This window comes from Maylandia zebra, linkage group LG16, assembly GCF_041146795.1.
Source record: "Maylandia zebra isolate NMK-2024a linkage group LG16, Mzebra_GT3a, whole genome shotgun sequence".
NCBI classification, from domain to species: domain Eukaryota; kingdom Metazoa; phylum Chordata; class Actinopteri; order Cichliformes; family Cichlidae; genus Maylandia; species Maylandia zebra.
In genome coordinates, this window is record NC_135182.1 from 18049535 (window position 1) to 18169175 (window position 119641).

A 119641-nucleotide genomic window follows, 5' to 3' on the forward strand; every position below is an offset into this window, starting at 1 on the left:
CTGGTTCACTACCTACTGCTATAGCTTGCTATGACAACTTATGCTGTAACTGAACAATCGATTATGCAGAAAATAACTTCACAATTCTTAAAATATCTCTTGGACCCCTGTGCACGACAGTGGGAAGGTGTCTTTTTTTTTTTTTTTAAATACTGTGTAATGTCTTCCCTGTGTGTTCCCTCCCTGTTGCCATGTCTGATGTCTTAGAGTTAAGCTCATGCCGTTTTACTTTGATAGTCTCTGTCCTGTCATCTTTGCCCTTCATTCCCTGTGTTCTATCTGCGTTTCAGGTTTGTTTAGTTAGTCTTTCCAGTTTAGGTTTTGCAGTGTAGCAGCTCTTGTGTTCAGCCCTTGTTTGTAGTTTGTTTCACCCCTCTGTAAATAAAGTTATATCATAACAAATCCTACATCTGTGCTTGCACTTGGGTCCTTCTCTCCACATCACACAACTAACGTCGCAGCTGTGACAGAATTCAAGTTGTTAAGCTGTACCTTACTGAAACCACAGGGATGGCTGCAGATCAATTTGGTGATTTAGAAAGCCATAAAATATTGTTTTATTGTTTGTTTATGTCTCTTTTGCACTCTAGGAATCACAGATCAATCAGACAATCAATCAAATTTATTTCACAAGCTCAAGTGATTTCCACATCTTCTTCATTAGTAAGGTTTGATGTTTGAATGATTCCAGTTTAAAGTTACAAAGCTCTAATGTGCATCCATCAACAGCAGTGAGAGCACACACAGTGATAAAACTATAAACTGCTATTAAAATGTTTATTGCTAAATCTCCAGATTAACTGAGCAATTTGCAGACAACAACTGAAGGTGAGATTCGAGCTATAAATACACAAGAAGTAATCGGGGAGAGGGTAAGAAAAAACAAATAAACATCTGAAGCTACTTCAAAAAATGGCAAAATCAGCAAAATTATAAACACACCAAAATTAAACAGGAAGCAAAGCATAACTAAACAAGGGAACAAGATATTAACAAGATATTAAACTGGAATGGAGGCAAACGCAGAACCAAGACTAACAGAGGGTCAGAGAGAGTACAGGGGGAACTGACAGAAAACTCAAAGACAACAAGCTCCAGAAAATCCTCAATAACTAAAACTCACAAGAACTAAAGACTCAATATGCAAAAGAATAGCATAGAGATCAACATAAAGCAGCAAAGCAAAGAATAAAAAAATGTAAAAAAAAAAAAAAAAAAAAAAAAAAAGAACCCAATAATAAATTATACTGAAAAAATAAAGAGTGAAAAACAAAACACTGAGTCAAACACCTAGGAACTGTGACAGTTTTATGCCTCCCTGTGTTTCTGAAAGTCTCTGAACTGTTTGTAGGTTGAACAGTTCCATCAATGCAGCAAATCAATTCACACTTAAGCTTGATTACTTTCTCAGTTAGAATTCCAATGCTTCATATATGTGTGAAATTTGTAAATTTGCCTTTATGTGATAATTTGTCACATGAGCTGAGAGTTTCTCAGTATGGCAGTAGACACCGGTTTGAGCCCTAACTAAATTTGGATAACTAAAGAAATTTTTCATGATGAAGATGAACTTTCACATTGTTTTACTCTCAGACTCAGTCCCACACATCTAGGGCCTATTGGTTTTTATCTTGCTTTGTTGAACAAGGATGTGGGAAGCTAGTAAAAAAATGAGAGCAATGGAAAAATGTTTTCATTACTCTCCTTAGTCGTTACTTGTCTTTCAGCAAGGTTATACAAAACAGCACAAAGCAGAAAAATGAAGCATAGGCAAAGAATGAGACCATTAAATCAAAAACAACTCTAAGGTAAATAAGGTAATTCTCTGAGAAGGCCAATCGTCCACACCGTTGAGTTGTTTAATTTTTATCCTTTTTTCCAATCTGCTGTGAAAATTCAAGTCATGATAAAGGTGTGCTTGTTGTGTCAGTAGCTGGAGCATAGAATATAATCCAGCTAGTCCTGTTTTTAGCAATACATGCATGACTTTCAACTGCCTATGACCAGTTTACTTACCCCTACAAGTGCAAAGTGGGCTTTATTTTTATTTTTGTTTCATGAAGAATGTGCCAAACCTGTGAAATAAGACAATCAAACTTGGTGTGTAAGATCTGATTCTCGTTTAGCTCCATCTAAGATGCAATGGATGACACAGGTTTGATACATCAAGTAATTTCTAATGAAATTCCAGCCTCTCCCTCAAGAGTTTTTGAGGAGGCCAGACGCAAGTAAACTTGTACTTTAGTGTTTAAACCTGTAAATCTTCTTGGGTCCCCTGTTTCTGGTTTTCCTAGTTCCTCTCTTTAATAGTGTTTGTCTTTACAGCTCTCCAGGTGATTGGTGGAAGTGTGACAGTAGTTCAGGGAGGTACCGCTATTTTACCGTGTCATATCACTGATACCAACGATGACCTGACACAAATTACCTGGCAGAGGAGGACCAGAGAAAAACCTCTCAATGGCAATTTTATTACTATGTAACCCAGAAATGCACTACAGATTGTCAATGGACATGATGGCTGATTTAAATATGTCGTAATTTTTGATGACAAAAATGGAACTCTCCAGTTATCCAATGTTGCCCTGAAGGATGAAGGCAGATAAACGTGCATCTTCACCTTGTTTCCGAGTGGAAATCAGAAGATTGAGATACCTCTAAACTTGCTTACTATGAAAAACAAACATTTGTGAGACAGAGAATTACTTTCACCATCTTTTCACCCACCATGTTGATTTATTTTAGTGGTGCCTCACTGGTGACAAAGTGAGGATGACAAAGAAAAGCGTCTGGACTTCTTTAAGTTACTTGAAGACGTTTCACCTCTCATCCGAGAAGCTTCTTCAGTTCTAAGGTCAAATGGTGGAGAGTCCCAGATATAAACCTAGTGGGAGTAACCCCCCACAGAGGGACAAAAGGACCCCCTGATGATCCTCTAATCGCCTGAGCCAAGGTGTGAAACTGGGCGTGGGTCCCAATCAGCCAGAGTTTCGGGTGAGCTCATTGTGAAATCTGGCCCCACCTTATCATGCGAATTCCTGAGGTCAGATGGCCCAGGATGTGAGTGGGCGTTAAGGCGTCTGGGAAGGGATCTCAAAACTGGATTATAGATGGCAGAGAGTTGGTGTCGTAAACCCCCGCCTCTGTTCAAAGATGGTCGCTCACAGTGGACATAGATGGCTTCTTTCACTCCTCTTTCAAACCATCTGTCCTCTATGTCCAAAATGTGAACATTGGCATCCTCGAAAGAGTGTCCTTTATCCTTAAGATACAGATGGACTGCTGAGTCTTGTCCTGTGGAGGTGGCTCTTCTGTGTTGTGCCATGCGCTTGTGAAGTGGCTGTTTGGTCTCTCCAATGTAGAGGTCTGAGCATTCCTCGCTGCACTGTACAGCATACACCACATTGTTAAGTCTGTGTTTTGGCGTTTTGTCTTTCGGGTGAACCAGTTTCTGTCTGAGCGTGTTGCTGGGTCTGAAATGCACCGGGATGTCATGCTTGGAGAAAACTCTCCTGAGTTTTTCTGATACACCGGCTACATAGGGGATGACAATGTTGTTGCGTCTGTCCTTCTTATCTTCCCTCGCTGGTGTCTGGTCTTCTTTTCTGTGCCTCTTTGCTGACTTTAAGAACGCCCATTTAGGATAGCCGCAGGTTTTGAGTGCTTCCTTTACATGTGTGTGTTCCTTCTTTTTTCCTTCAGGCTTAGAGGGAACATGTTCTGCCCGGTGGTGTAGGGTCCTAATTACTCCAAGTTTGTGTTCCAGAGGGTGATGGGAGTCAAAGAGGAGGTACTGGTCCGTGTGTGTGGGCTTCCGGTAAACATCGATGTTGAGTTTGCCGTTCTCTTCAATGTGCACGGCGCAGTCCAGGAAAGGCAAACAGTTGTCCTTTGTGTCTTCCCTGGTGAACTTGACGTTTTTATCCACAGCGTTAATGTGCGCAGTGAAGGATTCCACTTCTTGTGTCTTGATTTTGACCCAGGTGTCGTCCACATATCTGTACCAGTGGCTGGGTACTCTTCCTTTGAAAGAGCCAAGAGCCTTCCTTTCCACTTCCTCCATATAAAGGTTGGCTACAATAGGTGACACGGGGGAGCCCATGGCACAGCCATGTTTTTGTCTGTAAAAGCCTTCGTTGTACTTGAAATATGTAGTGGTGAGGCAGAGCTCTAACAGTGTGCAGGAATGCCCAGACCTCTACATTGGAGAGACCAAACAGCCACTTCACAAGCGCATGGCACAACACAGAAGAGCCACCTCGACAGGACAAGACTCAGCAGTCCATCTGCATCTTAAGGATAAAGGACACTCTTTCGAGGATGCCAGTGTTCACATTTTGGACATAGAGGACAGATGGTTTGAAAGAGGAGTGAAAGAAGCCATCTATGTCCACTGTGAGCGACCATCTTTGAACAGAGGCGGGGGTTTACGACACCAACTCTCTGCCATCTATAATCCAGTTTTGAGATCCCTTCCCAGACGCCTTAACACCCACTCACATCCTGGGCCATCTGACCTCAGGAATTCGCATGATAAGGTGGGGCCAGGTTTCACAATGAACACACCCGAAACTCTGGCTGATTGGGACCCACGCCCAGTTTCACACCTTGGCTGAGGCGATTAGAGGATCATCAGGGGGTCCTTTTGTCCCTCTGTGGGGGGACACTCCCACTAGGTTTATATCTGGGACTCTCCACCATTTGACCTTAGAACTGAAGAAGCTTCTCGGATGAGAGGTGAAACGTCTTCAAGCAACTTAAAGAAGTCCAGACGCTTTTCTTTGCAAGCTCCTTTGACTACGATGACCTGGATGACTGAGAACCTTCACAGACATATGAGGATGACAAACTCAGCCAAAAGGTGATGCTACTGAGCTGAAGACATCAAAACATCCTCAGGCACTCAGTGCACTTTATTCAACCTTATCTTGCCATGAGGTTTGTTTTTTTTTAATCTAATGATGAAATATATTTGTTTATCTTTATACTCCCAGTAATCTTTACAAAACCCTACATTGGTATTTTTAACAAAAAAGACACAACATCAAAATTCTGTAAACACCTTTGTCAACATACTTCTCTTTGTTGAGGGGTATTGTGACATTTGGTGTCACTCACTTACAATAGTCAAAAAAATCAATATTAAAATAAAAACATAAAAGAAAATTTAAAAAATTAAAACAAAATACAAATGTATTTTTATTCAGTCATCAATTTTAATTGTTTGTGGTTGAATGCTGCAGAATCAGCGATTCATTCTAAGATTGCAGAAATATAAAACATAATTCTCTTGGTTTGGGATTTTGGACTCAGTACAAAATAAGTAAGACAACAGTAATGCTTATTGAGGGTCACTATACCTCTAATTTAGAGCTTCAAGCTATTTAGAGCTATGTATGTGAAAACCATGAATATAGGCCTGAAATTAGAGGACAATGACTAGAGGAAAATGTGATGAGAAACAGCATTCTGTGCTTCAAAATCTCAAACAGAAAGGCACCGTAAACATGAAGGTCCTAATAAACAGAGCTGTGCCAGTAAAAGAATTGTTTCTAAAATAGCTTTGGAACGAAATGGAAAAGTAACCAGAATTTACTAAAACATATCTGATAGTATTTACTTTGGTACTTTTGATAGCATTAATATTTCCTTGGTTCAAGATGAACACATTTCTCACTACATTTTTTGCAGTCTCTCCTGCAGAGGTGAACAGTTCAGTGGACTGAGAGGACTCATTTGAGTGTGTTACAGAAGCAAACTCAAATTTTAATTTCAGCACTCAGGCCATTTTTTTTTCAAGTTCACTGTTCTGAAAGTTTTGGACTTTGGGCAGATCAAATAAATAAACCACTCTCCTCCTATCTGATTGACAGTTTCATAGCAGAGTTGGGTGTGGAGTGAAGTGTTGTGATATGCATCAACAGACTTTTGCTCATCTGCTGGGACACTGAGTCCTGCTGGAGTCCATCACCCACTGGGAATTGGTCTGACATACAACCAACAATGCAGAACAAGCCTGCCACTGTGGCTGTACAGCAGTCAAGTGTCTCATAATAATGGCCACATACCTGGCATTCTCAAAGCAACCCACACAAGAAACAGCAGTGAAAACCGCATTGTTCCTCTGGAATCTGACATTCAACAGACGGACTCTGCAGTACTCTGGCACAGACCTTCCCAGAAAGACTACACTTCATTCTGCAGCATCTGGACTCCCCAGGAACCTACGCCAGGATCCTGTTTGTGGACTTCAGCTCTGCCTTCAACACCATCTTTCCAGACCATCTCCAAGGCAAGCTTTCCCAGATGAATGTGCCTGATCCCATCTGCTGGTGGATCACTGACTTCTTGACGGACAGGAAGCAGCATGTGAGGCTGGGAAAGAATCTCTCGGACTCCCGGACCATCAGCACCGGCTCCCCTCAGGGCTGTGTTCTTTCTCCCCTGCTCTTCTCCCTGTACACTAACTGCTGCACCTCCACCCACCAGTCTGTCAAGCTAATCAAGTTTGCAGATGACACCACCGTTATTGGACTCATCTCAGACGGGGATGAGTCTGCCACAGGAGGGAGGTTGAACGTCTGGTGTCCTGGTGCAGCCACAACAACCTGGTGCTGAATGCCCAGAAGACAGTGGAGATTATTGTGGACTTCAGGAAGCACACAGCCCCACTCCCCCCCATCATCCTGACTGACACCCTCATCACCTTTTTGGACTCATTCCGCTTCCTGGGTACCACCATCACCCAGGACCTGAAGTGGGAGTCCACCATCACCTCCGTCATAAAGAAAGCCCAGCAGAGGATGTACTTCCTGAGGCAGCTGAAGAAAATCAACCTGCCAACACGGACGATGATGCAATTCTACACTGCAATCATCGAGTCCATCCTCACCTCCTCCATCACCGTGTGGTACGCTGGAGCCACTATCAGGGACAAACAGAGACTGCAGCATGTTGTGCGCTCTGCTGAGAAGGTGATTGGCTGCAGACTCCCATCTCTGCAGGACCTGTACACCTCCAGGACACTGGGGCGTGCAGCTCGGATCTCAGCTGACCCTTCTCACCCTGGACACAGTCTGTTTGACCTGCTCCCCTCAGGCAGGAGGCTCCAGTCCATTTGCACCAGAACCTCTCGCCATAAGAACAGTTTCTTCCCCTCTGCTGTCGGACACATGAACAATAACCGTATGACTGTTCCCACCACTAACACATGACCCTACACTGTGTTCACTGCATCATTCCATGTTTGGCACTGATCACCACCTGCACTCATGTATATATCTATCTACTACTTTCCTATGGCACCTGCAGCAGTGGGCAAGAGGGTAGGTCCATGCTGTTTCTTCAGTATACTTTAGAGGGGGCCCCTTCAAACCTGATAACCCTCAGGTTTGAACCATTGTTTGTTTACTTGCACTGCTCTAACTGAAGCCTCGTCGTCTCGTCTCTCTATATACTGTACTGTATATAGCGGAGATGACAATAAAGTTTAGTTTGACTTCAGCAGCAAGCAGGTGCACCGAGGGCTCTCGCGCTCACTTTTCGCGTATAGAATTTCGAAAAAACATCGGTACAAATTATAAGTCTGTATCATAATGTCTGGTGTTTTCGTGTTTGTTGGTTTGTTTTTATTTTGCGAGTTGGTTAGATTCCGCTCCAGCCGGTCAGAGAATCCCCCGCCGGGCCGCCCTCTCCTCCCTGTGCCGCAAGAAGCAGGCGCACCTCGCAAACGGAGGGCGCCCTTACTCCCAGCAAATGGGCCATTTCCAATATGCGCGGGCAGCAGGAGTACGAGCAATTTTTTTATTTTTATTTTTTGCCGATGCCCGTGATGCCGCCCCCCACCACGATGCCGCCCCGGGCAACCGCCCGTGTTGCCCGTATCAAAAACCGCTACTGGACTTAGCTGTGCAGTTTGTCCAAATCTTTTTGAAATTGTTTGATTTTTTTGCTGCTGTTGTGTCATTCAGATGTTTCTCTGTTTTATTTTCTTGTGTTCTATCAAAGGAGAACAAAAGTAAGAGACACAGAGACTCGAACATCTCGAATTGGACTCTCCCTCTTTAGGAATTCACCTCATGCCCAAACGAGAGGTTAGACTTTGTTGGAGAGTAGTTACTTTAAATTAGTGGTTAAGTTACCCTATGGCCAAATTAAAGAGCGCATGAGTGATGCAGCACCCAGTACATTACAACCAGTTCAACCACTTGATGTTAAAAACGTATCTTAGCTTGTAGTTCTTTCCAAATAACAAATTTGTCTCACTTGCTTTTCCTACCTCAGATCTTGTCAGTAATGATGGGAAGTCTTTTCTCTTTTCAGAGAGCTGGCTCTTGTGGCACGACTCCCAAAGAAGTGCCAGCTCTTTTGGCTCCCAAATGGCCTTCGCTCATGACATATCACTACTTGTCAGTACATGAAAGTTTTTGAATGTTTTAGAGACAGGTGATGCATGATGTTTAAGTACCGTCTGAGTCATCTGTTTGAGTAATATATTATCTGTATTTGAGCTTTTGCTGGTGTTGTGTCATTCAGATGTGATTCTGTTTTCTATTCTTTGGACTTCTATCAAAGAAAACAAATAAAAACCTGAAACTCTTCACAGAAAAAATGACTCTCCCTATGGAGGTATTCCAGCAATGCCCAGATAAAAGGTTAGACATCCACTACTTGTCCTAGCCTGTCAATGGTTCTTTTCATAGTCATAGTTAATCCCATTTATTTTGAGCAAGGTTTGAATGCAAACTATAAATTGAATAGAATTGATTCACCTTTGAATAGCACTTCAATTAGCCATGTATTATGAAAAGGAAGTTCACCTGAGTTACAGGTCTTCCGGCTGTAAAACTAGATGGTCTGCTCACAGACCTGCAGCTTGATTGTCATTTTCCTGAGAACACCAGAATTGGTAGGTCTGTAACTGACACCTGAACCATGCAGTGGGGCCTGGGTTAGGCAACAGGCAATTCCTGGGTGACAAAAGCACTGATTTTGTTAATGCTCCCTAACCTTCACTCTTTACTGTTTTGAATTGTTGTTTGTAGATATTGTGTATTGTTTATTTCTTCTTTTCTGGCTGATATGTTGTGTGTTTTCCATTGCTGCGTTTGAGAGACACCATCGACCAGAACCAAATTCCTTGTATGTGTTTCCACATATACTTGGCCAATAAATTTGATTCTGATTCTGTGCATTTGACACCACCAAACGGTCCACATAGTCTGGTAGAAGTTTAAAGGACACTACCCACCATCTCATCAGAAGCATGTCTTATCTCATCCTACCAGTAGAGAGTGAGAGTTAAAACTAGAAAAATAAAACCAGTCAGTCTTGTTGGGGGTCGTCGTGTTGCCTCTCCGGTGGAATTGTTGCCACTTTTATATTAACCAAAGCAGGTGAAGTAGATTAACAGTGGTTCATGCTTCCTAACTGGACAGATTGATATGTCTGAAGTTTGGCTGACTTTGTGTTATACACTATTCTTCAGTCCCTTTCTTTTATTTATTTATTTGGTCTGAAACAGTGTATTTTCATCTGAATGAATGATGATGAGTGATGGGAAATGTTTAGTAATATGAATGAACTGAAACGTTTCACATGATCTATTACATGCTATAACATTTAGGGATTTTTTTAAATTTTATTTAATTGTTAAACATCGTGTAGAGGGGAAAGCAGTGCTGGAAACATAGAGAAAGCAAATCTATGACTATGTTGTACTGTAATTTGCATACATTAGTACCCCCCCCCCCTAACTTTTTAAAACAAAACTAAATAAAATGATAGAAAGTCTGTACAATAATATGTAGCGAGTAAAAATGTGCAACCAAAGAGGAATAATTCACAAGCCAAAATCCTGTGATGGGATACAGCTGTCCCTTTTTTTCATAAAAACAAAGTTGTCAGATCTGTGATCCAAAGTAATTAAAACTAAAAGGTTCAGGGATCCCAAACAAAGGGATACTGTTAAAGCAACGTGGAGGGTGGAGGTGGAGGAGCGGGCCACAGTTCAAATGACTAACAGTTTTAAATAAGTCGAAACTTAGATAACATCCACAATGACAATGAAAAGTATGACACACCACCCAAGTGTGTAACGGGTTGAAATTATTGATATAGCCTACAGTGTTTGGTGATTTCTGACTTGAGTCTAGAAGTGATTCTAAATTTTAGCCAGTAACTGACTGAAAATGATTTTCACCCAAATATTAAACACAATTTTTAAAATTGCTCAGTTACTTTAAGACTCTGAAAGTGAGGCGCTTTCTAAAAATGTATTTGGATGCTTCTCGTGGCTTTTTCAAGTGAACTTAAACACTTTTCATCTGGACAGGTGTAATCGAAAAGAAGAAGAACAATCAGTTTATGTTTCTTGTATTCTTGTTTAAATTAAACACTTGTTAACAATGTTAATTTAAGACATACTTAGTGGTGTGTATGAGCATTTTGTAACAGACATAGCCTGTTTTTTGTTCGTCACCAGCTTTATCTTCCTCGCTGACTCTTAATTGAATATTTATGTTGATGCCACTAACAGGCATCATAAAACTTGTGTTTAACAAAACTGTACCGTACTGTACAATCAAAGAGGAATGATCACCAAGGAAAAACTTCTGGGATGCAAAAAAACAAAACAAAGGACCATGTAGTTGCTGACTCCGCCTACGGAGTTGGTGGAGGGACGTTGTTTTTTCTCACACGCCCTCACAGTATTCAACGGATTTGAAACGTCGTCACTTTAGAAACGTGTTTCTAACTTGTTAACTGAACTCAACCCTGTACTGCATGGGTAGCTGCTCGCAGGAAAAAGAAGAGCAAATGGGTGGACTTGTTTGTGTTTTCGGGCGCAGTTATTTCAGGAAAAATTGAAATGTGGTGTTTCTTTTTGGCACCTTGCCTGGTGCTGCTGGCTGTGCTCCTGCTGAGCAGCGGTGCTGACGGTATGTAGAAAGATTTTGTCTTTATTCATGCATGCTTGCACTACAACACAGCTCATATAACTACAGTCATGGATCAAAGGGCAAACGCTAAGAAAGATGGGGTATTTGTAGATACAGATTCATGTGTCAATCTCAGTCGGCGTGTGTGAAACAGAGCTGTGCGCGTGTATTCAGATTTACCTAACGTAACGTAAAAAGAACAGACGTGTGCACCTTAGAACACACACGCTATCAAAGCAGAGTGAAGCTGACCCCCCACCCACTTGAAACGTAAAGGCAAATAGGCGGAGCGGTTAGTGCTACGTTTGTGCAGATTTGTGCAGGTAAAATTAGGTAAAATTAGCGTTTGTGCTGCTACGGTTTCCGAGATATTAAACTTTATTTTATAGGTCATTCAAAGGTCACCATCCCCCCAGACTGCTCCAAAACAAACCAAAATGGTCTACTTTTTTAGTGCTACGTTTGTGCTGATTTGTGCAGGTAAAATTTTCGTTTGTGCTGCTTCTGTTTTAAAGATATTAATGAAAATGTAAAGGTCAAAAGGTCAACCAGCCCCCCCCACATTACCCAAATCCAACAAAAGTGGTATCAAACGTTTGTGCTACGTTTGTGCTGGTTTGTGCTGCAGAAATTTTTGTTTGTGCCGTTATTATTTTAAAGATATTAACAAAAATTTCTAGAGGTCAACCAGCCCCCCCCCCCATATTAATGGAATCAAACAAAATGGATGTCAAACGTTTGTGCTGGTTTGTGCTGCAAAAATGCTTGTTTGTGCTGCTAACATTTTAAAATGTTTAATAAAATAACGTCTTGATGCGTGCTTAATCATCCAGGTAAGTAAATCCCAAAAGGTTGATTCTGTTCATCTGGACATTTTCAGTTGGAGAAACGTTTCGTCACTCATCCAAGTGACTTCTTCAGTCTCAGCTGACTGCAGGTTTCCCCAACCTTATAAACACCCGTGAGTGAAGTTGCCCCCCCTACCTTCTTCAAATTGAACAAAATTGATGTCAAACATTTGTCCTGCAAATTATTTTGTTTGTGCAGGTTATGTTTCCCTAATTTTATAAACAGTACATGTACAGTGAGAGAGAGATGTTACATCTGTCTTCACTTGCATCCCAGTCATAGAAGCGTTGGAGGTCGTTCATAAGAGATTACAGGATCATCCCAACCTCAGCAACAGGACCACTCTCAGCACTGATCAGTTGTGTTTGCTTTTGGAACTGTCTTAATTCCACCTATTTTGCATAAGGGTCAGTACAGGCAGAAATCTAGGTGTGCCATGGGTTCCCACAGGCCCCTGGTCAAAGTCACCAAACCAGTTCGTAAGCAGGTACAGGTGTGGCCAGAAGGGTCCTCAGAGGCACTGCTTTTCCACCACAGGCCGCCACACACGACAACACCACAGACTTTCAGGAATATACAGAAACTGTCACTGCCTACATCCCAAAATGCATCGATGATGTCACAGAGACCAGGACTATCACTGTCTGGGCCAATCAGAAACCATGGCTCACAGGTCAGGTTTAAATGCTCCTAAAGTTGAAAAATGCAAGCCTTCAGAGCCGGGAATTAGGTGAGTCTAAGAACAGCAAGGGCAAACCTGTCACGTGGCATCAGCTACAGCAAAGCTTCAGCGACAGCAGAGATACTTGGAGGCAGTGGCAAGGAATACAAACCATCACAGACTACAAGCCCACTCTACAGACCGTGGTGACACAATCCCCAGACAGTGTGTGGAGATCCCTCCACCATCATTACTGAACCCAAGAAGTCATCTATCTCCTGCTTTAAGGACTACCGTCCTGTCAAACTCACCTCCATCATTATTAAGTTAAGTGCTTTGAATGGTTAGTCATGCATCAAATCAAATTATTGCTTTCCCCCAACCTGGATCCATTTCAGTTCGCATACCGGTCAAAACGCTCAACCGATGATGGAATTTCAACTGCCCCTCACTCAGCCCTCACACATCTGAACACTAGAGACTCATATGTCAGAGTGCTGTTCATAGACTTCAGTTCAGCATTCAACACCATCATTCCCCAGCAACTCATTCACAAACTGGATCTGCTGGGGATCAGCACCTTGCTGTATAACGGGCTGCTAGATTTCTTGACAGGAAGACAGCAGACAGTACGGGTCAACAGCAACACCTCCAGCAAGGGAACTATAAGAGAACAGCACCACCAAGGCTGGAGACGGAGCAATACTGGAAGAGCATATGGGAGAAGGATGCAACCCATAACGGCAATGCTCAGTGGCTAGAGGATCTGAGGGCAGACCACAGCGACCTCCCTGAACAGGGTCCAGTAACCATCACAGTGGCAGATATCCAAGAAAGGGTCTCCAGTATGAAGAGTTGGACAGCACCAGGGCCCGACATGGTTCACGCCTACTGGCTGAAGAAGCTGACTGCACTCCACGAGCGTCTGGCAGCACAAATGAACCAGCTGCTAGTTAACGAGAGACACCCGGAATGGCTAACTGAAGGCCGGACGGTCCTGATCCCCAAGGACCCCAATGTGGAGGGTGAAGGTAATGGTGGTCCCCGTGGTAATCTGAGCACTAGGTGCGGTGACTCCCAAGCTAGGCGAGTGGCTCCAGCAGATCCCGGGAATAACATCGGAGATCTCTGTCCAGAAGAGCGCAGTCCTGGGAACAGCTAAGATACTGCGCAGGACCCTCAAGCTCCCAGGCCTCTGGTAGAGGACCCGAGCTTGAAGGATAAACCGCCCGCAGGGGCGTGCTGGGTGTTTTTATATATATATATATATATATATATTTACACAGACATGTCAGCTCTTTGTTTAAATGTATACAGATGCCCTGCAGGTACTTACAGATCATCCTACTCATTTAGTAACTTCCTAAGCAGAATAGATTATTCCAACATACTCATTGGATTTGAATATCCCTGAGCACATGAGAAATGTGCATTTCCAGACTAGGTGGCAGTAGTTCCTGGAGGTTTCAGTCTCTTGCTGGGTGAAGTTGGTTACAAAGTAGGTGCTGCACCAAAAACTAAGTGTTTACTTTGGTTGAGAGCAGATTGCCACCATTGTCTGTATTTTTCCATGTTTGTCTGTGAATGCTCACTAACTACTAGCTGAGCAATAGTACATCTTGAAAAAGCATGATGCAAACCAAAATTAAAGCCACGGTGTTCAGTCAGTAGCTGGAGCATAAAATATAATACAGCTGACCAATTTTTTTTCCACTACATGATTTTTGATTGTCTCTCCATACAGTGTGAGGTTGAGTCCAGTTTGTCATAAATACCATCAAGTGTTCTTGCAACACATAATGATTAATGTGTTGTGCCTTGCATTAAAAAAAACAAAAACAAAACAGGAGGACAGATACAAGTTAACTTATACTTTAGAGTTTAATCCTCTAAACCTTATTGGGCACTCTATTTTAACTTTTTCAGTTCCCATCATTAATACTTCTTCATTTACTTTACAGCTCTGCAGGTGATTGATGGAAGCGTGACAGTGGTTCAAGGCGATACAGCTATCTTACCTTGCAAACTCAGACTCACTGACTCCACGGAAGACTTGATACAGATTACCTGGCAGAGGAGGACCAGAGAAAAACCCAGTAATGACAATTTTATCACTGTTGGACCAAGTCAAGAAACACGGTTTGTCAATGGACGTGATGATCGATTTAAATATATCGGGAATTTTAATGACAAAAATGGAACTCTCCAGTTAGCCAATGTTGCCCTGAAGGATGAAGGCAGCTACACGTGCATCTTCACCCTGTTTCCCACTGGAAATCAGAAGACTGAAATACCTCTAAAAGTGACTGGTATGGAAGAAAAAACAACTTTGATTTAGAATAATTCTCTTTGCGCTTGTGTTTGAAACAGTTACTTTCACCATGTTGCTCGCATGTTAAGTAATTGTGTGCTGTAACTCTCCTAGTGCCTCCTTTCACAAACATCAAGGACAACCTTCCGACTTTGGGCACTGAAGAGGTTTTATTTGCTACCTGCACGGCTGCTGGATCGAAGCCTCCTGCAGAGGTGAGGTGGCTCACTGGTGCTTTGGGAGACAAAGTGAGGACGACAACAAACTCCATCCAGTATGACAACGGTACGACTACCACAGTCAGCTCATTGTTTGGTGTTCCTACGAGAGAGATTAACGGTCAACAGGTCCAGTGTGTCATCAGCGGTGACTTTCTGACTAAAGAAATAAGTCTGCCCTTCACCATACAGGTCTACTGTGAGTATCAGCTGCTCATGTAGTTTATTATTTGTCTTCTTTTGTGTCACTGTTGATTTAAAATTTTTTAATGATTTGATCAGATTTTTGTTTAAAACTGTTGTGTATGATACAAGATAAGTCAGAATTATTACCTGAATGTCATGTTGTTCTATTTTAAAAAGGCATGTCGCAGACACACCACCCAGTATTACACTCAGCTGTTTAATTACTAAACTGTAGAAAGTCTGCAAAAACATCTTGGATAATTTCTCTATACTGGTTACTCATTGTTATCTAGCCATGCACATATTTAATGATAAAATACTTTAAAAACAAAAGAAAAGCAAAGTCTGATCATTCAGTGCTTATAATATAGATATTTATAACTCTAAATCATTTTTTGTTAGAAAGTAACCCTCACTTACATACTTTCTGCAACAGAAAACATAAAATATTTAAAGTTGTTCTTCTTCTTCAGGATTTTTTTACTTGCCACATCATCTTCGATCTCATGACTTTCCTTTGAGTAAAGGGTCAATTGTCAAAATGTCAAGCAGAAATAGACATTTCAGACAAAATATAAATGAAAACAAATTGCTCTCACAAGGATAATTTGATAATGAGAAAGAGATTTGTTGGGTCAAACCATAAGACAAAAATAGCTGAGGCTATTTTGAAAGAGAAAGCTCATTCAGTAGCTTTGCTTAGTGATGTGGTAATTTGTAGTGTTATGTGTCTGAAAATTCCCTTAAAAGGCAAAACTTGGCATGCATAGTTGAAAGTGACTGTTGGCAAGCTAGTGACCACTTGGAATGTAGGACTGCCAAAGAAGGATAATATCATGGTTTCAACTTTTAAAACAGAGGCTATCCTTGATATTTTTTTAGAATCCTGTGAAGCAGCACAGCGGTATGCATGCTTTTTGTCAGTGCTTTGATATAAATCTTATCAACAACTAAGAGCATGACACGTACACATATCCACAGCCCACTTTGTGTGCATCCACAAACTAGTGTAAATCAGTAGCGGTGTCAGAATGCAACAAGAAAAAAATGTTTCTCTGAATGAAATTGAAAGTAAACAAAAATTCACCAAAGTGTACTTTATGTAACATTATAGGATTTAAACACGTGTGAAATGTTATTTTTTTATTTCAGGATTAAATCTGTTCTTGTTTTCTTTTTTTGCAGTCTCTCCCACAGAAGTGAACATCAGCCTGATTTCAGAGGACACATTTGAGTGCGTGGCAGAAGCCAACCCAAAAGCTAAATATAACTGGAGCAGGTAATTAATTTGCAGAATGGTTTAACCAAAACATTCCAGTACTCTGGGTTTTTTTTTAGTTGATCTTAATTATACTGTATTCAAGATGTGGTTCAAAAAGAATTTAAACTGCACCCTCAGAGTTTGATTTATGTTCTTTGACACAAAAAATAAACCCTGAGACAGAGGTATTGTATTTAAGGCTATATTACATCATGTAGCAGTATTCAGTGAAACATGTTCCAAAGTAAGGCTTTACTGTAATGACATTACATTATCAGTTATACAGTAATATACCATTAGCACTATACTAAATTCAGTAATATAATTAGTTACTAGGCAAGGCAAGGCAAATTTATTTGTATAGCACAATTCAACAACAAGGTGATTCAAAGTGCTTTACAGAGACATTAGAAACAAAAACAAATAAAAAGCATGATTTAAAATTGATTAAAGCAAATAAACTAACTAACTAATTAACAAAGAAACAAACAAACAAAACAGTATATAAAATCAAAACAGATAAAATCAGAACAGTAGATAAAATCAGTAGTTAATGTAAGTTTTGAAATTTAAGCTTAAAAGTGTGGATTTGGTGCTTTATTCAAATGCAGCTGAGAACAGGTGAGTCTTCAACCTGGATTTAAATAAACTGAGTGTTTCAGCTGATCTGAGGCTTTCTGGGAGTTTGTTCCAGATATAAGGAGCATAAAAGCTGAATGCAGCTTCTCCGTGTCTGGTTCTGACTCTGGGAACTGATAAAAGACCGGATCCAGATGACCTGAGGGATCTGGAGGGTTCATACTGGGTCAGGAGGTCACTGATGTATTTTGGTCCTAAACCATTCAGAGCTTTATAGACCAGCATCAGAACTTTAAAGTCTATCCTCTGACGGACAGGCAGCCAGTGTAAAGACCTCAGAGCTGGACTGATGTGGTCCACTTTTTTGGTCTTAGTGAGGACTCGAGCAGCAGAGTTCTGAATGAGCTGTAGTTGTCTGACTGATTTTTTAGGTAGACCTGTAAAGATGCTGTTACAGTAATCCAGCCTACTAAAGATGAATGCATGGACTAGTTTTTCCAGGTCCTGTTGAGACATCAGATCTTTTATCCTTGAAATATTCTTGAGGTGATAGTAAGCTGATTTTGTTATTGTCTTAATGTGTTTTTCTAAGTTTAGGTCTGCATCCATCACTACACCCAAATTTCTCGCCTGGTTTGTGGTTTTTAGATGTATAGATTGAAGTTCTCTGGTGACCTGTAATCGTTTTTCTTTGGCGCCAAAGACTATTACCTCAGTTTTGTTTTTGTTTAGCTGGAGAAAATTGTGGCACAACCAGTCATTAATTTCCTCAATGCATTTACCAAGAGCCTGTACAGGGCCTTGGTCTCCTGGTGACATTGTGATATATATTTGTGTGTCATCCGCATAGCTATGATAGTTTATTTTGTTGTTCTTTATAATCTGTGCCAGTGGGAGCATGTAAATGTTAAACAGAAGGGGTCCCAAGATGGAACCTTGGGGAACTCCACATGTGATACTTGTCTGCTCAGATGTGAAGTTACCTATTGATACAAAGTATTTCCTGTTTTCTAAGTATGTCTTGAACCAGTTTAGTACAGTTCCTGAAAGACCTGTCCAGTTCTCCAGTCGTTTGAGTAATATGTTGTGGTCAACTGTATCAAATGCTGCACTGAGATCCAGTAAAACTAAGACTGACATTTTTCCACTGTCTGTATTCAGACTGACATTTTTCCACTGTCTGTATTCAGACTGACATTTTTCCACTGTCTGTATTCAGACATATGTCATTAAACACTTTGGTCAGAGCGGTTTCAGTGCTGTGGTTCTGTCTAAAACCTGACTGGAAGGAACCTTAGCAGTTATTCTGTTTTAACCCTTTAAGACCTACCATAGAACCAAGTCCGCCAGAGCTTATATTAAATTTTTACATGCTGTGGAGCCATTTTTGGGAGCATTTCAAGTTGCTATACATCAATACAACCATTATAGCCCAAATTTTAATAATATGTCTGCATTAAGTGCATAGTAATTACATAAATTGCAAAAAAGTGCAATAAACTACAAAAAAATTGAAAATCGTTTTTGTTTTTTTAACATATATTTCTAGTTAGAGAAATTTAAGAGGCTTATCCCTCAAAACTGTAAATACAAAAAAGTTGCACAAAATAGTTTCCCACCACAGGAAATTTATTTTGAGTGTCTTCATAGTTTTATTTTTGAAATACACCAATTTTCATATACTGCAGGAAAAACGAAAATAAATATTATAATGCAAATTTGCAGAAAAACAGCATGTGCATCAAAATAAACTATTTCCAGCAGTGCAATATGAGTCCTAAGCATCCCAGAAACGACACAGAAAGTCATAAACTCAAACATAACTTTTAAAAACACAAGTATAGGCTCACACAGCCCCGATCGTAAAAAACTACATTTCCGCAAAATGACGTCACTTCCGGTTTCGGGCAGCTCATGGCGGAGATGCGACAGTTCACGCTGATGGACGTAGGAAGTGTTACAAACAGCTGATCGGATTGGCAAAGCGTGTTTCTGGAATATTATGTTTTTGTTGCTGCAAGTGCTTTTTATGCAGTTTTTGCAAAGCTATATGTGGAAGGAAACCGTGACCTAGGACAAGCTGATGGCATGAGATGTAAGTACAACTCCTCTGGTTTCATATGCAAAAAAAATTATTGCGCTAGCTTACGTGGTTGCAGTGCTACCGGGATTTAAAAATAGTTACGCAAAATGGAGCGTGCCCGCTCCGACCGGCTCTAAAGGGTTAAGAAATAACTGAGCTGTTGAGAAACTGCTTTTTCAATGATCTTACTTAAAAATGGGAGATTTGAGATCGGCCTGTAGTTGTTCATTTGTGTCTTGTCAAGATTGTCCTTTTTCAGTATAGGTTTAATTACAGCAGTTTTTAGTGGTTCTGGAAACACACCTGATAATAAAGAAAAGTTGACGATCTGTAACAGGTCTGACTCTAAAGTCTTTGAGACCTTTTTGAAAAAACTTGTTGGCAGGACATCTAAACAGCAGGAGGAGGAGTTCAGTTGACCTAAGATGTCCTCCAGGTCTTTGCTGTTAATCGGGTGAAACTGTTTCATGGTGTTTAAACAGTTGTTTAAACACCATGAAACAGTTTGTTACAGTTTGTTACTAATATGTTGTTACTTGCATTACAATTATGCTACAAAGGTTCTTGAGATAACTGAATGATGGTGGATAGAAAGGGAAAAACAAACATCAACCTTTACTTCATGAGCACTTTGTTTTACAGAAAATGTCCCCCCGCGCGCGCACGCGCACACACACACACACACGCACGAACACATCCTCCAACCACACACACCCATATTTTGCTCAATTGCGGTTTATTTCACACCTCAAACATTTAGTAAACAATTAAGCAAATACAAGTAATCTGCAGGTAGTAAGAAAATAAACTACTAACTCTTTTACGCTACGTCCGCACCTACACGGGTATTTTTGAAAACGCAGCTGTTTCGTCTTCAGGTTTTACACGCTTACATATAAACACGCAGTTACTGTCCCTCTTTTTAGAAAGGCAGAGGCGTCATGGTATAATTATTTTACATGTAGTTGTTTTTTTCCTGTGTAATAATATTCAACATTGCTATCAATGCATTTTTCAAAAAAAATGCCTCTCTGTGCAAAATGGGTTTAAAAACATAAACAGCTGTGGGATACTGTTTGTCCGTGAATTAGACAGGGGGAACAAATCGTGGCAGGATCAGCCTGATGTTATTTGTATCCCACTGTAACTTTACTGTATAAAGAGCTAACATCACCAAAATGTCAAGAGTAGTTAGTCATTACAACAAGTGTTTGTGAACTAAAAATCAAGAATGTGGGATGTTGTTTGTCTGTTGGGAAACACTGGCCTAGGCCAGCGGTCCCCACCCTTGTCTGACATTATTTTCATGGACTGGCTTTTCAGGTGTCGCGGATAACTACAACAAAATAAAACCAGTACCGGTACCAAAAAAAGAAGATTTTTTCACAACTCACAGGAAAAGACTCAGGGAAACAGAGTTAATGATAAAAACGATAAAAATAAAATAACAAAAACTGCTAATGTGGAGGTACGTAATAACGACAGGAGAGGTCTCAGTGTCTCACTCCAACTTTATTAACTGACTCTCAGAACTTCACATATAGTAAGCGCCAAAATCTCCACACCCACACTTCCCTTCAACTTGGGTGTGAGTGGAGCCACCTGGTGGTCCGCCACACATACCCCCCCTGAACACACAGTCAGGTCTCCATTCAGTCCAGGACCCTGGGTCTAAGCAAACGACCCGAACGACTGAACCTGGGAGGGAGAGAACAGGCAGAGGAAGGTCCATCCTGTGAACGAGGCTGGTGAAGGCGAGCAGGAAAGGCAGGAGGAGGCTCAAACGCCGGTGGTCCGGGGGTAGTCCTGGGGGGAAAACCAGAGTCTGTCAACCCCATCGAAGGAGGGCGGCCACGGCGAGGGGCCTGGGCCGGCACTACAGTACTGTCCGGAAGAACATGTGCAGGTTTAAGTCTGTCAACACACACAGTCTCCCTTCGACCCCCAAAATCCAAAACAAAATGTTTCTGGCCCGGTTCAATAACCCTGAAAGGGCCGTCATACAGCGGCCGCAGCGGTGTCCTGTGGGCATCGTGCCTGACAAAAACAAACTTAGCAGTCTCTAAAGTCTTTGGAACAAAGGTGTCAGGCACGCAATGGTGCACCGGACCAGGAACCCGAAGCGAGTGCAAAAGCGGGTTGAGAGATAGCACCGATGGATCGAAGCAGGGAGGAGGATTTTCGGGCAAGAATTCTCCAGGCACGCGGAGGGGCTGACCAAACACTAGCTCAGCTGGGGAAGCGCCGAGATCCTCCTTAACCGCAGAGCGCAGCCCAAGCAAAACCCACGGGAAGCGGTCAACCCAATTGCCATCCTTTAAGGAGGCGCGAAAAGCAGCCTTCAGCGACCGGTGGAACCGTTCACACATCCCATTAGCCTGCGGGTTGTATGCGGTTGTGCGGTGGACTTTAGCCCCCAGTCCATCAGCCATGGCCGACCAAAGCTCGGAAATGAACTGGGGGCCTCTGTCTGACGTAATGTCTGCGGGTGGGCCGAAACGCGAGACCCAGGTCGACAAAAACGTCTTGGCCACCACTGCTGCGGTAGTGGACGCCAGGGGGACTGCCTCCGACCACCTGGTGGTCCGGTCAACAACAGTCAAAAGGTGCGTAAAACCTTGTGACTGTGGCAAGGGACCCACCAGATCGACATGCACATGATCGAAACGTTTGCCGGGTATGAAGAACGGCTCCAGGGGCGCCTTGGTGTGTTTATGAACCTTCGCGCGATGGCAGGGAATGCACGCCGACGCCCATTCCTTAACAGATTTGCGAAGGCCTGGCCAAACAAATTTAGAGCTGACCAGTTTAACAGAGGCCCGGACCCCTGGATGAGAGAGAGCATGTACAGAGTCAAAAACTTGACGACGCCAGGAAGCGGGAACCACTGGGCGAGGGCGGCCGGTGGAAACGTCACAGACGAGGAGGGGACCACCGTCCTGCACGGGTCTGTCCTCTAGTATGAGGCCCGTCTGGGTGGATTTAAGCGCGAGGATGTCAGGGTCACCGCTCTGATCGGCAGCCATGGCGGAGTAGTCTATGCCGAGAAAGACGGGAGAAACCAGCGCACGGGACAAACAGTCAGCCACATGATTGGATTTACCAGCCACGTGCCAAATGTCCGTGGTAAACTCAGAAATGGCTGCCAACTGGCGCTGCTGGCGTGCACTCCATGGATCGGAAACCTTGGACATGGCAAACGTCAAGGGTTTGTGGCCCACGTATGCGGTAAAGTGACGACCCTCGAGAAAAAACCGGAAATGACGAGACGCCAGGTGGAGCGCCAGTAGCTCCCTGTCAAAAACGCTGTAATTGCGTTCGCTGTCACGTAGCGTACGGCTGAAAAAGGCGAGCGGTTGCCAGACACCTGAGATTCGCTGTTCCAGCACCACATCCATCGCTATGTCCGACGCATCGGTGGTCAACGCAATCGGCGCTGAGGGGGATGGGTGGGCCAGAAGGGCAGCATTAGCTAACGCTGACTTAGCATCAGAAAACGCTTGGATGCTGTCCGGAAACCAGTCAACGGGGTCATTAGCTTTCTTAACTTTTTAACGCCCCATAAAGGGGCTTCAGCAGATGTGCCGCTCTGGGGAGAAAACGGTTGTAAAAATTCACCATCCCCAAAAATTCCTGCAGTGCCTTAACATTCGTGGGACGCGGAAATTCCGAAACAGCTCGGACTTTGTCAGGCAACGGAACCGCGCCCTCGGCGGAAACACAGTGCCCAAGGAAATCGAGAACGGGAAACCCAAACTGGCATTTAGATGGATTAATAATCAGTCCATGCTCCGCCAAACGCTGAAAAACCTGACGCAGATGGAACATGTGCTGCTCCTTCGAGCTGCTGGCCACCAGTATATCATCAAGATATACAAAAACAAAGGGCAGCCCGCGCAAGACCGAGTCCATCAACCGCTGGAAGGTTTGGGCGGCACCTTTCAGGCCAAACGGCATGCGCAGAAACTCGAAAAGGCCGAAAGGTGTAATTACGGCGATTTTGGGGACATCCTCCGCGCGCACAGGAACCTGGTGATATCCCCGTACCAAATCGATCTTCGAAAAAACCGAGGTCCCCGCAAGATGGGCGGAAAAATCTTGGATGTGGGGAATGGGATAACGATCGTTCTCTGTGACATTATTAAGACGGCGGAAATCCCCACAAGGTCGCCACCGACCATCAGATTTAGGCACCATGTGTAATGGAGAAGCCCAGGCACTGTTCGAACGCTGCACGATGCCCAGACGCTCCATGGTGGCAAATTCTTCCCGAGCGACAGCCAGTTTGGCCGGGTCGAAGCGGCGAGCGCGCGAACACCGGGGGCCCTACTGTAGTTATGTAATGCTCCACCCCATGCTTCGTCACCGTGCTCGAGAAAGTGGGGACAGTGAGTGAGGGAAACTCAGAAAGCAAACACTGAAAAACGTCACTCGAATCTACTGAGTTAGCATGCACCACGGGCTGAGCACCCCGAGTCAAACAGGGTAATGAGGAAAATGACACAGCATCAATTAAACGTCTGTTAGCAACATCAACCAGCAGCCCGTGAGCACCTATTATAGGCACAGAGCTAGCAGCAACAACAAAGTTCCACTGAAAGTCACGGTCGTGAAAGCAAACAGTCACCAACCTTTCACCGAAGGTTTTGATGGGAGAGCCATTAGCCGCTGTTAGCAATGGCCCGCAACCCTCAGCTAGCCTGTCCGAGCCAGCCGGGGGAAGAAGGCTCTTCTGTGAGCCGGAGTCCACCAGGAAACGCCTCCCCGAGCGTGAGTCCTCTAAGAAAAGCAGCCTTTCCTTGTTGCCAGCGGTCGCGGCTGCTACAGAGCGCTGACATGCCCGTTTCCCTGGGTCTGGAAACTGCAAGGCGGGAGACAGCGCCGTGCCTTCGCTCCAAAACGCTGGTGATAAAAACAAAGCCCCTTTCCGCGGTGCCGCCATGCAGCGATTCCGGCCACCGTGGACGAGTCGGAGGGCCCCTGGAGCATCGGTGAGGGGGCGGGGGAAAACGCTGGTGAGTCCTGAACAACCGCCTGGACGCCGAAAGTCCTGGTAGCCAGGAGGATGCGATCCGCCTCTTCCGCAAGGGAGCGGTAATCCTTCGTGGCCAATAGCGGGGAGTTGGCAAGGCCAGCGCGCACTGGAGCCGGCAGCTGTCGAAGAAAGAGGTGGGTGAAGAGAAATCCTCCGTCATCCGCGCCCAGCAAGGACAGCATGCTCTCCATGAGCTCGAGAGCGGTGCCGTCGCCCAGGCCCGCGATGGAAAGGAGTTTCTCGGCCCGCTCAGCATCAGAGAGGGAGTAACGCCGCAGCAGCAGCGCCTTGAGGGCGGCGTACTTGCCCTGGGCTGGGGGATCCCGGAGGAGAGTCATCACGCGGCGGGTTGACAGCGGGTCAAGTGAGGCCACCACATGGTGGTATTTAGTGTCGTCAGCTGAAACTCCACGAAGAGCAAACTGAGCTTCTACGTGCACGAACCATGAAGGAGGATCGTGAAGCCAAAAATCTGGCAATTTAAGCGCCACAGCAAACGCAGCCATCGGCGGAGGTGAAGGTCCGGCGGCCGCTGATGCTTCCAGGCCAGAGCTGGCTTCGTCATCGAGCCTTAGCATGTTCGCTACAGGGGTCACCAATGTGGAGGTACGTAATAACGACAGGAGAGGTCTCAGTGTCTCACTCCAACTTTATTAACTGACTCTCAGAACTTCACATATAGTAAGCGCCAAAATCTCCACACCCACACTTCCCTTCAACTTGGGTGTGAGTGGAGCCACCTGGTGGTCCGCCACACTAAAAACCCTCAAAACCGTAAATTTTACACCCGAGCCTCAACTCTTGCGGCCTGGTACTAAACGACTGATGGACCGGTACTAGTCCGTGACCCGGGAGTTGTGGACAGCTGGCCTAGACTAGAGCACATAGACAGCCTTACTTTGGAACACATACTCAGCTCGTAAGCAGTCTTGGCCAAGTCCAACACTCACTCGGAACGGATTTGACTTAGTACTAGCAAAATGGACAGGCTCTTACTACAGTTGTACAAGGACCAAATAACAATAGGAGCGTAATGATAGACCATAAATATCAAATTCCTGGATTACCATTCACAGGATCACCGCCCTGAACCTCCACCCGCCATTGAAGAGGTGTTTCAAGTCCCCAACGGCATCCAAAGACAGCATCCTCAGCCACCGCCCAATACAGACTCCACCCAATATCTATGGTGCCTCCATGGGTGGTGAGCACTTAGGAGGGGAAGGCCAATGTTCTCCGTGGTATTAGGATATGTTGCAGTTCAAATTTGCCATAAAAGGATATCTTCCTTTATAAAGTATTTATTTTACTGAAATTGCCAAGTCTTATTGCATTGATCCACATGCACAAAATAAACTTGTTAACATAATGTTTGACTTTAACGTTTTAGCTCAATGTAGCTCAATTATTTCGAATTAGGACTAATCTCACTTTAACCATTTTTTACTGTGCAATTAAAAAAAGTAACCTTGGCAGAACCCCTCTCATGCACTTTAAGATTTCTGAAAGTTAGCAAGTAAAGTTTCAAACTTTTCTTCTCCAATTAATTGAAAAAACACTGACATCACAAAAAAAAACCCAAGCAAAATAAAGTGTATCAATAAAGATGATAGATTACAATTAATATATAAAAATATATATAAAAACATGTTTAAAAAATACTAACATAGGTTTAGATCGAAATTCTAAACTTTTCAATCTAAAGAGAAACATTTCAAACAGAGAGCTCAAGGGTGAAATTGCTACTTTGAATCTGAAAGAAAACTAAGAAAATAAAATACACTTAATGGTGACAACTTAATGAGAACGCAAAAGCTTTTAAAAGGGAAAGGCGTCAGCGTGTGATCATGACCTTCCTGTTCAAAGGGTTTGTGTGAGTATGTTCGAGGTCATGAGGTGCACTCCCTGTGGCTTTGTCATCAGGAAAGTTGGTATGTGACTGTGGAAACAACTCCCTATATGTTGGGTTTCTGAGCTCTGACTCTCCCTTCAGGTAAAACAAGACACAAAGGTTAATTCACTTTTTTACTGACAACAGACAAAGACAACTTCACCTGGCAAGGTGGAGTTTATTGACTGTTACTCAACAATCCAGCCTTGATTGAAGCGCATCCACTCAGTTCATTTGTAAGCCCATGATGAGGATGATTAGCATCAGGTGCCAGGTGAGTGTGATCACCTGGCAGATATGGCTTCACCTGGCTTCAGGGAGGGAAAACTCTCCAGGCCCGGTGTTGCACGAAGGCATGAACACCGCCATACGCATACAGAAGAAAATGAGGGATCGGGACAACTGCATATACTATTTTCTCATTGCTTGACCAGAGACACACGAGTAGAAAGTAGTTTCATCTCTCTTTTCTGTATCCGTGCTGGGATGAAGGCTGTTATATTGATTCTTTTGCAATGGTTTTATTCAGTAACTCTCAAACAATCAGTTTGGTTTTGAGGCTCTTGTTTATTTCTTCACAACAACCTCATATTTTATTACATAAAGACTTGGTGTTTCTATTCTGGGTTTAATATAAATGGAACGTGATTGATAATGATTTGATGTGTTGCTGACGTCTGTGAATTTGAGATCTGAAGATTTAATTTTAGATTCATATAACATTGGTGATACTGCTTAATGCTTTCATGTTAGAACGGTTGATGCATTCCTTTTATGTGTGTGCGGGAATGCAGAGATATTGCCCATATACCATTAAGGTTGGATCGACTTAACTATTGTCATTTTATACACATACCAAATGTGAGCAGGGCAGTATGTGGGAGTTTGTTTATCTTTGTAACCTTTGTACCTCTGCATCATGCTGGTTTTAGTTATTGTTTAAAAATGGTCAATGATCAACCTGAGTGTAGGAACTCTTTATCAATCTGTGGTATGCAACTTAACAAAAGTTAAGCCACTGCTATGCTGTCTTATTCTGCAGAAACCATATTCACAGTCAAAGCGTTGTATGCTTTATATGGCGTGTAACATCTGGTCTGATAACCCTTTGCTTATTAATGCAGTCCTCCCAAGGGTGGCTATCTCCAACACTACAGGGCATTATAATTATTATATAAATTATACCAAATCAAAACTACTCTGCAACCTACCTCCTGCAGAAAGAAATACTCCTGTCTGCTTGTTTGTTTTGAGGGACAACATTTTTGGTTGATATCATTAACTCGTCAGAGCAGCTGAATCCCATTTTTTCCCTCTAAGATAACTACAAAAACTGTCCATCAAAAGCAAGATACAAAACTTTGTGGCAGAATTGCACTTGAAAACTAAATATTGCCAGTAAATACACAAGTAGGTCCATTTCAGTATAAGAAAATTATGTGTAAAAGAAAGGCCAGTTCAAACTTGTTTGAAAGCATCTGGAAGTATTGCAGCTCTGTTGTTTTGGCTGTCCAGGAGCTCTGGGGAAGTATGTAGGCTGATTCAGCTCAGCAGATAGAAACCAATTCTCAAATCAGAGCCAGTAGGCCTTGTGTTGGCCAATAATCTGGATAACATATTCAGAAAGCAAATGATTTATTGGACTGTTTTACAGGTTTAAAAAGAGTTGGCACGCATTAAGCAATCATCTTTTCAGGTAGATACAAGTACAGACTTGCCTGTTTGTTCTCATTTACAGGATGTGTGCACAGTTCATATTGAAAGTTGATATCATCCTTGTTGATCTTTGTTGGCCTTCAGACAACAATTCTGACGTCTAAAGAACCGATCGGGACAGGCAAAAAAAAAAAGGATCAGCCTGATATTATTTGTGTCCCATTGTAACTTTACTGTATAAAGAGCTAACAACTAAAAATCAAGAATGTGGGATACTGTTTGTCTGTGATTTGGACAGCTCAGCACGTGCTCCCGACACAGGGGAAATAAATTTTGCCAGGTACACCTACCTTGGCACCACTGTTGTGCAGGTGAAGCCAAAGGCCAAGATATGATTCATTGTATTTTCGAGTCTTTGGCAGTCAATTACAGCATTGAAAGTTAGGACATACTTGGATGATATAAAATAAAATAGTTTCACCCTCTAAACTCCATCTTAAGATTATTTTGAAGTGATTGCTAGTAACAAATGTTATGTTTATAAATAGACAAAGGAATAACAGATAACTTGAATATTTTTCTTATACTAAAGCTGTTTTATTTTCGTTTTTTATTTCATTATGAGGAAAGTCCTATCCATTAAACTGCACTGGTGTCACTCAGTAGTCTTTCTTGGGCTCTCTGTCTATAGTTTACTGCTGATGATCCATTAGATGTGAGGAATTCCTGGTGAATGCCGTGTTTGTGTTAGTCTTGCTTTATGTTTATTGCTCTAAAGCTACACTAAGGGATTAAGACTAGTTCTTTCTGTTAGAGTTATTGAGCGCTATGTGGACCCTGTGGAGAAACAGAAGTTTTATTTTCTGGTATCCAAACCTGCTTTTGTTTAGATGTGACCTATTGAATTGTCCAATCAATGCACTACATAAGGCAATAAAAACTAATTCAAAAGGGAAAAATTGCTTTAAATTTGATTCTTTTAACTTATAAAATGGTGAACAAGATGGTACACAGTACAAAACATTACTAAAACTAAAATTTTCTGCCCAAGAAAGAAATGATGTAACATGTAAGGTTAGCTTTACTTTTGCATTCATAAAATGAAACAATACAGTATCTTGGGGTGAGCAATGAAAGACAAATGGCTAATAATTGAAATTAACGTGAGTTTTGACGCAACTCACAGTTTTCTGCCCTCTCTGTACATCTCACATTAAAGTTTGTTCATGTTTTTCCAGATCTGGCCAGCCTTTGCTGGAGTCTGCTGTCAAAGTAGAGGGTGCGAAGCTACAACTGCTGAGTCTGACCTCTGGTCTAAACGGCCTCTATCGATGTGAAGCATCTAATCCACATGGAAGTAAACACAGTCAGCTCTATGTGCATGTGGCATCAGGTGAGGTCAGCTTGAATTTAGCTATGCAGTTTGTTCGAATCTTTCTGGATTTGTTTCTGACTTTTGGATTTGAACTGATGTTTTGCCATTTTGATTTTATTCTGTTTCCTGGTGCTACTCCTCCACAAGTTTATATAAATACATACTTGAACATCTAAAATTTGAGTAAAACCTCTCCTTATGGAGCTTCAATGATTTTCCAGCCATGCCCAAAAAACATGTTAGAATGCCTTTGTAAACATCTAATTTAGCTTAAACTACAACCTGCATTCAAAAGAAATATCATTCAAGTCACCACTGAAGCGTAGACCACCATATCAAGTTTGTTTCGTGTTTCTTTGATTTACTTTTGCGTAACAAATCTTGTCAGTACAAGTTTTTAATGTGTTCAGTGGAGGTGTTGCATGGTGTTTGAATACCAGCTGAGCCATCTAAATGTGAAAATATATAACTGAATTGCAGGAAACTGGGAACTCATTATATTCTTCCTTTTTGTTTCCCTGCAGGAACTTGCTCTACTGCTTGGACTTTATTTGGCCTTTTGGTTTCCTTCAATGTCATTGGAGCTGCAGTATGGGGCTTATCTAAATCTGGATATTTTAAAAAGTATGTAGAACAATGACTCCACAGATACTTAATATGTAGCATAATATCGAGTACTTCTCATGTGAAACCATAGTCGCATGATGTACAAATAGGTCCACACATTTGTACATAAAAAAAACAACAACAAAAACTAGTGTCGTTGCAGTGCAGACTCTGAGGTTGGACAGCAATATTTGTTCCTTTATATACAATTCTCAGTTGTCTTATTATATTTTGAAGATCTCAAATATAATTCAGCATTTCCCTCTAAAACTGTTGCAGAAGAGTGTGGGCTGCACTATAAATTAAACAGGTAAAAAGTCTGGAGAGGATTCCAAGTGTTACATTTGCACCCTGGAAGCTTTTTCTGTGAACTTCCAACATGTATGTGTCAGTCTCAGTGCAAGATAACAGAATGGAGTCTAAGGAGCTTGGAAAGAAAAGCGTCTGGACTTCTTTAAGTTGATTGAAGACGTTTCATTTCTCATCCGAGAAGCTTCTTCAGTTCTAAGAGTCAAATGGTGGAGAGTCCCAGATTTAAACCCAGTGGGAGTTTCCATACAGGAAGAAACCTCCAGCAGAACTAAGCTCAGAGTGGGGCGGTCGTCTACCGCGACTGATTGGGGAGAGAAATTGAAGGACTTGACAATACTTGTAAACTTGTTGTATATTCACCTGAATACAGCAAATTCAGTCAGTGCCTCACAGTGAGGACAAAATAAATGCATAAAGATCAACAATAAAAATGTCATAGTGCTGGGTCATATACCCAGCGTTTTGTGTTTAGTATGATTACTGTCTTCTGTTCTAGTTGATTCTGATTTTGGTATCCTGTGTCCTCCCCTTGTGCCCTGTTTGTGTCCCGGAGTTTGTGTTTGTGATTGTCCTGTTTTATTTTGAAGGTCTGTGTCTGGTGTCACTGTGTTCAGCTTGTATCCTCCGGTCATCTTGTGTATTAGGATCAGCTGTGCTTCCCACCTGTGTGTCATTACCTGGTCTCAGTGTGTGTGTGTGTGTGTGTGTGTGTGTGTGTGTGTGTGTGTGTGTGTGTGTGTGTATGTGTGTGTGTATTGTGGGTGTCGGTCTGTGCTCGTTGTTGGCTCGTCTGTGCTTCATGGTGTTCTTTTCTTTAGTCTGCTTCTCTCTGCCCCTCACCCTGTCTCGTATGATCTCAGGTTTGCTATTTAGTTTTCCCAGTTTGTTCAGTAGCTTCTCTCTTCTTACTTCCTGCTTTTGTCACTCTGCCACTTGTAAATAAACTCTCACTCATATCATCAGTCATTGCCTGCATTTTGGGTCCTTTTCCTCCAACACTACACGGCCTGGCAGCCGTGACAAAATATCTGAAAACAGAAAAGAATCACAAAAGGAGGAAAAGAGAATTAAAAACTAAGATGTGGTGGGATACAGAGACAAAGTTGTTATTGCTCCTAAAAGTTCCTAACCTAACCGTAAAATGCGAACGCTATGTCTTTTGTATTTTTTCACAGGCGGTATCATCTAGTTTCAAAAGATTCTAAAAATGGGACTAATAGCCAAAGAGAAATACTCCAGGAAAAGGTAAAAGTCTTTTTGTTTCCCACAATTTTAAACATCACCCTAAATATATGTGTGCATAATTTAAGGTATCACTGGAGATAGAGTTTAATTATGTACAATTAATTTTATTAAATTTTCTTCTTAAAATATCTGAGCCCCTTAGCAGTAAAATTATTATTGTGTTTTGAATATTCTAGGAGGAAAGTTTAAATAGTCCTTGTAAAATCTTGCATATTCAGTCATAACTAAAATGCCGCTTTATACAAAGGATCTGAATTGTCTCTCTCGGGGATCTCAGCTGACAGCTGTGGAAAGCAGAAATGGATAATACAGCACCTGTACTGAGGGCTCCACCAACGTGTCATTGCAGACTGAGGAATAAACAGATAAGGACCAGGTTAAAGTACTTGGTATCATTTACATTCCTCCCCCATTGACATCTCTCCATTTATGAATGTTAGGACCTCATGACATCCTCACTGAGTCTGATTTGACAGTTTCATCAACATGGGCAGTAGTAGTCCACCGAGTAGTTGACTGATATCATTTTGTAGCGCTGTGGCAATGCTCCTACCTCTGCTGCTGGGTCAATACTCTTGTATATTATTGTTCAGCATTCATGTAATACACTGTGCTGGGAAATGCAGAGCAAACGTTTTTGCAACAGCATGTATGAATATGCTGTCCTGGAGCAGCTGAACTATGTCTGGAGCCTGAATAGACTTCAGGTAGGGCTGCTCAATTAATCGAATTTTAATCACGATTACGATCTGGGCTTTCAACGATCATTAAAAATGACTGAGCTGATTATTAGCCCCTCCCTTGTGCTTTACTCTCGCGCTGCTCCGTGTGGCAAATCGAGCGCACCTCTCTGCATTTCAAACACACGTCACAACAATTAAGAGGACCCGAGGGAAGCTCGGAAAGCTAAGCAGAAGTTATTTGGAGAGGAGAGTGACTGCCGTTGGTTGAAAAGAGAGGTAAAAAAAAAAACTTCAGTGGTGTGGAAACATTATGGGTTCGCGGAGTCAGACGTGGATCAAGTAGACACAGTGTGTAAACTTTGCTACGGTGTCGTAGCTGCACCACGGAGCAACACTGCAAAGTTCACTAAACATAGATGCTTACATTTTTCATTTATTTCTTATATTGCAAACATTTGCACTGATATCAGTATTTGCACACTATTTTATATTATTTTTTAAAGTCATTATTCAATACATTGTTATTGTTAACCCTTTAAAGCCGGTCAGAGCGGCACGCTCCAGTTTGTGTAACTATTTTTAAATCCCTGTAGAACCTGAACCGTGTAAGCTAGCGCAATAATTTTTTTTGCATATGAAACCAGAGGAGTTGTACTTACAGCTCATGCCATCAGCTTGTCCTAGGTCACGGTTTCCTTCCACATATAGCTTTGCAAAAATTGCATAAAAAGCGCTTACAGGAACAAAAACATAATATTCCAGAAACATGCTTTGCCGATCCGATCAGCTGTTTGTAACACTTCCCACATTGAAACAGACGTCAGCGCGAACTATCGCATGTCCGCCATTTTCGTGGAAAATGTAGTTTTTTTACTTGTAAGCCTTAAAAGCCTATACTGGTGTTTTTATAAGTCATGTTTGACTTTTCTGAATAGTTTCTGGGATGCTTAGAACTCGAATTGCACTGCTGGAAATAGTTTATTTTGATGCACATGCTGTTTTCTTTGCAAATTTGCATCATAGGATTGTTTTCGTTTTTCCTGCAGTATATAAAAATTGCTGTATCTCCAAAATAAAACTATGAAGACACTCAAAATAAATTTCCTGTTGTTGTAAACTATTTTTTGCAACTTTTTTGTATTTAAAGTTTTGAGGGATAAAACTCTTAAATTTCTCCAAGTAGAAATATATGTATAAAAAAACAAAAACGATTTTCAATTTTTTTGTAGTTTATTGCACTTTTTTTGCAATTAATGTAATTACTATGGACTTAATGCATGCATATTATTAAAATATGGGCTATAACAGTTGTATTGATGTATAGCAACTTGAAATGCTCCCAAAAATGGCACTACAACATGTAAAAAAATATATATATAAGCTCTGGCAGACTTGGTTCTATGGTAGGTCTTAAAGGGTTAAATAAATATCGTCAAATAATCGAGATCTCAATTTCAGTGAAAATAATCGTGATTATCATTTTTGCCATAATCGAGCAGCCCTAACGTCAGGTACCATCTCATGCTACCAGTCATGGATACTAGCAAAACTACAGACAACTCAGTCAGGATGGATGAGAGAGTAAAGTAAATAAAAAGTGAAATGAATGACCAGAAATGGATGTGGACAGATGGATATTTTTCAGTTTATTCAACTGAATTCCATCTTGCAAAGTTTTGGTTGTTAATGACTGCTTGGTTTTAAAATGCAGCAACCAGCAAAGCTTCTCCTGTGTGTCATATAGTTTGGACTAACTGTTGTTGTTGTTTCTTGTTTTGTTTTCAGTGGAGGGGGGTGGGTGTTCATGTTTGTGGCAACTTTTTTTTAAAGCCTTAAATCATTTAAGTGTGCTGTTTGCTTTGTTTTAAATTAACCAGCTTTAAGTTACTGTTTACATTTACATTTTGTTTCTTTCCTGAAATTTCAACACTGCATTTTGTTTGTTTTGTAATTATATTTATGAAGTGTTACATTGTTGATGTTTTTACTCCTTTTAAGAAATTTTTTAATTGTAATCGCATAAATATTATAAGGACTTCCTCAGTTCCTCAGTACTAGGGATGGGTATCGTTTAGGTTTTATCCGATACCGGTGCCAAACCAGTACTTTTGAAACGGTGCCGGTGCTTAAACGGTGCTCAAACTGGTGCTTAAAGAATGGAGAACACAAAATTGGTCCAAAAACCTCTCGTGTTCAGCTGTTTTATTTGTAAAAAGATAACAATGTGTCATGGTCCTGGGTCGGTGACCCAGCGCTTTTAGTTTGTTATCATTTTCTAGATGATGATTGTTTAAGTTCTGTGTTATTTTCGATCTGCCTCTGAGTCTGCGTCTGTATCTGTCTGTCTATGGTGTCTCCCCATCTGTTTGTGAATCTGTCTGTTTAGTTCAATGTCTTGTCTGGTTCCATGTATCTGAGTTTCCTGTTTTATTGTGAAGGTCCGTGTCATATGTGAGTGTGATCAGTTTACGTTTCCCCTGTCCCGTCAGCCCAGATTTCTCCCAGCTGTGTTGCCCTCCTGATTACTGGTGTGTGTATTTAAGCCCTGTGTGTTCTCCTGCCTGTTGCCGGTTCGTCTGTGTTCCTCCGTGTCAGTCTGTGTAACTCTGTGTCAGTCTGTTACCCTGTGTTCCACGGTGTCCTGTTCCTCGTCTGCGTCTCTCTGCTATTCATCATCTGTTGTCATATGCTCCCAGGTCTGTTATTTTAGTTCTCCCAGTTTAGGTGTCTTTAGTTGTTTGTTATGCCCCACTGTTTGTTTGCCACTACACCTCTGTAAATAAAACCACCGGTATCTCATCCACTGCCTGCATCTTGGGTCCTCCTTCTATATCCACACGGCTCGCCTCGGCAGCCGTGACACAATGTTAGCCTTTTCTGCAGCTATGGGGCATATATGGTATCATTCTTGGCTGGAAGCAGTGCTTAAACAATGGAAAAAACACAGACTTTGTCCAAAAACCTCTCATGTTTAACTGTTTTCCACTTTTTCTTTGGTCATTTTAGCCTTTTTGGGGAGAAGGGAGTATCTGCCATCAAACAAGAAGACAGACACATGTAGCTATGATGATGTTTGCTAGTTCACCTTACATGCATTAATTTAATAATGTGGTTAGCCTACTCAACGTAAATTACACACGAAAAACATTAAGCTACTCACGCAGAGAAGAACGGCTGCTGCCATCATCATCCGTCATCATTTCTGCTACACTGGCAGGGCTAGAGGCCAGGACTCTCCTCTTCGGGTTTTTGGGGGATGTTGCTAACTCCGGGTCCGATAACAGGCACCACACCTGCAGTAGATGTGCACAGTGTGAGGTCCCGCAGCAAGCTATCAAATATGGCGCATTTCTCGGCTTTTAAAAATAACGCTATGCGTCGCCAGGTGTTTCATCGGATTTGAGGTGTTACCTCCTTTGACAGTATCACAGTATCAGCTTAAAGCACTTGTTGCAGGCTGCTGAGTTTGCATATTTTGCTGTGAAGTACAGCCAGACTTTTGACCACTTTGCCTTGGGCATTTTTAATCTGTAGCTCTGCTCTAAAAGAACGTACGTACCTGGACCCGCCTACTATCCTCGGAAACGTAAAATGATTGGCTAGAATCTAAAGTGTATCACAGCTCAGGAAAAAAAATAAAGCACCGAAATGTGCGCTGCTTTTCGGTCTGGTTACTACCGTTTATGACAGAACCGATACCGGTACCCATCCCTACTCAGTACACATATTTTTAGTGTATATATCACACCTGTCATCCATGATATTACAATACAGGATCTCGTGGATAAATGAGATACACCGACCAAAGCTTTCTAACACGTCATATGGATGGAAACCTCAGATTGTAATTTTTGGGTAATCTTGTTTAATTCTTTACTATCAAGTCTCCAGCTGCTCCTAATTCGCCTGAGCAGTGTTTTGACTATATTCATTTCACAAGTCTACACAGCTTCTTTGTAGCTTTGGTTTACTCACAAAATGTTTGACCAGAAAAATGACTACAGTGATCAACTGATTGTGTTATCAAATAAAATATCTCAGAAGTGCTGCGTGCGATGGGGGAGTCTCCGGTGCAAACAAAAGTCTTCTAGAAACTTGAACCTGACATGGGTTACCTGACATGTTTCAATACTGTCTACGACACAGGAGAAAAGAAAAGAAAACCTCACGTTCGATTTCATAAATTCTTCTGAAATAATATACCAACAATTATACATGTGAAACTGTGTCTTAATCATTTAAAAGTAGCTCTTTATCTATTCTCGTCGTTACTAGAAACTGAAAGTCAGAATGTCTCAAACTGCTGTTTTGTTCTTACAAGTGTTTTTATAAGAATCCATGTTTTTTGACTTGCTTTAATTTTATAGAATAAACATAAATGACCTGCATGCCCCTGTCTCATTATCATATTAATATAAAAAAAACTTTTATTTCTTTGTTCTATTAAATACACTGCACCATTATATCCCACATTGCAGTGCCACAAAGATGTCTTTCTTTCAACCTCTCTAGATCACCATGGTAACTCATACTGAACACATAATGGACCGGAGATGGTTTAAAGTCCTTTCAATGAGTCTTTTAATGCACTATGAATGCTACAGAGTCTCCGCTGAAACCTGTTAAGACATATCTCACTATTGCCAACAAATGATGACCTGCTGGGAAGTTACAGAAGTGTGCAGTAGAAGTGATAAAGTATTCAGTTAGTGGCACAGAAAACCTATAAATATGTTTTTAACCACCAAATGGAAACACTAACAACAATCAGTTTATTTCTAAGCTGTTTATCTTGACAAATATTCGATCAGTGTAATTCACTTTACTTTGATCTGGCCACAAACCAACTGTGGCACAGTGTCAGACCACAAATGCATGCAGAAGACTATAAAGAAAAGTTAAATGTGTGAGTGACGAAAGACTGGATTAACAAAGAAAGCTGCAGACTTAGCTATGTTGATGTTGCTTCATACGAAGCCCCCACTAAAATACTTACCACTCATTATCCCTTCCGTTATTTATATAGTGTCACAGTTGTGGATTCTAATCAGGGAGGAGAGATGAAGATCAGCTCTTAAGAATTTTTAATGAAATAAGTCAATTTTTATGAAAAATATGACACATTTTCATCATCCGATGGATTAAAGATAGTGGTTGTGTTTTGTGTGGTGCTGGGATCATCTCTGAGGAAGAAATGCCCTGGTGGAAAAATTTTGACTGCTCATGATCAGAGATAACTTAAATATTGTTAAATATCCTAATTCTTTGTTCTTTGGGCTGAAGGAAGAACAACACTCGGTGTATAAATGCTCAATCAACAATCTCATTATTCCATACAACACTGGAGCATAAATGTCCAGACGGGAGATGTGGACAGGAGGGTGTCCGCCAGATGTCGAAGTGTCTGACCGTTTCTCACATTCTTATAGCTTCAGCCCCCCTCCAAAGTCATAAAACCTAAACATCCGCACTCTTTCACATCCACATGATTCAACAATTCTTTGATTAGAAGTATGATCGCTGTGTTTGGGCAATTCCAATGCAAGAAAAAATAATGGCTACAACAACAACAGTAGTTACAGATAACACTCCCACCACTCTCCAGTTCTCCCCAAGCTTTATTTCTGGTGCTTCAGTTTACCCCCACCCTCATCATGGTGCTACCTTAAGCCTTCAAACGTACTCAGACTAGAACCTCTGTCCGAGGAGCTTTTGACCTTTATTTTATTTCTGCAGCTACCAGTGTCTTCCAGTTGGGTGATGTTCTGCTCCTCTTCTTTCTTCAATGTCAGGGGTTGACTACCCTTCGGTTTGTTGCATAGATGAGGTTATTTATTCTGCCCCTATGTCAAAGATCTATGTGTTCTGGGGTCACAGCTGTGTCCCCCTTTTTTGGTCAGAGCTTTTCGGACCTCCTTGGTCTGGTGCTTCTGGATTTTCGCCAACCCCTTCGTGGTTATTGCTGTGGTTCAGGGATCCTCTCGAGGTGACTAGCAGGAGCCCAAACAACACTACCTTTGACCCCAATTGCTGTCTTGGCAGTCTCTGTGTCTGCTGCCAAGGATCCTCCTATCTCCATGACCTCGTCTGGTGTCTGCTACTCTCTGTGTAAGAACCAGAAAAGCCAAACACCTCTCTGACTAGCCTTGATAATCTAATGTTGTTAGCGATTTTTCTTCTAGTGATTCAAAAATGGTTTAGAATATCATGTTCAGGACTCTCTGGCCTAGAGAATTAGTCTAATTATTATCTATGAGTGTAAGCATGTTTGCATTTACCCCTCTGCACTCTAAGTCATTTCCTACAATATATCAGTCCGGACAGTCACGCCAAACAAAGCTTTTGACCTTCAAAAGACTGAGTGCCAACTCTCATGAGCACATTTGCAGTGTGTGTATGAAAATAATTATAAAACATTCTCTATCCTAACATTTTCCCCCCTTTCACACGTTTTAACTGGTTCTCTAGAAAAAGTCTGGGAACTTCTGGGTCATTATAAGTTTTACCATACCTAAATTATTAAACACACAAATAAAGTCATAAAAATCATCATAGAAACCATTGTTTCATGTTAAAACTCAAATTCCCCACTTTTGACACACCCCCATGTGTCAATTCACCGGAGCTAGAAATTAAAAGAAAAGATTAGTGACATCATTTCTCAGAAAACATCAGAAATTCTCCTCTTGAGTTGCTTTGCTCCAGCTCTGCCACCCTGTGTTAGGGACTGAAATCAGTTTAATTATCATGTTAAATCTGTTGAACTCCTGGCTCCGCTCCGAGCCGGCATCCGCAGAACTGCCTAGAAACAAAACCTGTGTGTTAACATGAAATTCACATTTGAAACTCCGTCTTTCCCCACTGTCTTTCCCTCACTGACCACAGCAGTTGGATTTATGTCTTGATTCAGCCATGAATCCAGGTCACCTGATTCATCACTGAGCCCAACCATCACTGGCATCTGATAGTGTGGCACTGCATCTTCTTCCCTTAGTGTCACTGTTTTCAATCTGTTAATTAGAGTCCTTAAACATGAAATAGACTGCATCCACAACGAGTTAATACAGCTGTGAATGTGGCCAATTATCAATCAGTTAGCAATCAATAACAAAATGATAGCTTTTGCTTTAGTTAACCACTCACCCAGAGAATCTTCAATCCCAGAAAATTCCTTCTCCCCATTTAATATTGTCTGTCATCCTCCCATGCCCTGATACCTGGCCCATCCGGAGCTGTATCATTTTCAAATGTCGAACCACACCTTGGTCGCACCAACCCTTTTTCCACTGAGCATGTCCAATGCCATCCTAGTCTGGACCGTCAAAGGTGACTTTAACGCCGACTATTCTGACAGTCCTGTTTATTACATTCCCTGGCCAGGTTAGCCAATCTTTTTCCCACTTTCGGTGATATTCCTCCCTCGAACATTTGCAATTACCCACCTTTTGGTGTGAAAATTGGTGGTGTGATCAAGTGGGTGCTATAGGAAGCAAAGGCTCAGGACAGAACGGTTATCAGTCATGTGCTTCATACAAAATTTGCATATATTGAGTGTAATGGTACATTTTAATTTGAATTTATCAAAGCTAAACACAATAGGTTTTCTTTCTTTACTTTGCTGTTGTTCTTTTGCAGTATCACATCCTAGCACATGCCCCTGTCGGTTGTATTCTACTTTTAATAATTTACTATTTTAAGGGGAAACCTAAATCACGTGGACCAGTGTTTGTTATTACATAACTCGAGTATGACTGTGACAAATCTACCATTCCCCTTTTATTGATAAATATTGTTTTGGTTTTGGCTATTTTCCTCTATAAAATTTAATTGACTTCTACAGTGGCCTGCTATGGTTAATAGTAATATATTCCAGTCATAAGTGATATCAAAAGTTTTCTCCACTGTAGCATTTGGCATTCCCAACAATAACGTGATACCCTGATCAAAACACAGCCATTAAAACACAATTTTCTTAATGCAAACATCAGTAACTCAAAATTCCACACTCTCATGTGAAGCTACAGTCTCCCTCTCTGGTCTCTCTTGTCCTCCTGCTCCTGCAAAAAACAAAACAAAGCAAAGCATTCACACTTTTCATACCGGCTGGGTGAATACTGTGTCATATTTACTAATCCTAAGGTTGGTGCACTCTTTGTCACAGTATCAAGTCAGTCAAAACTTTAGTCCACATCGTCAGTCCATCACAGTCCAGTCACACGCATTCATTCACACACATCCATACCAGATATTGCTGAGAGTGGAGTCTCACACGCAACCTAGTCCAGTCTCCGTCACCAGCAAGATAACGTCATTAATTTTAAAAGAAAAACTATTCGTTATGATTTTGGACTGGATTGACTCGCTGCAATCCTTTTAGACTCAGGACTTACCATCTCATGTCATCAGTGTCCCATATAAATGAACTTCTCCAAAGCCCATGACAATCATGGAGAAACACACTTTGTGACTGTTTTCAGTAAGAATATTTCATAGTGCTTTAAATTTCAGTCTTCCAGGTGCTGGTTAAAAGAGAGCTGATTCTTAAAGCATGAACTCATAAAATATCACCATCGATGGATCACACCTCTCATATTTCTTATCTCAGTGCACTGTAACAAAAGTAAACAATAAAATAAGAATACGAATAACAAATACTAGGGCCAGTTCCAGACATGTCCAAGCATAAAACCGTCTCTCTCTCTCTTAGAGAAAGAAAACAACCCTAACCTCACTGATAAAATCAACCTAGTGCCAAGCAAAACCCCAAAATAAACCAGAAAATTCACAGGAAAGTTTTTGCTTCCCCATGGAACAATAGTGTTTGGGAAGTATAACCTCAGCTGCCGTAGCACCTTTTGTTCCTCCATGAATTAAATCTCAATCATAGAAAAAGCAGTGCTCCAAATTAAACATTACAAAGGTAGTTCATCATTTTCACTCTGTACCACTGCTCCTCATCAGGCTGCGTGAAGCACAGTAAACAATTCAGTCGAGGCCTTGAGCAGCCATAAACATCCCGAGGCATGAAGTCACACGCAAAAAGTCCACCCTGTCACCACACAGAGACATTGTTTTCATTGTTTTCTTAAATGTACATATGTGCCCTCTGGAGGACATAAAATGTGTTCTGTGTTATCAATAGCTTCATGTAACAGATTCTGTATGTGTGTGTGTGTATACAGCATTTTGCATAGGCACTTATTAGTAAAGCTTTCTTCATTGTATCAGCATGTGTGTGTGCATCACTCTTTGTTGCACGAGCTTGTGCTTGTGTATTTTATGTGTGGATCACTTCTCATTGCATCAGCTTCTAGGTTTAGGTGGACATGTGTTCATGTGTGTGTATCACTCCGTGCTGAGTCAGTGTGTGTGTGTGTGTGTGTGTGTGTGTGTGTGTGTGTGTGTGTGTGTGTGTGTGTGTGTGTGTGTGTGTGTTCATCACTTTCCTGTTCTGGTGTCTTGGGTAAACCACAGCTTGAAGCGTGCCCTGGGGTCCTGCTCTCCTTCTTTTCAGTCTGTTTGCGACCACTGCTGCTGCTCACAGTGCTGTCCATCCTGGTTCTGACCCCAATTTGGGCAGTCCTTTCCCAAATGTCCATGCTTGCCGCAGGTGAAACCTGCATCTTCTTGTGTTTTGTCCTTTCTGAGGTGGCTTTTGACCTCAGTTGCTCGTTCTGTCTCCGCCACTCCCTTTTCCTCTGCCGCCCGATCATCCGTGTTGGTCCGTCACTGCCCTGCACAGTGTTAATGCAGAGTAATCAAGGTCAGCATTATGTTGCTCGGCCTCACTTTTCATCCAGGCTTAATGGGCGTCTCGTCACAGCTCTGTGAGCTGAAGCTGTCTGGGAATTTCCCCCCGTGTAGTGAAACAGGCCCTAAGTTTAGCGCTCTCCGTCTCTGCTGCATAAGATCCCTTTCCTGCAGCACGGTTGACATTTTCAGGTTGTTGTTGTGGGTCCAGCTGCTGCAGCGATTGGTCAGGGTCACGTCAAAGATGGGAGAGGGGAGAGCAGGGGTCCAGTGTATGTGTGTTTAGTGGAGCTGCAGATCCAGCAAAGCCCCTCTCTGCCTTAGCTTTTTTTTTTTTCCCAAAAAAGGCATTTCATTAAAAGGTGCCTTTCTCTTACATTTCTCTGCCTGTGTGCGTGTTTTTGTTTCACCTTTTGTTGCGATGCTCTGGACACTTTCTGAACCTCCACAACTCAGTTGGCCCAAATTTCAACCCAATTTTTATGTGCTCTTAAAACCTTCATTTCTCCTCTAATTATCTCCTTGCTGCTGTCCGTTCTACAGCTGTGGATTCTTGCTGGGTGTGGTTCCCGTTATCTTAATCTATTGCCGCTGTGCTCGTCAACCTTTTTACCTGTTGTAGAACTCAACCTGTGATTTTTAAATACGTATCTTGTTCTACGCCAGAATAAACTTCAACCCATGATTACACAGCAGTCTCTTTGTTTATACTGCGGCTGATGCGGGAGTCCTCAGTTCCCAAGTCGCCACCTCATCTAACCAGACGCCGCTGGGCCTGCCCCTGCGTCCAAAGGCAGGAGGGTTGCCAAACCATGAACAAAGCTTTTTAGAGGTCCTACTCCCAAGGTTGCTATCCTAGTTACATCCGGGCTGCGTCCAGAACACCGGTTGGGGGAACCACTCCTAGGACAAAATCCACAAGGCCCGCTAGGCGTCAACCTGAGTATCTTATCAAACGTGTCTTCACTCTAGTGCCCTGTAATTCACACATCCACCGTCACTGTCACCATGTTCATATTTCACACACTGAAACATACAGAGAGCATGTCTCACACGCAGAAACACACAGAGAAACCTCCAAGCTCAACTTGGAAATAATTTAAAGTTTTTCTGCACCAAAAGCCAGTCTCTATTTCATATACTGAAATTTGCCCCTAACTTGTTTTTTTCACAGTTTCTTGCCCCAAAAGCCAGTCATAAACGAAATTAAATGTAGAATTTAATGTGGAACCTAGACACACTGGAATTCAGCCTCAACTTATGATGTTCTTTGTTTCGCTCCCAAAACCAGACACCGACAGAATTTAATGTGAAAATACGTGTACCTCAGCGAACAGATTAATTTAGAATGTCCAATATGCACACTTCGATTTTTTACAACAGGTGGCGCTCACCTTTTTACTCTGTTGGACCGGTCCTCTGTTCTCCTCGTCTCACGATCTCACCACAGACCAAATCTGCCTTCCTCAGCACACCAAAGATCCGGGTCACACAGCACCAAGTTGTTAAATATCCCAAGTCTTTGATCATTGGGATCAAGGAAGAACAACACCCGGTGTATAAATGCTCAATCAACAATCTCTTTATTCCATACAACATTGAGCATAAACGTCCGGACGGGAGATGTGGACAGGAGGGTGTCCACCAGATCTCGAAGTGTCCGAAGGTTTCTCCCTTTCTTATAGCTTAAGCCCCCCTCCAAAGTCATAAAACCTAAACATCCACATTTTTTCTCTCTCTCAGTGAGCCTGAGTTATGAACTTGGCTTCCTGTTCAGTATGTTTTGTTCTTTCTAATCAGAAAACGAAGGCCATGATTCTACATAAACAGCATTTCTTATAACTCAGCAGTATAATGCATCATAAATCAGTGTAATGATTTCACAATCTCTAATCCAAGGCATAATGTGGCCTATAGCTGTATAATGATTCAACAATTATTTGATTAGAAGTATAAGGTGGCATAAGATAGTATAATAATCTCACAATGTGTAAAGCTAAAGGTTGTGTATTCTTTTGTTATGTGTGATGTCAAGGACTGGCGATGCACAGCAGGCAGGTTAGGACCCAGAAGCAGACTCACGGACAGGACTTAAACTCAATAAAGCAGCTTTATTGCTGGAGTGCAGGAGTTACACAACTAACTTAAACTAAACTGAAATAAAACTCACACAACATGACACAAAAACTGAGAGGAAAAAACACTCAGGGAAACATGTGAACAGAAAAGTGAAATAAGACAGAAGGACCCACACATAAAAGAAGGAACCAAAGGGGGATATAAGAAACTCAAGACAGAATAACTTACAGACTGCTAATGAACCTAGAACATAAACAATAATACAAAAATGACACCAAAACACAAGACTTCAAAAACACTGGGGAAATGACCCAGAAACATGACAATTAGGTCATTCAGCACGTATTTGTAATAGCTGAGCTGAATGTGCTTCACATGTTTGACAAGTTTCAGTTTCCCATGAGTTTTCATAAAGATCTTCTCTGCTCCTCCTACGGAAAAAAAAAGTCATTATCTTCAGTATCAGTAAAGTTCACTATCTTTTCCTAAAGTGGACGATATGGTAATTCAGATTGATCCCCTACTTGCCTGCAGGGAGATCTATATGTTTTTGGTAACTTTTTCTGTGATCACTGTGATTCCATTAGCACAAGATCATGTCATAGAATAAATGGAAGCAACTTACTTGGATCATTGTTTGCAGACCCTTCTCATAATGGCCAAAGCAGTAATTGTAATAACCAGGAAACACACACAACGTACAATAACTGCTGTTGCATCATGGATTCCACTTGATTCAGCTTCCTCTGTGGAAAACAAAGTGACTCATTTCACTTGTAGTACTTAATTAACTTGTGTTCCCTTCATTAGAAAGAAGTCTCTAGTGTTGTAAGACACAAATATGAATGCAATGGAAGTGCAGTTACAGCTGATGTGATGTATAGTGGCAGGTGTAGGTTAGCGTTCCCCTAAAATCACTTTATGTGGGATTGCCAGCCCCAAAAACAATTTTAGAGGAAACTTACATCCCCCCATCACCCTTTAACAGGTTTCAAACCACAGGTAAAACCATAACGACTCGTGACAAGCAGGTGAGGAAAATGCCAAAATTTTCACCCTCTTCTTGTTTGCATTTTCCACCTACCTAGAAGTGAGGAACTCACCTCACACTAAGTTCCCATTTCTGTTCGAAGACTCCCAAGTCCATGACCGTTTCACAAGTGTAGTTTCCTGTGGGATATTTCTGGACTCTCTCCATGATTAGTGCAAATTTCTACTTTCATACTTTGGTTTGAGTGGGAAAAGCATTAATCCTGCCACACAAACTAACATTAAGGTCAATGCACAATTATGAAGGAAATGTCAGTGCAGCCAGAGGTGCTCAGTGCTAATGTGTGTGGGTGAGTTTTCAACTTTCACCTAGAACAGCATTTGAGTAGTGCTCTCACCAGCCAACTATAAAAGCTCACAAACTGCAGTTAATCCAGTGTAATCTTTAGAGTAAAAGGGCAGGGACTTGTGTATTTTAAAAAGAAGATAAAAATGGGATAAGCTAAAAAATGCCATTGTTGCCAACCTCTTCTTCTTTACGTGCCCCACCATCAGCCAGCCTCTGCCCTCGCCCCCACACTGTATTCAGTCATGATGGGTGTGTAAGGTGTGCTTTTTTGTCTGTTTGGTTGGTTGGTTTTTGTAATCTAAAAACTTCAAAAGCTGATAAACTCACCTGTAATCACAAGTTCCCATTTCTGTTCGAAGACTCCAGAGTCTGTGGTTATTTCACAAGTGTAGTTTCCTGTGTGATTTTTCTGGGCGCTCTCTATGATTAGTGCATATGATTGGCTTTCTAAGGTGGACATGGTCAGATTCAGGGTGGCAGCTGCAGGAGACCTGCTTAAGGTGACAGAGCTGCTGTTTGAGGCTTTCTGTGGCCTGAAACTAAACAAAAGAGTCCCATTCCTTCCCCATGTCAGTTGAAGGAGGTCACCAATTGTGTTACTGGTACAGTGCAGGGTCACTGTGCACCCAGCTGTCAAGGATGTGCCTTTCCCAACTGAGGAACAAAGTAAAATCACATCATAGTCATCATTTTGCTGCATCCAATGGATTTGTAACATTTGCATTACGCTAAATAAATCTAACCTATTTCCTGTTTAATTTTGATGCTGCATGATATATAATGCACCAAACCTGAATGCAATTATTTGCAAATGATTTAAATTCTCTATTTTATTCTATGTATTCTTTAAGGAACATACACACTTCATATTAATTAAAAAATCATTGCATTCTGGTTTCATTTACATTTTGCTATACTGACTTTAAGCTGAGGCCAAGATCCCCAAACACTAACTGATCTCAGCGACAGGTCATATCAACTATAGATTTAGCTGATACTCCTCAACACATCCAAATCTATCATCTCAATTTGCTACAACTTTTCTATGGATGCTGTTTTAACTACACCTCTGCTTTTTCATGCAGAGCTGGGGTAGAGGTGCACAGCGTTAATCAATATCATGTAAAAGGCTGTGGACGTTTTATTGTCTCACACACTGAATTACAAATTTGTCTTCATGCTTTGATTTGACCTTGTCTTCTTTATTGTCATTTATTGTCTCAAAAACAACCTCTTTGAAATGTCTTCAAGTTGTTCAGAGTGAAATTTTCTGACTTGTTTCTGATGAACTTCAGAGTCCACTTTTCTATTCTGGCTTTGACTTTTAGAGCTCTACATGAGCAGTCACAGGCACACCTAAGTGAACTTTTAAGTCTATAAATTCCCAGCAGATCCCTGAAGTGATAAACTAAAAATGTTTCGTCACTCTCAATAAACTTGAAATAAGAATTTTAAGTAAATGCAGAAGAAGCAAACTTATTTGAAGATTGCTTCTTCAAATAATTCATCAATAAGGAAACTGTGCTTTGTATAAACTGAATGTATAACAATCATGTATATTTCATTTGAACAGATTCCACTAAATGCCACATTATGCACTTATGACAAAATTATATGGAAAGATTTGTAGATATTTAAGTAAAATGTTGGGTAAAATTACTTTCCCAACTTATATTTTAGGGGAAAAAACATATTTCACAAATTGTCAAACTGTTCCTGTAGGTTATACCCATTGTCATGGAAAGCGTAAATTAAATATACCTGCTTCCAGGAAGATGCAACATATCAAAGTCGAGGTCCAGTTGATGCCCAAATATCTGAGAAAGTCTCCCATAGCAACTTGAAGAAAATATTATTTAGAAACAAGATTTCAGTACAACTGACTCAAATTATAAAATTTAAATTCTAAATAAGATTTCCTTATCATAAATAAGATGTCTTTACCAAGAATGCCTTGGACAGTGAAGCAGCACTTAATAAACAGTCTAGCACAAAAATATCTCACCAAGCATTCCATTGATTGTCTTTTTAACACCATAAAACTGAAGAAGAGCAGCCAAAGAGAAGAACTTAAATCAGATGTGAATGTAGTCAGATACCTTAAATTGCCAGTAAGAACGATCACTTCCTGTGTAAACCTATATGTGTCACAAAAGAAATAGCACAACAACAACACTTTCTTACCGGTAATGAATGTCATGTGTAATTTGGTCCTTATCTCTATACAACGCCTTTAACAACTTCAATGCCACAAAACAGAGTAAACTGTATATGTAATAATCATAGCAATTATACTGCACAGCATCTACAACACATATACAACCAAAGAGTCAGCCTTACCTAACTACTTAATACAGCACACATATATTTTCCAAACAGGAAGTAAATGGCATTGGTCTGTGGTGTACCTTTTTTTGATTGGTTTGATCACAAGTTGGAGAGGATGTTGTAAGAGTGACATTTGTTCACTCTAACACTCACAACATGGCCACTGAGCAACATTACACATTAAAAGTTAAAACAATTTTTAATACAGTTATTCTCACTTCAGATGTTGGTTAACTTTAAATTCATAATAGCCCAAAGTTTTTTATTTAAAAAGAAAAAATATTTATGGTTTACTATATCACTGCAGATGTAAAACAAGTTGTCATAGCACACGCTGACAGTGACATACATTTTCTGACTGTTTTCTGAACAACACAGAAAGAGGTCACAGATCACGTAACTTGTTTTTTTTCCATGTCTGTAAATGCACAAAAGTACCCCTGATGCTATCAAATAGAATCCAACAATGAAGTGCATTTTAGCATTTCACTGCTTTGTGCTCAGATAAGGCACTACAGATTCCATGCTGCATGGCTCAAAATGAATGTTAAAATGTAATGGCCTGACCTCCAATGTAGGTGAGATGTAGCATAAATTTTTGTACTTCGTTGCGACCGTGCTTCTGTTTTCTTGAAATGGCATTTTGCCTTCTCTAAGATTGTTTTGTGATGCCACTGAAAATTTGTGGAAGAGAAATGCATCTGTGGACGATTTTTGCTCAGTCCTATCTTGAATTGTACATTTTATTTTCTAACTAGTCAAGAACAGCATGTTTGCACTCTCTGCAGGAGCTACATCACAACACAAACAGCCCATAAATGAAAAAAAGAGCAAAAATTCTGTGTAAAGACACTCAAACACATCTGCAGAGAAGACTTCTAGTCCCATCACTTATTCATCTTCAGGCACCAAAACTGTTTCATTTTGGTTTCCCTTTCACATGTTTTTTACAAGATTACCATTAAACAGTGTTATAAAAGTTCAATCCCATCTAACATCTAAGATGGCCCATCATAGATTTTAGATAGTTATTCGCACATTAGACCTTTTATAACTTTAAAACAATTTATCACAACACAAATTTAAAAAAAAAAATGCCCCCAAAATATAAGAATTTCCCATAAACTGTGTTGGAATTTACTTTTATAGAAGTCCTAAAAGATATGTCTCAAAATTTACACCTGCACAGCTCGAGAAAATGACCCAGAAGGAGGGGAGTTTTCAACATTTACATATTCTATCTCAACAAGATGGAATGACATCTATCCATCCGTGGACATAACCAGCTGTGAGGTCACCAAGGTCTGTGCCCATAGACGGAATAAAAAATGGACATTGCTAGTGTGATGTCACCCACTGTTTGCTGATGTTTTGAATCCTCAAGATGAACATTTCTACCATCGCCATGTTGGTTTAAAAAAAACACACACAAACACACACACACACACACACACACACACACACACACACACACACACACACACACACACACACACACACACACACACATTTAACAAGGAGAGACTGAATAACTGGACACTCTTTATACAAAACAGAATGACCAAGTTTGAAAAATTGACTTGTGAGAGACACACAAACTGGGTCTTTCTGGTGTTCCCTCAGTAACAGTTAGTGCAGCAACAACAACAATTCACAACAATCCCACTGTTACAGAGGGAAAGGGTCAAAGATGGTGGAAAGACTTGGAAGAGGGAGGAAGGAACCAGGAATCAAATCTGGGATGAGAGTTATGGGTAAACACAGAAAGTAAACAGAATGACACTACCACAGTGTAGTAAAAGATGAGTCATCCGCCAAAAGGGGATTTCTGATATTTGCCCCAAAAGGATTGCTTGTGTTTACACAGTTGTAAATGACTTGGCCTACAATCTGTCAAATATAGGCTGAACATATCTCTCATGAGCAAAAGACCCAGAAAGAACATCCTTGTCACAAGTGGCTTTTTCATATCCTTTATTTATCACTGTAAAAAAACTCTTTTCCAAGAGAGAGGGGAGTAGAAATTGAAACAAATATAATGTAACAACAAATATTTTATCAAGATAATTTAGGTGGTAAAAAAAGGGACTGGATTGATTATTATATAGGTACAATAAGCCCTTTTATATATTTTATATATAACCCCTTCATTAATCGTGTTCAATAAAGTCTATTTACCAATCTAATCAAAGGTATTACACATAGAAAATACACAGAAATATTAGAAATGTCCTTTTGGTAGACAACCACTTTTTATCACAAGCTGAAAGCAAGCTTTAATGCTACACTGTAGTATAATGGGGGTGGGGTTTTTTCTGTTTTCTCTGAGTGATTTTAAGGTCTTCAACTTAAAATATAAAGCACGTTGAGGCAAATGTTGCTGATTGATTGACAGTACGGTGCAACTTCACAGTGATTATCTCATCAGAAACCTCATCAGTCTGGTGGTGGATGACATAATAACCAAGCAATGCTCTTAGTCACTAGCTTGCAGTAGTCATCAGTGTTTTTCACAACATCAGTTATGTCCTTAAGGACATTCAAGCCAACACTGAGTTTAACCGTTTAAATCCTGAACCCTGAAATAACTGCCAGAAATCTTTAATTATTTGATAATGGAGTGTTTGTTGAACCTTTAGACAAAACATAAATGAAAATACATCAAATCTTAATGTGCATATTAGAGCTGGGCGATATGAGATTTTTTCATATCACGATATGTTTTTTTCATTTCAGGCGATAACGATATCTATCACGATATAAGCCAAATAACTATATTTGTAAGATTTAAATGTGCTGTTGCTCACAAGTAAAATGTGAAATAATCAGCAGCTTGTTTTTATTTAAATATTTATTTCCCATAATAAGTTCAACAGGGTAGATGTACTTAAGGAACATGAGACTTTTTCAGATAAATAAAGGCAAATATTGCAAACTACACAAAAGGCAGCCGCTAAAGCGTTTAAGTTTCAAAACAGAACAAACGAAACAGACTAAATTGTCAATTCCACTTAGAAACAAAATATTAATTCTAAAAATAAATCTTAGTTTGTTTTACAGAAGAACAGACAAAACTGACTAACTTTTGTCAATATCAAATAAACTGAGAACTAAAAGGAAATTCTCAATCTCTCCTTGTTGTATAGCTTAGCTTTTCAAACAGTTTTAACAGTTACTTTAGTCTGACAAAAGCCGAATGACGAATTAGCGCTTCCAGTCAGAGACTGAGGCTACGTCCACACGTACACGGGTATTTTTGAAAACGGAGATTTTCCGTTTTCGTTTTAAAAAATAATCCCGTCCACACATAAAGGCAGAAATGAAGGAAAACGCTGCTATGAACATGCCAAAGCAGCAGGTGGCGCTAGATTCCTAACCGTGCAGAAATGTTGGCCAATCAGAAGTCTAGAAGCCTCGGTGGGAAAAAGTAAACAAAGCTGGGGCATAGAAGCAGAACCGAGTCGTATGTGTGGAGGGACAGTAACTGTGTGTATATATGTAAGCATTTAAACACTGCAGAGAGTACAATTAACAGAAACAGTATTGTAGAAATTCATTTCACCGAAACAATAACGTGGCGCACAGTGTGACGCATGCACCAGTTTATTGTATTTCCAGACTTGCTTTCGGCACAATTTACAGTGCACGCTACTCTGTTTTTTGTCAGACTTGAAATAGCCGAAATACCTTCACACTACGGAACTTCTATGGCTCTTCCGTTCGACAATCTCTCCGGCATTGGAACCATCATCTGTTTTCTCTTCGGTCACGCTCGGTTGATTTTTCTAGTCGGCACACTCATTTCCTCCATTACGCGCTGGCTGCTTCCCAAACAAACACACGTGCGGCTTGGCACTTGTGCTGTACGTAACAAGTCACGCGACGTGACGCTGCGGCTGTGATTGGTTCGGCTCTGCGCTACTTAATTTAGATTGGCTGACCTTTTTTTTTTTTTTTTTTTTTTTAAGAGGACGAGAGCGGCGAGGTCTATCGCGATAGCTTAATTTCTCTATCGAGTAAAAGTTATATCGCGATACATATCGTTATCGTTCTATCGCCCAGCTCTAGTGCATATACAAGTTTTTTAATACGAGTTTTAATTACGAGTAAATACGAGCTTTAAGATTTTTGTAATTTAGTCATTAAAAATGTGTCATGCAATCTATATCATTTTTTGAGGGTAAAAAACATCACGCTGATGATGTAGAAGTCTCAAAAACTCACAGAAACACATGTATCAAATATGATGCACTTGGCTTTAAAGGGTTAAATCACTGGCCTAACTCCACTAAGACAGGAACTCCGTAGACAATAAGAGTCAAATCAAACGGCCTGCTTTCCAAAACAGCTAAGACCACCATTGTTCTATTAGTTCACCAATAACACTCCACACACTGTAAGTAAACATTCAGCCTTCTTGCTGATAATACACTCCAATTTAACTTTGCCATTTGCTAGAAATGGGTGTTGGAAAAAAAAACCTCTGCTGATCCTTGAACCAACATGAAAGATCTGGCATACCTGTGCAAATGTTAACATATCTGACTCATCTGCACTAAGGGATTTTAGTTCACCTCCACACTGCCCCTCTCCAAGTGTGGGTGATCTACTTTTTTCAAAGGCTGACTCTGGCTTGGCCTGGGTCACTGATCTCCTTCCATGTCTTTTGCAGCTGCTTTTCCAGTAACTACTAGTGAAGCATGAGACACATAGTCTCTTTGTTGTAGCTCATGAATTCAATTCAATTCAATTCAATTTTATTTATATAGCGCCAAATCACAACAAAAGTCGCCTCAAGGCGCTTCATAGATACAGAGAAAAACCCAACAATCATATGACCCCCTATGAGCAAGCACTTTGGCGACAGTGGGAAGGAAAAACTCCCTTTTAACAGGAAGAAACCTCCGGCAGAACCAGGCTCAGGGAGGGGCGGCCATCTGCTGCGACCGGTTGGGGTGAGAGAAGGAAGACAGGATAAAAGACATGCTGTGGAAGAGAGACAGAGGTTAATAACAGATATGATTCAATGCAGAGAGGTCTATTAATACATAGTGAGTGAGAAAGGTGACTGGAAAGGAAAAACTCAATGCATCATGGGAATCCCCCGGCAGCCTACATCTATTGCAGCATAACAAAGGGAGGATTCAGGGTCACCTGGTCCAGCCCTAACTATATGCTTTAGAAAAAAGGAAAGTTTTAAGCCTAATCTTAAAAGTAGAGATAGTGTCTGTCTCCCGAATCCAAACTGGAAGCTGGTTCCACAGAAGAGGGGCCTGAAAACTGAAGGCTCTCCCTCCCATTCTACTTTTAAATACTCTAGGAACAACAAGTAGGCCTGCAGAGCGAGAGCGGAGCGCTCTAATAGGGTGATATGGTACTACAAGGTCATTAAGATAAGATGGGGCCTGATTATTTAAGACCTTGTATGTGAGGAGCAGGATTTTGAATTCAATTCTGGATTTAACAGGAAGCCAATGAAGGGAAGCCAAAACAGGAGAAATATGCTCTCTCTTTCTAGTCCCTGTCAGGACTCTTGCTGCAGCATTTTGGATTAGCTGAAGGCTTTTCAGTGAGTTTTTTGGACGTCCTGATAATAATGAATTACAGTAGTCCAGCCTGGAAGTAATAAATGCATGAACTAGTTTTTCAGCGTCACTCTGAGACAGGATATTTCTAATTTTATAGATGTTGCGCAAATGGAAGAAAGCAGTCTTACATATTTGTTTAATATGTGCGTTGAAGGACATGTCCTGGTCAAAAATGACTCCAAGGTTCCTCACCGCGTTACTGGAGGCCAAGGTAATGCCATCCAGAGTAAGAATCTGATTAGATACCATATTTCTAAGATTTTCAGGGCCGAGTACAATAACCTCAGTTTTATCTGAATTAAGAAGCAGAAAGTTAGCGGCCATCCAGGTCTTTATGTCTTTAAGACATTCCTGCAGTTTAACTAATTGGTGTGTGTTATCTGGCTTCATGGACAGATAGAGCTGGGTGTCATCTGCATAGCAGTGAAAATGTATGCTATGTCTTCTAATGATGCTGCCTAAGGGAAGCATGTATAATGTAAACAGAATTGGTCCTAGCACTGAACCCTGTGGAACTCCATAATTAACCTCAGTGTGTGAAGAGGACTCTCCATTTACATGCACGAATTGGAGTCTATTAGATAGATATGATACAAACCACTGCAGCGCAGTACTTGTAATACCTACAGCATGTTCTAATCGCTCTAATAGGATATTATGATCAACAGTATCGAACGCTGCACTGAGGTCTAGCAGGACAAGCACAGAGATGAGTCCACTGTCAGAGGCCATAAGAAGATCATTTGTAACCTTCACTAAAGCTGTTTCTGTGCTGTGCTGAGCTCTGAAACCTGACTGAAACTCTTCAAATAAACCATTCCTCTGCAGATGATCTGTTAGCTGTTTGACAACTACTCTTTCAAGGATTTTTGATATGAAAGGAAGGTTGGAGATTGGCCTATAATTAGCTAAGACTGCTGGGTCTAGAGATGGCTTTTTGAGTAAAGGTTTAACTACAGCCAGCTTGAAGGCCTGTGGTACATAGCCGATTATTAGAGATAGGTTGATCATATTTAAGATCGAAGAATTAATTAATGGCAGGACTTCTTTGAGCAGTTTTGTAGGAATGGGGTCTAAAAGACACGTTGATGGTTTGGAGGAAGTAATTATTGAAGTTAACTCAGAAAGATCAATTGGAGAAAAAGAGTCTAACTTAATATCAATGGTACTAAGAGTAACTGTAGATCATGAGAGTGGATTGACTGGTATCACCCAGTCCTGACAATTCTTAGGAAAAACCCTCAGGCACACTGGCATGAAGACATTGATGCAGTCATGTTGTTGTGGAATGTATGGACCGAAACCAGAGACCGAGATGAACTAATTAATACCATTAAACAAATCTTTATTTATGTTGTAGAACAGTACCAATCTGCAAGTCCAAAAATCCATTGAAAGCATGGAGGAAAATACACACGCAGCCAAACAGTCAGTACGGACCAACGAACAAAACAACGGCTTTATGGTTTGAATAAACAAGAGATCAGGGCAGAGTGGAGATACCAGTGGAACTACACACAGTTGAATTAAATCTGATAACAAGACATGGGAAAGTATAATGAAAATAAGGAACAAGGAAACAGGATTATAAAATAATAAATTATGTAACTAAACACCAAGACTGAGTCTAAGAGGGCCTGCTGTGGGCAAATCTGAGGAGTGAGGTCTGCAGGTCAAGACTGCACAACAAGCCCAAAGTTCAAGATGAGCTGTGAGCTGGAAGTGACCTGCACTGTCATTATGATCCCACCAGTCCCTGGAGCTTCGGGAAGAACTTGAATGCATGCCCTGAGTTGACACTGAAGTCACAATGCATTCCTGGACCTCATGGTTGTCCATTCTGTGGCTTCTTTAACACATTTTGAAGAGTGCGATATTTGGTGTAACGGTCTTTTGTATTTGATGTTTTGTTAAGCTGTATGTCTGGATTTTGTTCTTTTGCACCCTCTGGTGGTAAACTGTGTAGGGTACAGTTGTTTGCAGTTTGGGTCTCCACCCAGCCACTTTTTGCTAGCATGGTGTCTGCATGCTGCAGCTCACGGATAGCTCCACACATGGAGAAGTAATGTTTAAAGTTAGAGAAAGAGAAGAAATAAGTGAGAAAGAAGATGGAGAATAAGGCAATAAGGCCATAAAGGACTATTTAGCCCCTCCTGGATGTCAGCTCACGGGGTTTGTGTATTTTAAATGTTTTATTTTCTGTAATTAAGGACTTTTGATTGATTGGCACTAAATACCAGAGCGCATTTTGATGTGATGTTTTTGTTTTATATTTTTGGTCCGTGAACAGTTCTCACGAGATGTCAAGACCAGAATAAAGCCTGTTTTATAACTCTACATCGTGCCTACGTCAATCCTTGAAGGTGCTACATTTGGTGAACATCACTGACACCTTATGGATGCTAAACAATACATCCCTGCCACCATAGGCACTCATCAACAATTTCAATAGCATTACTTAGCCCAGGCGTGTCCAAAAAAAGGCCCAAAGTCATTTTTCTTAATGCGTTCTTTTTTGCACTCTTAAATCATCTGCAGGACAGGTGGGCAGAGACAGATAAACAAAACAAAACAAAAACACCTTTTCTTCTTGGACACTTCCAAAAAATTCCCAATTTTTTGTCACTTTTATAATGTGTTTGGTGCATAACATCCTTAATAAGAAAGTAATAACAAAGTAATGTAAGAAGCAGTGATACTTTTGCAAACAAGTAATTGCATAATGCACTGCATTACCTTTAAGAAAAGTAATGAGAAATGTGTAATACATTACTTTTTTTTGCTGTAAGTAACAGCCCCAACAATGCCCTATTGTTACTCATAATGGACTAACCAGTCTGACTAGCCAGCTTTGAGATGGGTGTACTTAAAGATGCTGTCTATGAGGTTTGTAATTCACAGAGGTGACCCACCCACTTTGGGTGTCAGAATCATGTCGTTGAGAAACCACCCTCTCCCAAGGAAATCTCTGCCTCAGGAAAATTAGTTCCCTCTGAACTAGCGGTTGGGTCCATTATGAAAAGTAGAATACAGTAGCTTATAGTTATATAATCATAAACTGTATGTGTGTTTTACACAGCAGTATTGTCATTGAACCCTTTAGGACTTAAATTGACGTGATCAAATTTACAAATGCTTACAAAATCTTTCACACTGTGGAAAATTAAAAATTCTGATTCATCTGATTACAGAATAATTTTCCAGTCTATCTTTGGCCAATAGAAGGTGTTTTGGATCACATATGGGTTCTTCTTTGCTAAATGCCTTTAACTAATGGAGGACCGCCTGGTTTAAGAGAGTATGTTGACAACGACCTTCGTGATACCTGTTACCAGCAGTGTTGGGAAGGTTACTTTAAAAATGTATTCCACTACAGATTACAGAATACATGCCCCAAAATGTATTCTGTAACGTATTCCATTACGTTACTCAGTGAGAGTAACGTATTCTCAATACTTTGGATTACTAAATATATTATCAAGCTTTTTACAACTACATGAATCTACTATTGCTGTGTGATTTATTACTATTACTGAAGGCTACTCGCCATACCAATACCAACTAGATTTTTAAATCGTAATATAAAATGAGTTAATAGTAGGGTGGACATTAGGTAAGGCTGCACTTTTGCAGCAATCTCGTATAGAAAAATATTTTGTACGCATATATAAAACAAGTCAGCGGCTCCGAACCGTAGTAAAGGGACATCTGGCTACGTCGGGTTCCGTGTCGGGCTCGTAGCTGAAAAATGGCTTTACTTTGTTGTGTGAGTTAACTTCGCTAGCGAGAACCAGAGAGAGACGTTGAACGGCTGCTCCAACGAAACTTATTGTTTCGGAGGAAAACACGAACACACTGTACAGTCGAGTTTTAATAGCTTACTTACAACTGGGCTTGTCAGTCACTCTTTTTAGCTGCAGTGGTTATTATTATATTTACATGCTTCATACTATGCCTGTAACACTTTGCCTATTGCCTTCATATTTTTTTGAATAATAAAAAAACATTTCTTCACGTCGTATGCGGGCCGCAAGTAGGGGTGACATGGACTGCAAGATTGAGAGACAGGCATTAGATCCTCTTAATGCATGATTTGTTTCCATTTCAGTCTGAATGCTTAGGTGGTTTATTTTAAACACCTATAGTCATGGAAGTGATTGGAATATCTGAAATCAATGACCTAGAAGGGCAATAAATTTAGTGTTCTAATACCTACATTTTTCAGTAAGGGAGGAGGCAAATATGATATTTAAAAATGCTTTTTTATTAAGATGAGAAAAAAGACACATTGTAAGTAGGCTACTTACAGTTATGTGCAAAATAATAGCAGTCTAACATTACTAATGTGTTTAAGTACTGATTTTGGCAGAAATTGTGATACAAATTCATGACTAGGTGTAGCAGAGTAATGGCCAACCAACAGACTAACAGGCATGACAGGCATGCTGCATAAAATGCAGACACTGCAATTTTTTAACAACCTAATATTTGCTTTCTTTGTTTTCAGTAAAAGAGAGATGTAATGTAGATTTGTATGTCTAAGTCTGGACGTTATCACCTGACTCCACAGTTTCCTCAGCAGAGGAATTATTTGACCCATTGTTTCTATTTCCTTAATGATAAAAATCCATGGCCAGTAAAAATAAACGCTGAAAAACTGTTTTGGCTTCTCAGCTTTTAAAAAGACAGACACAGAACCTGAATCTTGTTCTGTAAGATGTAATTTCTTCTTCTCATTGCTGCCATTTGCTTGATTAAATTGTTTGTTTATTCTTTATAAAGTTGCAAAGTCTTACAATTATTAAACAAGCAGCCTAAAATGACAAAATGTAGATTGTGATTGTAAAACTACAACATTAGCCAGTGAGTAAAGGACAGTGCATTTAGAAAAGAAAGTGCAGGTTCCTGCTCCAGTTTACCTGCTGTTTAATTTACAGAGATTTGTAGTATTCACACATTGATGAGGTCACATTATAGTAAGTGTCCAGTCAGCAAGAAAAACAAATTTAATGGAGGTTTAAGTACACAATGTGCTCTTCATTACAGTACAAATATATCTGGATTATTTATTAAATGTTTTCATTTTAATTTAATTAATTTTATTTACTATGTGTGATTCTTATCGCTCAGTACTCTTTGTGTAGGGGAGAACCTGGATTTGTAAACGTTGCCGGCGAGCTTAGAGTTCCAGGGGGTTTTCATAAATATGTTCTTGCTGCAAAAAAATTGGCATAAAAGGAATCAAAATAACACAAAATGTGTTACAGCAGAGCAAAACATGTAAAACAATGTAGCTCAATGATAAACATACGGTCTCGCAGATCAAAATAACTTCAAAAGTTAAAAATCCCACTAAAATGTAACTAAATTAAATACAAAACAGTTAACAGTAAATTTAACATAAATAGGTATATTGTATGTGGTGGTACTGATTTTCTATATTTTCTATATCAGAGTTTAGCTGCATATCCAGATCTTCAGTATTGTCTAAAGTGGAGAGGATGGCAGATCTGCTTGATCTTTCAAATATAAATTTGCAAATTGTCTACTGTCACGGTCTGCGGAGGCAGACCAGGTGCGAACACAAGCGAAGATACAGGAGTGGATTTAAACAAAAGCGAGCCTTTTATTATGGCTGATGAAAGGAACAAAACAGAGTGAGGGCAGCATAAGAGTAGTAGCTCAACAGAAACCTAAACTGGACAAACTATGGAAAGGCTATGGCTGGAGATACGGAACACAGGCGGTGGGAACACAGACGACGCGACACAGACTGTAAGAAACACAGAGACTAAATACACATGAGGGATGATCAGGGGAAGTGGTCACACATGGGAACGCAGCTGACACACATGAACTTAACGACAGGACAGGAGGAGTGAAACTGAATACACTGACAGTGAATGCAGGCCTTCAAAGTAAAACAGGAAACATGAGACATGAACCGGGGAGACGTAGTACAGGGGGAGGTGACAGACGCGACAGCATGAACTTGACAATACAAGACACACAGACATAAACACACGAAGGGCAAGGGAGGCTTGATACAAGGGTAACATAACTACAAAAGGACTGGACTACCTTAAAGAACCTAAACAAACAATAAACATCAAAATAGGTTAAGCACAAAACACTGGGTCACACGACCCAGGACCATGACATCTACAAAGACAATCTAACTTCTCAGCAGAAAGTACAAAAATTATTCTAGTTACCGATGTCACAGTCGGAGACTGGGTGATATTTCTGTGAAAAAATAGAAAGAGTTTGTTGAAATGTTGAGATGAAAGAGTTCGTTTCAGTGTCATGCGATTAGCATTACATTTTGCAAAAGAATGACTGGAGCCAACTTACTCTGGCTGTTTTTTGCAGAGTTGTCTCAGAAAGGTCAAAGCACTAATTATAAAGCTCAGGAAACACACGCAAGGTACAATAATTGCAGCAATATGGATTTTCAATGTATTCCCAGCTTCCTCTGTAAAATAATAAAGGAACTCATTTGACTGCAGTTTTAATACTCAGTTAATTTCACTTAAATGTAAAAGCAAAAGACTTCTGGCTCTTATAAAATGTAACTTATTGTAATTGTGCGTCATGTCAATGTCTGAAACTTGGGAGCTTTGCATTTAAGAAGTACTCATGTACCCACAGTGTCTCTGCTCTGTATACAAACAGGAAAGCAAAGCCACTGTAACCAAAAGTGTTCAGGTGTACATATAGAGGTAGACGAGTATATTAAGGGAAACTCAACTCTCCCCAGCCTGCTCTGAAAGCTTAACTTTTGATAATCACATGGAATATTTTTTAGATAAACTTATCTTTGATATCAAAGAAACAAAGAGAAAGAGAGAGAGAGAAGGGGGAAGTGAGAGATAAGCTCTATGTATGGAAAGTCCCATTGTTTCCAGCCTTTTCCTGTTTATGGGGCCTACCCATCCCCACATTCAGTTATGATAAATGTGTGACAGTAATATTTTGTTTGGTTTTTGTAATCTGAAAACTTCAAAAGTTGATAAACTCACCTGTAATGACGAGCTCCCATTTCTGTTCAAAGACTCCAAAGTCTGTGGTTGTTTCACAAGTGTAGTTTCCTGTGTGACTTTTCTGGGCTCTCTCTATGATTAGTGCGTACAGTTGGCTTTCCAATGTGGACATATTTAGATTCAGGGGGGCAGCTGGAGGAAACATCCTAATTCTGCTGTCTGGGGTTTTCTGATTACTGCTTAAGGTGACAGAGCTGCTGTTTGAGGTTTTCCGTGGCCTGAAACTAAAAAGACAAGTCCCATTCCTTCTCCATGTTAGTTGAACGAGGTCACTGATTGACTTATTGCTACAGTGCAGGGTCACTGTGCTCCCGACCATCCAGGAAGTGCTGCTACCTTCTGAAGGGGATAAAAAATAAACACTGTGGAAATAAAGATTGCATCCACAAAATGTTGTACTGGAGTTAAGCTGCACTGACTGAACTAAACAAGCAAGTTTGCTAACAATAAGCCACAACATCCTCCAAAATGTCTTCTTTTTTTTATTGTTTTTATGGTTGTTGTTGTTTTTACAATAAACCTCTTAATTAGAAAGAGAAACATAACTTATAATCATCATCACAGAAATTGCTAATACCTGCTTGCAAGAAAATACAGGAGAAGCAACATATTAGAGTCAAGGTCCGATTGATGTCCAGGTATCTTGAAAGGTTTTCCATCCCCACTTGAAAGAAAAATCCATTTAGAAACATAACATTTTTAAAGTAGCCACCTTATAATATAACAGATGAATTGTCGATATTTGTAAACTGAGATTCATGTAATACATGTCATTATCAAGAATGTCTTGTACAGTGAACAACGCAATAAACACTTTAGCGCAAAACATACCATAACAAAACTTCTAAGCGTGTGAAGACTTTTTACCTTCAGGGTTATAATTACACGAAACTGAAGAACAGTAGAAGAATTTAAATATGTCTCATTGCAAACAGATAACCTATAATTCCAGCAAGAAAGATCACATCCTGTGTAAACCTAATGCAGTAACAACAGAAATAGCAACATTTTCTTACCAGTATTGAGTCATATGCTGTATGGTCCTTATCTCTATAACAGACCTTTAACACGTTTTAGACCACAAAAACAAGTAAAGTGTATATATAATAATCATCGTAATTATACAGTATACCAGCTATAGCATGTATGCAAAAGATTCAACCTTGCCCAAGTACTTATATTAGAGTGGTTTCCATACAGGAAGTGAATGACTTTGGTCGCTGGCCATGTGAGTAATTCATTTTTCTTGATTGGCTGGATGTTGTGGGGGTGATATTCATTCACAGCAACGCTGACAATGAATGACCACTGAGTAAACTAAAAGTTATATCTATTTTTTTTTTTTTACAGTTATTCGCACTTTAGATGTCTGCTAGCTTTAAAACAATTCATGATAACTCTAAATCTTTGAAAAAGAGAAATAATATAAGAATTTCCCATTAACTGAATTGCAAATTATTGATTTCTGATGTTCTAAAGATGTATTTATTCCATATATGGCCATAACCAGCTATGAAGTCACCGAGACCTGTTCCCATATATGATATTAAAGATTGGCGTAGCTTCTGTGACATCACCCGCAGGTTTATGATGTCCGTTCTCAAGCCTCAAAATAAATGTTTCCACAATTACAATGTTGGTTTAAAAAAAAAAAAAAGATGTGACAACAAACAATGATGGATTGAGGACTGAGTCAGACTGAGTCAGAGGCACAGCAGGGACCAAATGCATTGAGTAAGTGACTTTTCCCCTTGTGTCAATTTGATTTTAAATGAAGAAGTAGTTTCTTATTCTTTTTTATTTCCTTTTTATTTCATTGTTTTATACACTCAACACTCACATTCTATTTTTCTGTACAAAATAAAGTCATTCAGTTTCCAAAAGTTATGGCTTTGATTGCAACGTAACTATAGGACCTACACCGATCAGGTATAACATTATGACCACTAACAGGTGGCGTTAATAACGCTGATCATCATGTCACGTCTTACTGAGTGGGATATATTAGGGGTCAAATGAACATTTTGCCCTAAAATTATATGTGTTTAAAGGAGGAAAAATGGGCAAGGCTCTGATTAAGTTTGAAAAGGGCAACATTGTGACAGGTAGGCGGCGGGATCAGAGCATCTCAGTAACCCAGCTCTTGTGCGGTGGTCCCAGTCTGCAATAGTCAGTATCCATTAGAAGTGGTTCAAGGAAGGAACAGTGGTGAACCAGCAACAGGGTCATTGACACATTGGGGGGATCGTGGCTCAAGAGTTGGCAGTTCGTCTTGTAATCGGAAGGTTGCCGGTTCGAGCCCCGGCTCTGACAGTCTTGGTTGTTGTCTCCTTGGGCAAGGCACTTCACCCGTTTCCTACTGGTGGTGGGCCCGGTGGCCCCAGTGTCCGGCAGCCTCACCTCTGTCAGCGCACCCCAGGGCAGCTGTGGCTACAATGTAGCTTGCCATCACCAATGACTGAATGTAGTGTAAAGCGCTATACAAATACAGGCCATTTTACACATGAGAAGCAAAGCCTGGCCCACATGTTTTGATCCAACAGATGACTTACTTTTGCTCAAATTGCCAAAAAAGGTAAGACTGGTTCACATAAAAAGGTTTCAGAATACACAGTGCATTGGAATTGTTTACTGTTATAGCAGAAAAAGAGGCAGACATAATATTAGGCAGGTGGTCATAATGTTATGCCTGATCGATGTAGTCTCTACAGAGCCATTTATACTGACAAGCACAGGTGCTACACATTAAATGATACGTATTCAAAAAAACAACAACAACAACAACACTGGAGCAATGTGTTAACTTATTCCAAACAGGTTGGGCTGTGGGGAGAGGGGTTCAACAATGTCTTCTGCAGAGACAGTACATAGAGACAGAAAGCCATTCACACTCACATGTACACCTTTGGGCAATTTTGAATCCCCAGTTAACCTAATATGGATGAGGGAGATGTTTTTTCTACTTTAGGACTTATCTATTCTTGTTTTTATTACAGCCTTTTTAAAATTAGAGGTGTGGACTGCCAGCATGGGCAGCTCCAACCAGTAGGAGTTTGCTGAGTTTAAACTTGGCTCATGTGTACTGTTAGTGTCTTTTGAAGCATTTTTTAAGCACTGCACTTCTCTTTTAAAATGCCCTCATCATGAATTTTAAGTTTTCTCTTCATTCACTTTGCCAGCTGATGAACTGAGTAAGCTACTTGCATTAGCAGTGCACTATTTGCACTTTTAGATTTTATTGTTTAATTTCTTAAACGATTGGAAAAATAATTTCACAGGAAATTACCTCCTACATCCGTGCCTGGAATTAAACAGTTTCTTGACCTAAAAAAAAAACAAACACTGTTGTGAGTTGTGGTTGTTTTGTTTTTTTAAGCATCGACGCCACTTCACACCAGTGACCACAGACAAGGGAAGGATGTGAGATATGTTCCACTGAGTCATGCAGAGTCTTTAAATGTGATCTTAGTACCATCTTATTGACTCTCTGTTTCTCCTCTTCAGAATACAGTCAAAATGAGTGCAGTACAAAGTGCCATTAATGCGTTAGTGAGCTTGAAGTCAGAGTCTGCAGTGTCATAAAGTTGACTTTCCTTTAACCTGGCTAGCATTGAAGGCGTCTTTAAAGATGCAAGCTGCCAGTTCCATAAGCACTAATTAATGCAACACTTTACCATCACAGATACAGGCATCTGTACTGAGCCTGATGGTCCTGTTTGGTTCAGCCAGTATGGTTTCCATGTATTTGTGGATGGCACAGTAAACTGTGTTCCTGAGCTGATGAAGTGACCTCCATGACAGAATCATGACAGGCATCAATTATTGATATTCCACCTTGTCACATGTGCACAGAGATTTCTCCAGATTCATGTTTAGGGACATTATTCTGAAACTGTTCCACAATTTGTAGATGTCGTATTTTCTAAAATTGGTTCTAATGGCCTGAAAACAGTTAACCTAATTAGTATTAGTCTTCTGTTGCTACTATCCCTGCTTTTTTGACACATGCTGCAGCCATTAAACTGAAAATGAGCTCATATTTCCCATGAAATAGTAAAATGTGAGTTTATGAGATTGGAAAATAATTGCATTCTGTTTTTATTTCACACAGTGTCAAACCTTTTGGGGTTGTTGCTACAGTGTGCTTTAACAGTGATATACAATCTCTGATGAAAGAATATTTTCTATGTATGTAACCTGTTGAGACGTATCGTACTAAAACCACAGAAGGTAGATCGCCTGTGAGGTTACACCAGCATAAACTATGTTTTTTGCATTGTCATGCATTTGCATTTACCCGGTGATGAGAAAAACAATAAATATACTTGTAACTTATTTGCCTTGAAGTCTGATTTATGAAATGAAAGCATACACAGATAACAAAAACAGTGATCAGGGTTTGTGTAGTCTTATTTATGACCAAGAATCTTCAATTAAGTAAATAAATTCCGCTTTGATCTGGTTCTCTCTGCATCTCCTATATTAAACTGTGAGACAGCATCAGAGATGAGCGCACTAACTACCCTATCATGTTCAAATGCGTCAAGTTTAAAGTTTTACTTTCGCAACTGCAGCACTGAGAGCATAATGAATGGGCACTTGTTCTCTCTGTAAAACTGTAACGTCTTGAGCTTACTAGACAAGCAGCCTAAGATGACATGAGAGTGTGATTTGGACTTGTATAAATAAAACTGAATTCATTTAAAACAACATTAGCCAGTGAGTGTATAACAGTGCATTTAGGAGCTCCAAGAAAGCTATTTTGCTCAGGATTTACACACCCTATACAAACTGACAGGGATGTACTGTCAACTGTCAACTTATGATTACAAATCGATGATATCACATTCTGACTGGTTTTCAGTTACCCAGAGAAAAAATAATGCATCTTCAAGTACAGATTGTGCTCTTCATTACAACACACTCAGGGAGAAAGCTGTTTAAAGTGGATGATCGTTTAAAAGAGTTATGCCTTTTTTTACTGTGCGATTCATATCACTCAGCCCTGTATTTATAAGGGTGAACCTGAATTTGTCCACATTGCTGGCGACCTTCAAAATCCAGGTTTTCATAAGTGGGTTGTGTCGGCTCCCGCTGCAGAAGGAAAAAAGAGGAACAAAACATCATATTTAAGGAGCTTAAATACAACATGAATGCAGATATTGTGGTATTGGTTGGTTTCTGTCCTTGTGCTAGTGGAGCTGGAAAAGGTGGCAGATCTATTTGACCTTCTAAGTCTAAGTATTGTGTATAAATGGGAAAAAAACGAAGAAACTTCCTAACTTACCATACTTACCAACCTTCTAGGAGGCTGGGTGATTGTTCTGTAAAAAAGAAAGAAAAAGAAAAAAAAACACTTTATTTGTAATAGCAATGGCATAAAATAATGTAAAAGAATGACTGGAGGAAGCTCACTGTGAACGTCGTTTGCAGACTCCTCTGAGAATGATCACAGCAGTTAATATAAAGATCAGGAAACATAGCGAAGGTACAATAATTGCAATTGTTGTAACTTTGCTGATTTTATTCGAACTTTCAGCTTCAGCGTTCTCTGTAAAATAAAATAAAAAAAGTGAGTCATTTCACTGCAATTCAGTTGGTTCAGATATGCTAATTTCCAACCAACAGCAGTATCTTGTTTTTTTGTTGTTATTATTGTTATTAGCTCTATGTTTTCAGAAAGGAAGTCAGAAGTGCTTACACCTGCCCTGTGGTCTCTGAAAAGACCTCAGGCATCTCACAAAATGTTTTTTTACCGCTTCATGTCATTCATGTCATTCATGTAAAGTCTGAAACTTGGGAGCTTTATATTTCTACTTTCATACTGTGGTTTGAGTGGGAAAAGCATTAATCCTGCCACACAATCTAACATTAAGGTCAATGCACAATTATGAAGGAAATGTCAGTGCAGCCAGAGGTGCTCAGCGCTATTGTGTGTGGGTGAGTTTTCAACTTTCACCTAGAACAGCATTTGAGTAGTGCTCTCACCAGCCGCCTATAAAAGTCCCACAAACTGCAGTTAATCCAGTGTAATCTTTAGAGTAAAAGGGCAGGGACTTGTGTATTTTAGAAAGAAGATAAAAATGGGATAAGCTAAAAAATGCCATTGTTTCCAACCTCTTCTTCTTTACGTGCCCCACCATCAGCCAGCCTCTGCCCCACCCCCACACTGTATTCAGTCATGATGGGTGTGTAAGGTGTGCTTTTTTGTCTGTTTGGTTGGTTGGTTTTTGCAATCTAAAAACTTCAAAAGCTGATAAACTCACCTATAATCACAAGCTCCCATTTCAGTTCAAAGACTCCAGAGTCTGTGGTCATTGCACAAGTGTAGTTTCCTGTGTGACTTTTCTGGGCGCTCTCTATGATTAGTGCATATGATTGGCTTTCTAAGGTGGACATGATCAGATTCAGGGTGGCAGCAGCAGGAGACTTGCTTAAGGTGACAGAGCTGCTGTTTGAGGTTTTCTGTGGCCTGAAACTAAAAAGACAAGTCCCATTCCTTCCCCATGTCAGTTGAAGGAGGTCACCGGTTGTGTTACTGGTACAGTGCAGGGTCACTGTGCTCCCCACCATCCTGGAAGTGCTGTTCGCTTCTTGAAAGACAAAAAAAAATCCCTTTATAGGCCTCATTTACTCATTACTTCCATTACATATATAGTATCCTGTAGTATACTAAGCTTGGGTTGTGTTTACATTCTGCAGCATCAGTATTTTGGGGAATAGGACTGCATTTTGGGAAATGTGTTTTGTTTTTTTGTTTTTTTACATGATTTTAATTTTTATGAAAGCGTGTCACAGTTGCTGTAGATGGTTAGCTTTAACTTTGAGCATAAAGAGTAGAAGAACATACAGAGCAGGTCACTGAATGAAGTTAATCCTGGTATATCAGTTAGCTCAGCTGATGCTCCTACGCACTTTCAACTGTTATATCCCATAGGGTACATAATCTCATTGTGTACCCTATGGGTACTATCAACTATCGCTTGACTATCGATGCTGGTTTCTCTTCAAGTCACTTTGCAGCCCACCGTTATGCCAGCTCTGCTTTTTCATCCTTTTTCTGACTTTATCAATATTGAACGCATGTACAGTGCTGTGAAAAAACTATTTGCCCACTTCCTATTTTTTGTATGCTTCAGAGCAGATAACCAACATACATTTTAAAAATACAGTTTTCAAATGGTGATTATATTTGTTCAGGAAAAAAGATATCCAAATCTACCTGACTGTAATAAAGTAATTTTTAAGGCTTTGGGACTCCAACAAATCACAGTGAGAGCCAGTATCCACAAGTAAATAAACATTAACCTTCCCAAGAGTGGCCAGTCTAACAAAATTACCCCAAGAGAGAATTGACGACTCAATGAGGAGGTAAAAAAAAAAAAAAAAAAAAACCACACAGGGTGTCTGAGGTATGAAACCACATCTAAAGAATTTCAGGCCTCACTTGTCTCAGCTAAGGTCAGTATTCATGTTTCAACATTTATAAATAAAAAAAACACCCTAAAAATTGAGTTACATAGCTTCCAATAAACAAAACCTCAAAGGATTATTTCACATTTGACATAAAAAAAACTTGTTGATCAATGAAACTTTTGGGAAATTAATCTGTGGGCTCAAGAGAAAAGAAGTTTGTCTTTTTGGAAGGTTTGAGCCTCGGCACATGCGCTATAAACCTGATACAGCATTTCATGAAAAGAACATCATAGCTACAGTAAAACATGGTGGTGGTAGTGTGATGGTCGGAGGCTGCTTTTCTGTTTTCATGAATTCTGCTCTTTAAAAGAAAATGCTTAAAGAGTGTCTGGCCAAGACATGAGTCAAGTTTTGTCCACAGTGATCTGAAAGACGCATTACAAGTTACTGCTGATCGCAGTTCTTGCTGCCAAGGCTGCGCAACAGGGTTTAGATTTAGGGAGGAATTACTTCTTAATATCAGGTAGATCTGGATAGGTTACTTCACTTGAGATATAAATCAACATTTAACCGTATTTTGTGACAAATATACAAAAAAGGATACACAGCTTTGTAAAAAGGCAGGCACGTTGCAGAATACAGCCCATCCCCAAAAACAAAGAACTGAAGTTTAAGTCATAATCCAGATATAAAATTAAGCTTATTTTGCACTATTCATACTTTTTTCCATGTAGCTTCCAGTATAAAAGCAAAAGCTGAAAAAATTAAACTATTAAACTTTTCCATTACATTATACTCATTGTCAAAGCCGTAAAATAAATTTTACCTGCTTGTAAAGATATAGAGACAATGCAGCATATGAGAAACAAGATCCTGTCGATTCCCCAATATCTTGACAAGTCTTCCATGCCAGCTTAAAAAAAAAGATTTATTTATTTATTTATTCATTTGGAATGTAAATATCTGCAACTGGTATTTTGTTCTCACTGAGTGTCAAAAAGTAAATATCAAGGATGTCCTAAACACAAAGCAACAAAAAACAGGGTCACGCAAAAGAGCAAAATTTTTAAATGCACGAAAACTTTTCGAGCTCTTTTCAGCTGAGAGTTTCTTAATAATTACAAGAAACTGAAGTGCAGTATCAAAACAGTAATCTTTAAATACCCTATGACTGTAATAAAAAGCAATAAATTGCTCATAAGAACGATAACGGTCACATCCTGTGCAAACCTAAAGGTGGTACAGACTAAATAGCAATACTGTTTTCTTACCGTTGAGTCATATGCTGTTTAATCCTTTTCTCTGCACGGCAACTTTAACAGCTTTGATGTCACACAAGCAGGAAAATTTGATATCTAATAATCATCTTAATTTTAGCGTACAGCTTCTTTGCATGTGTGCCTGCACAGTGGACATACATGCATAGTATTAAGACCATGCCCAGATGCTTACACAATACCACAGAAATGGCGTGCAAACAGGAAACAGATAACTTTGGTGTGTGACCACGTGAGTGAAATGCCGTTTTTTTCTTTTGGTTGGCTGGTTGGGTCTTTGAAGTCGGAGACGATGCTGTGAGAGTGTACCCTGACTGTAGTAGTTTTCCCACCCAGTATTGCACTGTTCTACTTTTACCAATACCACAGCAACAGGTCATAGATAACATCTCATAAAGTAGGTGAGGTTTACTTTACTTTTCTGTGCTTTTTTTTCCGACAGTGCTTCTGTTCTCTTGACACTTTGTCTTTTCGAGGCTTGTTATAAAAAGTCATCTCTCAAAAAGTATGTGGGATATACAGTCACTATTAAAAAAAAAAGAAAGCACGCCTTCTGTTACTTCTAAGGTATTATGTGCCAGAATATGATTGAAAAAATAAATAAGCTGCTCTTTAGCAGATCTAGATACAAAACGAGTGCTGTTGCCCATCAATCGGGAAAGGGTTATAAGGCTATTTCTGAACAATTTAAAGTTCAGCTTGCTACAATGAGAAAGTGGAAAACATGCAGGACAGAAGCTATCAAAGTAGTGGATTTCCTTAAAAATGCAGGAGACTGTACAATTTGCTTTACAGTGAAAGCTAAACTGGGTCATACAACAGGACAGTGGTCCCAAACACAGCAGCAAATTTAATAGCAGAATGGCTAAAAAAGAAAGGAACCATTGTGACAGTCCAGTCATTAACAGTCAATTATATCCTGGATAGGTTGTAGCTGCAGAAGCCTCCTCTGGGCCACTTTGTTAACAGCGACCCCGTTTGACCGGTGCGTAACTCTGCAACGATCCTTCTATTGTCTTTTTCTGTAAATACTAATTGTATGATGCATTGCAGGAAGTGTGGGCCTCAGAGGGCAGCCGATACCCTACTGCCTTTCCAGGCTACATTGACAGAAGTGAAACCCAAAAGCCTTTCCTTTTTGGTTTCTTTTTTTTTTTTTTTTGTCGCCTTTTCTTTCAGTGTTGTTTACCGTTTCACTAAAGGTGAACATTTTTAGAAAAGCATTGAGCCGACATGTGAGGCCGTCTGCTCAAAGTTAAAGGTTTCATTTACTTTGTTTGTATATTTGGTCTCTGACTGTTTGATTTGTATACTTTTGTTTGTGTTTTACACCACTGGAAGGAGGCCCTTTTTCTAGCTGTGGATCACCAGGGTGTTTCTGCAGTTGGGCTCACAACAGAGGGTGCATTTAGGTTTTTGTTGGAATACATTATAACGTTTCTTTCTTTTATTCAGATGCAGAAGGCCGGAAGTGGAGGTGGCTGGGATGCCTTGGTGGTGGGACCTTCCGTTTATTATACACCCTTGTCTTGAGCAGCATAATAGTGTTAGTGTGTGTGTGTGCATGACGTTGTGCTGCACGTATGCATTGGTGATTTCTTTTTTTTTTGGACCTACCTTCATCTGGCATCCCACTTACCCACTGGTAAGCCACAGCTCTGAGTTTTAGAATACATGTGCAACTGATTCATCTGCTCTTGTTTTTATGTGATGTTTTAACTAGTTGTCAATAAATTGTTGTTTTGTTTTTAATTGAACCATGTCTAAGTCCTAGGTGTAAAAGACCTAAGTGCCTTCTTGGTAATTAGCATAATTTGGGTAAAATTCCCAGGGTGGCCAATTATGAGAGCTTTATGTTTGATTTGCCACGCCACCATTTTGGTGCATGTGTGTGACATTACTGGTTCTTTGCTCTATTCCTGAAAATATAAGTCTTCAGGAATAGTTCTCCGACATCATTTTTTTTATTTGTTTGTTTTGCTATCTCAAAATGATCCCACATTGCTTCAGTAATGTTAGTGTCTACGCTCTGGGGAGGCCAAGCCATGACCACATGCCAAAGTAAGCCAATGCACCTTTAAGCCAATTGAAGGGCCGCTGCGCACCAGTACTTACACACACTGACAACAGCCTATTCATTCATTGTCATTACTGATACTGCATTCTCCAATCAGAATCTCTCAGCACGACCCCTACCATCAATTTCATGCACATTTTGGAACAGAGTTTAGTGCGGATGAAGAAGTGAAAAGGTTGACGTGAACAGACAGAAAAACAAAAAAGTAATATAAATGCAGCAAAATGTGTCAAATTAGAAAACACCCTGCTGCACTGTGAACCAGCAACAACTAGTAACAAGCCAAGAGAGAGAGAGAGAGAACAAGACATTCAATGCATGTGATAATAGGTCTCTGTACACAGTAAAATCTCCAGTGTTAAATTAACACTGGAGAGTGTCTATATGGGTCCACACCTCTGAGTGTTAAATACAACACTGTTGAGTGTTAAATTAACACTTTTGACAGTGTTATATGTTTAAAAGTAACCTAGTCAGTTTTGAAGATTAACAATGGCTAACACTGAGCAGTGCTGATTTTCTAACACTGGAAAATAACTCAAAATGTTAGAAATATTCCAGTGTTAGAAAATCAGCACTGCTCAGTGTTAGCCTTTTTTTTTGTGTGTGTGTCCCGTTTGGATCTTTAGCCATCAGAATTGTTGTCTTAAGGCCAAGAAAGATGCCAAGCGGATTTATTTTACCAAGTGGATCATCATGGCCTTGCCATATTGGTCCATTTGATTGACCTTTATTATAATTAAGAATTTATTTTATTTTCGGTTGCTACAAACGGGACAGACATGACTGGGGGATAGGACAGGGAGAAAGAATGAAAGAAAGAGAGGGAGAGAAAGAAAACCAAAGGGGAGAAGAGACGGTGAGAAGGGGGGGAAGAAAGAAAACAAAAAAAAAAAAAAAAAAAAAAACACCTGGGTCACCTGTATGGAGAGAAAAAACAGAAGAGAAAGCAAACAACAAAGAGCAACATAATAAAAAAAAACACAGCACCATCACAATAAACTAGCTAGCAGTAGATATCAGTAGGTACTAAATAATAAACGATATTGTGCAGCACGCAAGATAGACAGCGCACAATGTGCTTTGAGGCAGCAGCCAAGAAAGCTGTAGTCCGCGTCTGTGAATACCCGTGTGTACACCTGTGTGCATACCTGTGTGGATCAGCATGCTTGCATTCCAAAGGTTTCTCCATGTAACGATCTGCTAGGGAGTGTGGGGGGGCCACAGCCCAGGGTATGAAGCAGGTATGGAGGAGATCAAAACTCCAGACATCCAGAGGCCCCCAGAACACAAGAGACCAAGGAAGACCAACAGAGGGACAGCCGCGCCACTGTCCCAGAAAGAGCTGAGGAGAGTCCCAGATGAGGGCTCACTCAGCAGCCGCGGAGCAGAAGCCAGGGGGAGTTGCAGTGACGCGCCCGTGAGCTCCGCCGGCAGCCAGCTGTGCCTGAGTGACCGAGCCCCAGGCCGAGTGGCCGGGGGCACCCCACCTCCGAAGTGGCCCGAGCGAGCCCCAGGCTCCAGGTCCCGATAAGCGGCCGCCAAGGAGTGAGCCGGTGTGTACCTGGACGCCCATCCCGGACACAAAGAACCACCAACGCACCGATGTCTGAGGGAGTCCGCCACTGGCAGGGGAAGTGGTGGTGGGTGGAGATAGGCCTCCAAACCTTGGAGGGCCTGAGATGTCCCCAGAGAGGTGGCGTCTGATACCCAACCTGACATATAGACACAGACATACAGGCACACACAGACACAAACATCCATTCCCACCCTCATGCTCTCATATGCACTTACTCCACACTCAACCAACGTGGAGACAGACATAAAGAGACGCTGTACACACGATCACACTCCCCAAGCGTACTCTACGAACCGGGTCTAGGTACCCTTGCCCCTGGAGGGGGAACCGCACCCAGACCCAGGTGGTGTTACCCTTTTCCCTGCGGTGGGGGGAGGCAGTGTTAGCCATTGTTAATCTTCAAAACTGACTAGGTTACTTTTAAACATATAACACTGTCAAAAGTGTTAATTTAACACTCAGAGGTGTGGACCCATATAGACACTCTCCAGTGTTAATTTAACACTGGAGATTTTGCTGTGTACCAAATTACAGAGACCTATAATTTGGTACCAAACTGTCATGAACTGCAGACTCAAAAAAATTAAAAAACAAACAAACAAACCTTTGTGAAGGCTTTGAAAGAGTTCAAAGTTAAATCAAGCAGCAAACTAGATCCACAACATCAGACGCAGAGACAAAGACTGAGGGGAAGCCAGTACTCTGTACGCACATGGGGTATAGAGTCAAGAGGGGTAGTAGAATTAAACACCGACACCAGACACAAGAAATCAAAGTAAAACAAGAAGTGAGAACCATAATAAAATTGGGAAACACTAAAGCATGACCCAAGAGAACAAAACAGGGAATGCAGAGTGAACAAATGAAACTTTAAAATTACGATTATAATAATGTAATAATAATGTACACTTTTATTGATCCCCGTGGGGAAATTCTTCTCTGCATTTGACCCATTCACTCAGTGAAGCAGTGGGCAGCCACCAGTGCAGCGCCCGGGGAGCAGCGTGTAGGGATGGTACCTTGCTCAAGGGTACCTCAGGGTAGCCGTTCAGGGGATTCGAACCCCTGACCTTCCGATCATGGGGCAACCGCTCTACCTACTGAGCTATCCCTGCCCCTGATTATGGCAAGAATTAAAGACTCCTCCACGATACTCAATAAATACATGAATAAACAAAACTACAAATCGAGACAGAAAATTCACCACTTAAACGTTCAAAAACACAGTTTGACCCAGGATCATGACAAACAGTCCATACTACACAGACAGCGTTTATACATGGTACAGTACAATACTGCCAAAAACATGCTGGTTTTACATGCCATTACTAACAAAGAAACTACAGGGAGGTCTTGATCCCTTCACTGATGTTGCAGTGCTATGACTGCTAACTTCGTAAACAATATGTGGATAAATTCTGAATTGAAAAAAACCTCAGCAGGGTCTTATGGTCTTATGGCATTGCCACAAATCCAAAGGAAGAGAAGGCTTTTGTTGAATTCTTGTTATTTTTTCGCCTGCTTCCTTCAGGGGCTGTCACAGTGGATTATGTGCTTTTATCTTATCCAATCTGTAGCATCTTCCTGTGTCACGTCACCCATCTGTATGTCTTCCTTCACAACAGGGGTCCCCAATCCCAGTCCATGAGGGCCGGTGTCCCTGCAGGTTTTAGATCTCACCCTGGGTCAACACACCTGAATCACATGATTAGTTCATTACCAGGCCTCTGCAGAACTCCAAGACATGTTGAGGTGGTAATTTATCCATTTAAATCAGCTGTGATGGATTAAGGACACATCTAAAACCTGCAGGGACCCTCGTGGACTGGGATTAAGGACCCCTGCTTCACAACATCCTGTCCTGGAAAACTTGTACTTTACTTCATTATTTCACTCAGCAGCCAGAGGAGGGCAGTTTTTCACCCCTCACTGCAAACTGCTTTTAATTTATTACCGTTCTTCTGAAAACCGGCACCAGTACATTTCGTCTACATTCCTTGGATATCCTCTTACTGCTCTCACTTATCCGCTGCCCTTGTTGATTGACTTCATCCATCTGTCCTCTTCTTTAACTAATTTTCTACATTTAGGAGATCCTCAAATTGCTCCTTCCATCTTTTCAATACACTTTCTCCACTTGTTAATAAATAATAAGTGGACTGATTTTTACTGTATGTAGGGCTTTTCTACTGTCCTGGAGCACTTAAAGTGCTCAAAGTACAGTTTAGGCAGATTAATGATGGAGATTAATCTGCTACAGATCCTGTCCAGCTCTGTCTCTCTGACCAGCCAATGAATTCCTGGGTGTCTGTACCACTCACTATCATTCTTGTGTGTTGTCTTTGACACCTGTCTATTTCCTGTAATCCCAGTCTCCTTGTACTCCTGTTACTTTCTTAATTTCTCTGAATGTTCCACTTTTTCTTTGCTAACCTCTTTGTTTTCATTTTTTTTCTTTAACCTTTCGATGTCAAACTGATCCTGTCTGACCATCTCTCCGTCCCCACAACACTATTTATATTAATGTCCTATTTCTCTTCCTTTCTACAAAGTTTTAATACAGCTTGCCTCCCTTCATATTTGTCCCCTGCACACACACAAAATATGTCTACCTCCTTCTCTCCATCATATCAGCAAGGTCTCCTCCTTTACCAACCACAATCTCTATATTTAGTCCTACTCGTACCTCCAGCTTCTGTTTTTCTTACGCTTTTCCTCTTCCTTTTTTGGTCTTCAGCCAAATAACAGCTTTTACCAGAATGCTGCTGACCAGCAGCACCAGAGAAAGTCATTACTCATCTTTTGACTCATCTGGTATGAACCCCCACCCACCACTGCTGGTTAAGAAATGAAAAAACACTGAAACAGAAATTATATATTTTTAAAATAAATATTGTTACAGAAGTGATAGTGTTGATGTGTTTGGGAATACTGCACCACAGAACCACGGTTTGCCCATCAGGACCTAAAAATCCTAGTAAGGTCACTAAATTTCCACGAATGAGTACCCCGAGGTTATAACACCTTTTAGGTGGCAAGAATAAAAAACAAAAGAAGAAAGATGAACGTGTTTTCTCGGGAGATTATGGTCAGAGTATGAATTTGCATTTAGCTAGCTCGTTGGCTCACAGAGTTCACAGAGAGAGATGGCGACTGGATCTGATATGTTGAGGTATCAATGATGACAACATGCAACATCACTTGTTGGGAGAAACCAAACTTAACTTTAAGAACACATAAAATAGTGACAGCAGCTGATAACCCTAAAGAAAATCAGAAAGCTAACGGCAGTATGCACCCAGCCACTGTACATCAATATTAAAAGCAAGTCATGGAAGCCAGTGGAGTGTTGGGGGTGCACATTTTGCCAAGGACTGCATTTTTAAAGGTATATGCCATAACTGTGAGAAAAAGGGGCACTTAACCAAGAAATGCAGAAGTGCTAAAGATAAAGAAGGAATGAAAGATGTCAGGGTTAATTTTTTATGAGAGAAGACAAAGAAACCCATAGTATAGGTTTTTACAATTTATTATTAAATGGTTGGAATTTCAAATTAATTGGTGCAGTAAAAGATAAAATGTGTGATTAAAATTATGAGGTATTTGTGAAATATAAAATATTAGGGAATACATATATTAAAGATAAAAAATGAATTCTAACAAATCCCTCCTTTTACACCCGTTAAGGTGTGAATCCATATTTAAACTGAAAGCCTCACATCCCTCCTTGGTATCCTTCACAGGTGTGATATTGTTCTTTCTCTCTTAAACCTGTGCTATGTCTCCCCCATTCTTTCAGGAGAAATCGTTATCACCATCCTTATACTGTAAAGAGAAAACAAGGAATAGGACAGCATAATCATCTAATCATCATCTAATCATCTAACCATCAGTTAATGCCACCATTGTTGCCTCGATTTGTATTTCTGCTTTCTTGTGGCCTGTCTTCATCGCTTCTTCTTCCCTGCTGGTGGTCATTTTGTGGCTCACTCTGTTTCTGTGTGTTGACCTATGAATCACACACAGGCTCGCCACTGAACCATTATCTCATCTCCTCATCTACCCAGAAGGACATCTATCAAGATGAACAACACAAAAGAGCAAAAAACTGCCATCAACTCCAGACACATGCAACTTCTACACATTTACTTTTAATAGAATCCATCCAAATCAAATAAACACCTTAATGAAGGGTTATTAAATCAAATATGCTCGATTGGTTTACATTTAGTGAATACCCGCTGCATCTTGTAATGATTTATTTCAGTTCCAGTTTACTCACAATTACTGCTTAATGTACTTTTCTTCCCTTTGCAACATAAACTTTTAAAAATATGAGAGTAGAGTTGATTGCGTCATGCTCCTGATATGACTGGTTTGTGTTGCTGTAAATAAAGTTGTCTCTCTCACTTGCCCTGTGCTGCATTTTTAGCTCATACAAAGCATATGAATCAAATTAAAATGTTACACGTGGTGTTACTGTTACTGACCCATTCATATGGTTATGATTTGTACCTATTTCAAGGCAAAATGATACACAACTGGTCTCAGTTGTTTCTCCTTTTTGTCTCAGCTCATGCAACAGAGAAGGCTTGTCTTTTTTTCAATGTAATGGGAGCTTATGATCTATAAGTCCAGGCTCTGGGTTTGTGTAAAGGAGTCGTTCGTGTGCATCAAAGGATGTTGTCAAAGGATCAAAGGATCTTGTCACTGTTGTGTTCTGTTTCACTAAGAGAAGTTCAGAAGACAGTCTAGCAGTTCACACTATTTTATTATCAGGCAGTTAAAGATTTTTCTTGCACAGCTGTGGACTTCTCAGTGTCAGGCAGTCTGCACACGGAGAATGAAATACAATTCATAATTCCAAGTATATATTAGACACATGAAAACAGGAAAAAATTGTGATTGGCTATTGATGGGGAGATGCGGTGGTTAACCCTTAGTGCCCCCTGATTTATTCTCCTCAGGGTCTTTTCTCATGGCAACAGTTATTAACTTCCAGTCAGGGATCAGACATCTTATTTTCATGCTAAAGTCAGCTTCAAGTGACACAAGGAAGTTTCCATTTCTTGTTGACTACAGCACCCTGTTATCATACACCCAAGGCCAATCAGCCCTTCCTGTCTGATACTGTGTTCTGTAAGTGTTTACCATCAACACTCAGCTCTATCCGTCTTAGTTAACCCTTCACACCGTGGGGTTTATGCTTGTATCCTTTTAATGAGGAGTGTATCAGCTGTATTATGAGCATACATTGCAATTTAAAAGAAACTTTATCAAAAAAAAACATATCAATGTCGAAATTGACCACTGTCAGGCATGTTCTTTTGTACACTTTGTCATCAAGCTCCTCCCAGTGAGCTTAGTCTTTGTGCGTGTCCTCTCCATGAGTTAGGTCTTTCTCTCTTCTCAATAAGAAGTAACGAGAAGAGAGATTATCATCATCATTATTATTATTATTATTATTTTATTGCATCTGCCAGCAAATTGGCTGATATCTGAGAAATAACAGGTTAGCGCAGAAAACAAAGTGTCCCTGTTTGGTCAAATGTAGTTTTTGCCTGACCTCTCCGCCGTGCTCAACCGCTCTATGGGTTACTGCACAGACAGTCCTTGGAGGTGGTACCAAGCTCATAAGAAGGCATTCCAGCAGGTAACGCAACCGTTACGCTCTGCACCACTCCTCGTGCATTTTGATCCCCAAAAGTGTGTTATCATGTCCTGCGATGCCTCTCTGTATGGTGTAGAAGCTGTTCTTTCACACTGCATGGACAAAGGGGCAGAAAAGCATCCAGGCCTCGAGGGCCGGTGTCCTGCAGGTTTTAGATGTGTCCTTGATCCAACACAGCTGATTTAAATGGCTAAATGACCTCCTCAATAAGTCTTGAAGTTCACCTAAGGCCTGGTAATGAACTTATCATTTGATTCAGGTGTGTTGACCCAGGGTGAGATCTAAACCCTGCAGGACACCGGCCCTCGAGACCTGGAGTTGGACACCAGAGACTCTGTTTTTGTTAGATAAACTGTCTTACTCTGTAGTGATGACTAAACACATCAAAGCATGGACCGAAAGAAGCCTTCTTTTAGGCTACGTTCACACTGCAGGTCTTAATGCTCAATTCCGATTTTTTGATCAAATCCGATTTTTTTGTCTGCTTGTTCACACTACAAATAAAATGCGACAGCAAACGCGCTCTAGTGTGAACGCTCAAAGCGGCCCGCATGCGCAAAAGAAGACGTCACACACAACGCGCTCTGTTTAGACCCAGAGCAAACTATATTGTTTGACTGATGGCCCTTAATATAAAGACTTCATGTTTCCCAATTTTTGCTTTAAGTTATTTTGTTATTTACATAATAATGTAAATAACCTAATAATGATCCTTATTGCTGTTTTAGAGAGGAGCGGTGCTTCAAAGGATAGTTGCAGATTTCTGTCAGAATCTGCAGGTTATGCAGTACAAATAAAATGTTCACGTTTCTCCAACGTTGTCTTCCCAGCAGTCTCACCGGATGGCCAGGAAGCGTTCGCGATGTCTTCTCGGGCGCTTCTCTGGCGCTGATAATTGGCGTCTGTCTTGTGTCAGTGACGTAAAAGATGGATTTAATGCGACTTGACCGTTCACACAGCAGTCGCTTTCTGAAACATCGGATATGTATCGGATTCAGTACCACATACGAAAGTGACCCAGATCGGATTTGAAAATATCGGATTTGTGCCGTTCACACTGTCACACCATGATCGGATATGCGTCGCATAGGGTCAAAAAAATCGGATTTGATGCGCTTTCGCCTGCAGTGTGAATGTAGCCTTAGAAGCCAGTCCTGTGTACTGGAGTACTATGAATTGTAATTATGGGTATTCAGACATGAATGCACTGAGTAGCCTGTAATGTTTAACGATAAACCTATTTGTGGTTTAGTCCCCTCTTATTTCTCAGATTACGTGATACATGAACATTTTGGCTATAGCCTGTGGTCTTAGGACTTTATTACATTCAGTTGTTGGATGTTGGAGTTTCCTTTTCTGCCTCGTCTTCATGGAATACGTTGCAGAAGGACTGACAGTAGTCAATTTTTATTGTTGTTATTTTATTGCTATTTTATTATTGCTGTAAGTTTAAAATATTTGTCTGAAACAGACAAATCTCTCTTGTAAATGAGACCCAGAGTCTCAGTGGGACTACCTATATAAGTAAAGGTTTAATAAAAAACTGCATCAAGTTTAAAGTTTAACACCTCAAATGTACAGCTGTTTGTCACATTAAACATAAACCACAGCACAATTTCCTGCAGCACTACAGAGGGGTGAAGAAGCACTCTCCGCCAGCATTGTATCATTATTATCGTATTATTCATTTTATTTTTTTCTATTCTTTGTGGATTGTCACCCAGGTCTCTGACTCAGTCAAGAGGCTGTCAGTTGGTCAGAAGGTTTAACAAAGACAGTTGATAACCACCATCATGATACCCATTATCTCTGACTACGATCTTAGGTGGAGTCTAGTCAGCTAGCACGCAGAAAGCCTGAAATACATTAAGTGCATACAACTTACTTCATAGTACACTCCTGTGATCTAGTAAGATATTTAATGTGGACCAATTATGCTTTTCCTTATTGCAACACATGACTAATGGAGGATATTAAAAGTGGTAAAAGTTTAAGACAATGAGGTCAGTGCGTGTGCAAGTCACCCCCTTCCTGATTTCTTAGTGTTTTGCATATTTCTCACCATTACATGTTTCAGAGTGAAGTGTGAATGTAAAATGTAGTTATTAAATGACGATTTCAGTTGTTAATTAAGAAAAGCTACCTGACCCTGTGTGAAAAAGCAATTGCTGCCCTTGTTAAATCATGAACGAAATGTGGTTAAATGCAGTTTTTATAAATCTGGGTTTTATTTCACCAGACAAGTTCATGTCAGACGACATTGAATTTACTGACACTCTACTCTTTCCAGGCTGCTATCTGTTTTGAAGGCGTTGCAAAACTATCTCTAAGGCCTTGGGACTCCAGCAAACCACAGTGAGAGCTACTGTGTACAAAAATACAGGTAACAGTGAAATTTCCCAGCAGTGGTCAGACCCAAATTATTCCAAGAGTAAACAGTGACTCATCCAAATGAAGAACCCAGAACCCAGGTGTTGAGATTGAACAATACAAAAGAGACTTGGCACAACTGACATCCAAGGAAGAGCTCCAGGACGTAAACCACTATTGGAACTCTTTGCATTACTGCTACATTCCCACGCTGTTAATCTCAATACTAACATCCTTATAGCAGTCCAATCATCTTCTTAACCGCCTTCTTTGAGCCAATCAGCTTCCACTCTGCAGAGTTTAAATCTCAATGGTCTGTTACTTACACTTTCAGAGTCTCATACGTGCAACCCACCTCCTCCCCATTTCCACCTTGCTGAGTCACTCAGAGCCATAATCTTCATTTTCACCACCATCAGCACTACGACTCCAGATGGGGTTTGTCTTAAATCCGATCACCATTGGGACCATAGTTCAGTCACCAGATACATCAATCCATTTCTCTATCTCAGTATATCATAGAGATCAGTTCTTCCGAACGATCTCTCCTTATTGAAATGGCAAATGTGTAAACTGCTGACTTATTTATAAACTGACAGAAGTTCAAGTAGCCAAGAAAAATGCAGCTTTAAGTACATTTTATATTTGTTTTTATTATTAAATTACATGTAAGAAAGCTGTTTAAATCTGTTGCTATAAAAAGTTGAGTCTTTTGTGTGGTCCATATCATTGAACTCTGTATTTGTAAGGTTGAACCTGAATTTGACTACGTCGGCGATTTTCAAGTTCCAGGCAGTTTTCATAAATATCTTCTTTCTGCTCCTGTTGCACAAAAACATGGGAAGAAAACCAAATTCAGATGTTTCGGCACCACTAAACATGTCCAGATGTTTAGTAATACCTAAAGTGGAAAAGGTAGTGGACCAGCTTGATCTTGCATAGAAACAGACTGGTTGCTTGTTGCTTCTCAACAGACAATATAAAAATTATTATATTTACCATTATTGAAGCGGGAGAACGAGAGCTATAAAAAGAGAGAGAGACATGTTGTTTTTAATCCTAGCAGTGTAATACATTTAGCATAAAACTGTTTAAAAGCAGTGACTGCAGGCAACTTACCATGAATGTCGTTTGCAGACTTTTCTCTGAATGATCACAATAGTAATTAGAAAGATCAGGAAACATGTACAAGGTACAATAACGGCTATGGCAAGTGGGATTTTCGATTGATTTCCTGCTTCAGCATCCTCTGTAAAATACAAAAACGAACTTGTTTCACTGCAGTTCTAATGTTCAGTTAACTTTTTTCACTTCCATGTACAGTGTTTAACAAATCTATTAGACCACCTATCCTAAAAACTGTTAAAGACAAATATTTTAGAACTCTGTCAGAAACTCATTTTAAGATTATATTCTTATGAGCCTTTCTTTTGGATGTTTTTATTGCCCATGTTTTAAGCCTATTAACCATTGCAGAAACATAAAAAAGGATTCTGTTAGTGATGTGTTATAAACCCTACATTGGGTGATCTAATATATTTTTTATGCACTGGAAGACCAGTATGAGTTTTCTAGTCTGTTTTAGACCTGCAGAAAGGAAGTTAGCACTGCTTACACTTCCCCTGTGGTCTCTCTAAAGACCTCAGCCTCTCAAAACATGTTCCTATTCATAATTCTTCTTTGTGTCAAATTCCGAAACCTGCAAGCTTTACAGAAAATAAATTTTACATTAAACCAATCTAACCACAAAATGTCTAGAGTTGTAAGAAACACAAATATAAAGGCAATGTAAGTGAAGCCAGATGTCTTCGCCTCTTTTGTGTTTGAACACAGAGGCAACTTTCAGTGTCTGACTTTCCCCTAGAATAACATTTAAGCAGTGGTAGGGGAAACTCAACTTTCACCTACTCCACCCTAAAAGCTTCCAAACCACTGGCAGTCCCAACTTTTGTCTTTGATACAAAGAGAGAGAGAGAGAGAGAGAGAGAGAGAGAAGTTGATATGGAAAGTGTCGTTATTGCCCCCTTCTTCCTGTTTCCATAGCTTGACTACCCCCTCAGTCATGATAAATAATTTCTCTTGTTGTTACTTCAGGTGTTTAAGGAATGCTTGTGTTTTTATGTGACCTGTAAACTTCAAAATGAGTAATTCACCTGTAATTACGAGCTCCCATTTCTTTTCCCCGACTCCCTTTGATGCGGAGAATTCACAAGTGTAGTTTCCCGTGTGCCACCTCTGGGCTCTCATTATGGTTAATGCATATAGTTGGCTCTTTAACATGGACATGTTCAGCTTCAGGCTCTCAGCTTTAGAGGATGTTACAAATCTGACCTTTGAGTCATTTGAGCTGCTGTTTAAGGTTTTGTCTGTCCTGATAGTGAACAGAATCTCCCCATTCATTTTCCACGCCAGTTGAGTTAATTTGCTAATTGAGTCATTGCTGCAGTTCAGGGTCACTGTGCTCCCAGCTGTCTGTGAGATCCTGTGTGTTTCTGATAAAAAAGAAAATCATATTGTAGGTTTTGTTTTTGCTGGAAACTTTTGAATACTAAAGCAACAGGAAAATAAAACTATTCCTCAAAAAATCTGAACACAGCTCAAAATGTCTATAAAAAGACAATTAATTGATTTGCAAATCATTTAAACTGTACATACATTGCTAGCGTAATATTTTTGTTAATTATAGAGATTAAGTAACTTAAACATAGTCATGTTTGCATTTCAAAGTGTAGGGAGCAAAGCCACAAAAAGTAGTGCATTAAAGTTTAAGTAGCAGTCTTCTGCCGATTAAAGCTGTCGTAACTGAACTGAAAATCAACCTTGCTAGCAAAAAGCTACAACTATAACTCACCCACATATTCAGCTTATCGTTGCTGTTCTATGGGTCACATATTGCTCTGCACATTGTCAGAGAGAGTTCAAATTTATTTTACCTGCTTGCAAGAAAATATAGAAGAAGCACCATATCAGAGTCAAGGTCCAGTTGATGCCCAAATATCTTGAAAAGTCTTCCATAGCAACATGAAGGAAAGATAATTTAGAAACATATTTTCAGTATGTGCTGGATGATCTGCGAATATTTCTAACTGGTAGTTTATTTGCATCTTTTACTACGAGAGCTTCAATTAGATTTGAAATGTAATATCCTTGAGAGTAATAAACAGCAATTCTCTTACCAGTATTGATTGCCATATGCTGTTTGGTCCTTATCTCAATACGACAACAGCTTTAAGGTCGCAAAAGCAAGAAAAAGCAATATCTAATAGCTATAGTAATTAGAAGGCACAGCTTCTACGGGGGGCATACGTGCATAGCGTTAAGATACAGCCTCGCTGTCGTTCTTTCACAATACCACAGATACGGTTCCACACAGGAAGTGAAAAACTTTGATCTGTGGCCATGTGAGAAACATGCTCATATTTGTTTGGTTGGCCTTTGCTCTGAGAGTACATGCTGTAGTCGCTTACAACCCTTTATTGCAATGTTCTACTTATACCAACACCACAGCGAGAGGCTACAGATCGCATGGCATGTATTTGCTTCGTCTGTCATTTTTAAAAATGCATAAAAGTCCACTTGAAACTAGGAAGAGGAACACTGTAACGAAACCCCTTTCAGCAGTCACAACTTTGTGCTCTTACTTGGCATTGTAGGCAGTAAAAAGTCAAACATAAAAGAGTGCAAGATATGAAAAAGATTCCCTTGAGTTTGAAAATAATGTTCCAAGCTACAGTTGAGCAAACCCTATCTGTTTAACAATAATAATTTATAATAAAGTAGTAAATAGTAAATAGTAGTTCACCCAGGTTTCGGGAAGAAGGCAGTCTCCAAAAACTGAAAACATCTGCAAAGTGCAGTGAGAGCAAGTACTTTTACCCACAATCCATGTGACTCATATATTTGGACCTCTGAGGCATAAATTACTGGAATCTCTGACCCTAGACAGTGCTATTTTTATCTGTCAGAGACACACACTAACATATCCAGGCACCACTTGCTCACATTTATATCACGCTGTCATTTTGGATCAGTTGTTTGATATTCTGACACATCTTCCTGTAGCAGAGCTTTCAGACACTTAAGCAATGTTATGGCTGTTTGTTGTCTGTTTGTTTTATGATTGTGTTTTACTTTGTCTTTGTGATGAATGCACGGTTGTGGATTGTTCAACCTCAGTGAGTCGTAGTTCACAGCCTGTCTCATGTTTTCAGGCATTACACACACACATGAGTTTTAGAAATGTTGCGGTTCGTTTACCTTCACTAAAACAAAACATTCCACACTTGGAAATTTCCTTCAGAGAAATGTTAATATTCGCTATTATTAGCTCTTACTTTACTTTCTCTACAAACTGAGGTGTGCAAGAGCCTCAACCCCCATTATGAGCACCTTCTACAGAGGCACCGTTGAGAGTACACTCACAAGCTGCATCACTGTGTGTTATGGCTCCTGAACACAGTCCTGCCAGGAAAAGTCAGTAATGAGAGCAGCGAAGAGGATCATGGGTACATCTCTTCCCTCCCTCCAGGACATCTACTGCACCCGCCCTCTGGATTACAGGTGACTCCACTCATCCAACAGTTTTTGCAATTTCCTGCCAAAGCCAAGGGGAGATCTTAAAACTTTTTTAAAAGCAATAGAAAATTGTTCTGTTGTAGATGGGTTAAAAACACAACAACGACGTGTTGAAATAAGAGGTGTAAAATGGCGGAGAGAGAAAAGTATGTCAAACACAACAGGGCAGTGATCAGAAAAAACAGCATCATAATTTCCCCCAGGGATCAATAAAGTATTCTGATTCTGATTCTGATTCTGATTCCATGTTTAGGACCGGTAACCCTAGAGACAGCACAAGATCCAATGTATGACCCTGTTTCTGGGTTGGCCCAGACACAAGTTGAGCAAGACTGAAGGAGTCTATCAAGCTTAAAAAGTCTCTGGCCAGCGAATTGGAGGGACAACACACATGAATATTAAAATCTCCAACGAAGTTTGAAAAGCCTTGGGTAAAATCCTTGTGGTATTTTGGAGGTCTATATACAGCTGCAACGAGTGTCGGGCGGGGATGCCCCAATTCAAACGCCAGAAGTTCAAAACTAGAATATGAGTCAGTTAAGAGTTGTTTGCAAGAGAGCTTCTTCCTAAAAACAGCTGCCACTCCACCACCACGCCCAGTCATCCTCGGCACATTAAGATACTCACAGTCATGCGGTAAAAGTTCAGTAAAACAACTGGACTCACCGACTCTCTGCCAAGTTTCCGTTAAAAGCATTAGATCCAGCTCCCAATTGGTAAAAGTCCTTAAGAATAAAAGTTTTATTTGCTAGCGATCGTGCATTAACAAGACTTAATCTCAGTGGTACAGGTGGCTCAGCAGCCGATGTGGGTGCCCAACCTATCGGCCGTAGATTCTGAGGGTTTACTCCACCTGAGCGAAGACGGGGGGGACGCTGGCGCGGGGTTATTGTCGTAAGCCCGACAACAGGTGTCAGGCAGGTGTAAGCCGTGTCCAAAGAGTGCCAGTAGTTGACGCGGTCAAATCCAGTCGGGATAGGGTGAGGTATTTTTCGAAATCGTGTCCAGGTTGCCTTCATTCTCACCAATAAGCCACTGCGTTTCCCACGGCGTCTACGGCGCCCTCTCAGTTGAGGTAGCGCCGGAACGCAACGGAGACAAGCTGGAACTCCTGACAGGAGTGGTGGGGAGAAGGTTCCCTGATATCCACGATTGCAATAAAGAGTTTTTAACTGAGAGGATCTTATAGCCAGCAGCATTTGACGATCATATACAAGCAGAGAGTTAGCATGTTTTAAAACAAAGTAAAAATAAAACACTAGTACAAACAGAATCAGACGGCAAGCCGTACACACTGGCGCCATCTTGAAGCCCAAGCTTCACATGCACACCTTCAGACACCAAGCTACTTTTTGCACAATACTCACTCGTTTTGCACAATAGAATAGCATTTTGCACACTTCCATTGCACTGTCTTGTGTCTGTATCGTCCTGTTCCATCCGGTCTTCCACTGTTTTGCCCTTTTGCATTTTACGTAGTCCTGTGTTCATCTGTTATATGTCATATGTAGCACCAGGAAGGAACGTTGTCTCGTTTCACTCTGTACTGTACCACTGCACATGGTTGAAAGGCCAAATAAAAGTCACTTGTCTGTAATAATCAGGCCCTATCTTATATTAATGACCTTATATTACCATATCCCTTCATTAGAGCACTTCGCTTGCAGTTTTAAAACTCTGTTGTTCCTGATGTATTTAAAATGCTGTTTTAATTTAATGCTATATAAATAAAACTGAATTGTAAATTGTTATGTGGCCTAATTTCTTTTTTTAGCTAAAAGCTGCTCTGCCTGCTCATATAAACCTAACTAACCATTTGTGGTGATCCACCATGCATATTACTGTAAAATGGCATGGCAACAAACTTGTGTTGCTATGGCATTTTTACTTCACTTGTGTTGCATCTTCAAAAAATAAAAATACAATAACTGAGCCTTACACCGGGGTATCGTTGCACTGGTTTACTGAACCTTACTTTCAGGGCATGTACAGAACATGAGCATCCATTTTCTACTGTCTCCTACAGGACACACTCTTCTTCCACTTCCTTACACATTAATGTAACACAGAACTAATACTGCCTCTCCTGGCATTACCATTGTAACAACACATTCATTCTGTTTCTTTCAGAAGATTAACAGGAACTTAGGATGTAGGTATCTATGAATAATAACTATTATGTATACTCATATATTTATATAACCACTTATTTCTTGCGATACCACATCTCCTCCCCCCTTAAGTCAACAACTCCCTTGACTTACAAAATAACTGTTTATCTAAAGAATGCTTAACAAACAATCAACATGTAATTAAGGTAACCATACAACCATACAACTGTACATAGGTTTCCATGTTTCTCTTTTTTTTTTTTTCTAACTAGGAAGGTACGTCCTTCCTGTGAGATCAGAGCGCATTGTTGCTCTATTTCTGGAAGATCTCACACTACCTAACAAAGTCCTTTAAAGTCTCTGGTGGACGTCTCTCTCTCTGGGAACGTCGCAACACGGGTGTCCCTGAGGAGTCTCCGGGAGCTGGAGTCTCCGGAGCATAAGGCAACTCCATTGCCGGAGGTTGTGGCGATGTGTCCAACTCTGATGGCAAGCAGCACTCAGGCACTGATTCTTTGTCAAGCAATGGCTCCACCTCCCTGTCTGGTGTACTGGGAACAGTGTCAGCCACTCTTGCTCTCACCTGATCCACATGCCGCTTCACAGTTTGACCTGATCCAATGGTAACAATGTAAGACACTGGACCCGATGCTCTCACAATGACTGCGGGAATCCACTTCGGGCCATAGGAGTAGTTTCTGATGAAGACCTTGTCTCCTGGTGTGAAACTTCTCAGTCTTTTCTTGGTGTCATGATTTTCTTTCTGTTTCAATTGTTTGTGCTGCACTTTTGTTTTCACATCAGGCATGAGCAAGTCCAAAACTGATCTGAGTCTCCGTGACATCATCAACTCTGCAGGTGATAAACCAGTAGTGGCATGCGGTGTGATGCGATAACTGAACAGAAATCGGGACAGTCTGGTTTGCAAGGTATCACCTTTGACTTTGACATCATCCCCTCCTTAAAGGTCTGGACCGCCCTCTCAGCCAGCCCATTTGAAGAAGGGTGGAAAGGTGCTGATCTTACATGGTCAATTCCATTCTGCTTCATGAATGACTCAAATTCAGCACTTGTGAAGCATGTTCCGTTGTCTGAAACTAACATTTTAGGTAGTCCAAACACACTGAAACTCTGGCGCAGTTTCTCTATAGTTACCTGTGATGTAGAGGATTTCACAGGGTAAATGTCCATCCACTTGGAATGAGCATCCACAATGATTAGAAACATCTCCCCGAGGAAAGGCCCTGCATAGTCCACATGGATTCTGGACCATGGTGACTCCGGCCACTCCCAAGGGTGTAATGGTGCAGTAGGTGGTGACTTGGAGTGTTTCTGACACTCCTCACATGCCTGCACTTCTCTTTCAATGTTCTCATCCATCCCTGGCCACCATACATACGACCTTGCCAAGCCTTTCATCTTCGACATGCCTGTATGAGTCTGGTGCAGGAGTTTCAATATTTTGTCTCGGCCTTTGGTGGGAATAATTACTCGGGCTCCCCAGAGCACGCAACCATCCCTCACACTCAGTTCCAGCTTTCTCTGTCGATACGGCTTTAAACAGGTGTCGGTCTCAGTTGGCCAGGCTTTTAAGGTGTACTCGTGGACTTGCGACAACAAGACATCCTTAGCTGTCCATCGTTTGATCTGTGCAGTGTCCACTAATGTGTCATCCAGTACATCCATCATCAAAACCTGCTCAGCCATCTCTCGCTCAGGTGCTGAGTCTGGTACCGGCAACCGGCTGAGCGCATCCGCGTTTTCATGATGTTTTCCTGGCTTGTACCTGATGTTGTACTCGTAAGCACTCAATGTCACGGCCCATCTTTGTACTCTTGGTGAGCCCATCTGAGGTATAGGCTTCTTTTCATTGAACAGTGAGATTAGGGGTTTATGATCTGTGTAAATCGTGAAAACTCGGCCATACAAGTATTTGTGAAATTTCTTGATGCCAAATATCACAGCTAGACCTTCTTTGTCAAGCTGAGAATACTTTTTCTCAGCAGGAGAGAGTGTGCGTGACATGAACCCCAAAGGTCTCTCGCTTCCATCCTCCATCTTATGTGACAATACGGCGCCCACGCCATATGGGGATGCATCACATGAGAGAACCAACTCACGGTCAGCAGAATAATGAACTAACACCTCTGCTGAGTTCAACAGGTTCTTAGATTTCTGGAATGCTTCCTCTTGTCTCTTTTGCCATGTCCACCGTACCTCGTGTCTCAAAAGTTCATGTAAGGGTGCCAACCGGGTTGCCAGGTTTGGAAGGAATTTGTTGTAGTAATTTAGCAAACCTAAGTATGCTTTCAGTTCAGTGACATTTGTGGGGGTAGGTGCGTCCATGATTGCTTTAACTTTCTTTTCCACTGGGTGGAGCCCCTGGGCGTCCACTATGTGCCCCAAGTACTCCACTTTCTCTTGCATGAAGGCACACTTGCACCTCTTTAACCTCAACCCAGCTTCCTCCAACCGGGTCAACACCTCATCCAGGTTCTGTAGATGGCTTACTTCATCCACTCCAGTCACTAAGATGTCATCTAAATACACTGCTACATGAGGTATCCCCTTCAAAAGACTTTCCATGGTCCTCTGGAATATTGCTGGAGCAGAGGCCACTCCAAAAGGCAATCTGTTATACGTGAACAGCCCCCGCGATGTGTTTACTGTCACGTACTTTTTCGATTCGTCATCCAAGAGGATTTGCTGGTAAGCGTGGCTCATGTCTAATTTTGAGAACTGCTTACCCCCGGACAGTGTGGCAAACAAGTCCTCCATTCTGGGTATGGGGTACTGCTCCAGTGAAGCCACGGTATTTACAGTAAGCTTGTAATCCCCACACAGTCTTATTGTCCCTGTGGGCTTCAGGAGTGGCACTACTGGTGCCGCCCATTCAGCATATTTCACTGGCGAGATGATGCCTTCTTTCAACAGTCGGTCTATTTCCTCGTCGACTTTTGCTCGCATAGCAAAGGGGACAGAACGCGGATGGAAGAAGCGTGGGGTGGCATCACTTTTCACATGAATAGCAGCTTTCATTCCTTTCAGGGTGCCCAACTCCTCTTTGAACACATTTTCATGTTTACTTAACACTTGCTGAAGTGTTTTCTCTGTTGTTTTGACTTGGTGCAGCTTTCTGTTGTTAGGACTGTTTTTCACTTCACCCCAGTCCAATTTAATTTCCTCGAGCCAAGCTCGACCGAGCAAGCTGGGGCCGTCGCCTTCGACCACCACCAGGGGCAGATGTTTTTTCTGCTGCTTGTATTTGACGCTGACTCGTGTTGCACCAATCACCTTAACAGGATCCCCTGTATAAGTTTCGAGCTTGATTTTGATGGGCTGCAGGCTGGGGGGCTTGCTGTCTTTCCCTGTTTCTCTGAATGTTGCTTCGTTCATGACTGTTAGGCAACATCCAGTGTCTATTTCAAAGTTCACCTTTTTTCCATCAATTTGCATATCCACAGTGTAGGGGTCTACTCTTCTTAAGTGTACCGCACTGCCACGCCCTAACTTGAACAGTTTTCTTTTGTGCCCTTGACTGCACTTGACACAGTTCAACATAAAAGAGTCATCTTCAGAGCTATCAGTTTTGTTGTTATCTGCTTTCTCGCCCACATTGTGAGTACTGTAGTGTGAACTCTGCTTTTTTTCTTTCTTTACATATGTCGATCCATACTTTTTCTGGTTCAGTTTAGTCTTGCTTTTACAAGCTCTAGCTATGTGTCCCATTTTACCACAAGCATGACATTTTTCTTGTTTGTACTTACAGTCTGCTGCTGTGTGCTTGGTTCCTTTGCAACGATAACACTCTTTATTTTCTGCTTTAAAGGTACGACTCTCCTGTTGTCCTCTAGCGAGACTGAAACATTTTGCTGACGCCCCTGAGGTCTGCAGGTCCTGTGCATTTTTATTTGCAGTCTCCATGGCTACTGCAATTGACAGAGCCTTGTCAAAAGTGAGATCTATTTCTGACAAGAGACATCTCTGAATTCGGTCATCCTTAATTCCGCAGACGATCCTATCGCTCAACATCTGTTGTAACGTGTTGCCATAGTTACAATCCTGTGCCAGGCGACGCAGCTCCGCTACATATTCCATGACGGTTTCATTCGGCTTGCGGGAGCGAGAGTCGAACTTATACCTTTGCACAATTTCACTGGGCTTCGGATCGAAGTGATTTTTCATCAGAAGCACCAGCTCTTGGAAGGTTTTGTCTTTGGGCTTGGCCGGGCTGAGAAGGTTTCGCATCAAGCTGTACGTCGCTGCTCCGACGACACTTATTAATATCGCTCTTTGTTTCTCTGCATCGTCGATCCCGTTAGCTGCGAAAAACTGCTCGAGTATTTCCGTGTACTCATCCCAAGTCTGATTCTTTGGATCGAATGCTACTAGCGTACCAATTGTAGCCATTTCCGCTTCGAGGTCACTGCCTTCTATTTCCAGCCGAAAACTTTTGCATTCTTTGAAAAGCTAGCCAAACCTGTAGCCGACTCCATCACTTTATTTTCTTCTCTTTTCTTTCAGTCCGATCGCCCAAACTCCTTCCCCCTAAACGTCCTCGTCGCCAAAAAGATGTTGCATCTTCAAAAAATAAAAATACAATAACTGAGCCTTACACCGGGGTATCGTTGCACTGGTTTACTGAACCTTACTTTCAGGGCATGTACAGAACATGAGCATCCATTTTCTACTGCCTCCTACAGGACACACTCTTCTTCCACTTCCTTACACATTAATGTAACACAGAACTAATACTGCCTCTCCTGGCATTACCATTGTAACAACACATTCATTCTGTTTCTTTCAGAAGATTAACAGGAACTTAGGATGTAGGTATCTATGAATAATAACTATTATGTATACTCATATATTTATATAACCACTTATTTCTTGCGATACCACAACTTGACTGAAGAAAAACACTGTGGAACTACATGGTTGTTATTAAAGTAGTAAAATAATAATATGCTATGACTGTCTCACTTGGCTTTCCTCAGCCTTACCAAGCCCTCATTTTTATCTTAATACAACTTTTAACTTTGCAAAATAGGTGTACAGGATATGGTGATACCACAAGATCTATATCTTAACTCAAGAGGAAGCCCAAGATGCCGCAAGATGTAGAGGGAACAAAAGTTTCTCTGAAATGGAATTTTCTGTTAATCCTCATCTAAAGTTTGTTTGATGTTAGAGATTTTGTTTATGACAAATAATAGTATAAAAATGTAGACAGAAAGCCATGATCTTCAGATTACCACATGCAAAATTATGCCATAGAACAGGCATGTGGACTAAAATTAATTTTAACAATACTGCCCCTTAGTGGTGCCTCACAGCCTTTCATCACTTGACTGGTTAAATCAAGTTTAACTTAGAGACAATTAAAAACTGTGAACAATGAATGAGTGTATTCTGCTCGTCCAGAAAGAAGAAGATTAAGTAAAAATGGGAAACAGTTACTCTAAGATCTGATAGTGATTGCTTCTCTTTTCTATCTGTCGCAGACTCTAGGGTCATGTTGTTCCTAGTTCCTCAAATACCTGGGAGGATGGCAAGTAGTCATGGGTGAAATTAATTCTATGTACTTGAGTATAGGTCTCGGTCGTTGTGTCCTTGGGCAAGACACTTCACCCATTGCCTACTGGTGGTGGTCAGAGGGCCCGGTGGCACCAGTGTTCTGCAGCCTCGCCTCTGTCAGTGCGCCCCAGGGTGGCTGTGGCTACACTGTAGCTTACCATCACCAGTGTGTGAATGTGTGTGTGAATGGGTGGATGACTGGATGTGTAAAGCGCTTTGGGGTCCTTAGGGACTAGTAAAGCGCTATACAGGCCATTTGCCATTTTTACCATAGTGCAACGTTAACATACTCCTATATACTTACATTTCAATCGTATACAATCTCCACTACATCTGATCATTTTTAAATATTTTAGTTAATCATAACATCTGCAAAAATAAAGTGTTAAGATACAGCCTAATGGTTTAATAAGTGTCATTCTGAAATAGAAAGTTCTGCATTATAATAATTTTGTTTTAACACCTCCACGGGAGGCCAAAGCCCAATGCAGGCCCCCAAGAAAGGGCAATTGCCATCAGTGCTGTTGACCAGCATGGATAGCTGTGCCGCTGTTGATCAAAGACCGAGGAAGAGGAGGAGAGGGAGAAGGTGTGTTTGGACACAGCAAGAGAGATATCAGAGGGGTAGGGTCTTTGAATATAGGGACTGTGGAGCTGTTAGGCAGGAGTAAAATAGGGAGAGAGACAAATGATCTGTTCGGGTGACCCCTCAACGGAGCAGCCGAAAGGAGAAGAAAAAGATAAATACATTGTTGTTTTTTATTATTTAATATATGCACGTCCACAGTTTGATATTTCTGCTTCTGCATTGGCAAATGTCTTTGATCTATTATTAAAAAAAAGGCAAATCAAAATGATAATATAAAACTGGAAAATCTGAACTGAATAACAGACTTTTGAACTGTGCAATAAATAGAGTTTTCATGTTAGATTTTCATTTAGTCAGTATAAAGGAAAAAGCACAAGTCTGTGTTACACCAAATATTACAAGCTGAAACTTAAGCCCACATCGCCCACTACTCTACCCACTACACCCTACACAGTTACTAAATCTATAGTGTGTAGGGGGTGGACTGGAATTCTTCTGTGTTTCTATCTTCCTCTTATTTCTGTTTTGATGTTGTATCTTGTTTCACTCAGTGTGCGTCATTGGGTGCATGCTCCCCAGAGAAACACTGACACGACACGTCTTGACCACGTGTGACTTTTTATTGCGTCGGTTCACTTTTCAAAAGAAGATACAGCCACACATCTATCAGCAGAGAAGACTACAAGTTAGTAAAAAGGATTTTTTTTTCTCCTTTCCAAAGATTAATCATGTATTCTTACAAACATACAGGCAATGCAACAGTCTTAAAATACACAGAACTATACAATACCAGCATATTGATGTACAAAACAGCCAGCAGCATATTTGAGCAAAACATTGTTATATGTGTGTTTAATAATTTGGCTGTTCATTAAAGGCTCAGTTTCTGCCACATGGGATTATGGGAGGTGAAGTGCCCCCAAATCCAACACTGTGAGATGTACATGTGTGGCATAGAGGCACAGATTGAGCATCAGCTCATTTTGCATGAATGGGTTAATGTCCACAAACGTGAAGCTTTATGCACTTATATCTGAACATGTTTAAAATAAAAGTCATTATATTATCGTCGTAGGTATATTACAGAGACGTGATGTTACGTGGAGGTGTTTGTGTGTACAGAGGGGTCACAAAGAAATGAAACCAATCATAAAAAACAAAAAAGGAAGTAAAACATCAAGTTTACGTAGCAATGAAACCACTTACAATAATTAACACTTACAGAAAAGGCACTGGAAGTCTCACAGTTGCATTGGTTTGAGTAAAAAAGAAGATTTTAATAAATCCAAGGCTTAAACACACTTTGTAATAGTGAGGAAATGGGTCTCCTTTACTCAGATAGATGTATGATCCTGCTGCTGGGCATTTTCTGTCTACAGTGGGCTTGTGGGATTAAATTATTAGTGTTGTCACAATGAGAATGTGTGTTTGCAGTGGACAGTGAAATAACTAAAAACAGCTGCACACTATGTACAATATTAGGCATGTGATAGGGCATTATGTACAGCTGGACTCCCCCCTCCCCTACAGTTGTTTCTCTCTGTATTTATAAGCATATCACAACTATTGTGTTTTCTTAAGGGGTATGTTCTCTGCTGTGCTTGGATAAAATCACGCAGAAAGATTTTTTTTCTCCACAGCCAGGTTAAGGATGCTTGTTTTCATTGATGAGCACGGTTTCTTTTATTGTCCCGCCTCCAACAATACTTTGTGCTGATGGTGCATGATCTTTATCGGCCGGACGCTTGTTTGTATAGCACGAAAAGAGAGGATTTGGTTTGAGGTCGCCGCTATAGTTCACTCTCTGATAGGGCAAAATAAGCTCTGCTCTCTTCCACGGGCTGTTGATATCACAGTACGCAGCGCTCTTAAAGGCAACACAACATAAGCAAATCTCAAAAAGAAGAAATGCGGACTGAAAAAGACATTCGACATGTGGTCTCTTTTTTTCTGTTTTTTTTTTTTTTCTTTTTTCTTTATTCCGGACTTACTCAGCTCTGGCTGCGCTACCTGGTATATAAACATGAAAAAGAGAGAAACGCTCCAATACTGATGCACATCTCTGTTTACTCAAAAGAATCCTGTGTACATGGATGCAATGGATGAGGTGTTGTGAGGGTTAAAGGCCTTGCATAGAGCTGAAACCTCTGAATGTGCAAAAGAGGAATGCTCTTCTAAAACCTGAAAATGGACTTGTTCTGCTTCTTCACAAAGACCTTTGCAGGCTACACGTTAATGTGCCGACATTTAGTCAGGTGTATTTTCCACGCGAGAGCCTTCTCACTGGCAAGGCTTGCAGCAACATGCTGCATTTGCAGTATGTGGTGCCTGAATGGGAATGAAAGTCGGTGCCTAACTACGGCGATAGAACTGAAATGCAGACACACAAGTATATTATAACCCCCCTTTTCCCCTATCTACTCAAACCCTGTGTAAAAAGGTCTATCCCTCTAGTATGTACTATTATAAGTCTTTCAATAGAAAAGATGTTTCTAAAAATTGAACAAGGATCGTCAAGTAAAAACATCCTCCCTCACATGTGTCCTTTCAATATATTTTTAAATATAAGAACACGCTTAATAAAAAAAAACTCCTGTTTTTCTAATCTACTCTTTTTTTAATATTTCATAGTTATCACAAACATTTTTTTGTTTTTGTTGGGGTTTTTTGTAACTTGGTAATCCTAAAAGGTTTTAGTCCCTGTTGATTTTGTTTTTCATACATTTGGTTTCTGACCTGCCTGTTCAAGAGTGTGCATTGTCTTGAGATAGGTGTGTGTGCTCTCTTTCACATTGAACGTTTTAGTGTGTGCAGGTGTCTCACAGGTTCATACGGTGAGATCGTCTGACCTGGCCCTGCTGCTGGCTTTGCTCAGTCGGCTCAGCGGCCTGTTGTCTTCTATCGTTTCCGCAGCTTCCGTTCCTGCCTCTGCTGGAGTTGCCCCCTCCCCATTCACCGCCTCCTCTACCTCGATGTCCTCTTCTGCAGCCAGATCCACCCTCTCTGCTTCCGCCTCTGGTGCCTGTACCTCCTCAGCCTCTTCCTCGTGTAATGTCACCCCTCCTGTCTCAGTGGTCTGGGCATAGGAGGGCAGAGTCTCGTCATACACCTTAGAGATGTCCTCCATGGGCAGCACTTCCTCCGCTTTCTCCTCCAACCCCTGGAAGGGTGGGGCCCCTCTGCCAGCCTCCATGCCCACCTCAGCCAGTGGGTAGAGGTGAGTCATGGGGGGAGCTTTCTCCTCCTCCAGCAGCCTGTAACCTTTTGCTCTCTGCAGAGAGGGAACAGCCAGGGGGGGCAGGCTCTTCCCTTGTGGCGGCAGGGGGGCCAACCCCTCGCCTTGGGAAGGCCCCGGAGCAGGGGCTGGCTTTCGAAAGACAAAGCGAATCTTCTTCAGGCCCAAGTGACTGATCTCCACAAAGTTTAGGAACAGTGAGACACAGGCCACAGCCAACATGAAGATGATAAAGACAGTCTTCTCCGTGGGGCGAGACACAAAGCAGTCCACCGTGTTGGGGCAGGGCCAGCGGCTGCATTTATACAACGGCAAGATGCGGAAGCCATACAGAAAGTACTGGCCCACCACAAAGCCCACTTCAAACAGTGTCTTGAAGATGATGTGGCAGATGTAGGTCCTCAACAGGGTGCCCTCCAGCCTGAACTTCTTGCTTCCTTTCGTACTGGTCTCCTTAGTGGTGCGGACGCTTCCCTGGTCAGGTGCCAGAGGAAGACGCTCCTCACTCAGCTCCTGTTGCCGGCTAAGTTCTGCCTCCTCCCGCTCTTTGCGTTTCTCCTCCATGTGGACATGGTGGACAGCGTGACCCACGTACACCAGAGACGGCGTGGACACAAAGATGATTTGCAGCACCCACAGGCGGATGTGGGAGATGGGGAAGGCCTCGTCGTAGCACACATTCTCACATCCAGGCTGCTGTGTGTTGCACACATAATCAGACTGCTCGTCGCCCCACACAAACTCTGCTGCTGTGCCCAGGATGAGGATGCGAAAGATGAAGAGCACCGTGAGCCACACCCGGCCGATCACCGTAGAGTGCTCGTTGACTTCCTCTAAAATATTACCCAGAAAACTCCAGTCACCCATGATCGGTCCGTAGCACTGCAGAATGAAGGGTGGGGTAGGGAGGGACACGAAGGGTGCAGATGGACAGGGAGGGTGGGGTAGGCAGGGACCAACAGGGGGAGGGGAAAAGAGGGTGCCAAAAGTAAGCTATGCATGAGAGGAAAAAACTTGCAAACATTTAAAAATCAAACAAACGCCAGAATTTGATCGTAAATTTGATTTGTACGGACACATTCACAAATATACAGAAAGATGAAAGTAAACAACAAACAGCAATTTGCTGGTAATTTCAAATATGAAAATAACCTTTAAGCTAGGCATTGATTTAACTGTACTAATGGCTGCATATTCTCATCGTGAACTGGACTAACGAAAGTTAACAAATGTGAATACTACAAGCTTTTACTTTTGCTAAGCTATCAGACTATAACACACTGTATATCTAAATAAACCAATAAAAAAGAGATCACTAAATAAAAATAAAGTCCCTTTTTCCTGAAATGTATAATAAATCGAATCAAATGGGCAACTTGCCACAGCTGCGGCTCCGGCGAAGTTGAGTCCTGTCCCGTTCTCTTGGCACCCAGCAGGGAAAAGTGAACTTTTTTCTGCCCTCTTTCCCACCTAAAGCCCTGTCCTTGTCGCCCCACTGAGCAGATGTGAATGAATCGGCTCTGATGGTTGGTTTTTAGTTTGCTGCAATATTTAAGCTTGGAGCCAGACGGCCTTTATTTGCCGGGCGACGTGTGGTGACGCAGGAGACAATAGGATCAACAAAACCAGAGCGGGGATGTATGGGAGCAGGCCTCAGGCTCCCACACCAACATGGCCACTGTACTGCCAGGGCACCGGGTCCACAGCGGAGCAGTCAGGCTACATACATGCGACTTCCTCGAACATGCATACTGTATACAGAAGCATAGATACAGTAGAGGATACAAGAGCAGCAGCGTGTGCTTCCGGCTGTGCAGGCCAACATTAGAGCAGAGAGGCAGGTCAGTGACAAACTTTGAAGGAGAGCTTATGTCCTTGTGCGGTAACACTGAACACTGTTGTTTATACGATTATCTAAAGTGAGCATTAGGTCATTTCAACTATGTAAAGGGTTAATTAATGTATTTTCCCAAATTTGAGGAAACAGTGGCTTGCTCCTGTCCACTTTTATTTGTCTGACTGAATGACTTTTACAACTATGTCTGGCATGTGGCTGTGATTATTCTGCACATGGTTTACAAGTAACACGACATTTATATCCACACAACATTTACTATGGATGATTGGGAAAATCTGCTTCTGCACTTTTTTTCTTGGCTTTCCATCTCCAACATTTCAAAATTAAGATATTACTTAAAAAAAGGAAAACCTCTTTCACCAGTTACAGTCTTTTTCTTTTGTCTTTAATAAATTAGAATCTGCGTCTCTCAATAAATGAAGAAAAAAATAGTACTCGTCCTTATATGAAACAAAGACTTTTGTTAAATATAAGCATGTCTCTAATTCGTATTCTGTACATAAATCAGGACTATACATCTTGTTTGTTTGCACACTGTTATCTATATTATTTCTGGTTTAAAAATACCATAAAGGCAATTTTATAAAAAAAAAATTATGTAAACACATTTAAAATTTTAACTTTTAGATGAACAATATGTGAGTTTTTTAATGCTAGAAGAGACCTTTGTGTGTGTATGTATCTCATACGTGTGTCATTTATGTGTGAAAAATGTGAAGCACTGAATGATTGTACACGCTGTAATGTCTCTATTAGGGAACTAGTCAAACTCTGCCAGCTGAGAGAAGAAAAACATTCAGCTGCAAACTTTGATCTCAGAGTCATTCCACAGATGTTTGCACAGAGGAAAAGCTGCAGCGGTGCCCAGTGAGGTTGTTTTCCATTGTTTTGACAATTACACTATTAACAAATCACCATGAGTTTTATAAGGCTATTACATAAAACATAAAGATAGGCGAACTGGTATGTGATGCCTATTTAAAAATATAAATAAATAATTTTCTACCAAACCAAATAAGTCATATTTCCACTCCACAAAGCATAAAAATACACGTTGAGATGTTAGACGATGCAGGTTAATTTCCAATTTGTCCAGTTTATCCTGATATGTGGAACATGTCAGTGATAAACATGACGAACTTCACCAGTTTGAACTGGTTCATTAGCAGTAACTGCTAAGATGGAAAAGAAAGGTACAGCAGGGAAGGGTTGAGCACTATTACTTCGTACAAAGAAGCCCACTGTAGTCACCAGACCAATATTAAGTTCAATCTTTCATCCTCCACAGATGGAGGCTATTGTCAGAAAGGTGAAAAAATGGAGGACTTGTGACTGAGAAAGCAGACAGGCAAACCCAGAAACCAGCAACTGATAGTTATGTTATTTTGAGTAACCTCAAGAAAAGCAGAAAAGAAAGGAGAGTAAAAACCATTTCTGAAACCAACAGCACAGATTACCAGATAGAGTCACAAAGTGAAGGATGAGTGAGTGAGTGTGGGTACAAAGAGAGAGAGGGGTACTTTAGAAAGTTTATATGTCATGGAAAAAGTACCAGCCAGACTGCACCAAAGGTAATCTTTGAAGGGTTCTGTTTTTCTTACAAATTGTTAGGTGAAGCTGCATTTATCACTGAAATAAGGCAGTGGAATTCAGCTTGACTGTTTTTGTGCTGCCCTTTTTTGGTACTTTGGTATCTTTTTCGGGCAATTCATAGATTTTGGAGTGTGGCTTAATGTCCAAATAAACTTCATTCACTGGACACCCTGCAGGCTACAGTGCTAGCTGCACCTGGCTACTACTGGGTTGGATTTGCTTTTGCACTCAGAACGTTCTGAAATATTTGTATCTTTGACAAGATACTCAAAGGTTTTGGTCAATATGATAGCATGCCACAGTTGATGGAGATTTTTTGGCTGCACATGCATGATGGTAATCTACCATTCTACTTCATCCCAAAGGTGGCTCAAAATCTGATTACACTGGAGCCCATTTGAGTACAGTGCCAACTTCAAGTTTGGAATGATTTGAGCTTTGTGCCATCTTAGATGGCAGCATTCATCCAAAATTTTTAGTCTCAGTTTCCTGTTCTTACTTGAAAGTGTTGGAACCCAGTGTGGTCTTCCGCTGATGTAGACCATTTTGGTCAAGGTTCAACATGTTGTGCATTCAGAGAAGCTCTTCTGCATACCTCAGCCTTAATGAGCCATTATTTGAGTTACTATTACTTTCCTATCTCCATGAAGCAGTCTGGCAATTCTCCCCTGACCTCTGACATCAACAAGGCATTTTCACCCAGATAACTGCTTCTCACTAATTATTTTTTCCTTTGGTGATCATTTTCTGTAAACCTTAGAGACGATTGTGCGGCAAATCCCAGCAGATCAGCAGTTTCTGCAATATATAGATTAGCTCAGGCATCGGCAATCATGCCGATCAAAGTTCCCTAAATTGCTAAATTGCCTTTCTTTCATATTCTTTTTTTTTCTTTCCTGTCCCGTTTGGTTCTTTTGCCATCAGAATTGTTGTCTAAAGGCAAAGAAAGATGCCGGACGGATTTACTTTACCAAATGGACCATCCCAGCCTTGCCATATTGGTCTATTTGATTCACCTTTGCTTTTATTGTTTATTTTATTTTCATTTGCTGAACACGGGACAGACTTGACTGGGGAAAAGAAAAGGGAGAAAGAAAGAGGGAAAGTAAAAGAGTGGGGAAGAGGGACCGTGATAAAGGGCAAAAACAAAAAACCAACAAAACAAACAGACAAAAAGTACATATATCAATCACCTGGATCATCTGTTGAGAAAGAAAAAAGAGAAAACAAGCAAAGAAAAAGAGAGCAATATAATAAACAACATCATAGCGATGATCTATGTGAATATAGGTAGCAGCCAAAAAGGGTGTAGTTTGTGTGTGTGAGCACCCGTGTGTACACCTGTGAGCTTGTATTTAAAAGGTTCCTTCATGTAATGATCTGCTAGAGGGTGTGGGGAGCCACAGCCCCATCCTCCAGGGCATGAAGCAGGTATGGAGGAGATAAAGGCTCCAGACATCCAGAGGCCCCAAGAGCAAAGGAGACCAAGGAAGACTAACAGAGGGGCAGCCGCACCACTATCCCAGAAAGAGCTGAGGAGAGCCCCAGATGAGGGGTCGCTCAGCAGCCGCGGAGCAGAAGCCAGGGGGGTTGCAGTGACGTGCCCGTGAGCTCTGCCGGCAGCCAGCTGTGCCAGAGTGACCGACCCCCAGGCCGAGAGGCCGAGGGCACCCCACCCGAAGGGGGTGGGGGACAAGCAGCCACCAGGAGTGAGCCGGTGGGTACCTGGATGCCCATCCCCGGACACAAAGAACCACCAATGCACCGATGTCTGAGGGCGTCTGCCACTGGCAGGGGGAGTGGTGGGGGGAGATAGGCCTCCATACCATGGAGTTAGGCCTTTCTTTCACATTCTGATGCTCAGTTTGAACTTTAGCAGGTCATCTCGATCCCGTCTACATGCCTAAATGCTTTGAGTTGCTGCCAAATGATTGGCGGATTAGATATTTGCGTTAACCATCAGTTATAACATATAATAAAGAAATGATCCACCAAGTGTAATTTGAATTGTCATAATGACAGTCAGTAAGCCTTCCTTTACCTACGGGAATAAAATCAAACTAATAATATTCGTTTTTTTAGCAGGAAAGCTAGCAGGTCTAGCAGGTCTTTGTGGTCTACTGACCAAATCTTTCTGATCTTACCTTGTAACAAGTTGCAATGTTTGAACACTCTGAAGATTTATTTTTATTTTTATTTTTTGTATTTGTTTTTATATGTGGCATCTCATCTTGTGATATTGAGCAACAGTTTTTTTTTTCTTGAAAAATGCTTTAGAAATAAATTGTACATGCTTACACTCAAAAGAATGATTCTATGCCCTCGTAAACATGAAGCAATCATTTTGACAGCTGAAAAAGATCAAATCAAAGGTTTAATTGATGCAAAAAATAATCATTTTAAAAATATGCTCTGTAATAAAAGAATGTATACTGGTCAAGTACATTTTGCTTGACCAGATACCATTAGATTTAACATTTTGCATTCCATTTTCATGTAATCAGATTACTTAAAGTAAAAATCTTTAGGATTATACTGAAGTTTACACTGGTAAAGGTTTGTCCTCCTAATTAATTAGTATAAAGATGCAACTTCAACCTTACTGCCTTTGTAGTATCTGTGTGTAAAGTCTTCATAATTACCATCATTAAAAACATTACCAGTAATGATTTAACATATGTTTGTTGCTACTTGTCTGTAAAATGGTGTTGTGTGAATAAATGGCTTTACTATGCCCCATGTTTCTGTATGAGCATACGAGTATAAGTATAAGCAATTAGGATGTTTTGCATTAGGATGTTTTTGTACTGAAATGCAAAACCTTACCAGCCCGGCAGGCTTGCCCTGTTCAATATCAACATTGAGATTTCTTTGTGCCAACATTTAATACTTTTATTATAAACCCCACTTGAACTTTGCAAGAGTTTATTTGAAGAAAGCTTTTGTTTGTTCTTAGTCTAAACTGTTGAAAACTCGCTCTCTTGGTAAAACATCGATGCCCCAACTTAAAGGAAAGAACAGAACAATTACAGGACAGTCACAGTCTGACAGTTACACAACTCACTTCCCTCTGCACAATCACGCTTCCAAGTTCCACAAATGCCCTGTAGTCCCTGGCTTCAGTGAAAGATGTTTGAACAATGCTCTTGTTCTTAAAAGAGCTATATGGCTATTCTGCTTGTTCCTGAAGTCACACTGTTTAGCGTCTTATGTCATGTTTGCATGGCTTAGTGACTTTTCCCATTTATTTATACATGAGTTTGCGAGATGAGTGACGCAGCCTATTTGATTAACAGAAAGTAGTAAGCATTATCAATATCTAATAAAAGAAAGAGATGCACCATCACTGATTAATTGTTTTCTCAGTTTATTTTACAGATTTTTCAGATAGACGCTGGAGGTGACCTCATGCTCGAAAGCCACGTGTAAAAGATGTATCAGCACTCAGAGTTAGCATTCATTAATCGATAAAAGTCATCACTCCTTTTATGGGCGTATCTCCGCTCTGCCCATGTTACAGCCTGCCCTCACTCTCTCTCAGCCAATGGTGTTCACAAGCCTAGGTGACATCACAGGGCTGGTGAAGTAGCAAATCCACCTCTTGATGTCTGCTCTCTGATCTGTTGGTTGGTGGCAGATTTGGCCTCCAAACAGAGCTCCGCTGATCCCACAGCTTTTCACAAATGAATGATGTAATCTTTAGCAAACCATGCACGAGGCACTATCTTGCCGGGTTAAACGTCCCCGAATCATTTGCTACACTTTTTCTCTGCCTGACATGGCAGCCAGGAACTTGAGTGTAAATGTTGCCTGACTATAGAGATATAGTATGTCTCCATGTGTCCAGGAGCAATCATATCTTCCCTTATAGAAATGTTCCCAACAAAAAGGCCAAATCCTTGTTTCCTCTGGCCCTGGGTGGCACATGGGCTCCGCCCGTTGTGCGTTGGAGAATAGAAGCCATGCGCAGAGCCCTGTAGAGGCTTCAGGGTGTATCCACTGAGCTGGGGGACCAGGGGAGTCCCTTTAAAGAGCTGTGTGTTGGTATAGTGGACGCTTGCATGCTAAGCCCTACGGTGGGCCCGTGAATGGCTCCGGGATTTCGCACAAAGACATGATGTCATGATGCAGGGTGCGGACCCTATTGAGCATGTGCATTGAGGCGTGAGGCCAGATTAGACCTCGAAGCAGGGCACCAACTGGACGTTAATCAGAACGCCAACACGCTAACAAACATATCGTACGGTGATCTTCCTACAGCGTGATGGTGCCATGCATTTCCTGCTCACAGTGCCTTTGAAAGAGAGAAAGTAACCAAAATCTTAGGTTTGTAATGAACTTATAAATGTGATGCAATTTAAGACCTCTGTTACATCTAACAATATGCATTATGTGATTCCAACACATAGTAGCAGGGGGTTGGTTTGATTTGGCCTCCCCGTTACCCTTCACACAATGAACATCTCACACCACTCCCTGAGGGAAAACATTTTTAGAGGAGGAGTACTTTAGAAGCAACAAAACACTTTTGTATGCACGACACATAACACATATATAAGGACTGCATACAGTACAATTACACCTTCATCAGCAATTAAAGCAGAAGGTTGTTTCTTCTTTCTTTTGTGCTTCTGCTTTGACCCCATCGTGGGGTCGTGTCCTTGCTGCAGTTAATGGCTGGACTCTCATCACTCTCTGTGGAAGCAGTCACCAACAGGGGCTGCAGTGCACATAGAAATACTCTTTTTCTTAGCTTCAAACAAGCACTCACACTTTAATATCAAAATACTTGATAAAAGAAGCTTTTTACAAGGTGAAGAAATGAAGTAAGTGGATCAAAGGAATCAGAGAAAAACAGAACATGGAATAATAAGAAAAGAAAACTTGTCAGTGTTGATGTCAATATTGCCAGCAACCCAAATTAAAAGGCAGGAAACATCAGTTAATTTCTAATAACATTTTTTAATGGGAATTGGTGACCCCAACAAGCATATTAAACCATCCCATGGGCCTAATCTTATGTATAACTTCCTGCAGACCCACAGTTCTCCTCTAATACTTTTTTCTAAAGACATCGAAGTTCAACAGTCAGCTAAAATGCCTGCATATTATGCACAGCAGTCCTCATGCATTACACACTTTTGAAATTGATTTGTATAATCTCACAATAGGGGGCATCATTACTCAACAGAGAACTGGCATCCAGCAACTCTGAGGCTGCACGTCCACAAATGCAAAGGATGTTCGGTAGCAACATCACTGAGCCTAGAGAGAAAAGGAGAAAAGACCGAGATTACAGAAGACAGAGATATATTCCATGCCATCCATGAATTTTTGATCCATCCTCTCAGAAGAGGGCATAGCCTGAGGAAGATTCAGCACCACCAGCTGTGTTACTGCTGTGCACAGCAACTGTTATCATTTCTTTTTGCGACTTGCCTTCAAGGTTTATCAGCACACTTCTTGACATGTATGTATTGTATGTGTATATATATGTATAAAATATCTAAATCTTTGGTTTTGACATAAAATGATAAGACAGGAAGGCTATATTCTTAGTGTACCAAGCCATATGATTGTGATATGACATAACATGTTAATGATTATTATATATGAGGCTACAGCAACATTTTCATTCTTTTCTTTTTCAGGCATTCGGTTATATTTGCAGCTGTGCTTGGGATCATTGTCCTGTTGCGTGACACTTTCAGCCAAGCTTTAACTGTCAGACATATGGCCTCACGTTTGACTCTAGAATACGTTGGTATACAGCGGAGTTTGTGGCTAACTCAGTGGCTGTAAGGTGTTGCTCCCGTGGCTGCAAAATAAAACCAAATCATCACCCCCCTCCTCCACCATGCTTGACAGTTGGTATGAGGTGTTTGTGCTCATATGCTGTGTTTGGTTTCCACCCAATGTGCCACTGTGCATTATCTCCACTTTGATCTCATACATCCAATGGACTTTAGTGTTAACATCTTGTGGTTTGTTCAGATGCAGCTTTGCAAACCTAAGCCATGCTGCCATTGGAAGAGGCTTTCTACCGGCTTTCTTCTAAACAAGTCGTTTTTTGATTGTTCTGAACTTTAACATTTAACATACTAACTTAGGCCTGTAGAGTCTGAGATGTAACTCATATTTTTTCCAGTTCCTCTGAGCAACAGTCTGACCTTTAGATAAATTTGCTGGGAAGACTGGCAGCCATGTGAATTTTTTTTCCACTTGTAAGTATTTTTCTTTCTCTATAGATTTAGGAACTTCCAGTTGTTTGGAAATCCCCTTTTTCCATCAGGCCATCAGACTGCTGAACACGTCATAGACACCTCAGCTTCACTACTGGAACTTCAACATTATGCACTCCACACTGTATATAAATGCCACTTGTTTTGCACATATTCAACTCTGTATATTTTATATATTTTATTATTATTATTATTATTTTATTTTATTTTATTTTTTTACTATTTAATTTGTAAAAATGTGTATACACACACACACACACACACACACACGTAGGAAAATATTTAGTATACACATCCAGAAATGCATACACTATTATATATTGTACATATATTTATTAGTTTCAGGTTGGCCATTCTTGTATTTTGCTCGTTTGTGTTGTTGTGTTTGCACATCTCTGTTGCTTGTGGGGCTCGCACACAAGAATTTCACTCGCATGTGCTGTGCCAGTGTGCCTGCACATGTGATGTGACAATAAAAAGTGATTTGATTTGATTTGATTTGAAATCCCCTCATGACTTTTCCTAAATGGCAACAATTGTTTCTGTAAGATAACTGCTTATCTCTTTCTTCCTTGACCTTTGCAGGCCAGCAAATTGCCAAAGCATCTGCTTCTATAGAGGCGCTCACACTTACTGATGGAAGCTGTAGTGGTGTGTTCATCTGAGTTTTTGTTGCACGGCTGCACGTCATCAGTTCAGAATTTTACAAGCCCAGTTTGATCACACAGCACTTTAAAGAAAAAACCTCTTGTTTTCAAACTCATAATGTTATTGTGTCTTTTTTCACACTCTTTTAATCACATGAACTTCACATGAATCATCTCTGTTGCTCATAGTTCTGTACACACAGAGGAGACATTCACTGCGGGTTTAAAGCGATGGCATCAGCGATGCCCTTCACAGATTACAACGTGACCCGAGGGCAGCAGTGTGTCTCATGACAGAGCAGAACACTATGACCTCAGTGACATAAGGCTTATGTTTTAAAGACAGGGATACGCTTGTTTCTAAACTTGTTTGTTTAGTCTGCTAACATAAGGCCATGCATGTGTGTGTGAATATCTGAGTTTCATCATTTCTCTTTGTATTCCATGACCTACTGCCTCACTGACAAAGTTTTTCTTTGTGTTTCTTTCCTTTTATTTTTAAATCCTTTTTCTTCATGAATCATCAATTTGGTTTTTGAGTGGTGTTGAGTAAAGCTTTCTGACATTCAGATACCATCGCTTCGCTAGCAACTGTCTTTGTTATGCTTCCACTTTCACACAGACGTTCTTCGCTTTCAGGAAAAAAAAACAAAAAAACATTCTTCTCAGTCAAATTTTTCATTTCCTTCGAAAACTGGTGCCGAGCTGGTGTCTCTTTCCTGAAATGGGGAGAAAGGGTGAAACCATTCGTGAAGGCATTCAGAATTTACTGAGTGAACACTTGCTGTATTACCCAACAGAAACTGGTGAGAAGACAGACAAAAGCTGCAGTCTAGGAGCATGACATGGTGAAACTAAACTGAAGCCAAAACAAAACCATGCCAAGCCTTCCAAATTAGTTAAAATTCACATATAATGAATACACACACCTCCTCACATGAATCTACACATACACACACAGGCCCTACATGTGTCGCATTTGGTCGCGAGCCACAGCATTGTGTGTTTCAGGGCTGAGTTCTTGCGCCCAGCTGGAAATGAGTTCTACCATTGTGTTTTGGGAAGTCATATTTGTTGAATTTGGACCAACCCTCTGACCTTCATGTGTTCAGTTGGTCACACGGGCATTAGTCTCATGGGACAGGGTCATTTAGAGCCTGGAAGTGCATAACCAGGCCCGCAGAACACACTTTACTACAGGAAATGGCAGACAAAAAAACTCATATGCATTAAATTCTGTTTGCTGAGAAAGTAAAATGTGTCATGACAAAGCCAGTAGTAGTGCTGACAAATTAAAGTTTGTTCACTGGTAAATATTTTTTACCGGTTATTGTGTGACATTTTGTTGGAAAAGAGAGCAGTGTGTTTAAACGGTGAGAAGATTGGACTGTTTGGACTAACTACCTGCATTTGTGTTTAAGGCTTCCCCTTCCGTGTCCTGTTAAGACTAGCAAACACCATCCTCCTGTGTCTGGTTGTTCAGTGGGCCACCGATATCAGATCCCAACTTGTTTGCAGTCTGATAATAGTGTTTTAATTTCTGAGTGTTTTTTGGCAAAGTTTGATAAACTCTCACCAACTTCATCTGGCATTTTCAGCAGTCTGCTACAGTCTTTTTGTAAGAAAGAGATTTTGTGACTGCTTTCTACTCATTCGGTAATTCAGCATAGCATCTGTCAATGTCTTTATGACGATATGAGGACTGAAAAATTGAAAACACAGTTGAAATAAGAAGTTGTCATTCATATAGCTTTAAAAATGTGGAAGACATGGCTAAAGAGATAAAAACGGGAACCCAGAATGACTTCTGACTGCTATAAATGAAGTAGCATGGTGACTGCGGTGTAGGAGGTGGTTAGGTGGATTACTTCCTGGTCAAGCTTTACATGATTGAACAGGAGCAACCACAGCTGTATCCTAAATGCCTCAATACATGCGAATTAAATGTTTTATACAAACTGGCAGGGATTTCAACCGCATCATTCACCTCCAAAGACCCAGAATGAACAAGAGTTCATTCAGTAGATAAATTAACTGTGAGATCAGAAGATTCCAGCTTGAATAAGTCATTCTTAAACTGTTGACACTTTCCCTGAGCTTGAGTCAGAGGATATTAGATGTAAAAGTCACAGACAACCTGGGAACTGCAACTGCAACTGGGGGGGGGGGGGGGGGGGGGGGGGTTACAGATTTTCAGGCTTTCAGCCCTGCATGAGGAAATGAGCCATCCTGAGAGCTTGACTGAGTCCGCCCCTAGAAGAGAGAGTGACAGAGAGAGACTGGGTGAGATACAAGGCATGAATTGTTCTCACCATTGAATAAAGAAGGGGCAGCTTCCGCTCTAGCAACACCAGGCACTATGGAAGCGGAGAATCGGTGCGCATACAATGGAGATGGGGTAAGGAGAGGGGAGGGCAGACAGGAGGTGTGAATGGAGGAAGGATGTAAGTCCTGTGCCCGACTAGATGTAAGAACCTGGATGAGAAAGATGCATTTTAGGACGACCACTCAGGAGAAAACTCCTTGACTTTTGTGCACATATCACTTGTTGCACTGACTTTCTCACAACCTGAATACAACCTTTCCAGAATGATGCATTCCTTGGGACATGTATTAATATATTATTCATATACATTAATTCTATTGCTCTGGGACACAGAGCCACTGTGGGTCAGGTGTGTAGAGACTTGAGTAAATATGATTATTTTTATAAAATAAATAAGCTGACATCTTCTGACCTTTGTGAAACTTTATTGGCTTTTTTAAAAAAACAGCTTGAGAACAAGTGCACGAGAGAGATTTAAGTGTCTGGCCGAGTGTAACAATTATGTTATTACAATTAGTGTGGCCGATCCTTAAAATATTATCTCATATTCTCTCATATTGTTTTGATGAAAATCAAAGATTACCAAGTAGCAAAAATACTGACAGCCATTACAAAAAGGACATAAAGTCTCTCATAGGGTTGTAGACGAAAGAGCCAGGTGCTCAAAATAAATAAAGTACCCAGTACCAGCAAGGTGGCCTTAAAGTGGTTAACAATAGTTCTTGTGCATTTAGTAATACAAAGAAACATGTGTAGATAACTGTTTATGTATCTTTATGTTTATGTATCTGAGCCACCTTAATTGTTCTTTACGTAGAAGATGAGTCTGCTGTGATCATAAAGAAATGGTCATGGTCAGCAACAATACTGTGGTATTTAAACGATGCTAAGTTGGTAGTAAGTGCCAGGAAAATCATTGATACAAAGTAGGTAAGGTACTTTGCTTAGCATCTTGGAGCAACTGTGACCACATAATTTCCTCTGGGATTAATATAAATTACTCTGATTCTGACTGATAAGGACTGATTCATGCTTTCATGTCGCTTTTTTTTTTTTATTCTGACCCAACCATTGAAACATTGCAGGAGAAATTGACACTCATCAGACCAGGCAATCCATTTCCAATATCTAAGATAAATTGTGATGACTCCATGGAAACTATAGCTTCAGTTTCCTGGTCTTAGCTGACCGGATTGACATCCGTGGTCTTCTGCTGTGGATCCAAGGTTCACTTCTTCATACCTTAGTTGCAATGAGTGTTTATATTTCAGGTATACCGTTGTCTTCCTAACAGCTCAAAGCAGCCTGACTGTTCTTCTCTGAACTCTGGAATCAACAAGGCAATTTTTCCCAAAGAACTGCTGCTCAGTGAATATTTTCTCTTTTTTCAAACCAGTCTCTGTAAACCCTAGAGATGTCTGTGCAGGAAAATCAGCAGCAAATCAGCAGTTTCTGAAATACTCAGACCTGGCTGTCTGGCACCAAAAAACCATGCAACGTTCAAGGTCACCTAACTCACCTTTCTTCCATGTTCATACGTTTTAAATGTTTCCATATGTTTTCTGGTAACTTTGCCTGACTGCTGAGGGTTATTGGTTTCAACAGCCACATGTGCTGAGAGTCAGCAGAACGAAAAGGAAAAAAATGCTGTCATCTGTGAAACCAAAACAATACCATGAAAGGTGTTAAAAGATGATATAATACTTGGGAGAATTCCGATTCAGAGTGTTAATATGAGCAACGCCTTTCATTGAGAGATCATTTATACTTATATTGATTACAACATGTTTAAGATTTAAAAGCCATTTTTAGCGTTTGATATAAAAAAAAAATATATCACCCTGTGCAGCTAAGCACACTTGCCTCTGCCTGGGAATCAACAAGGTGTTTTGAAACCTGCAAGGAAACAAAACAAAAGGAGGATGAAAGCTATGATTTTTTGAGAAAGTGCCGAAAGGGTGACTAAGGTTCTGAGAAATGCAGAGTAAGAATGAACCTGTGGGCATGCATATCACTCAGGGCAGGAAGAGCAGTCTCAAGGACTGGACGTGACTTTATAAGAGAGTAACACCCTCTGTCTCTCTATCAGGGAAATCCAGGCCAGACCCAGGATGACTTCATGCTCAGATCCTCTCAGTGAGCCAACCACCCAACACAATGTTATCTGCAGATAGAACTGGACACGCGGTCAGCCATCTACTGGCAGCCACCACCGAGGTGTTCTCACATATGCTACACTGGCAATGATTTATAACTTGATCGTGTTTCTTCGAATGCATCTGGGACACTTTAAGAATGAGCAGGAAGCCATAAAACATAGCCACGGTAAAGTGTCTAAGACAGAAAATACACAACAACAATTCATGAACATACTTAAATTGTTAAATCAGCTGTAAAAGTGCCTCTTGCTTGTTATTTATTTGATTTAAAATAGTTCCACTCAGGGGTCCATCAGGCAGAAAGAAGCAGTCCTAAACTGCTTTTTTGTTGCCCTTGCCTGGTGGCTGCATGTTGCACTTCTGCTGGATCTGACCAACAAAGCTGTTCTTTCATTCACTGTTTGTTTTTAGGGTTATATAGGAGGCATACTTAAACACACCCCGTGTCTGTCTTCAGCCATCATACAAACTGAAAACATATGGGCTAAATTTGTTCACACACACACACACACACACACACACACATGCATACACACAGTACCCATCTGTCCTCATGTCTCAGTTAGTTAGTCGTCTTGGGTGAGGGGTCACACAGATATCCCTCTTCCTGCATTTGTTAGGCTCCTTCTCCACGGCTGCACACTGGGATGCTGTAATTCTACCTTGGTGGCGAAAATATGGCATTAAGTCCATGTTTCCTTCGGCTCTTTCCATATCTTGATAACCTTGTTCTTAGGAGGGTGGAGAAGGAACTGACAAGGCCCTCTGCATGGATTTTGTTTGCTTTCATTTCGACATTCAAACATTCAATAATCTTATAAAAGCTTTTGGAATAGAAACACTGATAGCTGACTTTACAGTATGCCTCACTGACGTTTATTTGAGGCCCCTGGGTATTTTTCACTCCATGTAAATATGTTAATATTTGATACAGATGCAGAAAATAATGGCTTTTCTTTAAAATACAGTGGGCTACAGGTCCATTTACTCTCCAGCCTTGTTTTAAAAAGAAAGTGTGCCGCTTGTTTTGACAGCGTGTATTCAAACTGTGCTTATTTTGCCATATGTGGCTGTACAAACCAGTAATTTACCCCCCAGCATCAGCAGCAGAATGTACAGCTGCTAGAGAACATATGGAAAGATTTAGCAGCTAAACCCTGAGCTCTCAGGAGACAGTAGAGATTGAAACAAAATGTCAGACCTACATTTTAACAATCTTTAGTGTTCTTTAATGTTAATAGAAGTTAATCAAATAAGTATTTTAACTTAATAACTAAATATAATATAAATCACACTCTTGTTTGCTAACCTGTTCACCGTATTAACTTGAAAGGGTATAACACAGTCACTGACCACATGGCTACTTACATCTCTTTAACCGCTCAGGAACACAAATATCTAATCAGTTAATGAGTGTATTTAGGTGTGTAGGCATGGTCAACATGCCCTGAAGTTCAAATTGAGCATCAGAATAGGGAAGAAAAGTGATTTAAGTCATTGGTACCAACAACATTTCACGGTTGTTGCTCTGAGTATTTCAAAAACTGCTGAGCTAATGAGAATTTCCTACACAGCCATCTCTAAGGTTTACAGAAAATAGCCCAAAAAAGAGAAAATATCCAGTGAGCAGTAGTTCTCTGGGTAAAAATACTTAATTCATGACACAGACTCACCAAAACGGATCAACAAAAGACTGGAAAATGTAGAATCGAAGGACTAATCTAATTTCAGCTCATCTCTTGCTAAAGGGTGTTACCACAGCAGGTTGCTTTGCATGTTTGATTTAGCAGTTTTACACCAGAGGACCTTGCTGGCACAACCTAAAATGGAGCTTGTGTCTCCAGCTGAAGTCAAACAGCTGTATGCATCTAAATAATTTAGAGTCAGCTAATAATATTACAGTGTGAAGTTTAAATTCAAACTATTTGTTATTTAATTTATGTGATTTATTTAATCCTCCAAATTTCAAATGTAAAGTGAGGCCTTTGAAAACAACCGTTATCATGTAGTGTTGTTTCTCTGTGGCATGTCACAGATCATGAGCCAAAAAAGGTTTACAGCCCACATCCCACATTCTCTCATTACACCATTGAAAGGATCGCAACTGAACTGTACATAGTAGTCCGTGCCAAAGCCATTGGTATTACTCAACATACTCAGATAGTTCACTTCCTTTATGACTCCTCTACCTGTGCTACTGTTATTATGTGGCTTGACAGTAACACAGGTAAAAATTTAAAACAATTTGTAGCAAAAGCAAAACAAGAAATAAAGACAGAGCGAGTCTTCAGAAGTGTGTTTATGTTTGTAAGTTTGTTGCGCCCCATATGAGAATGTCACAAAATCAGGAGAAAATTCTAATTTCCCAGCATTGTTCATTCACTTCTTGTATCAACAATGACGGCTTTGTCGTATTAATTATGTGATGCTGCCTCAGATGCACACATTCAGTGTTGCCATAAAAACACAGACTGTGATCAGTGCAACTGTGAACAGAAATAACAGTGGAACGAGGGGGTCCTGGTCCCTTTTCCACCGTTAGGCAATCATTGTAAATGTAATAAAACCATGTTAAAGAGAAGTCCTCACTGTGGTACACATGATGAGGCTGTGAATATGAATATCCAGCCTTTTTGCCATCTGTGCCACAATAAGGACCAAAGTGTTGTTGGTAAGAATAGAGCTGATCTCACTTTGTGGAGACTTATGTGACGTCTAAAATACAACGACTGTGGGCCTCTTGCAATTTCGACCTTGTTGGTTCAAAGCTTTGTCGGCCTATAATGTGCAGACAGCACGGCTAATCACTTAGTGCCTCAACCACATGCTCTGCACGGCTTGTCAACGGAGCGACAGTATTTTAATAATAACCAATAGTTCTCAGTAAAAACGTGTGGTCTGTGTTTCCATTGGTCTTGAAACATACTGCCTTGAAAAACTGTGTCACTATCACACTAATAAGGTCTTCTTTTTACTTTACAACAGCTTACGATTGGAAACTCATGGCTTGAGTAACTGTTAAGTCACTTATAAATGAAATATCAATACAGTATCATTGTCATTCGTAGTGTTTTCTCTGTTTTTTTATCTCTCCTTGAGTAGTGTTTTTAAGATAGTGATCATTCTCGCTGGATTTGTGTGTTTTTTATCTGATGTGACATTCCACTGCTATCTTCACATCACCTGGGAACCTGAGTTTCATCTACTATCAGGCTCCTGATGTATATCTAGCTACCACTACTTCATGCCATTCGCATCAATGCTTGACTTCAGTCAAGATTTTGCCCCTTTTTATTCCCTGTAATAATATGAAGCAAGTTTAACATACACAGGATATCTTTCTGCTTTTTGCCGTCACTTATGCTAACATGAGGCTGAGCGATCGTACAATACTTGTTATCTTGACAAGCTAAACTGGAAATTATCATTGTAGGTACAGTCACATGAAAGGGGTGGCGCTAGCAGCGTCTGGTCTCATTTTGCAAGGAAGATAAAGCCATAACATCAGGAAAATATGAAGAGGTTAAACATATAGCCTAATGCATAGCTGATATGAAGATACCAGCCGGGTACTATAGCAATGTAGTCTATATTACCATTATATATACCATCATGCTCCAAGGAAGGCAATCTCTTTCATAAAGGCTGGAGAGAAACCCCAGGTGCACCCACATTTAAACAACCGGCCTCCTCAACACAGCCTCTGATTGGCAGCTACAGGCTGACCTGGGTAAACAACTTAAGTTCCCACAGCACATTGCAAAAACATCCCTCCGGCCAGATATGATCATTATTTCTGAGGCCTCAAAAGAGCTGATCATGCTGGAACTCACAGTGCCCTGGGAAGAGCGGATTGAGGAGGCCAATGAAAGGAAACGTGGAAAGTACCAGGAACTAGTGCAGGAGTGCAGGGGAAGGCGCTGGAAGACTTTCTATGAGCCCATAGAAGTGGGTTGTAGGGGCCTTGCGGGACGATCACTCTGCAAAGTCCTAGGCCGACTGGGTGTGGCTGGGGCAGCCAAACAGAGGGTCATCCAGGCTGTGAGCGAAGCGGCAGAGATAGCCACTTGGTGGTTGTGGATTAAGAGGGCTGATCCGTGGGTAGCTACTGGTACGCAAGTCGGGGCCTGATCACCCCGGCTGGGTCACCTGGGTGAGGGTGTATGATGTTGTGAGACCCGAAACACCTGATGACCCCAGGATACATCACTGAAGATGCGTACCAGTGCATCCAGGAGATGTGTCTTGTATAATATTTGTGCAGTATTTGAAACACTTTATGAATATTTGAAGACTGGAAAGGGCACACTGTATTAACAAAGTTTAGCCTATTTGAAGGTTGAAAGTGTCCTGACTATATCAGTTAACAGGGTTTCAATGCCCTGACATTTAGACACAGAACAATCAGATGGATTAACAATTAATATTGTTAATCCATTAAATTAATGTTTAGAGGGGTGTAAGACAGTCATAGTTTATTTCACCTGCAGGCCCAGTGAGTTTAAACCATCTAAGAATATACTAAAGATTAAATGTAAAAGCAAAATTCAACCACATACTTAGATTTTGTGCAGATTTGATGTAAGGTCTACTAGAGGTGTAGCATTTTAGGATCATTCATTATGGCATTTTTGCTGTTAACAAAGAAAAAAGAAAAAAGAAATAAATCGAGAAATAAAGTCAAGTATCTATATTGATGCTCATCAGGGAAAAACATAGACATGTGCAGACATCCAAAAGATCAGGAATGGTGACTCAGCTGATTGGTAAGTAGGCGGTGACTTCGTACCTGTTAAGGTCAGAGGTCAAATTTATTTATAAAGCACACTTCCAGAAAGATGATGCTTCACAAAGTGCTTAACAATATAAAAATGCCATTAAAAAGAAACAATATATAAACAATAATAACAATATAAAACAATGATAGGATAATAAAAGAATTTAAAAAATAACTAAGACTATTAAATAAGACCAAAATGCTTGGGTCATAGTGTGTTAAAAGCCAGGACATAAAAATATGTCTTCAGAAGTGATTTAAATTGATCAAGTGTTTGTGCACTTGGTCAGGTCTGAGACCTGCCACAGAGAAGGCTCTATCACCACGAGATGTGAGATTAGTCCGTGGGATGGATAGCATTAATTTTGAGCTACACCTCATGACTTTTCCTAGAGCATAAACAGAAAGGAGCTTAGACAGGTAAGAAGAGGCTCGGGCGTGAAGTGACTTAAAAACAAAAAGTAAAAGTTTAAATTGGATCCTGTAGTAGACAGGCAGCCAGTGTAGGGAGGCTAAAGCTGGAGATATATGATCTCTCCGTTTGGTACCAATGTTAATATGTATTCTGGGAAATCTTCTGAAGACTTAAGGTGTCTGTAGCAACAGGTTACCATGGTGATAAACTCTGATAAGATTTGTTATTCTGAAAACCCACCATTTCCTTAAGCCTGAACTTAGCTGGATAACCCCACTATTCACTGTAGAAGAAGAAAGTGTGTACATTATTGTACTTTATTGAGCCCCGTGGGGAAATTGCTCTCTGCATTTAACCCATTCACTCAGTGAAGCAGTGGGCAGCCATTGGGCGCCCGGGGAGCAGTGTGTAGGGACGGTACCTTGCTCAGGGGTACCTCAGGGTAGCTGTTAAGGGGAATCGAACCCCCGACCTTCCGATCATGGGGCAACCACTCTACCTACTGAGCTATCCCTGCCCTGTAGATCCCTGTAGATCACTGTGCTCCCTCAACTACAACTAAAATGAAGTATTGTGTTTTTGTAATGAAAATGTTAAATACGCATATTGCAAATAAGTTATTCTAGTAACAACTAAACCCGTGTTAATTACTTGGTTTATAGTGGCAGGATCTGCACCAATCACCAGGATTGAGGAGGACACTGATTCTGGAGCACATGGGACTACGCGAGCTAGACCTTGGGAAATTGGCCACCGTATATATGTCTCTTTGTAACTCAAGAAAGATTATCATTAGCTCATGGGGTTATCTCTAAAGCATGATCTTAGTTAAAACCTGCCAAAAAATTCACTTTGAGCGTATTTTATGTTTTTGTTTTGTTTGTTTTTTTTAATTTAAGACCCAAAATATGTGTAGTGGTTAAGAAAAAACATCTGGAAATATCATAGCTAAATATGCTTATTGGTAGTCAGTGGCATGACTGTGTATTTCAAAAAAATTATCATTGAGCCTTCTGGCCCCGTCGGCTGTAAAACCAGACACACTTCTGTGCTGGAAATCCTGACATAACCTTAGGAACATGTTTCACTATTATACTCATAAATAAATAAATACATAAATGAATTAACAACATTACTAAAAACCGCCACTTTCGCTGGATGGACTGAGGCAAAGTTGTAAACTGCCCTGTGGGTTGATCATCTGAAATTTTGAATTGTTTCTGGAAGTGACATTCTGGGCCAACACTTGTCTGGGCTTAAGAAAAGAGGGACCCATCCGTTGGTTATGAACTCACAGCTAGAGTCTGTGGTGATATAGGCGTACATACAAGCGCATATAATTATTTTAATTACATTAAACAACCTTGACTTTCCGTGTTGAGAATTTCCTACTGTGGATTACAAATTCCCGTTAGTGGGTGCACATAAGGCTGTGATGACCATTCAGAAGTACATGTCCATCAAGCATGGCTTCCCTTGGACTTGGGTGAGGCAGGGCTGAAATGTGCAGGGGTCAGACTCTCAGGCTATTGGGGAGGGTTATGTTAATGCATCCTGGCAGTGTGGGATTTTTCCATCAAACACTCAAGTACAAATTCTGCATACTACGCTCACTCATAGAAATTCATATAATGCAATCCTCTCCCACTCTTGAGCTCACTGTCACACATACACACATGTTCAGACCTCATCCTGGCACTGCTGAGAAGCTCTAAGCGACAAGATTACTTGAAGTCATGGACAGCACTTCTTTGTTACAAATCTCTTCGTGCTGTTATTGGATGTGAATGCTGTTCCGCTTCTAAATCCATCCTGATGTTCAACACAATGGGACCATCAGAGCACATCCTTTAAACTGTGGAAAGCTTCGTAATTAGGAATTAGCAACAACTTTTCCATCCCTTCAAAAAATGGAGTGAAGCTGACTGAAGCCTTTAAGGGGTGTTAGATACTCCATGGGCTTTTGACGAAGGAAATGAAGGGAAAAAAGAGTAAATTATTTAATTAATGACCAGCAACCTTTGAAAAATGAAGAAGGAAAGAAGAAATATTCAGAAACATTACACCCAGACACATTTCTTTAAATTAAGCTTGCATGCAAAGAGTGGGAAAGAACAGACTTATATAAAACTAATGTAAAACATATATATGGCCATACTGTATGTATATGGGTGGGGGTACAGCAGAGGTCATACCTCCTCGGGCCAGAAGTTAATGAGTTTGTCACAAGATCCTTCTTACTTGGTGCTCCTGCTATTTATACTTAAAAAATTTTCCAGTTCCACAGTCAAAGGCACAGTTGTTAAAGAGGAGAATTTAACCATTCATATGACAATTTAGGCCATGAAATTGGCAAGGATAAGAGGCCCAAATCAGTAATTAAGAAGTTATGGGAGTCTTTGAATAGAATAACAAGGTCGATGGAAACTCTTCTGTAAAAGAAAAGTTTGACTTTATGGTAAATAATCCTATTTGCTTTCTTGTCAAGAGCCTAAGTATTAAATGTGAAGGTGCAGTTGACAACCTTTTGACAAATCCTGAAGAGTTAAGAAGGAAAGTCAGGTCACATGGGCCGACAAGTTAAAGAAAAGATAACACAAAAGGTGACATATACAATTTCAGAGATAAAATCAACAATCAAATCACATCAGATCAGAATTATATACAAATTATCTGAGCACTTAGAGGTCCTACTTCTCTTAAACAACATGGCACATGGTGGCACAGTGGTTAGCACTGTTGCCTTACAGCAAGAAGGTCCTGAGTTCGGTTCATCAGCCCGGGGCCTTTTGATGTGGAGTTTGCTTGTTCTCCTTGTGTTTGTGTGGGCTCCTTCCAGGTACTCCTGCTCCCTCCCACAGTTCAATCGCATGCATTTAGTAGGGATAGGTTAATTGGTAACTCTAAATTGCCCATAGGTGCAAATGGTTGTCTGTGTCTATGTGTTAGCCCTGCAACAGACTGGCAACCTGTCCAGGGTGTACCCTAAGAGAGCTGGGATAGGCTCCTGAGACCCTGAAAAGGGTCTTTTGTGCCACATAATCAAATGGATAAATACCCATGTTTATTCTGAATGTGTAAAAAGTAGATACAGTTGCAGACGTTTGATGGGAATACTTTACTGTGGTCTGT

At 40.8% G+C, this 119641-nt stretch overlaps 4 protein-coding genes across 4 annotated transcripts; 1 reads left to right on the forward strand and 3 right to left on the reverse strand.

Moving 5' to 3' along the window:
* The first annotated feature begins 10690 nt into the window (after positions 1-10690).
* On the forward strand, positions 10691-34403 carry LOC101479914 (poliovirus receptor homolog). The gene is made up of 8 exons (XM_012920893.4): positions 10691-10937; positions 14409-14756; positions 14873-15175; positions 16348-16441; positions 28906-29060; positions 29567-29666; positions 31136-31205; positions 31453-34403. Exons 1-8 carry the CDS (start codon positions 10868-10870, stop codon positions 31510-31512), a joined length of 1200 nt encoding a protein of 399 aa, XP_012776347.4. The 5' UTR covers positions 10691-10867; the 3' UTR covers positions 31513-34403.
* Positions 34404-61814: 27411 nt separating this feature from the next.
* On the reverse strand, positions 61815-68878 carry LOC101473725 (uncharacterized). The gene is made up of 6 exons (XM_004557894.4): positions 68703-68878; positions 68258-68344; positions 66282-66608; positions 65431-65566; positions 65303-65339; positions 61815-65109 (listed from the first exon to the last, which is right to left on the reverse strand). The coding sequence occupies exons 2-6, from the start codon at positions 68337-68339 to the stop codon at positions 65011-65013; spliced, it is 681 nt and encodes a 226-aa protein (XP_004557951.1). The 5' UTR covers positions 68340-68344; positions 68703-68878; the 3' UTR covers positions 61815-65010.
* A 12197-nt stretch (positions 68879-81075) lies between these two features.
* Positions 81076-83882, reverse strand: LOC101473437 (uncharacterized). Its single transcript, XM_004557893.4, has 6 exons — positions 83582-83882; positions 83339-83413; positions 82559-82897; positions 81525-81654; positions 81405-81429; positions 81076-81227 (listed from the first exon to the last, which is right to left on the reverse strand). The coding sequence occupies exons 1-6, from the start codon at positions 83595-83597 to the stop codon at positions 81132-81134; spliced, it is 681 nt and encodes a 226-aa protein (XP_004557950.2). The 5' UTR covers positions 83598-83882; the 3' UTR covers positions 81076-81131.
* Positions 83883-93862: 9980 nt separating this feature from the next.
* On the reverse strand, positions 93863-98024 carry LOC101473142 (gap junction alpha-8 protein). The gene is made up of 2 exons (XM_076874901.1): positions 97873-98024; positions 93863-97374 (listed from the first exon to the last, which is right to left on the reverse strand). Exon 2 carries the CDS (start codon positions 97357-97359, stop codon positions 96085-96087), a length of 1275 nt encoding a protein of 424 aa, XP_076731016.1. The 5' UTR covers positions 97360-97374; positions 97873-98024; the 3' UTR covers positions 93863-96084.
* Positions 98025-119641: the final 21617 nt, after the last annotated feature.

Bases quoted from the DNA above. Each gene is read 5' to 3' on its own strand.
- LOC101479914 (XM_012920893.4), top strand. From the start codon at position 10,868: ATGTGGTGTTTCTTTTTGGCACCTTGCCTGGTGCTGCTGGCTGTGCTC. The intron at 15,176-16,347 runs GTGAGTATCAGC...CTTTTTTTGCAG, and splicing joins CTTCACCATACAGGTCTACT to TCTCTCCCACAGAAGTGAAC. The intron at 31,206-31,452 runs GTAAAAGTCTTT...CTTTATACAAAG, and splicing joins GAGAAATACTCCAGGAAAAG to GATCTGAATTGTCTCTCTCG.
- LOC101473725 (XM_004557894.4), bottom strand. From the start codon at position 68,339: ATGGAAGACTTGTCAAGATATTGGGGAATCGACAGGATCTTGTTTCTC. The intron at 65,567-66,281 runs GTGAGTTTATCA...TTTATTTTACAG, and splicing joins ATGGGAGCTTGTGATTATAG to AGAACGCTGAAGCTGAAAGT. The intron at 65,340-65,430 runs GTGAGCTTCCTC...TCTTTTTTACAG, and splicing joins GTCTGCAAACGACGTTCACA to AACAATCACCCAGCCTCCTA.
- LOC101473437 (XM_004557893.4), bottom strand. The intron at 82,898-83,338 runs GTAAAATAAATT...CTTTTTTATCAG, and splicing joins CTATATTTTCTTGCAAGCAG to AAACACACAGGATCTCACAG. The intron at 81,430-81,524 runs GTAAGTTGCCTG...CTCTTTTTATAG, and splicing joins GTCTGCAAACGACATTCATG to CTCTCGTTCTCCCGCTTCAA.
- LOC101473142 (XM_076874901.1), bottom strand. From the start codon at position 97,359: ATGGGTGACTGGAGTTTTCTGGGTAATATTTTAGAGGAAGTCAACGAG.